Below are 117,237 nucleotides of genomic sequence, written 5' to 3'. Positions count from 1 at the left end.
CTATTTATTTGATTCATCCTTGTGCCATCTATACAGTGGTGTTGCTTTCTTGCCTCTCTGCAACACAACAACCTATTGAAGGCAAGGAATGATTAGTATTGGAACCCATCCAGGCCCTCATATGTTGTTTCTCATGGAAACAGGATATATAATTTGCTTGCTGAGAGCTACCCCCCCCCCCCCCCCCCACACACACACACACACACACATGCCACATGCTCCTGTCTCCCTCCCCCTCTTCTCCTCCCCCATCCACCACCCCTGCGGAGGCTGCCACCTGCTCTCGGAGCATGCCGCACAGCTGCTGAGTTACAATAACAAATTAACACCCACCGTGGCCCGGCCATTACCTACTGTTTGTGGTCCCCACCGGGGACCTACTGCAGGCTGTAGCCCATCAATCCCAACCAGGGACCTACTGCAGGCTGCAGTCCATCAATCCCAATGAGGGACCTACTGCAGGCTGTAGCCCATCAATCCCAACCAGGGACCTACTGCAGGCTGCAGTCCATCAATCCCAATGAGGGACCTACTGCAGGCTGTAGCCCATCAACCCCAACCAGGGACCTACTGCAGGCTGTAACCCATCAACCCTAACCAGGGACCTACTGCAGGCTGCAGTCCATCTATCCCAAACAAGGACCTACTGCAGGCTGTAGCCCATCAACCCCAACCAGGGACCTACTGCTTGCTGTAATCCATCAACCCTAACCAGGGACCTACTGCAGTCTGTAGTCCATTAACCCTAACCGGGGACCTACTGCAGGCTGTAGCCCATCAATCCCAACCAGAGCCCGACTGCAGGCTGTAGCCCATCAACCCTAACCGGGGACCTACTGCAGGCTGTAACCCATCAACCCTAACCAGGGACCTACTGCAGGCTGTAGCCCATCAATCCCAACCAGGGCCCGACTGCAGGCTGTAGCCCATCAACCCTAACCGGGGACCTACTGCAGGCTGTAGCCCATCAACCCCACCCAGGGCCCGACTGCAGGCTGTAGCCCATCAACCCTAACCGGGGACCTACTGCAGGCTGTAGCTCATCAATCCCAACCAGTGTCCGACTGCAGGCTGTAGCCCATCAACCCTAACCGGGGACCTACTGCAGGCTGTATCCCATCAACCCCACCCAGGGCCCGACTGCAGGCTGTAGCCCATCAACCCTAACCAGGGACCTACTGCAGGCTGTAGCCCATCAACCCCACCCAGGGCCCGACTGCAGGCTGTAGCCCATCAATCCCAACCAGGGCCCGACTGCAGGCTGTAGTCCATCAACCCTGACTGGGGACCTACTGCAGGCTGTAGCCCATCAACCCCACCCAGGGCCCGACTGCAGGCTGTAGTCCATCAACCCTAACCGGGGACCTACTGCAGGCTGTAGCCCATCAACCCCACCCAGGGCCCGACTGCTATCATAACACAAGGCGAGACCCAGATGCAGACACAGGAGGCAGATGGTTGGAGTCTTAGATGTTTAATAATCCAAAAAGGAATAGGCAAGAGAATGGTCATGGACAGGCAAAAGGTCAAAACCAGATCAGAGTCCAGGAGATGGCAGGCAGGCTCAAGGTCAAGCAGGCAGAAAGGTCTGGCAGGCGGGTACAGAGTGCAGAAACAGGCAAGGGTCAAAACCGGGAGGACTAGAAAAAGGAGAAATAGCAAAAGCAAGAGAACGGGAAAAACCGCTGGTTGACTTGGACATACAAGACGAACTGACACAGAGAGACAGGAAACACAGGGATAAATACACTGGGGAAAACAAACGACAGCTGGAGGGGGTGGAGACAATAACAAGGACAGGTGAAACAGATCAGGGTGTGACAACTGCAGGCTGTAGCCCATCAACCCCAACCGGGGACCTACTGCAGGCTGCAGTCCATCAACCCTAACCGGGGACCTACTGCAGGCTGCAGTCCATCAACCCTAACCGGGAACCTACTGCAGGCTGCAGTCCATCAACCCTAACCAGGGACCTACTGCAGGCTGCAGTCCATCAACCCTAACCGGGGACCTACTACAGGCTGCAGTCCATCAACCCTAACCGGGAACCTACTGCAGGCTGCAGTCCATCAACCCTAACCGGGAACCTACTGCAGGCTGCAGTCCATCAACCCCACAGGATCCTTCACCTATCAGAGTGTGGCTTGTATAAGGAGAGAGGGGGAGAGAGGGAGAGAGGGAGAGAGAGGATGTCATCTTTGGATCTGCTCTTTCTACTACATATAACTGATCTCTTAGAGAGTGTGTTTGGAGCAGGAGAGAGAGAGGGGGCGGGAGATATTATGGTCTTATTCAACCATATTTATTATACAGAATGTTTACTTGGACAATATAAGTGATTTAACTTTCCATGTCAATAAAGTTTATTGAATTGCTTTGAGAAAGAGATGGAGAAAGAGAGGGAGAGAGAGGAAGAGAGAGGTAGAGAGGGAGGGAAAAAGAGGGCGAAAGAGGGAGAGAAAGCGAGGGAGAGAGAGCGGAAGAGGGAGAGAGAAAGAGAAAGAGAGGTTGTCACAACTGCATGTATATGCTTATCTTTAAATCTTCTAGAAGGGAACAAGCATCCCCTCAATCTCCAGATCTATCTTCATCATCTCCATCAACAGCACATAGCCTATAGAGAGGGAGAGGAAACAGATGAAGAGATGACTAGGGAACAGATTAAGAGATGACTAGGGAACAGATGAAGAGATGACTAGGAAACGGATGAAGAGATGACTAGGGAACAGATGAAGAGATGACTAGGGAACAGATGAAGAGATGACTAGGAAACAGATGAAGAGATGACTAGGAAACAGATGAAGAGATGACTAGGAAACAGATGAAGAGATGACTAGGGAACAGATGAAGAGATGACTAGGGAACAGATGAAGAGATGACTAGGAAACAGATGAAGAGATGACTAGGAAACAGATGAAGAGATGACTAGGAAACAGATGAAGAGATGACTAGGGAACAGATTAAGAGATGACTAGGAAACAGATGAAGAGATGACTAGGGAACAGATGAAGAGATGACTAGGAAACGGATGAAGAGATGACTAGGGAACAGATGAAGAGATGACTAGGGAACAGATGAAGAGATGACTAGGAAACAGATGAAGAGATGAGTAGGAAACAGATTAAGAGATGACTAGGGAACAGATTAAGAAAAACTATGATGGATGAAGTTCAAACTATCACACCATGTCGGAATTACATGTCACCAAACCATGTGAAAGCAGAGTATCATAACACAAAAATATTCAATTTTGGAAAAAGTACCCAATTGTCATAATTGAGTAAATGTAAAGATACCTTAATAGAAAATGACTCAATAAAAGTGAAAATCACCCAGTAAAATTCTAAACACAAATGCTTTGTTTTTAAATTGTCTGAGTGTTGTAGTGTGCCCCTGGCTATCCGTCAATTTAAAAAACAAAAAAATTGTGCCATCCTGTTTGCCTATTATAAGGAAATGATTTAAACTTTTACTTTTGATACTTAAGTATATTTAAAACCAAATACTTTTAGTATTTTACTAAAAGTAAAATACAGATACCCCCAAAAAAGTATTTAAGTAGTACTTTAAAATATATTTACCTAAGTACTTTACACCACTGAAAATACTAATCAATGGGTTGAATGAAGGGATGATATATTGTTTACAAGTTCAACTTCCGAGCACAAGAGCACACTGCTTGTTGTAGACACTGTCTAGCCACACTGAATATAAACAAGCAGTCTAAAGAGTTTTCTAATTATATTCTCCCAAATCATATTCTCCCAAACAGTACGTAAAACCCCTAGTAAAACCAGTTTCAGTAGAGTAACTAAACAGCACCTAAAACCCCTAGTAAAACAAGTTTGTGACACGTTAACAAAAGCTGGTTAGAGTCCAAGAGTGAAGCTAAGAGAGCAGAGTCAGACGGCCGGGATTTGCCCGTCATTATTGCCCTGTGTGTGACAGCTGGCCTCTGCATCTTTGTCACCGTTCCCTTAATCACACACCAGCAGGTCTGCTGCAGCCTGCCACTGAGCTGTGGGTGACCTGGCAGATCACACACCCTGAAAAATAACTGTTCACCCTGCCACACTTCCTGCTCCTACTGACAGCTGACTGACTGGCCGGCCCTGGCCTGGTGACTCTTAACCCGGGCCGACCCAGGGCCGATTCTGGGCCAGGTGGGGTTAGGGCCAAGGCCATGGTTTAGGGGATTTGGGAGGCCATTGTAATAGTTAATGTGGTCGTCATTCAGTGACCCTGAGCCTGCTGTCCACTTGTCTTTTACTGGTCTTCCTCCAACTCTTTCTTTTCCCTTTGCTTGTTGGGGCCACACGGCGGCACGCTTATCAACTGAGCTCAGGAAACAGTCGGTGTAAGAGAGGTCACGCGGCAGACGCTGTGTTCATTCTCTAGAGTAAAGCCCCCCACGACCTTCAACACACACACACACACACATACACCAGCACTGACATCACCCTCAACATGCGCACGCTCACACACACACCATCAGTCTTGACACACACACACAAACATCCCTACCCTTAAACATGCATGTGGACACACACACCAAATCCCGCAAGTACCCCATCAGTATGAGAAAGTGCAGAGGGCATCCATATCATTAGTAGGGGGGAGAGGGACCCCCAGACAGACAGACAGTAGGGATTACAAAATCCATGGTCCAGACAGAGAGAGAGATAGCCCATTACGTAGCTCCTCCCTCTGTCCTCATGCATATATATACCTTTACATTATTCAGGAAGAAAAAGACAGAGGAAATAATGAGATCAACCGAACACCGCGGGGACAATAGAGGACAGAGTTATACAGCAGAAGGTGCAGCCGCCCTGACCTCGCGCTGTCACTTGACACGCTCGTTCTCACCCAAAGTCTCACTCACGACTCGAGTCAACCGGGTGGGTAAGTACATATTGGTAAGTGGATGGGGTGAGTTGCCCTAACCTGCCCACCCCAATTTGTTACAACTAACTGAAATGTAAAGTAATTTACAGTACTGTAAAGCATTGTAAAGCAATGTAAAATAGTGTAAAGTAACATAAGGTACTGCAATGTACTGTAAAGGGCTCCTGAATGGCGCAGCGGTCTAAGGCACTGCATCTCAGTGCAAGAGGTATCACTACAGTCCCTGGTTCAAATCCAGGCTGTATCACATCTGTCTGTGATTGGGAATCCCATAGGGTAGGCTGTCCTTTAAAAAAAATGTGTTCTTAAGGTTCAATTTAAAAAAGACTAAAAAAAATATACAGCATAGGGACGGTATTAATCTGAGATTGGGTCTGTGTAACCCTGTATGAATCAGGCAGGCAGAAGCCCCCTCCATCCACCACCCTCCCTGACAAGGCTGCTGGGGATGGAGGTAGAAGGCCAGGCTGCCAGCCGTCTGCTCAAATGGACACACTGGCCCATATGGCATATCTGGAGAGGGTGGAGGGGGATTTGAAATGAATCAGCAGACCATCCCCAACTGTCCACTACTACTACCACCACCAATGCAACACACACAAAATCACAGTCAACTGATGTGTGTGTGTGTTTGTATGGATCAATACAGTTAACACTCAAGTGTGTGTTTGTATCTACACACTTTGTTGTGTCTACGAGTCTTATGAACCCTGCAGGTTCATGAGGTATTCCATTCATTGCAGCTTTTAGGAATATTAGATTGGATCCTTTAGAATGGCTTGGGGTGGCCACCAGCCATACACATTACGAAGAAGCAGCAGTATGACAGATGCATGAAGAGCAGGTTATATGGTCAAAGAATGTCATAATTCCATTGTTGTATGTGCTACTCAAATCAAACAGCATTGTCCACTTAGATAGATCATTTGATACTGTCAGGGTTTTCGCTGCTGGTCATTCGAGTCAAGTGCAGGAGAGCAGAGATAGGTGATCAGGCGACTTTATTTGCCAAGAGCAAACAGCTAAAACTCAAGCCAACCGGCAAAAGTGACAAACGCAAAATACCATCAAGAATACAACCATAAGTTTCACCAACATTTCCCCAATAGGGTACAGGCAATGCCCAGGGTGAAAAAAACAGACTGGTGCGATACAATAAACACAAAACAAAGACAGTGTGATTAGGGAATGTAAATCAGGTGTGCGGGGAACAAGACAAAACAAATAGAACAATGAAAAATGGGGCAGCGATGGCTAGAAGACCAGTGACGTCGACCGCCGAATGCCGCCCGAACAAGGAGAGGGTCCAACTTTGGCGGAAGTTGTGACAGTACCCTCCTTGGAGCCACACGATGACACCGGCCTCTGGGAAGACCCGGAGGGTGAGTTGTAGGGCGTTCCGGCCGGAAGCGGTGGAACTCCCGCAGCATTTCAGGGTCCAACACGTCCGCCACCGGAACCCACCACCTCTCCTCCGGACTGTACCCCTCCCACTCCACGAGGTACAGAAGGCCCGACGCCTCGACGCCCGACGCCTCGAATCCAGGATGGAACGAACGGAGTACGCCAGGACACCCTCTCGATTTCCAGAGGGGGCGGAGGAACCTTCCTTACCTCAGACTCCTGGAGCGGACCAACCACCACCGGCCTGAGGAGAGACACATGGAACGAGGGGTTAATACGGTAATCGGGGGGAAGCTGTAACCTGTAACACACCTCGTTCACTCTCCTCAGGACTTTGAATGGCCCTGCAAACCGCGGGCCAAGCTTCCGGTAGGGCAGGCGGAGGGGCAAGTTTCGGGTCAAGAGCCAGACCCGGTTCGCACCGGGCCTCACTGCGGTGACGGTCCGCGCTGGTTTTTTGTCGCAGCGCTGGAGGTGGACATGGGCGGCTTCCCATGTCTCCTCCGCGCGCCTGAACCAGTCGTCCACCGCAGGAGCCTCGGTTTGACTCTGATGCCACGGTGCCAGAACGCACGGAAAGGGGGAGAGGTTAGTGGAGGAGTGGCGTCCTTTGCCAAGGTAGGCCACCAGTTTTTCCCACTCAGACAGCACACCATCCGACTGATCCCCGGATGACCAGAGGAGGGTGACGTGTGGGCCCAATAGATCAACTGGTCACGGACAGCAGACGGAACGTACAGATGCCCGACGGGACACTGAAGTGGAGCGGGCTCTATACGTAATGCCTGCTCAATGTCTGGGTCCAGCTCCCACACGACCGGCGCTACCAGGCAGGAGGCCGGGAGTAGGGGAGTCTGATCCATGGGCCGCTCCTCTGTGTCATACAGCCAGGACAGTGCGTCTGCCTTAACATTTTGGGAACCTGGTCTGTAGGACAGGGTAAACACAAAACGGGTAAAGAACATGGCCCACCTTGCCTGACGAGGATTCAGTCTCCTCGCTGCCCAGATGTACTCCAGGTTGCGGTGGTCAGTCTAGATGAGGAAAGGGTGTTTAGCCCCCTCAAGCCAATGTCTCCACGCCTTCAAAGCTTTAACCACAGCCAACAGCGCCAGGTCCCCCAAAACATAGTTCCGCTCCGTCGGGCTGAGTTTCTTCGAGAAGAAAGCACAGGGGCGGAGCTTCGGTGGCGTACCCGAGCGCTGAGAGAGCACGGCTCCTATCCCAGTCTCGGATGCGTCCAGCTCCACTATGAACGCCAAAGAGGGATCTGGATGGGCCAGCACGGGAGCTGAGGTAAACAGAGCCCTTAGGTGCCCAAAAGCCCTGTCCGCCACAGTCTACCACTGCAAACGTACAGGACCCCCCTTCAGCAGTGAGGTAATAGGAGCAGCCACCTGCCCAAAACGCCAGATAAATCTCCGGTAGTAATTGGCAAACCCTAAAAACCGCTGCACCTCCTTTACCGTGGTGGGAGTCGGCCAATTACGCACGGCTGAAATGCGGTCACTTTCCATCTCCACCCCTGATGTGGAAATGCGATACCCTAAGAAGGAGACGGCCTGCTGAAAGAACAGGCATTTCTCAGCCTTGACGTATAGGTCATGCTCCAACAGTCGTCCAAGTACCCTGCGAACCAAGGACACATGCTCGGCACGTGTAGAGGAGTATATCAGAATGTCATCGATATACACCACTACACCCTACATGTGTAGGTCCCTGAAAATCTTGTCTACAAAGGATTGGAAGACTGATGGAGCATGCATCAACCTGTACAGCATGACGAGGTACTCATAATGCCCTGAGGTGGTACTAAACGCCGTCTTCCACTTGTCTCCCTCCCGGATACGTACCAGGTTGTAAGAACTCCTGAGATCCAGTTTAGTGAAGAAGTGCGCTCCGTGCATTGACTCAATCGCCGTGGCGATGAGAGGTAGCGGGTAACTGTACCTCACCGTGATTTGATTTAGACCTTGATAGTCAATGCGCAGACCTCCCTCCTTCTTCTTCACGAAAAATAAACTTGAGGAGGCGGGTGAAGTGGAGGACCGAATGTACCCCTAACACAGGGATTCAGAGACATATGTCTCCATAGCCACCGTCTCCACTTGCGACAGGGGATACACGTGACTCCTGGGAAGAGTAGCGTCTACCAGGAGATTTGCCGCACAATCCCCCGTCGATGGGGTGGTAATTGAGTCGCCTTCTTTTTGGAGAAGGCGAGAGCCAAATCGGCATATTCTGGGGGAATGTGCACGGTGGAGACCTGGTCTGGACTTTCCACCGTGGTAGCACCAACGGAAACCCCTACACACCTCCCCGAGCACTCTCACGACCACCCCGTGAGAGCCCTCTGTTGCCAGGAAATAGTGGGGTTATGAAGAGCTAACCAGGGAAGGCCTAGTACCACGGGAAACACAGGACAGTCAATGAGAAAGAGACTGATCCTCGTGACCCCCCTGCGTCACCATGGTCAAGGAGATGGTGGCTTCCCTGATTAGCCCGGACCCTAATGGTCAACTATCCAGAGCGTGTGCCGGGAAAGGTCTAACTACAGGAATAATGGTGATCCCTAAACTAAGAGCGAACGCTCTATCGATAAAATTACCAGCCATGCCTGAATCGACGAGCGCCTTATGCTGACTCTGAAAAAAAAACATGGTTGTTGGTTGTTGGATTCGCATTTATCGTCGAAAGAATGAGCGTTACATCGAGGCCTGTAATCTGGAGCGGGATCGATTTGGAGGTGGAGGGTCCATCATGGTCTGGGGCGGTGTGTCACAGCATCATCGGACTGAGCTTGTTTTCATTGCAGGCAATCCCAACGCTGTGCATTACAGGGAAGACATCCTCCTTCCTCATGTGGAACCCTTCCTGCAGGCTCATCCTGACATGACCCTCCAGCCTGACAATGCCACCAGCCATACAGCTCGTTCTGTGTGTGATTTCCTGCAAGACAGGAATGTCAGTGTTCTGCCATGGCCAGTGAAGAGCCCGGATCTCAATCCCATTGAGCAAGTCTGTGACCTGTTGGATTGGAGGGTGAGTGCTAGGGCCATTCCCCCCAGAAATGTCTGGGAACTTGCAGGTACCTTGGCGGAAGAGTGAGGTAACATCTCACAGCAAGATCCGGCAAATCTGGTGCAGTCCATGAGGAGGAAATGCACTGAAGTACTTAATGCAGCTGGTGGCCACACCAGATACTGACTGTTACTTTTGATTTCGACTCCCTCTTTGTTCAGGAACACATTATTCCATTTCTGTCAGTCACATGTCTGTGGAACTTGTTCAGTTTATGTCTCAGTTGAATCCTGTTATTTTCATAGAAATATTTACAGATGTTAAGTTTGCTGAACATAAACGCAGTTGACGGTGAGAGGACATTTCTTTCTTTGCTGAGTTTATGTTCTACTGTACTTGTCTGTAACTATTAGTCAATCCATTTTCACCTGCACATAATGCTGGTTAACCCAGAACTAAAATCTTGCGTAATTTGTTCAGACTTGTAGTCTTTCCACGAGAGATGACATCGCACAAGGTCTTTCAAATGACAAATCATTTTCACAGTGTTTTAACACATATCAGATCTGCAGCAGTAAATTGAATTGTCAGAACTGGGAAGATTATTGTGGGGTCTCACTTTATAAAAAACTACAACTCAAAAAGGCTTCATACATTTACTTAACTAGGCAAGTCAGTTAAGAACAAATTCTTATTTACAATGACGGCCTACAATGGCCAAACCTGGACGACACTGGACGACACAATTGTGTCTGTCTGTCTGTAAGTCTGTCTGTCTGTAAGTCTGTCTGTCTGTCTGTTTTAAGATCGATCTATCTACACGTCTAACAGATTTAAATTACCTTTGGAGATTAAGTGTACAGTGGAAGTCAGAAGTTTACATACACCTTAGCCAAATACATTTAAACTAGTTTTTTTTTCACAATTCCTGACATTTAATCCCAGTAAAAATTCCCTGTTTTAGGTCAATTAGGATCACCACTTTATTTTAAGAAAGTGAAATGTCAGAATAATAATATAAATAATGATTGATTTCAGCTTTTATTTCTTTCATCACATTCCCATTGGGTCAGAAGTTTACATACACTCAAATAGTATTTGGTAGCGTTGCCTTTAAATTGTTTAACTTGGGTCAAACATTTCAGGTAACCTTCCACAAGCTTCCCACAATAAGTTGGGTGAATTTTGGCCCATTCCTCCTGACAGAGCTGGTGTAACTGAGTCAGGTTTGTAGGCCTCCTTGCTCACCCACGCTTTTTCAATTCTGCCCACATATTTTCTACAGGATTGAGGTCAGGGCTTTGTGATGGCCACTCCAATACCTTGACTTTGTTGTCCTTTAGCCATTTTGCCACAACTTTGGAAGTATGCTTGGGGCCATTGTCCATTTGGAAGAGCCATTTGCGACCAAGCTTTAACTTCCTGACTGATGTCTCAAGATATTCTTTCAATATATCCACATAATTTTCATGCCTCATGATGCCATCTATTTTGAAGTGCACCAGTCCTGCAGAAAAGCACCCCCACAACATGATGCTGTCTCCCTCGTGCTTCACTGTTGGAATGGTGTTCTTCGGCTTGGAAGCATCCCCCTTTTTCCTCCAAACATAACAAGGGTCATTATGGCCAAACAGTTCTATTTTTGTTTCAGCAGACCAGAGGACATTTCTCCAAAAAGTACAATATTTGTCCCCATGTGCAGTTGCAAACCGTAGTCTGACTTTTTTATGGCAGTTTTGGAGCAGTGGCTTCTTCCTTGCTGAGCGGCCTTTCAGGTTATGTCGATATAGGACTCGTTTTGTGTGGATATAGATCATTTTGTACCTGTTTCTTCCAGCATCTTCACAAGGTCCTTTGTTGTTGTTCTGTGATTGATTTGCACTTTTCGCACCAAAGTACGTTAATCTCTAGGAGACAGAACGCGTCTCCTTCCTGAGCGGTATGACGGCTGTGTGGTCCCATGGTGTTTATACTTGCGTACTATTGTTTGTACAGATGAATGTGGTTCCTTTAGGCATTTGGGAATTGCTCCGAAGGATGAACCAGACTTGTGGAGGTCTACATTTTTTTTTCTGAGGTCTTGGCTTTCATTTGATTTTCCCATGATGTCAAGCAAAGAGACACTGAGTTTGAAGGTAGGCCTTGAAATACATCTACAGGTAACCCTCCAATTGACTCAACTTATGTCAATTAGCCTATCAGAAGCTTCTAAAGCCACAACATAATTTTCTGGAATTTTCCAAGCTGTTTAAAGGCACAGTCAACTTAGTGTATGTAAACTTCTGACCCACTGGAATTGTTATACAGTGAATTATAAGTGAAATATTCTGTCTGTAAACAATTGTTGAAAAACTTACTTGTGTCATGCACAAAGTAGATGCCCTAACCGACTTGGCCAAACTATAGTTTGTTAACAAGAAATGTGTGGAGTGGTTGAAAAACGAGTTTTAATGACTCCAACCTAAGTGTATGTAAATTTCCGACTTCAACTGTATATATCTGTGCTTTGATTTCATGTCTGTGTGTGTGTGTGTGTGTGTGTGTGTGTGTAAAAGGCAAAACTGCTCCTAGATCGGCGTTCATAATCAACTATCTTTTATGAATATGGGCCCAAGTTTTGTTGACTCCAGACTACATAAACCACCTAGCGGTGGGGCCACCCTTATCCACATATTCTTTAATCTGTCTCCCCATTTCAGTATTGCATAAAAAAAACATCAACATCTATTTAAATGTAAAGTATTGTAGTTGTAGCTGAGGTCAGACCACATGGCTACATTTAGCTTTTCCTGGCTACTTCTGAATTTTCTCTTCTTCCTCCCAAAATGTGCACTTGTTCAATTCCCTTTACTGATTTAAAAATGCCATGGTGGAACCTCTCCATTCACCTTTACATTTGTTCGTTCTGTATATGCATTCATTATGTGTCGCATTAGTGACATCCCAGGATGAGCAAATACAAGTCTCCTATGTAAAGATACCATAGACTTACGTGGAGACACACGCGATAGGTAGATTCAACCACCAGAGGGTAGCAAAGGCTTGAAAAACCCAAGAAATAGGATCTAAAAAGCTATTGAACTCCATCGAAGTATTTCCCAGTGTCTTTCTTACTTTTTATTTTCTATTTGCCACAGATCACGAGCTATGGGCCAGTGAGCACAAACTATAAATTATTAGCCTTCCAAAAATGTATAGGTGAAACCATATACAGAATACGCTCCTAAGTGTTTTGCACTGACAGATGTTCTATTGGAGTTATTTTACGGCAAACTTTCCTCACGATGTGTATCGTGGCTTAAAGGTAGACTGCATTCAACTTGAAGGGACTCCATTAGTGTAGTTCCTTCCTGTATCCTTGTAAGGGGTGTAAGCAGTATAAAAAACTACATTAACTAGAGAGAGAGGGAAAGACATGCGGGTTGAAGCTCCACGTTCTAAATCGGGGTAACTGCTGTGCTGTTTCACCTGCTGCCTAGTAACAGATGCAGCGCATTTACAGCTAGACTATAGCTTGACAGACAAACTCTTTTCTCGCGACTGTCTTGTTGTGTTCCAAATTGCAACCCTATTCCGTATGTAGTGCGCAGGTTAGCGCTTTTCGTCATGAATCATGTTCTGGAGGAAGCTCTGCAGAGTAGTCACTAGCTGGCACAGCCACTAAGTAATACATATAATCAGAACCACAAACTTAACCACACTGCTAAGACTAATGCCTATAACCCAAACCTTAAATTAAGACTAAAAAGCACATTTTTGTTTTCATGAATTTGAACAATATTGTCAATTTTGACTTTGCAGCTGGCCTACCTAAGGGGAAATCGCTCAGTTCTGCCTCCAGCACAAGACTCATGACAATAAACGTCAACCTGCATGTATAATGCACTACTTTTGACCAGAGCAACCAGAAACCTATAGGGCCCTGGCCAAAAGTGCAGGGAATAGGGTGCCATTTGGTATGGACCCTCTGTTCTCTGTACTAAGAGCACACTCTCCTTACCCCTCAGGAATTCACATTTTGTCTGCCTCAGGCTCTTCGGAGTAATTGGCAGATAGGGTTGTTATTGATTAAGTTTCAGAGCCCCATACTACATCCTCGCCTACAGCATGGTGTTAACTTCTTTAGAGGAAGGGCCATATGCTAAGAGCCCAAGAAGAGGTCAATATAGTTTGTATCCCAAATGGCACCCTATTCCCTATATAGTGCACTACTGTTGATCAGGGCCCATAGTGGTCTAATAGTGAAAAGAGTACTGTTTCTGGCCTAGTGAGATGGTTGGGATGGTTGTCTCCTATAAAACAGTTTATAGGTTATTGATGATCCTATTACACTGGCCATTTTAATCTCAAAGTGGCCTGAGTTGCTTTTTCTCAGCACTTTCATAAAATAGGCCTATGTTTCACCTTCTTCATTGAATGTGTTTTTTATATACTAAAACAAAATGGATACATATCATGTCTTTCCTTTAACCTTTTGAGGTGCAAAACTGTCGTGGACTATTAGACTATAATGTAAATGAATCATATAGAGTTTCCCTCTGGTAGAATTCAATATCATCACTAAAGAGGGATTGTATTGTAATACATTTTGGCTAAAGATAATGGGAGATTTAGATCTACCACCATTAGATACAATGCAACATCATACAAATTGTGTATGTTTCATACAAGTGTAAAGAACAAGTTACAACATGATATTGTGGCTCCCGAGTGGCACAGCGGTCTAAGTCACTGCATTTCAGTGCTTGAGGCGTCACTACAGACACCCTGGTTTGAATACAGACTGTATCACAACCGGCCGTGATTCGGAGTCCCATAGGGTGGTGCACAATTGGCCCAGTGTCAACAGGGTTTGGCCGGTGTAGGCCGTTATTGTAAATAAGAATTTGTTCTTAACTGACTTGCCTAGTTATATAAACAAATATATTGTGGTGACCTAGTGGCTGGTTAAGGTGTTGGTTTGACAGTTGCTGGACCTGGGTTTGAGTTCCGTTTGGGACTACCCCCCCTGAATTCCCTACACTGGTGTCAGAAGTGGGATGGCACCTGATGCCATCGGAGGGGCATGGTGAGCGACTCGGTAAAGAGAAGCGTGAGGACACACTCTCCTGAAGGAAGGGGATATTATATAACCTAGCAACCTCATCAAATGGTTTGGGCATAATGGTTAAGGTGTTGGCTGACAATTTTTATTTCACTAGTCAAGTCAGTTAAGAACACATTTTTATTTACAATGACGGCCTATCCCGGCCAAACCCTAACGACTATGGGTATCCCAATCACGGCCGGCTGTGATACAGCATGGAATCGAACCAGGGTTTATAGTGATGCCTCTAGCACTGAGATGCAGTGCCTAACCGAGACCTGCGCCACTCGGGAGCCACAGTTGCTGGACTGGTGTCCGAGTCCCGGTTGTGGCTACCCCGAATTCGCTACAATATCAATATTTTTTTATCAGAGAAAACATCAAACCTAAACCATGGTCAATAATATTAAAATATAAGATTAAAATATTTGACCCATCAAAAACATCGTTAGGAGTAGTTTGATTTGGTAGGCTACTGCAGCCTTTGATTCCTGTTAAATCGGGATGTCTGTCAATAGAATGATTTCTAACACTTTATTGTGGTTTTTATGAAGAAATATGAAAGTCCAGGACCAATTAACTATTTTCATCGTCAAAAAAAAATGTTGGCTCCACTGCACCAACTTTGTTCATTAATGAAAATAATTGTGCTCAATTAACTTTCGACTATGATATTGCAAAACATCTTGGAATAGGAGAGGGAGTTGGAGGAGGGGGCTGGGTCTCCTGCCTTACCCCTATCTCTTTACACGACTGCCAACCCGTCTATAGAGTTATTCCAGGAATGTGTTGAACATGGCTGCCGCGATGAAGGCACAGAAAACTGGACTGTTGGAACTTCGAGTTACCGTGGACCGTTGGATCCGTGTATTAGCCACACTTACGGAGGAGACTTTAACCGTGAGCCCCGGAGAGGTCGCCGAAGAACCAGTGAAACCCAACCCAACTCCCGCCGGTGACATTAATGGAGACCCAGCCAACCTCAGCTCCTTTCCCGTCCCAGAAACGATCACCAACGTTAAGCGCACGGTGAGAGTTACAAAGCAAGATGTGGGAGGACTTGGAATTAGTATTAAAGGTAAGTCCAACATAGCGCTAATAAACAACACTCTAAAACGTGTATTTGGTCCCTTTCCTAAATGTAACTATGTAAACTACCCGACACTTGGATTAGAATGACCTAAAAGTAAATGCTGAAAGTAGCCTACTAAAATTATCCCTTACCGAAGACTTCAACTCTTCAAAGGTCAGTCATTGGGTTGAAGGTTTTCGTGCTGTGTGTATTGCACTAGATAGACTACGCCTATTTATCAAAGTTCTAACAGCGGAAACCTATTGAAAGAACACATCACAAACTATTCTCACCAAGACCAGCCATATCAGTTCATCATGAAAGTATCCCAATAACCCGTGCAACGTTGCAAGCAACTGTATTTATTTAGACATTTTATTTTGATGACCTGATTCTCTCTCTAAACACGTTATATGACAGGGTAAAGCTCGTCTACCAGGAACGTTCGAAGTTGGTAAGGATGCATGGTAACTTTTAGTGAAAGCTAGTCTATCTGCCATGCAATAATGGCATATAGTAAACTCTTCATATAGAAATAAAAGCTGATGTTATGCAAGCACCACTGTGAAACAGTTCCATGATGTCATGGGAGTGAAATGTCTAATGTAGTCCTGTGGGAATTTGGAGCCGGAGTCTGAAATCCATACCAAAAGCTGACATTTCAGATGATATGGCAGTCTACTACATCAAACAAGTAGGCTAAGGTCCATATGTCGTATTGAATTATAAAATCTATGTATTACATGATTTTTCTTTCAAATACTGTGTTTACAAGTTATTATTCCCAACATCAAAATGTCTCTGAATAGTCCATTGTCTTTTTGGAGTATTCCTCAATCAAAGTTATGGCTCAAACTTGTGATTGGGAGGCAATGATCTTCCTGCTTACTGCATCATCGAAATCGAAAAGCAAATAAATAAAAGCCTTTGAGACACACCCTTTTCATGTAGGCTACTGGATCATCTATTGTACACCACCCAGGGCACCATTGGAAATGAGATCCTGCTCTCAATTGGGCTCCCCTGATTCAATAAAAGTTTATAGAATATTTGTGTATATATATATTTTTTTTTAAACTGTAGCGTGCACATGCAATCAGATACATTGATGAAACATGCTTGTAGGAAGAGCAAGACTTTTGAGGTCTCAAGCAGAAAATACAGTATTTCTAAGAATACTACTCTACTCTTGTTTGAGCTTGAGGGGATGTGTGTGTGTGTGTGTGAAGGGGGTGAGGGGAGTTCAACCCCTTCAAAATCACTTGATCTAGAGAATAACATTCCTGTGCTCAGTTATGTTTAGTAGCGCCCAGGCTGATAAACTATTTTCCTCCACAAGCTTCTGCCCACCTGTAAGAACAGGCAGCTGCCACTCAGATCTCCCAACATGGTGTCTCAGATCTCCAAACATGGTGTGGTGGGCTATAGCCTCAGCTGTCACTCAGATCTCCCAACATGGTGTGGTGGCCTATAGCCTCAGCTGTCACTCAGATCTCCCAACATGGTGTGGTGGCCTATAGCCTCAGCTGTCACTCAGATGTCCCAACATGGTGTGGTGGCCTATAGCCTCAGCTGTCACTCAGATCTCCCAACATGGTGTGGTGGCCTATAGCCTCAGCTGTCACTCAGATCTCCCAACATGGTGTGGTGGGCTATAGCCTCAGCTGTCACTCAGATCTCCCAACATGGTGTGGTGGCCTATAGCCTCAGCTGTCACTCAGATCTCCCAACATGGTGTGGTGGCCTATAGCCTCAGCTGTCACTCAGATCTCCCAACATGGTGTGGTGGCCTATAGCCTCAGCTGTCACTCAGATCTCCCAACATGGTGTGGTGGGCTATAGCCTCGCATTCCTTTTGATGTTTAAAACAGCAGCAGAGTTGGTTAGTAAAATACATCTCAGTCTAGTCAATGACACACACAATAACATATGCACTATACACACACATACACATGGATTTAGTACTGTAGATATGTGGTAGGGGCCTGAGGGCACACAGTGTGTTGTGAAATCTGCGAATGTATTGTAATGTTTTTAAAATTGTATAAACTTCTATCATATAAAATAAGGCACCGTCATCAAACATCTGTTGTGAATAATGCTTATCATGGAGAGACGCTATGGCAGGGAGATGGGCGATATGTGCAGAAATCCATATTGCGATAAATTACCTGAATTGATGCGATAACTGTAAATAGAATGAAAAGTTTATAACATTCATTTGCACCACAGTTTATTATATATATATATTTTATTATTATTATTCTTTAAACTACTACTGTCATCCAGGACCTCTATCAGGTGGTGTCAGAGGAAGAGACAAAAAATGACCAAAGACTCCAGCCATCCAATCCATAGACTGTTCGCTCTGCTACCGTCTCACAAACGGTACCAGAGCATTGGCTCTTAGACCAACAGGCTCAGAGACAGCTTCTACCCCTAAGCCATAAGACTGCTAAGTAGTCAATTAATGGTACCGGAATGATCTGCACTGACCCTACACACACTCACTAGACTATATATAGACACTAAATTGACACTGTCCAAAAGACTTAAATGTCTTTCTAACAATAATCAACAACCATCTTGACAGAGCTTGAAGAATCTTTTTAAAGAATAATGGGAAAATATTGTACAATCCAGGTGTGGAAAGCTCTTAGAGACTTACCCAGAAAGAGTCACAGCTGTAATCACTGCCGAAGGTGATTTTAACATGTATTGATTCAGGGGGTTGAATACTTCTCTAATCAAGATACTGTATATTAGTGGTTTATTTTTCATTAATAAAAAAAAAGATGTTAGAATTTTGTGTAGATAATTCACAAAAAAATTACAATTAAATCAATTTTAATCCCACTTAGTAACACAACAAAATGTGGAAAAAGTCAAGGTGTGTGAATACTTTCTGAAGGCACAGTACATACAGTTGAAGTTTAAATACACCTTAGCCAAATAATCACATTCCCATTGTTTCAGAAGTTTACATACACTCAATTAGTATTTGGTAGCATTGCCTTTAAATTGTTTAACTTGGGTCAAATGTTTCGGGTAGCCTTCCACAAGCTTCCCACAATAATTTGGGTGAGAGGACATTTCTCCAAAAAGTACAATCTTTGTCCGCATGTGCAGTTGCAAACCGTAGTCTGGCTTTTTTTATGGCAGTTTTGGAGCAGTGGCTTCTTCCTTGCTGAGTGGCCTTTCAGGTTATGTCAATATAGGACCACTTACATATCTGTTCAATCTAACCCTGGAATGTAAGGAATTTCTGAACATCGGGAAATCAGCATTTGTCCTACCAATTTTTAAAAGGGGGAGATCAAACTCTTTTAAATAATTATAGGCCAATCTCAAAGCTGTCACCCCTGGTGAAAATACTTGAAACCCTTGTGAGTGAACAGCTAAAATAGTTTTTATTTACTAACTCTATTTTATCAATGTACCAATCGGGCTTCAGGAAGAAGCATAGCACAATTACAGCAGCCATGAAGGTTTTAAATGATACCACTGAAGCCCTTGACAAAAAACAGCACTGTGTCTCACTTTTTATTGATCTCGCTAAGGCTTTTGATACAGTTGATCATGCTATACTAAGGCAGAGAGTGTAGGTCTTTCAGAGCATGCAGTTGCATGGTTCGCTAACTATCTGTCTGATAGAACTCAGTGCACTCAATTTGATGGGCTAATGTCTGTTAAATTGGCTGCCTTTAATGGTGTGCCCCAAGGCTCTGTACTTGGTCCTCTCTTATTTACAATGTATATAAATGATTTAGACAAAAATTTCCAAAATGCGCAACTTCATTTTTATGCTGATGATACTGTTATTTACTGTTGTGCCTCGTCTCTTACAAAAGCTTTCCAGAACTTGCAAACTGCTTTTTATACTGTTCAACATACCTTGTGTCAATTGAAGCTTATCCTCAATACTGACAACTAAACTAATGGTGTTTTCTAAAGCAAGAAATATACCCCTGAACCTTTCACCTGTCAGGGCAAGGAGATTGAGGTTGTAACCTCATATAAATATCTTGTAATTTTAATTGATGACTGCCTCTCTTTTAAATTGCATATTCAACAACTTACAAAAAAATTGTGCATTTTAGCAATAAGGCCTGTTATTCTTTTGAAGCCAGAAGGAGGCCAGTATCAGCTACATTTATGCCTTTACTAGACTATGGGGATATTTTATATATGAATGCTTCAGCTCAGTGTTTGAGATCAATTGTCTCGCTCCATCCACCAACGCCACGTTGCACCACAGACTGTCCAGGAGTTGGCGGATGCTTTAGTCCAGGTCTGGGAGGAGATCCCTCAGGAGACCATCCGCCACCTCATCAGGAGCATGCCCAGGCGTTGTAGGGAGGTCATACAGGCACGTGGAGGCCACACACATGAGCCTCATTTTGACTTGTTTTAAGGACATTACATCAAAGTTGGATCAGCCTGTAGTGTGGTTTTCCACTTTAATTTTGAGTGTGACTCTAAACCCAGACCTCCATGGGTTGATAAAATTGATTTCCATTGATAATTTTTGTGTGATTTGTGTTGTCAGCACATTCAACTATGTAAAGAAAAAAGTATTTAATAAGAATATTTAATTCATTCAGATCTAGGATGTGTTATTTTAGTGTTCCCATTATTTTTTTGAGCAGTGTATATATATTTTAAAATAAGCATTGGTTGTATCCCTCAGGGCAGACAAAGTGAAACATGTCAATTATAAATCTCCTTAGATAATTTAGTCAGAATCAATAAAGTGTTTTGCGTTCCTTATTGAATTGTTAGTCAAACCGTCTATTCACACTGTGGGAACAAAGGAGTAATGTCCTCCTGAAAGGTTGTAGTTTGCCCAGATACAGGGACAAGACTCTACAGCTGACTTAAGGGAAATTCTGAAGAGCACTCCTCTGGTGGTTAATACTGTACTATGTAGATGATACTGTAGTATGTTAGCGTGTCCGTCCAGGGGTTTTGGCAGCCGTCCCAGCCAGTTAAGCATTATATGGGTGAAAGTGTACTGACCAGGTCAGGTCAGGTTTGCACTGTCCTGGGGGCAGGGTAAGAGGTCCAGAGTGTTTTGTGTAATGCAGTGAAAGAAGCTTACGTGATAATTGGCTATAGTTTCTCTGGTACAAATGCTCAATGAAAAAGCTTAAGATATTATTTTAAGATTCACGGTGTGGGCCCTTGGACCTTTGAGACTTATACGGTTAAGAGGTGGCTCAAGTCTGTGCATAAAATATTCAGAGACACTTATTGTCCTCTAGACTCTCACATGCAAGCTTTACGAAAGATCTATGTTAATGTAGACCTCAGCATTACGAAAGATCTGAGTTAATGTAGGCCTCAGCATTACAAAAGATCTATGTTAATGTAGGCCTCAGCATTACAAAGATCTATGTTAATGTAGGCCTCAGCATTACAAAAGATCTATGTTAATGTAGGCCTCAGCATTACAAAAGATCTATGTTAATGTAGGCCTCATCATTACAAAAGATCTATGTTAATGTAGGCCTCAGCATTACAAAAGATCTATGTTAATGTAGGCCTCATCATTACAAAAGATCTATGTTAATGTAGGCCTCAGCATTACAAAAGATCTATGTTAATGTAGGCCTCAGCATTACAAAAGATCTGAGTTAATGTAGGCCTCAGCATTACAAAAGATCTGAGTTAATGTAGGCCTCAGCATTACAAAAGATCTATGTTAATGTAGGCCTCAGCATTACAAAAGATCTATGTTAATGTAGGCCTCAGCATTACAAAAGATCTATGTTAATGTAGGCCTCAGCATTACAAAAGATCTATGTTAATGTAGGCCTCAGCATTACAAAAGATCTATGTTAATGTAGGCCTCAGCATTACAAAAGATCTGAGTTAATGTAGGCCTCAGGAGCCGAATTCCTAACAAAGGCTGAATTCCAAACATCAAACACATCAGGTCCTGCTCCAGGTGTTTGAAACCAGAATCAATAGTATAAATGTGAGTTGTAATTCAAAAAACATGTAAGATGTCCTTTTAAGTGTGATTCTTTTCCCTTATAATATGACGCATGGTCAAATAAATAGCGTGGAAATTATAATGTTAAAATCAGAACAATAACATCTGATTATATTTCTTTGGTGAAAATCACATTCAATAAACTCCTTGGGGTATGAATGCTTGCTATTTAAGTATTGCGAAATATTCAGTGTGATTTCTTTGTTTAGAATTTCACATTCAACTTGATTGCCAAGAATGTAGTCAATGAAATATTGCCCCAGAAGCTTATGATTGGTTCATGATCTAATCTAAAAGTCTATTTGGAGTTTGTTCCTTGGTGATTTCTATTTGATCACCTGGTGATATTACAGTCTGGATACATTTTTCTGCAATTTCTGTTTTTATCAGTTGAATCACTGAGGATATTTTTTCCCGCTGTCTCTCGCCTCAAATGCCTCTCACACAATTCATCAGAGGGCAGAATCTCAACTTGGTGGGCATTATTTCTGCACCTCAATCACAGAACAAACAAACATCAAATGTCACTCTAGCGTGCACCGCTAGACCTAGACAGACATAAAAGGCATAGATCATGTTGACAGCGGAGGGAGTCGCCGTCTGCGCTGATGCCACTGGGATTGAGATGCATGGGCGAGGTGTATCAACCCCAGCATTTTTTATTGAAGGCACCTGGTTCTAGTCTCAGAAAGACGATGCAAGATGTAAATCTGTGGAATCGCCTGTATGAGCCAACCTGTGAAAGATATATTCTGAATGAATTTGATTTAATCCTCTTTCTGTACATTTCTCAGCCTCTTTAAGGCCAAGACCCAACTAGCCTTGACATTATTGACAATATTTACCAAGAAAGGGCCCCGTGGAAGTAGCAGATTCATCAGTCTATGAACTGAGCTTCATTATCCTGTTAGAGAGAAGAGACTGCAGTGGGGCAAAGTGGATGACTGGTGTCCTCGTATGTTCTAAAACTGCAGTCTTAATGGGAAACTTATCCCTTGCTCAGCTTTTCGAAAGAACTGCTTGAGCACGGCTTTGCCTTCAGAAAGTATTCAAACCCCTTGACTAAATCCACATTTTATGTTACAGACTGAATTCAAAATGGATGAAATATATTTTTTGCCCATCCATCTACACACAATACCCCATAATGACAAAGTGAAAACCTGTTTTAGAAATGTTTGCAAATGTATTATATCTCATTTACATAAGTATTCCCACCACTGAGTTGATGCTTTGTAGAAGCACCTTCAGCAGAGATTACAGCTGTGAGTCTTTCTGGATAGGTCCCTAAGAGCTTTCCACACCTGGATTGTGCAACATTTGCCCATTTTATTATTTTCAAAACTCTTCAATCTCTGTTAAATTGGTTGTTGATCATTGCTAGACAATCATTTTCAGATCTTGCCATAGATTTTCAAGCAGTCAATGAGCAAAAGCGCCCTCTTTGGCCTTGTGGGTGGAATGTTGTTTATATTTTTCTGAATGTAATAATTAATAAAGATTATTTAGAAAACCTGATGAAATTGTGGTATTTCTATGTCAAACAGTTTTGTTATATTTCAGTCTTACGTGATGTATACAAAGTGTAATATTGGGACGCAAACTCAAAATTGAATAAATGTCAACTCAATATGTTTGTTTCTCTCTGGCAACTGAGTTAGGAATAACGCCTGTATCTTTTTTAGTGACTGGGTGTATTGGCACACCATCCAAAGTGTAATTAATAACTTCACCATGCTTAAAGGGATATTCAATGTCTGTTAATTTTATTTTTACCCATCTACCAATAGGTGCCCTTCTTTGCGAGGCATTGGAAAACCTCCCTGGTCTTTGTGGTTGAATCTGTGTTTGAAATTCACTGCTTGACTGAGGGACCTCACAGATAATTGAGATGAGGTAGTCATTCAAAAATCATGTTAAACACTATTATTGCACACAGAGTGAGTCAATGCAACTTATGTGACTTGTTAAGCACATGTTTTTCTCCTAAACTTATTTAGCCTTGCCATAAGAAAGGGGTTGAATACTTGACTCAAGACATTTCAGCATTTCATTTTTAATTAATTTGTAAATATTTAGAAAAACATAATTCCCCTTTGACATTATGGGGTATTGGGTACAGGCCAGTGACCAAAACATATATATTTAAACCATTTTAAATTCAGGCTGTAACACAACAAAATGTGGAATTAGTCAAGGGGTGTGAATAGTTTCTGAAGTGCCCACCTGAATTATTGGCACCCTTGGTAAATATTAACAAAAAAGGCTGTGAAAAATGTCATTGTTGTTTGTCAGCTTGATCTGACACTCCAAATATCACATGACTTTAACATGATTCAAAACATGCATGTCACAATTATTGGCACTCCTGCGTTTTGTACTTTGTGCCCCCCTCCCTCTGCCAAGATAACAGCTCTGAGTCGTCTCCTATAATGTTTGATGAGGTGGGAGAATACACCCTCCCTCTGCCAAGATAACAGCTCTGAGTCGTCTCCTATAATGTTTGATGAGGTAGGAGAACACATTTAAAGAGATTTGAGACCATCCTCCATAGAGAACCTCTAGATCCTTCAGAGTCCTTGGTACTGCTGAAATTGTTGCAACCCCTATTACTAGCCTGTTCAACCTCTCTTTCATATCATCTGAGATCCCCAAAGATTGGAAAGCTGCCACGGTCATCCCCCTCTTCAAAGGGGGAGACACTCTAGACCCAAACTGCTAAAGACCAACAGTTGAAGTCAGAAGTTTACATACACCTTAGCCAAATACATTTAAACTCAGTTTTTCACCATTCCTGACATTTAATCCTAGTAAAAATTCCCTGTCTTAGGTCAGTTAGGATCACCACTTCATTTTAAGAATGTGAAATGTCAGAATAATAGGAGAGAGAATTATTTATTTCAACTTTTATTTCTTTCATCACATTCCCAGTGGGTCAGAGGTTTACATACACTGAATCAGTATTTGGTAGCATTGCCTTTAAATTGTTTAACTTGGGTCAAACGTTTCGGGTAGCCTTCCACAAGCTTCCCATAATAAGTTGGGTGAATTTTGGCCCATTCCTCCTGACAGAGCTGGTGTAACTGAGTCAGGTTTGTAGACCTCCGCTCGCACACTCTTAAGTTCTGCCCACACATTTTCTATAGGATTGAGGTCAGGGCTTTGTGATGGCCACTCCAATACCTTGACTTTGTTGTCCTTAAGCCATTTTGCCACAACGTTGGAAGTATGCAGGAAACACTGTCACCACTGATAAATCCACCATAATTGAGAATTTCAATAAGCATTTTTCTACGGCTGGCCATGCTTTCCACCTGGCTACTCCTACCCCTGTCAACAGCACTGCACCCCCAACAGCAACTCGCCCAAGCCTTCCCCATTTCTCCTTCTCCAAAATCCATTCAGCTGATGTTCTGAAAGAGCTGCAAAATCTGGACCCCTACAAATCAGCCGGGCTAGACAATCTGGACCCTTTCTTTCTAAAAATGATCTGCCGAAATTGTTGCCACCCCTATTACTAGCCTGTTCAACCTCTCTTTCGTGTCGTCTGAGTTTCCCAAAGATTGGAAAGCACCTGCGGTCATCCCCCTCTTCAAAGTGGGGGACACTCTTGACCCAAACTGCTACAGACCTATATCTATCCTACCATGCCTTTCTAAGGTCTTTGAAAGCCAAGTCAACAAACAGATTACCGACCATTTCGAATCTCACCATAACTTCTCTGCTATGCAATCTGGTTTCAGAGCTGGTCATGGTTGCACCTCAGCCACGCTCAAGGCCCTAAACGATATCTTAACCGCCATCGATAAGAAACATTGCTGTGCAGCCGTATTCATTGATCTGGCCAAGGCTTACGACTCTGTCAATCACCACATCCTCATCGGCAGACTCGACAGCCTTGGTTTCTCAAATGATTGCCTCGCCTGGTTCACCAACTACTTCTCTGATAGAGTTCAGTGTGTCAAATCGGAGGGTCTGTTGTCCGGACCTTTGGACACTGTGTTAACAACCCTCCAGGCAAGCATCAATGCCATACAACTCTCCTTCCGTGGCCTCCAATTGCTCTTAAATACAAGTAAAACTAAATGCATGCTCTTCAACCGATCGCTACCTGCACCTACCCGCCTGTCACTGAAAAAATCACTGAAGCTGGAGACTCATATCTCCCTCCCTCACTAACGTTAAGCACCAGGCGTCAGAGCAGCTCACAGATCACTGCACCTGTTCATAGCCCATCTGTAAATAGCCCATCCAACTACCTCATCCCCATACTGTTATTTATGTTGCTCCTTTGCACCCCAGTATCTTTACTTGCACAATCATCTTCTGCACATCTATCACTCAATTATTTAATTGCTATATTTTAATTATTCCGCCACTATGGCCTATTTATTGCCTTACCTCCCTTATCCTACCTCATTCCCACACACTGTATATATACTTTTTCTATTGTATTATGGACTGTATGTTTGTTTATTCCATGTGTAACTCTGTTTTGTTTGTGACACACTGCTTTGCTTTATCTTGGCCAGGTCACAGTTGTAAATGAGAACTTGTTCTCAACTGGCCTACCTGGTTAAATAAAGGTGAAATAAATAATATCCTCTTAAGCTTACCCCGCACATTTTCAATGGGGTTTAGGTCAGGGGACTGGGATGGCCATTGCAAAAGCTAGATTATAGGGTCAGTAGTTTTGGAAACTTGGTGACCCCAAGATGCAATCAATTTCTCCAATTCTCCAACTGTGATCTTTGGAGATTTTTTTGCCACTTGAACCATCCTTCTCATTGTGCGTGGAGGCAAAATACTATTGCTTCATCACAGCTCCAGTTGTTTTAAATGTCTTCATTATTGCCCTCATAGTGGAGATGGGTATTTTCAGGCATGTTGCTATCTCTATATAGCCATTGCCTGATTTGTGTCTCAAATCAACATTTTGTCTCCTTTCACTTGTGTGTTCTCAGGCCTTTCCCATGTTGATGAATGACTAAGGGAGTTTAGTGTGTCACCTCATATTTATACCCCAGTGAAACAGGAAGTCATGGATTACCACTTAAGATTTCCTAATACTCAGATGAACTTTAAATAGTAAAATATGAATCAGAATATACATCAATTAAATTTTGTTCATAAGAATTTCTAGGTTGCCAATCATTTATTTTAACAATTTTAAAGATTAAATTTTTTCAGCCTTTTTTGTTCATACTGTATTTACCTATGGTGCCAATATTTCAGGAGGGCACAGTATATATTGTTAGTAGGTACAGTGGGGAGAACAAGTATTTGATACACTGCTGATTTTGCAGGTTTTCCTACTTACAAAGCATGTAGAGGTCTGTAATTTATCATAGGTGCACTTCAACTGTGAGAGACGGAATCTAAAACAAAAATCCAGAAAATCACATTGTATGATTTTTAAGTAATTAATTTGCATTTTATTGCATAACATAAGTATTTGATACATCAGAAAAGCAGAACTTAATTTTTGGTACAGAAACCTTTGTTTGCAATTACAGAGATCATACGTTTCCTGTAGTTCTTGACCAGGTTTGCACACACTGCAGCAGGGATTTTGGCCTTCTCCTCCATACAGACCTTTTCCAGATCCTTCAGGTTTCGGGGCTGTCGCTGGACAATACGGACTTTCAGCTCCCTCCAAAGATTTTCTATTGGGTTCAAGTCTGGAGACTGGCTAGGCCACTCCAGTACCTTGAGACGCACGTTTCTTACGGAGCCACTCCTCCTTTTTGGAGTTTAGACCAAAAAGCTCTATTTTTGTCTCATCAGACCACAAGACCTTCTCCCATTTCTCCTCTGGATCATCCAGATGGTCATTGGCAAACTTCAGACGGGCCTGGACATGCGCTGGCTTGAGCAGGGGGACCTTGCGTGCACTGCAGGATTTTAATCCATGACGGTGTAGTGTGTTACTAATGGTTTTCTTTGAGACTGTGCAGTTCTGGGCTGATCCCTCACCTTCCTCATGATCATTGATGCCCCACGAGGTGAGATCTTGCATGGAGCTCCAGACCGAGGGTGATTGACCGTCATCTTGAACTTCTTCCATTTTCTAATAACAGTTGTTGCCTACTCACCAAGCTGCTTGCCTATGGTCCTGTAGCCCATCCCAGCCTTGTGCAGGTCTACAATTTTATCACTGATGTCCTTACACAGCTCTCTGATCTTGGCCATTGTGGAGAGGTTGGAGTCTGTTTGATTGAGTGGGTGGACAGGTGTCTTTTATACAGGTAACGAGTTCAAACAGATGCAGTTAATACAGGTAATGAGTGGAGAACAGGAGGGCTTCTTAAAGAAAAACTAACAGGTCTGTGAGATCTGGAATTCTTACTGGTTGGTATATGTCATGCAATAAAATGCAAATTAATTACTTAAAAATCATACAATGTGATTTTCTGGATTTTTGTTTTAGATTCCGTCTCTCTTCCTAGACGACCACCCTTCATTCTCACTGTGGATAATTCTAATGGTATAACTTTGAACAGGAAGTGTATCCACTGGAGTATTGGGAGAGAGTCAGGTGTCCAACATCTTTTCTGCAGTGGTGCTGCCAGTAGTAATCGTCATTAAATAACATAGTAGATGCAAAGCATTTGAATATTTACATTCATGCACATTGAAATTCATTTTGAACACTTTGTGCTAGAAACATTTAACTGCAGGGCATCCCACATCATATGAAGGAATGTGCCTACCTAATTTAGCAGACACAGTCAACAGTTGGGAGTAGGGGCCAATTTAATCGTAAAATGTTTTCTTGCTGTTAAATACAGTCTGTGAACAAACTTAAAATGCATACGTTGATGGTTCGAATTACAGGATGCCAAGGTCATATTTTTCCATATTCTGTTCCATCACTTAGATCTGTGGACCATCCTTTTTTTAATGACTAGCTTGTTATATATATATATATATATATATATCAGTCCTTTTTGGGAGCCCAGATAATTGATTTATAAATCCCATCATTGGATGGTTCAGTACAAATGAAAAGCATTTTCTCAATCACAAATATTCATACCACTTTGAACTGTCCATAAATAAAGATCCCTGTAAACAGTAGTGTCGTTTCAAGCAATTTATTATAGGTAGCTAGAAGGAGAACAGCGTCTTATCTTCCTGTTCTGCAGCATAAATCTGACTGACCACCTACTGTCACAGTGGAGCACAAGTGAAACATGAAAACTACTTTGCAATCCCGGCACCGGGTTTTTTTCCTGACTGGAATAGCTGGATCAAATGTAAAACGGGAAATAGAGTTCTGATTGTGTTCTCCACTGTACAATATCGAGCATGTGAGCTCAGAGATGTGAAATTGTGCACTAAAATCAAATTATGGAATTTTCACAATGCCCTCAAATGACATAATTTCTAAGCATTCCAAAGAAGCATGTTGACTGGTTCCCTCCTTTTAGTGTTATATCAAGGATACAAAATCTAACCTTACCAACATATTATTGCAGATCATTTGATGATGTATTTAGCTGTTGTATAATGAAAGGTTTGGAAAAACAGAAAAAAAACTTTTCATGTCACCTTTAAGCCCTAGGAAAAAGCATATGTACGGTATTCCTGTAGACCACCATATTTCATATTCACAGCCCTTCTCCATTAAGAGAGGGGCACACACTTAGACTGGTAACCATCTGGTTTATACTTTGTATGAGAAGCGTACCGGGTTCCTTTAAGATGAACTGAACCGATGCCATATGCTTTACTTTACAGGTGGGAAAGAGAATAAAATGCCTATTCTCATCTCGAAGATCTTCAAAGGGTTGGCTGCTGACCAGACGGAGGCCCTGTACGTGGGTGACGCCATCCTTTCGGTCAACGGCTCTGACCTCCGGGAGGCCACACACGATGATGCCGTGCAGGCTCTAAAGAAGACGGGCAAGGAGGTCATCCTAGAGGGTAAGCACCACCAGGACATTTCTGCAAGGCCGGGCTTCCAAGAAATGTTCTAGCATGACCAAGTCGATTATCGACCAAAAGGTCGCTGGTGTAGAGGTTCAAACTCAGCATTGCATGCCATGAGGTAGATTGCTTCTCCTTCAGTGGATTAGAAGCAAGATGAACTGTGAGTAAGTGAACAGTAAGTAACTTTGGATAGAAGGAGCGAACAACTGCCAAGAAATAGAAATGTCTCACCTCGAGGAAAAGCCTCTTAGCACACTGAGATAGAGCCGGGGATGTAGAGGGGGGGGGTTACAGATGTAGGATCTTCATTTGATCACCCTGTTTGTTGCAGGATGACTTGTAGTGTTACATTTTGTAGTGTATTTGAGGTTTTAAAAGGCTTCTGAAGTTTGTAAATGTCATATTTATCAACCCCTAGAAAAATGTCCATTAATTATAATCCACATAATAATTCACATTTTCTGTTGCTGCAGGATTCATTTCCTGCAGCAGCAAAATGGCTCAAATTAAAATCCTACATCTGTATCAGAGTCGATCCTATTTAACCAAAAATAATGGCTGCAGCAAATCCCATCAGAACCCATCAAACGCCCCATTGAAAATAGCTAAAATGAGAACTTCTGGGCTGCCGGTCGGCACTGCAGGGGATCAATGTGGAGAAAGTCCTGGAGGTGGTCATGTGGGTTCACTGCTCTCTGTCAGTCAGGCCAGGCAGCTCCAGCAGCAGGCGAAGGGAAACATACAGTGTTGAATTGGAGACGAGGTCTTTAACTGAGATCAATAGAAGGCTTGCATGTTGTCCATCGATTGCATCACAGGTGTTCTGTGACTCCCAATATTTTATGTGCGTAATGAATGTGCACATCATTGGACAGGTCTGTTATTCTACCCTCTACAAAATGGACTTCTGCTGTGCTCTAGAAGGAAGCACAATATCCACAGTGAATTTCTGTAGCATTAAGTTAGGCTGTTGACCACCAACTTCTCCAGTACTGTCCAGATGGCCCTCTGAGACATGCATACAGTAGACGGATACACAAGTTTATTAATGTGAGGCGGGTTAGCTTGCTGGCACACAACTCCACAGCGCTCCACAGCCAGCTAGGCAAGGGAAATCCCTCTAAATCCCTCTGCCCTGTCAACACCGGAGCAGAAAAGGATCAGGCAGCTCATCCAACAGACCTGTGATCCATAATGTCAGAAATCATTTCATGGGTTACTCATCCTGAGGAGCGGATTTGGCAGGAAACAAGTCGAGAGGCTTTGGGACTTTGCTGAGGGGGAGGTTATTGAGAGGCTTCTGTTGTGTCTAGGAGTTGCTCCAACAGTTTATAAACAACCGCGCTAAGCCTGAGGTAGTTTGGTTGTCTGATCTCAAGGCAACATGGCATTGTATTCACTTCTTTGTCCATAGTGACACCTGTGATAACCTTATGACTTCCAGAACTTGGAAAAGAGATGTAGTCTCACACTGTCTCTGTGCTCCTGTCTTAGCAACTTAGTTGAATATGTGTGAGTATTTTTCTTTATTTTCTATTGAAAATTGATTGCATTTTGAATCTTGATATGTGTTGTCTTCCATTGCACACACAACATTTTTCTTGAGGCAAGTCGAAGTTCGGTAGCCAAAGTCTACGCCCCGTCATCGGTGATTGGTTAACAGTAGGGGTGGGTTTGGTGGATGCCAGGAGAATGCTACCTGTCCGAATATATAGTGCCAACTGTAAAGTTTGGTGGAGGAGGAATAATGGTTTGGGGCTGTATTTCATGGTTCGGGCTTGGCTCCTTAGTTCTAGTGAAGGGAAATTTTAACGCATACATAGACATTCTAGACAATTCCTGTTTCAGCATGACAATGCCCCCGTGCAAGGTCCGTGTTGAGATTTGTGTGGAAGAACTTGACTGGCCTGCACAAAGCCCTGACCTCAACCCCATTGAAAACCTTTGGGATGAATTGTAACGCCAACTGCGAGCCAGGCCTAATTCACCCAAAATGACTTGAATGGGATTTTTGCCACAAATGCAAAAATCTTAGCATTAGGAAACAGTGCCAGGGAACTAAAGCAAAGCATGTCATACCTTGTCCATTGACTGCTTTCAGGGTAATGAAACCAATAAGTCATTTTGTAATTTGGGGGAACTATCCCTTTAAGTTACAACAGATATCCCTCGAGCCTGTGGTATGTCACTTTATGTTCATAATAATATTGAATGATAGTGCAGGGCATAATGGACATGAACATATTTAAGGACTGTAGAGGGAAAGGCTCTTCAGTATTCCTGGCATCCCTCCAATGGAATAATCAATCTCCAACTGGGTGACACAAACACCTGAGAAGGTCAGATACATATAACAGAAAAACATCACCGCTTAAATCGTAAAACTGCAGCAGGCTTTCATTTCTTATCTGAGCTTACTGTGTGTGCGTGCGTGTGTGTGTGACAAAGAGAGAGAGTGAACAAGATAGAGAAGGTGGGCTGCACCTGATTTGGTCATACTTTACATAATGTGTCTGTACCAGTCAAAAGTTTGGACACACCTACTCACACCTACTACTTTTTACTATTTTCTACATTGTAGAATAATGGTGTAAACATAATTTGAAATAAATAACATATGGAATCATGTAGTAACCAAAAAAGTGTTAAGGAATTCAAAATATATTTTAGATTCTTCAAAGTAGCCACCCTTTGCCTTGATGACTGCCAAGTGTGTGCAAAGCTTTCTCTCAACCAGCTTTTCCAACTGTCTTGAAGGAGTTCCCACATATGCTGAGCACTTGTTGGCTGCTTTTCCTTCACTCTGCAGTTCAACTCATCCAAAACCATTTTAATTGGGTTGAGGTCGGGTGATTGTAGAGGCCAGGTCATCTGATGCAACAATCCATCACTCTCCTTCTTGGTAAAATAGCCCTTACACAGCCTGGAGGTGTGTTTAGGGTCATTGTCCTGTTGAAAAACAAATGATAGTCCCACTAAGCGCAAACCAGATGGGATGGCGTATAGCTGCAGAATACTGTGGGAGCCATGCTGGTTAAGTGTGCCTTGAATTGTAAAAAATTCACTGTCCGTGTCACCAGCAAAGCACCATCACACTTCTTCTTCCATGCTTCACGGTGGGAACCACACAAGCGGAGATCATCTACTCTGCGTCTCACAAAGACACAGCGGTTGGAACCAAAAATCTCAAATTTGGACTCATCAGACCAAAGGACAAATTTCCACCAGTCTAATGTCCATTGCTCATGCTTCTTGGCTCTTCTTCTCATTCTTGTCCTTTAGAAGTGTCTTTTCTTTGCGATTTCACTTGAGGAAACTTTCAAAGTTCTTTAAATGTTCCATATTGACTGACCTTCACGTCTTAAAGTAATGATGGCGTGTTGTTTCTCTTTGCTTATTTGAGCTGTTCTTGACGTAATATGGACTTGATATTTTACCAAATAGGTTTATCTTCTGTATACCACCCCTACCTTGTCACAACACAACTGATTGGCACAAACACATTAAGAATTCCACAAATTTACTTTTAACAAGGCACACTTGTTAATTGAAATGCATTCCAGGTGACTACCTCATGAAGGTGGTTGAGAGAATACCAAGAGTGTGCAAAGCTGTCATCAAAGCAAAGTGTTACTACTTTGAAGAATCTCTTTTTTGGTTACTAAATGATTCCATGTGTGTTATTTCATAGTTTTGGTGTCTTCACTATTATTCTACAATGTAGAAAACAGTAAAAAATAAAGAAAAACAATTGAATGAGTAGGTTTGTGCAAACTTTTGACTGGTACTGTATATTGGATGTATATATAACATAATACAATATTGAGAATAATTCATACTATTATATATACTTTACTTTAAAACTGTATAATTGCAGTTTGTCCTGTTCATTCCTCTAACCTCTGACTTGGAGGAGAGGTACTCTAACAAAAAGCACTGGACCAACTTCGACCTGGTTAAGGCAACACTGCCGCTGACACATCTCAGCCTGGACCTCAATTTGGATTCTGCCCTGAGACTGCACTCACCACTGCCCCTGGCCAACCATGCAGCATTCCCACACAGTGAGAGGGAACCAGGGGGGAGGATGGCAGCATGCTCCCCAGGGCAACCAAGCCTAACAGGGTGTCACAGAGGGTGGCTGGTTGGAGTAGAGGTGACACCATGACATGGACAGGAGAGAGAAACTGTGTGTGTGTGCGCCTGTGTGAGTGTGTGTGCAAGCATGTTTTTGTGTCCATGCATACATTCTGCTTGCAGCATACATGCAGCTTACATGCACACTGTGTACATACAGTATTTGCAGTGTTTGATGTGTCTTGGGGGGGGGGGGGGGGGGGGGATGTAAGAGTATCAGCAGTGCACCATGTGCTGTGGTGTGGGGCAGAATGCAAGGTCTCTAGGGAAAGGTGATGAGCAGGAAGTAGCTCTTCCTAAACCCCACCAGACCAGGAATCTTTTGCTCCAATATATGTATCTACATGGTCTACCGTCTGAAAAGGACACTCTACTGTATGTGCTAATGAGAGAATAGGGCTTCCTCCTTAATTGTACCCTATTCTGGTCAAAAGTAGTGTCTTATGTAGGCAATAGAATGCCATGTGGGACACAGTCTTACATGTATTCAGTAGAGACCAACAGATGGGGAAGGTTACATTGTAGCGAGAGAAAGTGTGAGAAAGTGCTGCTATCGCAGCACCGTTCCTCAACTATAAGCAAAGGGTATTTTCTTAATGTCAGGCTAACTTTTGGTTGAATTTTACTGGACCGGTCTCTGGCCAACGACAGTAAATTCGTGGCTGAAATGTGCTGGTGCCCATTGCCAAGACATTTAACGAGGAACACTGGTCACGACTGACAGAGCGGCCCAGACTGCCTGCCTGCACACAGAGCTAAGGGCCCTATAGTGCACTGATGCAGCAGGGTTTAGAGTAGTTACATTGTAGCCTGGTTGCCAGACTCTTATTGCCAGAGACAACTTTTTGTGGTCTTATGATGGATCGTTGTTGAATACACACTACTGAGACAATCAGGTCAATGTTCAGTAGCGAACACTGTAGCCAATCGTTTTGAAACGGACAACGAAAATAAGCATTACTGATTGGACTAGCCTTTTACCGGTTCCTCCATGTTTTAAAGCATTTTCTGGTTGTGGTGCATGTAAAAGCATGTCAATCTCTTGTTGCTTCTTAATGTTACAGTAGATGTATTACGACTATTGATGAACATCAAATTGAAGTGCGTCATTCCAAGATCAAACTTACAACGGCATTTCTCTTCTTTGTGAGCTAAGCAACCTCTTTAGTTATAGGGTTTTTCTACAGGGGATCAGTTCCTGACTTGGAACTGTTTCAGTGCCATGAAAAGTCTATACAATTGAACATATACACAAAGTGCCTTCAGAAAGTATTCATACCCTTGACTTATTCCACATTTTGTTGTCTTACAGCCTGAATTCAAAATGGATTCAATAGATTTTTTATCTCACCCATCTACACACAATAGCCCACAAGTGAAAACATGTTTTTAGAAATGTTTGCAAATATATAAAAAATGTAATACAGAAATATCTTATTTACATAGTTATTCACACCCCTGAGTCAATACTTTGTAGAAGTACTTTTGGCAGCGATTACAGCTGGAGCTTTCCACACCTGGATTGTGCAACTTTTGCCGATCATTCTTGTAAAATTCTTCAAGCTCTGTCAAATGGGTTATTGATCATTGCTAGACAACCATTTTCAAGTCTTGCCATAGATTTTCAATTATGGCAAGAACAGCTCAAATAAGCAAAGAGAAACGACAGTCTTATCATTACTTTAAGGCATGAAGTTCAGTCAATACGGAAAATGTCAAGAACTTTGAAAGTTTCTTCAAGTGCAGTGGCAAAAAACATCAAGCGCTATGATGAAACTGTCTCTCATGAGGACTGCCACAGGAAAGGAAGACCCAGAGTTTCCTCTGAAGCAGAGAATAAGTTCATTAGAGTTACCAGCCTCAGAAATTGGGGCCCAAATAAATGCTTCACGGAGTTCAAGTAACAGACACATCTCAGCATCAACTATTCAGAGGAGACTGTGTGAATCAGGCCTTCGTGGTCGAATTGCTGTAAAGAAACCACTACTAAAGGACACCAATAGCAAGAAGAGACTTGTTTGGGCCAAGAAACACAAGCAATGGACATTACACCGGTGTAAATTCGTCCTTTGGTCTGGAGTCCAAATTGGAGATTTTTGGTTCCAACCGCCGGTGTGGGTGAACGGATGATTTCCGCATGTGTATGTTCCACCGTAAAGCATGGAGGAGGAGGTGCTATGGTGTGGGGTTGCTTTGCTAGTGACACTGTCTGTGTGATTTATTTAGAATTCAAGTAACACTTAACCAGCATGGCTACCACAGCATTCTGCAGCGATATGCCATCCCTTCTGGTTTGGGCTTAGTGGTACTCTCATTTGTTTTTCAACAGGACAATGACCCAACACACCTCCAGGTTGTGTAAGGGCTATTTTACCAAGAAGGAGAGTGATGGAGTGCTGCATCAGATTACGTGGCATCCACAAACCCCTGACCTCAACTAAATTTAGATAGTTTGGGATGAGTCGGACCGTAGAGAAGGAAAAGCAGCCAACAAGTGCTCAGCATATGTGGGAACTCCTTCAAGACAGTTGGAAAAGCATTCCAGGTGAAGCTGGTTGAGAGAATGCCAAGAGTGTGCAAAGCTGTGATCAAGGCAATGGGTGGCTATTTTGAAGAATCTAAAATGTATTTTGATTTGTTGAACACTTTTTTGGTTACTACATGATTCCATATGTGTTATTTCATAGTTTTGATGTCTTCACTATTATTCTACAATGTAGAAAATAGTAAAAATAAAGAAAAGCCTTGAATGACTAGGTGTTTCTAAAACGTATGACCGGAAGTGTTAGTCAAAACTGTAACTCGGCCACTCGGGAACATTCACTTTCTTCTTGGTAAGCATCTCTAGTGTAGATGTGGCCTTGTGTTTTAGGTTATTGTCCTGTTGAAAGGTGAAATCATCTCCCAGTGTCTGATGGAAAGCAGACTAAACCAGGTCTAATGCACAGTGAATTCATCTCCCAGTGTCTGGTGGAAAGCAGACTAAACCAGGTTTTCCTCTAGGATTTTGCCTGTGCTTAGCTCCATTCTGTTTATTTTTAATCCTGAAAAACTCCCCAGACCTGAACGATTACAAGCATACCCATAACATGATGCAGCCACTACTATGATTGAAAATATTGAGAGTGGTACTCAGTAATGTGTTGTATTGGATTTTCCACAAACATAACACTTTGTATTCTGGACATACAGTTAATTTATTTGCCACATTTATTTGCAGTATTACTTTAGTGCCGTGTTGCAAACAGGATACATGTTTTGTAATATTTGTATTCTGTACAGGCTTCCTTCTTTTCACTCTGTCAATTAGGCTACTATTATGGAGTAATTACAGTGTTCTTGGTCCATCCTCAGTTTTCTCCCATCACGGCCATTAAACTGTTTTAAAGTCACCATTGGCCTCATGGTGAAAACTCTGAGCGGATTCGTTTTATTTTTTCCCCATCTACCAATAGGTGCCCCTCTTTGCAAGGCATTGGAAAATCTCCCTGGTCTTTGTGGTTGAATCTGTATTTCAAATTCACTGCTCAACTGAGGGACCTTATACATACTTGTATGTGTGGAGTACTGAGATGAGGTAGTCATTCAGAAATCATGTTAAACACTATTATTGCACACAGAGTGAGTCCATAAAACTTACTATGTGAACTTGTTAAGCACATTTTTACTCCTAAACGTATTTTGGCTTGTCATAACAAAGGGGTTGAATACTTATTGACTTAAAACATTTCAGCTCTTCATTTATAAACAAAAATCTAAAACCATAATTCCACTTTGACATTATGGGGTATTGTGTGTAGGCCAGTGACAAACAAATCCAAATGGAATCTATTTTAAATTCAGGCTGTAACAATAAAATGTGGACTAAGTCAAGGGGTGGGAATCCTTTCTGAATGTCATGAAAATGTGTCAGTACTCAGGAATGTCTGAGCCGGATTTTTATTTTATTTTTTATTTTTTTACCTTTATTTAACTAGGTCAGTTAAGAACAAATGATTATTTTCAGTGACGGCCTGGGAACAGTGGGTTAACTGGTCTAGGAACAGTGGATTAACTGCCTGTTGGATATTGGATATTAAAAAGGATATTAAAGGCGTTCATTTCTGCCTGTAATAAGTATTGGCTCCAGGGTTTCTTGTCAGCATTTCAAGTAAGAACTAACACCCCTTAGCTAATAGGGCTCTGAGGACAGTGTAGGGCAGGCAGTGAAATGTAGACCATTTCAGCATTACACTGACAAGGCACTGACAAGTAGCTCTGGAGCTATTACAACCACAACTCTGCTTTCCTCAAACTAATCAGGTACTTGAAAATCCCTCTGTGTTTATTTGTGTGTGTCTGTGCATGTACATGACAATGATGCTAATATGTCCTGGCCGAGTGTGTTTGGTCCAACAAATAATGTGCCAATAGAATCCCCCCTGGTTCTCCATGTTCTTCCCAGAGTTCTGCAGCCGCAGGCCACGCTTCCCAGAGTTCTCCAGCTGGAGCCACAGCCAGACTTCTGTCACTGAAACAACAGGTGATGGCGAGCAACTATGTCCACATCTCACTTCCCCTTCCCTGCACATCCCAATACCAGCCTTCCCTGCTGATCTGGAGATCGGCCAAACAAAAGAGTACAAGGCCTTGGAATTGGGAAAGGCTAGGAAACCGGGAAGTACTGTTGGATCCGTGGTAAATTCCTCTCATCCCACAATTCCTGTTCTTTCCCATGGCCGAAGTAAGAAAAGGCGTAACTCCCCAGGACTTATGACATGAGCTACAGACGATATTTATTTTTTTCCTAAAGTAATTGAGCCTCCTTGTCTTGGCACAAGCAGCTGTCCTACTTCTTTTTCTCCCTTTTTAGGTTGCCAGTGAGGCAGTGCATTTTGATTAATTGGCAGTTGGGTGCCAGTTTTGTGCCCACGCAGCCTTTTCCCAGTCAGCAATGTGTGAGGTAGCAGCCGGAGCTAACCTGACCCTAAAGCTCTCGTGCGGCAGGGCTAGACTTGGTAACATGTTAGCCTAGCAACTTAGCAAGGCTTGTAGCTTTACTGTAAGCTTAGTAACTGGCTGGTCCAACAGAAAGAATACATACATCTCCTGGTTTCAATGATGTTTCTAGAGACAATATCTCTCTCTTCATCACTCAATACCTAGGTTTACCTCCACTGTATTCACATCCTACCTTACCTTTGTCTGTACATTATACCTTGATGCTATTTTATCGCCCCCAGAAACCTCCTTTTACTCTCTGTTCCAGACGTTCTAGACGACCAATTCTTATTGCTTTTAGTCGCACCCTTATTCTACTCCTCCTATGTTCCTCTGGCGATGTAGAGGTGAATCCAGGCCCTGCAGTGCCTAGCTCCACTCCTATTCCCCAGGCGCTCTCTTTTGACGACTTCTGTAACCGTAATAGCCTTGGTTTCATGCATGTTAACATTAGAAGCCTCCTCCCTAAGTTTGTTCTATTCACTGCTTTAGCACACTCTGCCAACCCGGATGTTCTAGCTGTGTCTGAATCCTGGCTTAGGAAGACCACCAAAAATTCAGACATTTTAATTCCAAACTACAACATTTTCAGACAAGATAGAACTGCCAAAGGGGGCGGTGTTGCAATTTACTGCAAAGATAGCCTGCAGAGTTCTGTCCTACTATCCAGGTCTGTACCCAAACAATTTGAACTTCTACTTTTAAAAATCCACCTTTCTAAAAACAAGTCTCTCACCGTTGCCGCCTGCTATAGACCACCCTCTGCCCCCAGCTGTGCTCTGGACACCATATGTGAACTGATTGCCCCCCATCTATCTTCAGAGCTCGTGCTGCTAGGCGACCTAAACTGGAACATGCTTAACACCCCAGCCATCCTACAATCTAAACTTGATGCCCTCAATCTCACACAAATTATCAATGAACCTACCAGGTACCTCCCCAAAGCCTTAAACACGGGCACCCTCATAGATATCATCCTAACCAACTTCCCCTCTAAATACACCTCTGCTGTCTTCAACCAAGATCTCAGCGATCACTGCCTCATTGCCTGCATCCGTAATGGGTCAGCGGTCAAACGACCTCCTCTCATCACTGTAAAACGCTCCCTGAAACACTTCAGCGAGCAGGCCTTTCTAATCGACCTGGCCGGGGTATCCTGGAAGGATATTGACCTCATCCCGTCAGTAGAGGATGCCTGGATATTTTTTAAAAATGCCTTCCTAACCATCTTAAATAAACATGCCCCATTCAAGAAATTTAGAACCAGGAACAGATATAGCCCTTGGTTCTCCCCAGACCTGACTGCCCTTAATCAACACAAAAACGTCCTATGGCGTTCTGCATTAGCATCGAACAGCCCCCGTGATATGCAGCTGTTCAGGGAAGCTAGAAACCATTATACACAGGCAGTTAGAAAAGCCAAGGCTAGCTTTTTCAAGCAGAAATTTGCTTCTTGCAACACTAACTCAAAAAAGTTCTGGGACACTGTAAAGTCCATGGAGAATAAGAACACCTCCTCCCAGCTGCCCACTGCACTGAAGATAGGAAACACTGTCACCACTGATAAATCCACCATAATTGAAAATTTCAATAAGCATTTTTCTACTGCTGGCCATGCTTTCCACCTGGCTACTCCTACCCCTGTCAACAGCACTGCACCCCCAACAGCAACTCGCCCAAGCCTTCCCCATTTCTCCTTCTCCCAAATCCATTCAGCTGATGTTCTGAAAGAGCTGCAAAATCTGGACCCCTACAAATCAGCCGGGCTAGACAATCTGGACCCTTTCTTTCTAAAATTATCTGCCGAAATTGTTGCCACCCCTATTACTAGCCTGTTCAACCTCTCTTTCGTGTCGTCTGAGATTCCCAAAGATTGGAAAGCAGCTGCGGTCATCCCCCTCTTCAAAGGGGGGGACACTCTTGACCCAAACTGCTACAGACCTATATCTATCCTACCATGCCTTTCTAAGGTCTTCGAAAGCCAAGTCAACAAACAGATTACCGACCATTTTGAATCTCACCATACCTTCTCTGCTATGCAATCTGGTTTCAGAGCTGGTCATGGGTGCACCTCAGCCACGCTCAAGGTCCTAAACGATATCTTAACCGCCATCGATAAGAAACATTACTGTGCAGCCGTATTCATTGATCTGGCCAAGGCTTTCGACTCTGTCAATCACCACATCCTCATCGGCAGACTCAACAGCCTTGGTTTCTCAAATGATTGCCTCGCCTGGTTCACCAACTACTTCTCTGATAGAGTTCAGTGTGTCAAATCTGAGGGTCTGTTGTCCGGACCTCTGGCAGTCTCTATGGGGGTGCCACAGGGTTCAATTCTTGGACCGACTCTCTTCTCTGTATACATCAATGAGGTCGCTCTTGCTGCTGGTGAGTCTCTGATCCACCTCTACGCAGACGACACCATTCTGTATACTTCCGGCCCTTCTTTGGACACTGTGTTAACAACCCTCCAGGCAAGCTTCAATGCCATACAACTCTCCTTCCGTGGCCTCCAACTGCTCTTAAATACAAGTAAAACTAAATGCATGCTCTTCAACCGATCACTACCTGCACCTACCCGCCTGTCCAACATCACTACTCTGGACGGCTCTGACTTAGAATACGTGGACAACTACAAATACTTAGGTGTCTGGTTAGACTGTAAACTCTCCTTCCAGACCCATATCAAACATCTCCAATCCAAAGTTAAATCTAGAATTGGCTTCCTATTTCGCAACAAAGCATCCTTCACTCATGCTGCCAAACATACCCTTGTAAAACTGACCATCCTACCAATCCTCGACTTTGGCGATGTAATTTACAAAATAGCCTCCAATACCCTACTCAACAAACTGGATGCAGTCTATCACAGTGCAATCCGTTTTGTCACCAAAGCCCCATACACTACCCACCATTGCGACCTGTACGCTCTCGTTGGCTGGCCCTCGCTTCATACTCGTCGCCAAACCCACTGGCTCCATGTCATCTACAAGACCCTGCTAGGTAAAGTCCCCCCTTATCTCAGCTCGCTGGTCACCATAGCATCTCCCACCTGTAGCACACGCTCCAGCAGGTATATCTCTCTAGTCACCCCCAAAACCAATTCTTTCTTTGGCCGCCTCTCTTTCCAGTTCTCTGCTGCCAATGACTGGAACGAACTACAAAAATCTCTGAAACTGGAAACACTTATCTCCCTCACTAGCTTTAAGCACCAACTGTCAGAGCAGCTCACAGATTACTGCACCTGTACATAGCCCACATATAATTTAGCCCTATCAACTACCTCTTTCCCAACTGTATTTAATGTATTTATTTATTTTGCTCCTTTGCACCCCATTATTTTTATTTCTACTTTGCACATTCTTCCATTGCAAAACTACCATTCCAGTGTTTTACTTGCTATATTGTATTTACCTTGCCACCAAGGCCTTTTTTTGCCTTTACCTCCCTTCTCACCTCATTTGCTCACATTGTATATAGACTTGTTTATACTTTATTATTGACTGTATGTTTGTTTTACTCCATGTGTAACTCTGTGTTGTTGTATCTGTCGAACTGCTTTGCTTTATCTTGGCCAGGTCGCAATTGTAAATGAGAACTTGTTCTCAACTTGCCTACCTGGTTAAATAAAGGTAAAATAAAAAAATAAAAAATAAAATAGACATGAATTCGGTTGAGAGTTGCTAAAACCATCTTCAGAGCTGTTTCTAAAAGGGTTAAAAATATCAAATGAAATTTTAACCAGGGAATCATCAACCTCCCTGGTAAGCAATGCCAAAGATATTATATTATATTATATTGGCAAGACAGTTGAGTGACCGCTCTAACAATGGAAACAAATGTCCTCAAAGATTGAAGGCAGGCAGGAGGAGGTGAGGTCAGGTGGGACCATTCTAGTCATGAGGGGCAGATACGTGTGTGAAATGCCATGTGTGTCCACTTTTATCAGTGCATTCATAACAATCTAAACATTACGAAACGTATGTTCAATCAAATAAGCCTCACATAGCAAATTAGCAATAAAAAAAGCAACATTTGTTTACCAAATTCAGCACTCGTTGACCTAGATTTAAAAATTCCTGACTTCGTGGTCTTATTTTTGTGGACATAAACCCTCTAGTTTCACCTCTTCCTCTCTGGCAACACCACACTGATTACTGAAGAAGTTTCCTGAAGAAGGGACTGAGGTATAACATACTATCGGGAGTCAACGACCAATCCTATTCACCTAAAGCAAACTAAAATTACGCCCAACGGCCCAATGGATGCCAAGTCCGCCCTCGTACGCCCCGCCTTCCTGGCTATAATACCGGTGCTTGTATCCATTTCCTCAATTTCAGTACCGCTCTTGAGCGAACCGAAACCCCCTGACGGCGCCGGGCCAAAATGTATTATACCTGGTCCCCTCCTTCAGGGAACAGTAGTTATATCAGAACCATATGTTCCGTTTCAGTAGGTAGCTCGGTATAACATACTATGGGACAGACAATCACGCCCCATCCAGCACAGAGTGTACCAAACTAGGAGGCCCATGGCAGCACAAGCACACACAGGTTCTACCGATTCCAAAAAGGGGTTACAGAAGCCACCCTTTCCCCAATACTTACCCGAGAAGGCTGAACTGTTAGAGCCCCATATAGGGAACCAGAACCTGTTGCAACTTTGCTGTGCACAATGTAACTGCAGCCCAAATCCATAGAACATACGGTTCCATGAACAATGCTTACCTTGCGAGCCTGAAATACCAGAATTCGTACAAGGAATCGCCGGTCCAAAACAACAGATCACCTGCCTTGACTTGGTAAAGTGCACACGTGCACTGTATAGCATCAACCAGAGTCGATGAACCATGGCAACCCAAGGCTCTAACACACAGGTAACTGTGGTAACCCAGAGAAATGCTGCCTATCATCAACCACGGAGCCCTACGTACATAGACCCTACCGATTCCAAAAAGGCTCACAGAGGCTCACAGAGGCTTCGGGAATGCCAGGAATCACACAAGGAACTGCAAGTCCAAAACAACAGGGCACCTACTGTGACTTGATAATGTGCACTCGCGCACCAAATCAGCGACGAACCACGGCAGCCCTAGGCTCAAACCCACAGTAAAACTGTGGTAACCTGGATAAATGCGCAATCTGTGCACAGCCGGATACCAAAGCAGCCCAAGGCTCAATCCGACGCGGGGGGGGGGGGCGGGGGGGGGGGGGGGGGGGGGGGGGGGGGAACTGTGGTAACCCGGATAAGGCAACCGTTGTCATTTGCTGTTATATGCCCGGGAAATAGCCTCCACAATCCAAATATGAAAGACTACCCCAAGCTGGATTAGCGAAACAGACAAAAAGCTGGTCATAAACACGGACATTCTTGTTATTATCCATATAAGCGCGTAAAGCGCGCACCGGACACAGGCCATGAGAAAGGGAACACTTTGAAAGCCAGGGACCTGTAAAACATAGGCATAACCTTGGGAGCAAACCTCATTAGAACGTAACTTTTACTTTGGAGTCGCCAGGCACTAACTCCACACAGGAATGGTGCACTGATAGCGTGTGGAACACCCCAACACGCTTGGTGGTCACCAAGGCCACGAGCAGGGCAGTCTTATAGGAAAGGACCCTCAGGTCCACAGACTCCAATGGTCCAAATGGAGGCTTCAACAAATCGTCCAGGACCAACTCCAGGTCCCAGGTTGATGCCATAGGCTTAGACACTGTTCGGAGCTGACGCACGCCTTTCAGGAACTGCACCACCAGAGGATGAGACCCTGGGGTAGAGCTGTCACCCCTACAGAACACGCCGAAATGTGGAAAAGAGAACTTGTACTCCAAAACCTCTTGCATATAACATCAAAATGTCCACCAAAGAGCTCTGAAAAGGAGAAACTCCAACCTGCCACCAAAACTCAAACGCATGCCACTTATATGTATACAACCCTCTCGTAGAGGGCGCACGTGCCAATTGTATAGTGTTGGAGCATGCCCCTGGCTATCTGTAAATTAAAATAAACAAAATGATGCCATCTGGTTTGCTTAATATAAGGAATTTGAAATGGTTTACACTTTTACTTTTGATACTTTAGTATATTTTAGCAATTACATTTTACTTTTGATACTTAAGTATATTTCAAACCAAATACTTTTAGACTTTTAGTCATTTTCTATTAAGGTATCTTTACTTTTACTCAAGTATGAGAGTTGGGTACTTTTTCCACCACGTAGCAATCAGCCAGAGCTGAAACAGACGCATCAACAGAAGTCCCAGAAGCACCACAGCTCATAGAGGCCATCAGACCCAATAACCGCAGGCACAAGCGAAAAGGCACAGAGTGCCCTTGCTGAAACTGTGCCAGACAGAGCTAGATTGCGACCTTCTGTTGGGACAAAGCACATGATTCAGAACTGAGTTCAGAACGAGACCCAGAAACTGAATGCACTGAGCTGGAGTCAAATACTGTAACTTTTCTTGTAATTTATTACGAACCCCAGAGATTTAAATCTGGGAAAATAGCGTGGCAGTGTGGAGCTCTACTTGTCTTGACTCTGAATGACCAGCCTGTTTTAAGACAGGCGCTAGGACCCCGGGTAGCAAGGAGGAGGACGCACAGCGAACGGCAGACCGTATCCCCTCATCTCCGTCTTTGTCAACTGCGCATGCCCGTCACTGGACAGAGTACGCTGCCAGTCTCCCATACACTACAAAGGGGTAGAGCACCACCATTTTTGTTGTCCTACTTGTTTTCATATCCACCAATATTGACAACCGTGTGTCTGAACGTGGGGAAGGAACTGTGCGTTCTGATACCTGGCCCACACCGGGTTCGGGGACCTTGGCAACCAGTAACTTAGCACCATTGACCGAGCCACTTGGGAGCACTAGTATGTTATACCCGAGTGACCGACTGAAAGGAAACGTAGCTATGACATAGCTACTGTGGCAAGGAACAGTAGTTAAGTAACTCGCTACATCGGTAACATTTTTAAACAGGGGTAAGTGACGCTTCACCGCTGCAGGGACAGGAGGTAAATATCTTCCCCCAAACCTGGAGGAACTCTGCTGTGGGGGAAGAAAACAAATTCAAAGTTACATTCTCCAGCAATGGTTCAGTCTCCCCAACCAAATCCAAAGCCGGAGCTTCTGGCTGCCCCTGGCTGATGTCATCCGATTCACACTCTGAAATATCTTAAGAGGGGATTGTATATCATCCCCGGAATCCGGACTTTGAACACTGCCAGAGAAACTGGAATGAGTCTCACTTGTCTGGGATGATACCCCTATCAACTCCCACCACCAATCATCCTCACAAAGTCAGACAATGGTCACACTAACTGGTCTGAGCCAAGGCCTCCTGAGTGTGTTTCCACCCCAAGGCAACAGGACAGCAATCGTGAGTATCTTTAATTTTCATTGTGAAACCACATGCCCTAGGGCACGGACAGAGGTTCAAACTCGGCTGGTTAGCCTTTTTCTAACGTACTCTTACCACTGGCCAGCTTACTCAAGCAAGGAAGGGCTGGCTACACAAGTAGAGTAGAAAGTAGCTTTTAGCAAACACAAAAACCGATACCAAGCCCAAACTCACAACAGCTACAGTAGGTGGATATGAGTACTCTCTCCAGTAAGAGATATCTAAATTGGAGCCGAATCTCGCAGCCTTCACGTGCTAGCAAAGTTTGGAAATTGCATGATACGTTCTTTCAGGTGAGCTAAAAAGTGAAGAATTTAGGAAATGGATGCAAGGGTATTTTAGCCAGAAAGGCGGGGCTTCCCGAGGGCGGGCTCGGCATCCGTTGGCTTGTTGTGCATAATTTCCGTTTGCTTAAGGTGAATAGGATTGGTCGTTGACTTCCCATAGTACGTTATAAAGAGTGTCCGACTGAAAGGAAATGGAGGTTGTTATGGTTGGCCTGTCAATCAAATTAAATTGGCTTGTGAAACTCAATGACACTATCCCAATGGTCCACATCAAAGTAACAAAACATTGTGCCAACAAAATAGCGGATGATCCCGTTACAGTATTACCCCACAGGAATTCATTGGAGCTAACCTTTGAGGCACCATCATGCTTTTTTCGCTGAACTAGCCCTATGATGGTGCCCTATAGATCCGACGGGCCAGACCACCTATGCCTAGTAGCACCCAAGCTGTTAATACTTGAATACTTGAATGTCCAACTGTCTTTCAACAGCGTACACATAAAACAACCTATGACAACACAAACCACGTTTCCATCCAACTATTTCATGAGGATGAATTAATTACCTGACGCATGAAAAATGTCACGACCGGGCTGATGGAAACATGAAATGCCGGTGCAATGCCAACAGATAAATTGTTTGTTCGACATGGGTGGGATCCTTTTGTGTCTGTAAAATGTATTATGCGAGAAATGGCGATGGAAACGCCTTTATGTGCAAATATTGATATAATAACCTTCATATCGATGTAGCCTAAACTCTGAGTCACGCGATGGTATGTTGTGTGGTCCTCCTCACTACGGAAAGCATGGAGTTAATTAAGGCTAGAGATTAAATAAATTACGATGAACTTCATAGGGTGGTGAATGTGCAAGGTGATGAGCTTGATGCTCCTTTCAAATAAATATTGAGGGTTTTATTCTGGTGACATGATCGATGCTTGCCTGCCATTTGACAAATACAAATAATATCACTTTTATCCATAATAATCTCAATGTTGGTAGCCTACCCTAATAATCTCAATGTAGGTAGCCTACCCTAATAATCTCAATGTTGGTAGCCTACCCTAATAATCTCAATGTAGGTAGCCTACCCTAATAATCTCATAATGAAGGTAGCCTACCTACCTAGGTAGCCTACCCTAATAATCTCAATGTAGGTAGCCTACCCTAATAATCTCAATGTTGGTAGCCTACCCTAATAATCTCAATGTTGGTAGCCTACCTATTCACTATATAACATTAAAAAAAAATTGAGACAAAACCATCAGTAGAGTTGAAAATGCAACAGAAACCCATTTAACTTGTATTTTTCATTCAGTACATGGGAATTTAACTTAAGTTATTTTATGTGCACTACTTCATCACACATGGTTTTTCATCTGCAAAAAGTCAGTTTGAAGGAAAAACATCTCTGTGGGAAAGTGTGCATATTGTTTTATGCAGATTTTTAGAATATTCACATGGAAATCTATCACAAATTGGATGGAAACCTAGCTACAAAGGCTCTTTTGATTCAAACTTGGTGAATTTAAAAGGCCTGTGAACAATGTCAGTTCGACTAACAGGTCTGCTACAATAGACGTGTAATTTTTGCTGACCGTGAGATGCTCCTATTCATTTCTTACACTGCTCTGGTTCTATTTTCAAGATTTTGACACTTGATAATGTGGCTCGCGCTCTCTCACTGCCAAACGTTACGCTTCCAGTGTATTGTATTTGTGGTGTTTAATAAGGATCCCCATTCCAGCTCCTCTTCCTGGGGTCCAGCAACATTAAGGCAGTTCTATCAAATAAAACATATTACGTGATATTACATTTCATAACACTTTTCACAACTATGACTAGACATATGTTATGATCAATAATAACCTTCTAGGGAACCATTCACCGTCTATATATTATTCTACACCACCGTATTTCAAATTAATATTAAGTTACTCAACACAATCCTCAGCATAGAAAAATATCATGGCTACAACAAAGAACAAAGTGCCAAAGTGCATATCTATCGCCTTATTAAAACATCCATGACAATATAATTATCACTTTCAATATAAACAAACCTCTACCTTATAGAGGTTTGGCTCTTTATTAGCACCACATTCCATTTAGCGCCAACTTCCAGGGTCTCAAGTCTCGACTCGTCTCTTGATAATGTATTTGCCCCTTACTTTGCTGTAAAGTTTTCTCTTAGCCACCTTTTAGTCTGACGTTTGGTTGGTTGCTTGCTATTTGCAAGGTGAGGGTCAATGCCATTTCAACTCAGTCCATAAATGAAATTGGAATTTGTCTATTTTCGCTGAGACTCTTACACAAAGTATAAGCTCTCTTGGGCAACAGGGCTTTGGTCCACTTAGAGTATACACCAGAATGTAATTTTGTAATGAGCATCTATTCATATAGGCCACATGTAGCAGAGGCTTAGTTTGGAGTCTGTTTTGGCTATAGCCACACTTTTGTATTGTTACAACACGACCAGGAGTTGGCTAAAGTTGAAACTTAGAAGTCAATGCTGAATGAGATACACACAGATTTACTCAGCGTTTGCACTTTGCACCACCTTTTCCCCCGGAATAAAACACCAAAAACAAGCTAAAACATGAAACTGTATTCTTTCTCATAACCTTAACCTGCTTCAGAGAGTTAAAGTAATTCTTATGAAAAATAATTTGTAGAAATACAGTGCATAATTCTACTAATGTTGTACCACTGACAAAAATAACTATCTCCAAAACCTTATTGTGGTTGGGATGGCTTGGGCTTTCAACTACAGTTAGTGTTTTCCATTGACTGAACCATCGGCCCGGAGGAAAATATGTGTTCTATTCCCAGAGACATTCTGGCCTGTGTGCACATTCTGGTCAGGCTCATGGGTGGATTAGTACCACAAAAGAGAATGTTTCAATTAAATCACAACTCCTCCCTGACCCTTTCTCTTCCAGGGAACCCCCACACCCACCTCCAACTAGGCAAAGCCCCCTCAAGATCAGTGCCCCTAACCTACCCCCTAAAGCCTGCCGCATGCTTCGGTTCGGCTCTATACTTTCGCTTGAAAAACGAGAAAAAATTGGCAATAGTACTGTTTATCCATTTTGAGATGCCGTAGCCAGTATACGCTTCCACGAAATAGTCAGAATTAAAGAAATCTGTCATTAATTTTGTGTTTTTGCTGAGGAGATCTTAGTCGTGCAATTTTGCATCTAACTAAGAAAAAATTTGCACGGAAGCAATTTAACTCTAGTTGAACGACAACGACAGAGGCATAGACTTCGGCTTCTGAACATCAGCTTGCTGTAGAAAAAAATGTTCGCAAACAGACAGAAAAAACCCTTTGCCGAAGACCAAAACGAGCAAAAACATCACAAAATGTTGTCATAATATATGCACAAACTGTTTCAGATGGGAAGCATGCGGACATCTTAACAGAGGCCTAGTTCCCCACAATAACTCCTGAACTCTTGAGACGGGAAAACATGAAGTTTGTTATAAAGTTGAACATGTGCTCTTTGACAGAATGTAACATTTTTGTGAAATAGTTATTTATAAATATACCATGTACAGTGCCTTCAGAAAGTATTCATACCCCTTGGCTTATTCAACATTCTGTTGTTACGGAATGAATTCAAAATGGATTAAATAAAAAAAAAATCTCACCCATTTTTCTCGCACATCTACATTTTTGCTAATTTATTGAGAATGAAATACATAAGTATTCTATGTAATATACGTAAGTATTCAATACTTTGTAGATGCATCTTTGGCAGTTACAGCTGAAAAAATGTTTTAATTGAAAAACATCATTCCGGCCTCTGTACTGCAGCGCCAGCTGTGCCACCAGAGACTCTGGGTTCGCGCCCAGGCTCTGTCGTAACCGGCCGCGACAGGGAGGTCCGTGGGGCGACCCACAATTGGCCTAGCGTCGTCCGGGTTAGGGAGGGCTTGGCCGGTAGGGATGTCCTTGTCTCATCGCACACCAGCGACTCCTGTGGCGGGCCGGGCGCAGTGCACGCTAACCAAGGTTGCCAGGTGCACGGTGTTTCCTCCGACACATTGGTGCGGCTGACTTCCGGGTTGGAATGTGCGCTGTGTTAAGAAGCAGTGCGGCTTGGTTGGGTTGTGTATCGGAGGACGCATGACTTTCAACCTTCATCTCTCCCGAGCCCGTACGGGAGTTGTAGCGATGAGACTAACAATTTTAAATTCAGGCTAAGACAACAACATTTGGAAAAAGTCAAGGGTGTGAATACTTTCTGAAGGAGCTGTACATGACTCTGTATTGACCCTGTTCCTTTTGGAATTCCTTCACATTATCCATGAAACGCTTTTGATTTGTGCTTTGTTCAAGCTTTGAAAGTTCCCCATAGATACAGATCTAGGATCAGCTTCCCGCCCACCAATGCTAACCTTTACCATTAGTGGGTGAAATGGACCACAGGTCAGCCTGTATTTATATATAGAGACTGTGGCTGGATTTACATTAGTAAAATATGTCTGGTGAGATCTATCTCTCTTCAACATCAGATTTGCAACTTTTCTGTTTACAGTAGCCTTGGATGTGGTGTGGCCAAAGCCTAATTCCTGCTTCAGCTATTAGCATACTGTAAATACCTATAGTTTATAGACAAACAGGTTTATAGACAGAAAGGTTAGCAGTTGAAACTTTACAGGTGCTTCTCATCTTAAACATATTTCACATAGTGTTGCACACTTGATTAATGCAATGATTCACAAATGTGTGGATATTTTAAAAGCCTTTAAATCTTTAATGCTATCTACTGGTATTAAGGTAATTAAAGGGATACTGGGAGATTTTGAGATTTAGGTTGTTTTTTAATTTACCCAGAGTCAGATGAACTCATGGATACCATTTTTATGTCTCTGCGTGCAGTTTGGAGATAATTTAAGTTAGCATATCGTCAGCTTAGAGCAATTGCTAGAAGTCTCCATATACAGTAGCCAGCTCCTCTCAAACACAGGGAAATAGGCCCTTTAACTACTTCAAAGCTGGGTGGTTGGTCATTTATAGTCTTACAAAGTTATACTTAGAAACCAACATTTGATAAATGTATTAATTTGACTGGTAATCATTAAAAAAAACGACATATCAACTTCCTTATGCTGTCACATTGTCGCAGCTGGCCACTGTGTTGACTTGAGAGGTTGTGCACAGCGGATTAATGTACATCTGAGAAAATTGCAAAAAACAAAATGACTGCATTTAAAACCAAACAAATATAATCTAAATATTGCAGTTACATATACAGTACCAGTCAAAAGTTTGGACAACTTCTCATTCCATGGTTTTTCTTTATTTTGACTGTTTTCTACATTGTAGAATAATAGTGAAGACATCAAAACTATGAAATAACACATATGGAATCATGTAGTAACCAAAAAAGTGTTCAAATCAAAACTGATTGGCTCAAATGCATTAAGAAGGAATGAAATTCCGCAAATTAACATTTAACAATGCACACCTGTTAATTTAAATGCATTCCAGGAGACTATATCATGAAGCTGGTTGAGAGAATGCCAAGAGTGTGCAAAGGCAAAACATGGCTACTTTGAAGAATCTAAATCAAATCTAAAATATATTTTGGTTACTCCATGATTCCATATGTGTTTCATAGTTTTGATGTCTTCACTAGTATTCAACAATGTAGTAAATAGTAAAAGTAAAGAAAAACCCTTGAATGAGTATGCGTTCTAAAACATTTGACTGGTACTGTACTTGTAAACAATAGAGTACAAAGTGCTAACCCCCCAGCTTTGGAGAACTTAGAAGGTCTATTTCCCTGCGTTTGAGAGGAGCTGGCTACTGTACCTGGAGACTACCAGAAATTACGATAAGCTAATGATATGCTAACTTCAATTATCTCCAAACTGCACACAGAGACATAAAAATGGTATAGGACACCTGTGGTATCAAATGGTATCAATGAGTTCATCTGGTAAGTAGAAAAACGTAATACATCTCAAAATCGTGCAGTATCCCTTTGAGGTAATTATTGCAGGGACAATTATTTCAGCCATGGTCTTTACACTTTTATTTAACTAGGCAAGTCAATTAAGAACAAATTCTTATTTACAATGAAGGCCTAGGGACAGTGGGTTAACTGCCGTGTTCAGGGGCAGAACGACAGACTTGGCAGCTCAGGGATTTGGTCTAGCAACCTTTGGGTTACTGGCCAAATGCTCTAACCACTAGGCTACCTGCAAGCTCAATGCTAGATTCTTAGTGTCCAACAAGCTTTCTCTCCGTAATCTAGCATGGGTAGATTGGTCATCTGAATTAGGGTTAGTTTGGCAGCTGGGATGAAAGAGCAGCGATTACGATAGAGGAAACCAAGTCTAGATTTAACTTCAGCCTGCAGCTTTGATATGTGCTGAGAGGACAGTGTACCGTCTAGCCATACTCCCAAGTACTTGTATGAAGTGACTACGTCATGCTCTAAACCCTCAGAGGTAGTAATCACACCTGTGGGGAGATGGGCATTCTTCTTACCAAACCACATGACCTTTGTTTTGGAGGTGTTCAGAACAAAGTTAAGGGTAGAGAAAGCTTGTTGGACACTAAGAAAGCTTTGTTGTAGAGCGTTTATCACAAAATCCGAGGGGCCAGCTGAGTATAAGACTGTATCATCTGCATGTAAATGGAAAGAGCTTCCTACTGCCTGAGCTATGTTGTTTTTGTAAATTGAGAAGAGTGTGGGGCCTAGGATTGAGCCTTGGGGTACTCCCTTGGTGACAGGCAGTGGCTGAGACAGCAGACTTTCTGACTTTATACACTACACTCTTTGAGAGACAAGATATTGTTTTTGTTGTGTCTTTAGCAAACCAGGCCAAAAACCCCTCAGAGACACCAACACTCCATAGCCGGCCCACAAGAATGGAATGGTCTACCGTATCAAAAGCTTTGGGCAAGCCAATAAAAATAGCAGTACAACATTGCTTAGAAACAAGGGCATTGGTGACATCACTGAGGACCTTTAAGGTTGCAGTGACACATCCATAATCTGAGCAGAAACCAGATTGCATACCAGAGAGAATACTATAGACATATTTTTTGATTAACAGGGCAAAATAGATGTCTCCCACACTACCCCCGGATCACTACTGGCTGTAAGCGAACGAGTGATGCTCCGTTTGGAGCAATACTGGCTGTATCCAAGGCGCAGTCAATCATTTACATAACAACAGAATGCAGCGCAGAACGCGACTGAGGAAAGAAGAGACAACCAACTTACTAGTTACAGCATCAGCGCGCGCTCTGGAAAGGCAGCTTGCCTGAACGATAAGATGTAACGTTAGGTGAGGAGCCTGACCACAGAGACTGGGCTGAGAAGGTGATGAAGCATACTTCATGAGCTGGAACTGAAAAACTACTGGCTTTGGAAAGTTTGAGGTGAGGGAGAAAGTGTGGTGGAACAAGTATTAGCGTTAAGTTTCTTGCTAGCTATATTGAGTTCTCTGTTAGCTAGCCAGAGAAATGTTGAGCGACATTATACAATTTATCTGATCAAATAATTGAGTTCATGGTGTGAAAATTAGCTTTCTAATAAAGTCAGACAGCTAACATGAGCTAGCTAACGTTACAGCATCAGATGAGCTAAAGTTAGTAACCTAACCAATTCGCTATAGTATTAACTGGTATACAACTCCTTGCCGTTACACGGAACCCAAACCGGCTGCGTGCGTGCGCCATCATGCAACATCGTGCATACATTTATTTTGTCCCCCTACACATAACGCGATCCCGACACGCAGGTTAAAATATCAAAACAAACTCTGAACCAATGGCATTAATTTGGGGACAGGTCGAAAAGCATTAAACATGTATGGCAATTTAGCTAGTTAGCTTGCACTTGCTAGCTAATTTCTCCTATTTAGCTAGCTTGCTGTTGCTAGCTAATTTGTCCTGGGATTTAAACATTGAGTTGTTATTTTACCTGAAATGCACAAGGTCCTCTACTCCGACAATTAATCCACATATTAAACGACCAACTGAATCGTTTCTCGTCATCTCTCCTCCTTCCATGCCTTTTCATCTTTGGTGATTGGCATCTACACTTTCATAGTATTACCATGACAACCGGCAAAACATTTCGTCTTTCAATCACCCATGTGGGTATAACCAATGAGGAGATGGCACATGGGTACCTGCTTCTATAAACCAATGAGGAGATAGTAGATCCAGGACTTGCAGCGTGATCTGCGTCAGAAATAGGAATGACTTCTATTTTAGACCTTGGCAACACGCGATGTGTCCGGTCTGGTCAGCATGTTGCTCAAGTTATAACGCGTTAGTTGCTTACTGGACCCTGGCAATCTCTGTGTAATGTTAACTAGCTAACGAACTAACCACTATCTGTTAACAAATGTTTTCCTTCTACAGTATGTGGTTAATTTTCAGAATGAGAGAATTAGGTGAAAATGAGGCGTTGCTTGTTGTGGATTCAGGGATCAAGTGTAGCTGGGCCTGGCTTACGCTGGATGCCACTATAGAGGTGAAAGGAACACCATACACTTTCCCTCTTTCTCACTTTTGCTGGCACATTGAAGAAAAGATGTCCACAGGCAGAAAGTGTACAACATAATAATGTGCAGTGTAGCCCGAAGATACTGTTTTTGTTGTGTTGAACTTGACAGTAACACGTGTGTGTGTGGTGTGTGTGTGTGTGTGTTCTACTTTAAGAAGTTTTTTTCCCCAAGTGCAATATTTAGATGTGTGTGATCACAAGTGTTCTATTATAAAGACTGTCAACTGCAATATTAGTGTATTGTTTTTCCTCAAGACTTGAGTGTCATTTGCAGTAAAGTCTAGGCAACAAATAACATTGGATTGTTTTCTTTACATGTTTTATCTGTGAGTTAGGTTTACATGAACCACTTTTTACACACAGAGACTGATCATGTAGATCATATTCTTTGTTGTTTAATTAGTTAAAAACCTGCATTTCCCCCTAGCAGGGACTTTTGGCATGGTTCAGTGCAACAAACCTTTTTGGGCCCTCAGCAGTTTGCATCCCTGCTCGTTACACTACACAAGTACTGTATCTCTCCTGGACCTAGTTTGTCCTGAAAGTAGTGTAGTATAAAGAGGCCCATTGCTGTAGCCATCTCGCCACAGCAACCTGCTATGGGCGCAACAAGAACCACCTCTGGCACCAGGGGTGGTTTACATAGATTGATAGTATTTACATTGTGCCAGGGGTGGTTTACATAGATTGATAGTATTTACATTGTGCCAGGGGTGGTTTACACAGATTGATAGTATTTACATTGTGCCAGGGGTAGTTTACATAGATTGATAGTATTTACATTGTGCCAGGGGTGGTTTACACAGATTGATAGTATTTACATTGTGCCAGGGGTAGTTTACATAGATTGATAGTATTTACATTGTGCCAGGGGTGGTTTACACAGATTGATAGTATTTACATTGTGCCAGGGGTAGTTTACATAGATTGATAGTATTTACATTGTGCCAGGGGTGGTTTACATAGATTGATAGTATTTACATTGTGCCAGGGGTAGTTTACATAGATTGATAGTATTTACATTGTGCCAGGGGTGGTTTACATAGATTGATAGTATTTACATTGTGCCAGGGGTAGTTTACATAGATTGATAGTATTTACATTGTGCCAGAGGTAGTTTACATAGATTGATAGTATTTACATTGTGCCAGGGGTAGTTTACATAGATTGATAGTATTTACATTGTGCCAGGGGTGGTTTACACAGATTGATAGTATTTACATTGTGCCAGGGGTAGTTTACATAGATTGATAGTATTTACATTGTGCCAGGGGTAGTTTACATAGATTGATAGTATTTACAATGTGCCAGGGGTAGTTTACATAGATTGATAGTATTTACAATGTGCCAGGGGTAGTTTACATAGATTGATAGTATTTACATTGTGCCAGGGGTAGTTTACATAGATTGATAGTATTTACATTGTGCCAGGGGTAGTTTACATAGATTGATAGTATTTACAATGTGCCAGGGGTAGTTTACACAGATTGATAGTATTTACAATGTGCCAGGGGTAGTTTACATAGATTGATAGTATTTACATTGTGCCAGGGGTAGTTTACATAGATTGATAGTATTTACAATGTGCCAGGGGTAGTTTACATAGATTGATAGTATTTACATTGTGCCAGGGGTAGTTTACATAGATTGATAGTATTTACATTGTGCCAGAGGTAGTTTACATAGATTGATAGTATTTACATTGCCTTTCACATCACCTTTGACTGCAAAGAGCAGTGTCTAGTTCTGAATAACAAAATAGAGTTAAATTAACAATTTAATTCCTTTGCCGGGAAGTTACACCTTGCAATGGCCACTTGCAATAGGCAAATATTGATATGGTTATCTGAGGTAATAAAAAAGAAAGAGTAATAACTAACTGCTACAATGGAAAGTGGAAGATTAAGTGGAACCTGGTCGAGTTCTTCATTTTCTCCTCTGCTGCTGAATTCACTTTCTCTACTTTGGTGAAAATGTATATAATTACCACTTGACATTTTATGCAAAGCAATCAAGTTTTTAAGTTATGTCGTATATCTGAATTAGTTATGAAGAATGATTTACTCCCTGTTCGCATCCCAAATGGCACCCTATTCCCTACTATCTACCCCTATGAGTCCTGGTCAAAAGTAGTGCACTACATAAGGAATCGGATGCCATTTAGGACCAAGCCTCTTGCCCATGATTGTAATGAGATGGACTGTGTGGATGATTGTAATGAGATGTACTGTGTGGATGATTGTAGTGAGATGTACTGTGTGGATGATTGTAGTGAGATGGACTGCGTGGATGATTGTAGTGAGATGGACTGTGTGGATGATTGTAGTGAGATGGACTGTGTGGATGATTGTAGTGAGATGGACTGTGTGGATGATTGTAGTGAGATGGACTGTGTGGATGATTGTAATGAGATGGACTGTGTGGATGATTGTAGTGAGATGGACTGTGTGGATGATTGTAGTGAGATGACTGTGTGGATGATTGTAATGAGATGGACTGTGTGGATGATTGTAATGAGATGGACTGTGTGGATGATTGTAATGAGATGGACTGTGTGGATGATTGTAATGAGATGGACTGTGTGGATGATTGTAGTGAGATGGACTGTGTGGATGATTGTAATGAGATGGACTGTGTGGATGATTGTAATGAGATGGACTGTGTGGATGATTGTAATGAGATGGACTGTGTGGATGATTGTAATGAGATGGACTGTGTGGATGATTGTAGTGAGATGGACTGTGTGGATGATTGTAATGAGATGGACTGTGTGGATGATTGTAATGAGATGGACTGTGTGGATGATTGTAATGAGATGGACTGTGTAGATGATTGTAATGGGATGGACTGTGTGGATGATTGTAGTGAGATGGACTGTGTGGATGATTGTAGTGAGATGGACTGTGTGGATGATTGTAATGAGATGGACTGTGTAGATGATTGTAATGAGATGGACTGTGTGGATGATTGTAGTGAGATGGACTGTGTGGATGATTGTAATGAGATGGACTGTGTGGATGATTGTAGTGAGATGGACTGTGTGGATGATTGTAGTGAGATGACTGTGTGGATGATTGTAATGAGATGGACTGTGTGGATGATTGTAATGAGATGGACTGTGTGGATGATTGTAATGAGATGGACTGTGTGGATGATTGTAATGAGATGGACTGTGTGGATGATTGTAGTGAGATGGACTGTGTGGATGATTGTAATGAGATGGACTGTGTGGATGATTGTAATGAGATGGACTGTGTGGATGATTGTAATGAGATGGACTGTGTGGATGATTGTAGTGAGATGGACTGTATGGATGATTGTAATGAGATGGACTGTGTGGATGATTGTAATGAGATGGACTGTGTAGATGATTGTAATGAGATGGACTGTGTGGATGATTGTAGTGAGATGGACTGTGTGGATGATTGTAGTGAGATGGACTGTGTGGATGATTGTAATGAGATGGACTGTGTAGATGATTGTAATGAGATGGACTGTGTGGATGATTGTAGTGAGATGGACTGTGTGGATGATTGTAGTGAGATGGACTGTGTGGATGATTGTAATGAGATGGACTGTGTGGATGATTGTAGTGAGATGGACTGTGTGGATGATTGTAGTGAGATGGACTGTGTGGATGATTGTAATGAGATAGACTGTGTGGATGATTGTAGTGAGATGGACTGTGTGGATGATTGTAGTGAGATGGACTGTGTGGATGATTGTAGTGAGATGGACTGTGTGGATGATTGTAATGAGATGGACTGTGTGGATGATTGTAATGAGATGGACTGTGTGGATGATTGGCCTATCCCTCTTCGATCTAAATCGTGTCCGGCGGTGGGAATACCTAACTTCCTTTCCCATTCTAGCCAAGTGAGTCAGTCCACATAGTCTGACCCACATTACAGGCCTGCCTCTTATCAGTCTTACCCCATTAAGTTCAGGAATACACACTCACTCCACATCACATGTGGCTTTGACTTCATTGCACATGTTAAAAAGGAGAATAAATACTCTATTGCTGGAACAACGGAAGTCTGTGTGAAAATAACCCAACATTGTGTCTTGACTTCAACTATGACACATTGTTTACACACACATAACCACATAGAAAATAGAACAAATGCTAGTAGCGCTGTGTGTCTGGTATAGTACTGTGTGTCTGGTATAGTACTGTGTGTCTGGTATAGTACTGTGTGTCTGGTATAGTACTGTGTGTCTGGTATAGTGCTGTGTGTCTGGTGTAGCGCTGTGTGTCTGGTATAGTGCTGTGTGTCTGGTATAGTACTGTGTGTCTGGTATAGTGCTGTGTGTCTGGTATAGTGCTGTCTGTCTGGTGTAGCGCTGTGTGTCTGGTGTAGCGCTGTGTGTCTGGTGTAGCGCTGCGTGTCTGGTGTAGCGCTGCGTGTCTGGTGTAGAGCTGCGTGTCTGGTGTAGCGCTGCGTGTCTGGTGTAGAGCTGCGTGTCTGGTGTAGAGCTGCGTGGTTGGTGTAGAGCTGCGTGTCTGGTGTAGAGCTGCGTGTCTGGTGTAGAGCTGCGTGTCTGGTGTAGAGCTGCGTGTCTGGTGTAGAGCTGCGTGTCTGGTGTAGAGCTGCGTGTCTGGTGTAGAGCTGTGTGTCTGGTGTAGAGCTGTGTGTCTGGTGTAGAGCTGTGTGTCTGGTGTAGAGCTGTGTGTCTGGTGTAGAGCTGTGTGTCTGGTGTAGAGCCGTGTGTCTGGTATTGTGCCGTGTGTCTGGTATAGAGCCGTGTGTCTGGTATAGTGCTGTGTGTCTGGTATAGTACTGTGTGTCTGGTATAGTACTGTGTGTCTGGTATAGTATTGTGTGTCTGGTATAGTACTGTCTCTGGTATATTCCTGGGCTGTATTAGGGAGTAGGGACTGTATTATGTTTTGTCTGCCAGGAACATTTTGCGAGGGAGGTAAAGGGACATTCCAGTGGCTACTGGGGCATACAGCATGCTTCAAATGTCCCAATGTAGCTAATGAAATGGAATTCCAGTCGCTCCCACGGCAACAAGGAAGCAGGGGGGCTCGACCACAGAGGATTTTTGTCTTTGACTTGGCAACGGAGAGTTGTGTTTGCCAAATTAGGACGTGAAACTAATGACCACCACTGTGCTGACTGACGATACCAGTCTTCACCCCCCAGTTGCCAGTAGACACACATCGTGCCATGGTTTACCCCTATAGTTTCTCCCCCTTTGAGAATAGCATCTTCCCCATTAATAACGCCAAAGGGGGATTTGGAAGATGTGGGTTCGTTTACCCCATCTTTTTCAGTTTTTCTGAAATTTAAGTGGCGACTGCTGGGCTGTGTTTTTTAGCCCATTAGGTGATTTAGCGTGCCTTTTAAAAAGCGCCTCCTGTTAAGTGAACCGTGTTGAACTGAATTGGGGAGGAAATACATGGTCTAGATTTAGGGGTAAAATGTGAAGAGTCCCGAAGAAAAGCTTAGCGGGGGATTCTGCAATTGGAGCAAAGAAACTACACACACACACACACACACACACACACACACACACACACACAGACACACACACACAAAACTACTTGTTTGGCCTGCCAGATAAACTAAAGTAATAACAGTACAGTCTCAGCTAATTTTAACCCTGCTATTTATGTGCCCGCAACTGGTATTCATGGAAACTTTTGGATTCTGTTAAACATCTTTTGCCTCTGGTTGAATCGAGCTTAGTCATATGTTCCACCCCGGGATGCTTTCACTCTCTACAGCGCCAAGCTATTCAGCAATGGCCTCCTCCCTTCCCTTTCCATTTGTTCTGCTCGGTTTAAATTATATATTTGCCATTAGTGATGTATGGAAATTGAAAATACCTCATATTATTAATCTAGAAAATGCTCCTAGTTTTTTGGGATATCATCTAAACTTATGTAACTCTACGTACCGTTTCATTTATCATCCAAGTCCATTCACTCAGTACCCACAATGCACCTAGGGGTTATACTGTATATAATAGGGCCTTGACAATACCAGTATCGCAATACTCATTAGTATCGTGGCAAGGAAACAAAACACAAAGCGGATTTAACTCTAAGAAAACAGCTCTAATGTTGGAAACGAGCGTCAAGATGTTGTCATCGAGACACATGTATTAATTCTCCAGGCTATAGCACACAATATTTACGTACAGTAGGTTTTTGAAGGTTTTTAAGTCTGCTTCATGTTTTCCCATTTGAAGGCCCTCGGATCAATTTTCAACTCAGTTCGGGTCTCAACTTACTGCTGCAAGCTAGAATAGTAGAATAAAAAATGTGCAATCTCAAAATGTGGTAGTGCATCAGCAGTTTTCTCTGGTCCTGTCAGTCACTGATAGTCACTCAATTAGCCATGTCAGCTAAAATGTGTCTTGGCTGTCAAGAGGGGGGTTGCAATTTATTTTTGCTCCCAATGTGGTGGGGAGTACGCAGACCCCTCATGATGAGGTCAGATCTTTTCTGTGGCCCCCACCCCCATCCAAGTTACCCATCCTTGGACTAGGGGGTCTATTTTGGGGGACAGAGGAAGCCCCTGTTGTCCCATGAGAGTACAACTTCACCCCCCCCCCCCCCCTCCCCCCACAGTGATACCCGGGTGGTGCTACTCTGGTCTTTCTGTAGCGTCCTCTGGTCTAAACCAGAATGGAGCTCCTCTGGTCTTTCCGTAGCGTCCTCTGGTCTAAACCAGAATGGAGCTCCTCTGGTTCCTCCGTAACATCCTCTGGTCTAAACCAGAATGGAGCTCCTCTGGTTCCTCCGTAACATCCTCTGGTCTAAACCAGAATCTAAACCTGAGTCCAAAAGGCTCCTTAACAGCTTCTACCACCAAGCCATGCTGAACAATTAATTAAATGCCACCCCCACCTTTGATTTTGTTTTTACACTGTTACTACTCGCTGTTTATTATCTATCTGTTCTTTCGCTTGCAAGCCTCCCCCTTTTTCCTCCAAACATAACGATGGTCACTATGGCCAAACAGTAGAGGTCAACCGATTTTATGATTTTTCAACGCCGATACCGATTATTGGAGGACAAAAAAAAGTCCGCTACCGATTAATCGGCCCATTTTTAAAATGTATTTGTAATAATGACAACTACCACAATACTGAACGAACACTTATTTTAACTTAATATCAATAAAATCAATTTAGCCTCAAATAAATAATGAAACATGTTCAATTTGGTTTAAATAATGCAAAAACAAAGTTTTGGAGAAGAAAGTAAAAGTGCAATATGTGCCATGTAAGAAAGCTAACGTTAAAGTTCTTTGCTCAGAACATATGAAAGTTTGTGGTTCCTTTTAACATGACTCTTCAAAATCCCCGGTAAGAAATTTTAAGTTGTAGTTATTATAGGAATTATAGGACTATTTCTCTCTATACCATTTGTATTTCATTAACTTTTGACTATTGGATGTTCTTATAGGCACTTTAGTATTGCCAGTGTAACAGTAAAGCTTCCGTCCCTCTCCTCGCTCCTACCTGGGCTCGAACTAGGAACAAAACAACAACAGCCACCCTCAAAGCAGCAGAGCAAGGGGAAAAACTATGCAGAGCAAGGGGAACAACTTCTCCAAGTCTCAGAGCGAGTGACATTTGAAACGCTATTAGCGCGCACCCCGCTAACTAGCTAGCCATTTCACATCACATCGTTACACCAGCCTAATCTAGGCTTGAAGTCATAAATAGCAGAGCTGCTGGCAAAACGCACCAAAGTGCTGTTTGAATGAATGCTAATGAGCCTGCTGGTGCCTACCATCGCTCAGTCAGACTGCTCTATCAAATCATAGACTTAATTATAACATAATAACACACAGAAATGCGAGCCTTAGGTCATTAATATGGTCGAATCCGGAAACAAGACGTTCATTCGTTCAGTGAAATACGGAACCGTTCCATATTTTATCTAATGGGTGGCATCCATCAGTCTAAATATTCCTGTTACATTGCACAACCTTCAATGTTATGTCATAATTATGTAAAATTCTGGCAAATTAGTTCGCAATGAGCCAGGCAGCTCAAACTGTTGCATATACCCTGACTCTGCGTGCAATGAACGCAAGAGAAGTGACACAATTTCACCTGGTTAATATTGCCTGCTAACCTGGATTTCTTTTAGCTAAATATGCAGGTTTAAAAATATATACTTCTGTGTATTGATTTCAAGAAAGGCATTGATGTTTATGGTTAGGTACACGTTGGAGCAACGACAGTCCTTTTTTGCGAATGGGCACTGCATCGATTATATGCAACGCAGGACACTCTAGATAAACTAGTAATATCATCAACCATGTGTAGTTAGTTATAACTAGTGATTATGATTGATTAAGTTTAATGCTAGCTAGCAACTTACCTTGGCCTCTTACTGCATTTGCGTAACAGGCGGTCTCCCCGTGAGGCAGGTGGTTAGAGCTTTGGACTAGTTAACCGTAAGGTTGCAAGATTGAATCTGTCGTTCTGCCCCTGAACAAGGCAGTTAACCCAGGCCGTCATTGAAAATAAGAATGTGTTGTTAACTGACTTGCCTCGTTAAATAAAGATTCAATAAAGGTTTACGATTGTTATGAAAACTTGAAATCAGCCCTAATTAATCGGCCATTCCGATATATCGATCGACCTCTACCAAACAATTCTATTTTTGTTTCATCAGACCAGAGGACATTTCTCCAAAAAGTATGATCTTTGTCCCCATTTGCAGTTGCAAACTGTAGTCTGTTTTTTTTATGGCTGTTTTTCCTCCAGCGTCTTCACAAGGTCCTTTGCTTGTCACGACTGCTGCCGAAGTCGTTGCCTCTCCTTGTTCGGGCGGTGCTCGGCGTTCGACGTCACCGGTCTTCTAGCCATCATTGATCCTTTTTTCATTTTCCATTGGTTTTGTCTTGTCTTCCCATACACCTGTTTTCAATCCCATTCATTACCTGTTGTGTATTTAACCCTCTGTTTCCCCTCATGTCTTTGTCAGAGATTGTTTTATTGTCAGTGTAGTGTGATTGTTGTATAGGTGTGCGTCGGGTCCTTGTACCCATGTTTATGTACATTTAGTGTTATGGAGCATACTCCGTGGACTTTATTAAAAGACTCCATTTTACACTCCATTTGACTCTCCTGCGCCTGACTTCCCTGCCACCTATTACATCTACGCATGATAGAATCTCTGACCAAATATATGAAGTCAGCAGGAGAGGACACTATGCCCATGGAGCTGGAGGAACGCGTTCAGGAACAAGCTAGGGAGATTGACGTTATCAGCTCCGTCATGGATCACATTGCCATGAAAATGGATCGCTGGGAGAGACAGGGAGTTTCTCCAGCGCCACCACCACCACAACCGGAATCTCCCGTGAACGATTTTTCCTCTCCGGAATCGAGGATCCATTTATCCCTACCTACGGGATACAACGGAGATACTGCCGGCTGCCAGGGTTTCCTCCTTAAACTGAACTTGTATCTAGCCACGGCCTCCCCAGTACCATCTGACCGTGAGAAGAGTTACGCCCTCGTCTCATGCCTCACCGGGAAAGCCCTGGAATGGGCCAGCGCTGTGTGTAGTAGGGAGGTTGTGGCGCTGGACCATTTTGAGGAGTTCACCCGCCAATTCCGGATAGTATTCGATCACCCACCTGAAGGCAAAGCAGCGGGTGAGCTTCTCTATCATCTGAGGCAGGAGACGAGGAGTGCACAGGATTTTGCCTTGGAGTTTAGGACCTTGGCTGCCGGCGCTGGATGGAGCGACAGGGCCCTGATCGACCATTACCGTTGTAGTCTACGCGAGGACGTCCGTCGGGAGCTGGCCTGTAGAGACACCACCCTCACCTTCGACCAGCTGGTGGACATGTCCATCAGGCTGGACAACATGCTGGCTACTCGTGGACGTCTAGATCGGGGTCTGGTTGTTCCATCCTCCCGCACCCTCTCTCCCGAACCTATGGAATTGGGAGGGATGGTGCGCAGGGAGACCGGAGGGGGTTCCCGCTCGAGCACCATTCAAGGTCGCAGAGAGCACACTGCTGGTCGGTGCCGGGTTGGTTCCTCTGGGAATAGAGAGGGCAGGCAGGGCATTCTGGCGTCACCCCAGGTGAGTAGGCACCATTCTCATCCAGAGCCCTCTGCTGCACTAATGTTTGTCTCTGTCTCTTTTCCTGACTTTTCACTGCATTCCCAGTATAAGGCGCTAGTAGATTCGGGTGCGGCTGGAAATTTCATTAATAAAAGTCTAGCTCATAGTTTAGGGATCCCTATTGTTCCTGTGGATATGCCTTTCCCTATTCATGCCTTAGATAGTCGACCATTAGGGTCAGGGTTTATCAGGGAGGTAACCGCACCTTTGTGTATGATAACGCAGGAGGGTCACAAGGAGAAGATTAGTCTTTTCCTTATTGATTCTCCTGCGTATTCTGTGGTGCTAGGCCTACCCTGGTTAGTTTGTCATAACCCCACTGTTTCTTGGCCACAGAGGGCTCTCACAGGGTGGTCGCGAGAATGCTCAGGTAGGTGTTTAGGGGTTTCCGTTGGTGCTACTACGGTGGAAAGTCCAGACCAGGTCTCCACCGTGCGCATTCCCCCCGAATATGCCGATTTGGCTCTCGCCTTCTGTAAAAAGAAGGCGACTCAATTACCACCCCATCGACTGGGGGATTGTGCGATAGATCTCCTGGTAGACGCTGCATATCCCAAGAGTCACGTGTATCCCCTGTCGCAAGCGGAGACGGAGGCTATGGAGACATATATCTCTGAATCCCTGCATCAGGGGTTCATTCAGCCATCCATTTCACCCGTCTCTTCGAGTTTCTTTTTTGTGAAAAAAAAGGATGGTGGTTTACGCCCGTGCGTTGATTATCGAGGTCTTAATAAAATCACAGTGAAATATAGTTACCCGCTACCTCTGATCAATACGATTATTGAGTTAATGCACGGGGCACGTTTTTTCACAAAATTGGATCTCAGGAGTGCGTACAATCTGGTGCGTATTAAGAAGGGTGATGAGTGGAAGACGGCATTTAGCACCACCTCAGGTCATTATGAGTACCTGGTCATGCCATATGGGTTGATGAATGCTCCATCAGTTTTCCAATCATTTGTAGATGAGATCTTCAGGGACCTGCACGGGCAGGGTGTAGTGGTGTATATCGATGATATTCTGATATACTCTGCTACACGCGCCGAGCATGTGTCCCTGGTGCGCAGGGTGCTTGGTCGCCTGTTGGAGCATGATCTATATGTCAAGTCTGAGAAATGCTTGTTTTTCCAACAATCCATCTCCTTCCTAGGGCATCGGATTTCCACTTCAGGAGTGGAGATGGAGAGCGACCGCATTACAGCCGTGCGTAATTGGCCGACTCCAACCACGGTAAAGGAGTTGCAGCGTTTTTTTTGGGTTTTCCAATTACTACCGGAGGTTTATCCGGGGTTTTGGTCAGGTGGCAGCTCCCATTACCTCACTGCTAAAGGGGGGCCCGGTGCGCTTGCAGTGGTCGGCTGAGGCGAACAGGGCTTTTGAGCACCTGAAGACTCTGTTTACTTCTGCGCCTGTGCTGGCTCATCCGGATCCCTCTTTGCCATTCATAGTGGAGGTGGACGCATCCGAAGCTGGGATAGGAGCAGTGCTCTCTCAGCGTTCGGGTACGCCACTGAAGCTTCGCCCCTGTGCTTTCTTTTCTAAGAAGCTCAGCCCGGCGGAGCGAAACTATGATGTGGGGAACCGGGAGCTGTTAGCTGTCGTAGAAGCTTTGAAGGTGTGGAGGCATTGGCTTGAGGGGGCTAAACACCCTTTTCTCATCTGGACTGACCACCGCAATCTGGAGTATATCCGGCAGGCAAAGAGATTGAATCCTCGCCAGGCAAGGTGGGCCATGTTTTTCACTCGTTTTGTGTTTACTCTTTCTTACAGACCAGGCTCCCAGAACGTTAAGGCAGACGCATTGTCTCGGCTGTATGACACAGAGGAGCGGTCCATGGATCCCACTCCCATACTCCCAGCTTCGTGTTTGGTGGCGCCAGTAGTGTGGGAGCTGGACGCGGACATAGAGCGGGCGTCACGTGCAGAGCCTTCTCCCCCTGAGTGTCCAGCTGGTCGTCTGTACGTTCCGTCTGCTGTACGCGACCGATTGATATATTGGGCTCACACGTCACCCTCCTCTGGTCATCCTGGGATAGGTCGGACGATGCGCTGTCTTGACGGGAGATACTGGTGGCCCACTTTAGCTAAGGACGTGAGGATTTATGTTTCTTCCTGCTCGGTGTGCGCCCAGTGCAAGGCTCCTAGACACCTGCCCAGAGGTAAGCTACAACCTCTACCCGTTCCTCAACGGCCGTGGTCACACCTGTCGGTGGATTTTTTGACCGATCTTCCACCTTCACAGGGTTACACCACGATCCTGGTCGTTGTGGATCGGTTTTCTAAGTCCTGTCGTCTCCTCCCTTTGCCCGGTCTCCCTACGGCCTTACAAACTGCAGAGGCCCTGTTTACACACGTTTTCCGGCACTATGGGGTGCCTGAGGATATAGTGTCTGATCGGGGTCCCCAGTTCACATCAAGGGTCTGGAAGGCGTTCATGGAGCGTCTGGGGATCTCGGTTAGTCTACCTCAGGTTTTCACCCCGAGAGTAATGGGCAGGTGGAGAGAGTTAACCAGGATGTGGGTAGGTTTCTGCGGTCTTATTGCCAGGATCGGCCGGGGGAGTGGGCGAAGTTCGTGCCCTGGGCAGAGATGGCTCAGAACTCGCTACGTCACTCCTCCACTAACCTTACTCCCTTTCAATGTGTATTAGGGTATCAGCCGGTTCTGGCTCCTTGGCATCAGAGCCAGACCGAGGCCCCTGCGGTGGACAATTGGTTTCGGCACGCTGAGGAGACCTGGGAGGCAGCCCACGTCCACCTTCAGCGTGCCATAAGGCGCCAGAAAATTGGCGCAGACCGTCGCCGCAGTGAGGCCCCAGTGTTCGCACCAGGGGACAGGGTCTGGCTCTCGACCCGAAACCTGCCCCTTCGCCTTCTCTGCCGGAAGCTGGGTCCGCGGTTTGTGGGGCCGTTTAAAGTCCTGAGGAGAGTGAACGAGGTATGTTATAGGTTACAACTACCCACTCATTACCGTATTAACCCCTCGTTCCATGTGTCTCTCCTCAGGCCGATGGTGGCTGGCCCGCTCCAGGAGGCTGAAGTGCGTAATGTTCCTCCGCCTCCTCTAGACATCGAGGGGGTTCCGGCGTACTCTGTTCGATCCATTTTGGATTCGAGACGTCGGGCGAGGGGCCTTCAGTACCTCGTGGACTGGGAGGGGTACGGGCCGGAGGAGAGATGCTGGGTTCCGGTGGAGGACGTGTTAGATCCTTCCATGTTATCAGAATTCCACCGTCTCCATCCGGATCGCCCTGCACCTCGCCTTCCGGGTCGTCCCCGAGGCCGGTGTCAACGCGCAGCTGGAGCCGCGCGTCAGGGGGGGGGTACTGTCACGACTGCTGCCGAAGTCGTTGCCTCTCCTTGTTCGGGCGGTGCTCGGCGTTCGACGTCACCGGTCTTCTAGCCATCATTGATCCTTTTTTCATTTTCCATTGGTTTTGTCTTGTCTTCCCATACACCTGTTTTCAATCCCATTCATTACCTGTTGTGTATTTAACCCTCTGTTTCCCCTCATGTCTTTGTCAGAGATTGTTTTATTGTCAGTGTAGTGTGATTGTTGTATAGGTGTGCGTCGGGTCCTTGTACCCATGTTTATGTACATTTAGTGTTATGGAGCATACTCCGTGGACTTTATTAAAAGACTCCATTTTACACTCCATTTGACTCTCCTGCGCCTGACTTCCCTGCCACCTATTACATCTACGCATGATAGAATCTCTGACCAAATATATGAAGTCAGCAGGAGAGGACACTATGCCCATGGAGCTGGAGGAACGCGTTCAGGAACAAGCTAGGGAGATTGACGTTATCAGCTCCGTCATGGATCACATTGCCATGAAAATGGATCGCTGGGAGAGACAGGGAGTTTCTCCAGCGCCACCACCACCACAACCGGAATCTCCCGTGAACGATTTTTCCTCTCCGGAATCGAGGATCCATTTATCCCTACCTACGGGATACAACGGAGATACTGCCGGCTGCCAGGGTTTCCTCCTTAAACTGAACTTGTATCTAGCCACGGCCTCCCCAGTACCATCTGACCGTGAGAAGAGTTACGCCCTCGTCTCATGCCTCACCGGGAAAGCCCTGGAATGGGCCAGCGCTGTGTGTAGTAGGGAGGTTGTGGCGCTGGACCATTTTGAGGAGTTCACCCGCCAATTCCGGATAGTATTCGATCACCCACCTGAAGGCAAAGCAGCGGGTGAGCTTCTCTATCATCTGAGGCAGGAGACGAGGAGTGCACAGGATTTTGCCTTGGAGTTTAGGACCTTGGCTGCCGGCGCTGGATGGAGCGACAGGGCCCTGATCGACCATTACCGTTGTAGTCTACGCGAGGACGTCCGTCGGGAGCTGGCCTGTAGAGACACCACCCTCACCTTCGACCAGCTGGTGGACATGTCCATCAGGCTGGACAACATGCTGGCTACTCGTGGACGTCTAGATCGGGGTCTGGTTGTTCCATCCTCCCGCACCCTCTCTCCCGAACCTATGGAATTGGGAGGGATGGTGCGCAGGGAGACCGGAGGGGGTTCCCGCTCGAGCACCATTCAAGGTCGCAGAGAGCACACTGCTGGTCGGTGCCGGGTTGGTTCCTCTGGGAATAGAGAGGGCAGGCAGGGCATTCTGGCGTCACCCCAGGTGAGTAGGCACCATTCTCATCCAGAGCCCTCTGCTGCACTAATGTTTGTCTCTGTCTCTTTTCCTGACTTTTCACTGCATTCCCAGTATAAGGCGCTAGTAGATTCGGGTGCGGCTGGAAATTTCATTAATAAAAGTCTAGCTCATAGTTTAGGGATCCCTATTGTTCCTGTGGATATGCCTTTCCCTATTCATGCCTTAGATAGTCGACCATTAGGGTCAGGGTTTATCAGGGAGGTAACCGCACCTTTGTGTATGATAACGCAGGAGGGTCACAAGGAGAAGATTAGTCTTTTCCTTATTGATTCTCCTGCGTATTCTGTGGTGCTAGGCCTACCCTGGTTAGTTTGTCATAACCCCACTGTTTCTTGGCCACAGAGGGCTCTCACAGGGTGGTCGCGAGAATGCTCAGGTAGGTGTTTAGGGGTTTCCGTTGGTGCTACTACGGTGGAAAGTCCAGACCAGGTCTCCACCGTGCGCATTCCCCCCGAATATGCCGATTTGGCTCTCGCCTTCTGTAAAAAGAAGGCGACTCAATTACCACCCCATCGACTGGGGGATTGTGCGATAGATCTCCTGGTAGACGCTGCATATCCCAAGAGTCACGTGTATCCCCTGTCGCAAGCGGAGACGGAGGCTATGGAGACATATATCTCTGAATCCCTGCATCAGGGGTTCATTCAGCCATCCATTTCACCCGTCTCTTCGAGTTTCTTTTTTGTGAAAAAAAAGGATGGTGGTTTACGCCCGTGCGTTGATTATCGAGGTCTTAATAAAATCACAGTGAAATATAGTTACCCGCTACCTCTGATCAATACGATTATTGAGTTAATGCACGGGGCACGTTTTTTCACAAAATTGGATCTCAGGAGTGCGTACAATCTGGTGCGTATTAAGAAGGGTGATGAGTGGAAGACGGCATTTAGCACCACCTCAGGTCATTATGAGTACCTGGTCATGCCATATGGGTTGATGAATGCTCCATCAGTTTTCCAATCATTTGTAGATGAGATCTTCAGGGACCTGCACGGGCAGGGTGTAGTGGTGTATATCGATGATATTCTGATATACTCTGCTACACGCGCCGAGCATGTGTCCCTGGTGCGCAGGGTGCTTGGTCGCCTGTTGGAGCATGATCTATATGTCAAGTCTGAGAAATGCTTGTTTTTCCAACAATCCATCTCCTTCCTAGGGCATCGGATTTCCACTTCAGGAGTGGAGATGGAGAGCGACCGCATTACAGCCGTGCGTAATTGGCCGACTCCAACCACGGTAAAGGAGTTGCAGCGTTTTTTTTGGGTTTTCCAATTACTACCGGAGGTTTATCCGGGGTTTTGGTCAGGTGGCAGCTCCCATTACCTCACTGCTAAAGGGGGGCCCGGTGCGCTTGCAGTGGTCGGCTGAGGCGAACAGGGCTTTTGAGCACCTGAAGACTCTGTTTACTTCTGCGCCTGTGCTGGCTCATCCGGATCCCTCTTTGCCATTCATAGTGGAGGTGGACGCATCCGAAGCTGGGATAGGAGCAGTGCTCTCTCAGCGTTCGGGTACGCCACTGAAGCTTCGCCCCTGTGCTTTCTTTTCTAAGAAGCTCAGCCCGGCGGAGCGAAACTATGATGTGGGGAACCGGGAGCTGTTAGCTGTCGTAGAAGCTTTGAAGGTGTGGAGGCATTGGCTTGAGGGGGCTAAACACCCTTTTCTCATCTGGACTGACCACCGCAATCTGGAGTATATCCGGCAGGCAAAGAGATTGAATCCTCGCCAGGCAAGGTGGGCCATGTTTTTCACTCGTTTTGTGTTTACTCTTTCTTACAGACCAGGCTCCCAGAACGTTAAGGCAGACGCATTGTCTCGGCTGTATGACACAGAGGAGCGGTCCATGGATCCCACTCCCATACTCCCAGCTTCGTGTTTGGTGGCGCCAGTAGTGTGGGAGCTGGACGCGGACATAGAGCGGGCGTCACGTGCAGAGCCTTCTCCCCCTGAGTGTCCAGCTGGTCGTCTGTACGTTCCGTCTGCTGTACGCGACCGATTGATATATTGGGCTCACACGTCACCCTCCTCTGGTCATCCTGGGATAGGTCGGACGATGCGCTGTCTTGACGGGAGATACTGGTGGCCCACTTTAGCTAAGGACGTGAGGATTTATGTTTCTTCCTGCTCGGTGTGCGCCCAGTGCAAGGCTCCTAGACACCTGCCCAGAGGTAAGCTACAACCTCTACCCGTTCCTCAACGGCCGTGGTCACACCTGTCGGTGGATTTTTTGACCGATCTTCCACCTTCACAGGGTTACACCACGATCCTGGTCGTTGTGGATCGGTTTTCTAAGTCCTGTCGTCTCCTCCCTTTGCCCGGTCTCCCTACGGCCTTACAAACTGCAGAGGCCCTGTTTACACACGTTTTCCGGCACTATGGGGTGCCTGAGGATATAGTGTCTGATCGGGGTCCCCAGTTCACATCAAGGGTCTGGAAGGCGTTCATGGAGCGTCTGGGGATCTCGGTTAGTCTACCTCAGGTTTTCACCCCGAGAGTAATGGGCAGGTGGAGAGAGTTAACCAGGATGTGGGTAGGTTTCTGCGGTCTTATTGCCAGGATCGGCCGGGGGAGTGGGCGAAGTTCGTGCCCTGGGCAGAGATGGCTCAGAACTCGCTACGTCACTCCTCCACTAACCTTACTCCCTTTCAATGTGTATTAGGGTATCAGCCGGTTCTGGCTCCTTGGCATCAGAGCCAGACCGAGGCCCCTGCGGTGGACAATTGGTTTCGGCACGCTGAGGAGACCTGGGAGGCAGCCCACGTCCACCTTCAGCGTGCCATAAGGCGCCAGAAAATTGGCGCAGACCGTCGCCGCAGTGAGGCCCCAGTGTTCGCACCAGGGGACAGGGTCTGGCTCTCGACCCGAAACCTGCCCCTTCGCCTTCTCTGCCGGAAGCTGGGTCCGCGGTTTGTGGGGCCGTTTAAAGTCCTGAGGAGAGTGAACGAGGTATGTTATAGGTTACAACTACCCACTCATTACCGTATTAACCCCTCGTTCCATGTGTCTCTCCTCAGGCCGATGGTGGCTGGCCCGCTCCAGGAGGCTGAAGTGCGTAATGTTCCTCCGCCTCCTCTAGACATCGAGGGGGTTCCGGCGTACTCTGTTCGATCCATTTTGGATTCGAGACGTCGGGCGAGGGGCCTTCAGTACCTCGTGGACTGGGAGGGGTACGGGCCGGAGGAGAGATGCTGGGTTCCGGTGGAGGACGTGTTAGATCCTTCCATGTTATCAGAATTCCACCGTCTCCATCCGGATCGCCCTGCACCTCGCCTTCCGGGTCGTCCCCGAGGCCGGTGTCAACGCGCAGCTGGAGCCGCGCGTCAGGGGGGGGGTACTGTCACGACTGCTGCCGAAGTCGTTGCCTCTCCTTGTTCGGGCGGTGCTCGGCGTTCGACGTCACCGGTCTTCTAGCCATCATTGATCCTTTTTTCATTTTCCATTGGTTTTGTCTTGTCTTCCCATACACCTGTTTTCAATCCCATTCATTACCTGTTGTGTATTTAACCCTCTGTTTCCCCTCATGTCTTTGTCAGAGATTGTTTTATTGTCAGTGTAGTGTGATTGTTGTATAGGTGTGCGTCGGGTCCTTGTACCCATGTTTATGTACATTTAGTGTTATGGAGCATACTCCGTGGACTTTATTAAAAGACTCCATTTTACACTCCATTTGACTCTCCTGCGCCTGACTTCCCTGCCACCTATTACATCTACGCATGACATTGCTGTTGTTCTGGGATTGATTTGCATACTTTTCACACCAAAGTACATTCATCTCTAGGAGACAGAACGCGTCTCCTTCCTGAGTGGGATGACGGCTGCGTGGTCCCATGGTGTTCATACCTGTGTACTATTGTTTGTACAGATGAACGTGGTACCTTCAGGCATTTGGAAATTGCTCCCAAGGATGAACCAGACTTGTGGAGGTCTCCAATTATTTTTGTGAGGTCTTGGCGGATTTCTTTTGATTTCCCCATGATGTCAAGCAAATTAAGTTTGAAGGTAGGCCCTGAACTACATCCACAGGTACACCTCCAATTGACTCAAATGATGTCAATTAGCTTATCAGAAGCTTCTAAAGCCATGACATAATTTTCTGGAATTTTGCAAGCTGTTTAAAGGCACAGTCAACTTAGTTTATGTAAACTTCTGACCCACTGCAATTGTGATACAGTGAATTATAAGTTAAATAATCTGTCATTAAACAATTGTTGGAAAAATTGATTGAAAAACAAGTTTTAATGACTCCAACCTAAGTGTATGTAAACTTCCGACTTCAACTGTAGAAGCAAAGTATCCAGGAGTCACTGAGGTTTGAAACAGTGGAGGGCTATCAGGTGCTTGTGTGTGTGTGTGTGTGTGCGTGTGTGTGTGTGTGTATGTGCGTATGTGTAGGTCAGAGTTTGTTGTGTGAAAGTGTTGCCCAGTCAACCATGTTTGTGGGCTTTTGCAAGTGTGAGGGGTGTTAAACCAGCGTGTTTGAGACCACAGAGACAGCAGCCGGGTCGTGCAAGATCCACTGCGAAGTAGGACATCGGGAGATGACTTGACAAACAGCCACTAGGGGCAACGGTAAGCGCTATTACCATCCAGTAGGCTTGGTTTTACTAGGAGTCTCCGGCTCCGAGAGTCACGTGTTTTAACCCTATACCAAATCTTAATGGACAAACATGAGTGAGTGAGTGAGTGAGTGAGTGAGAATAATGCTGACTGGGGTCTGGGTGAGAGACTGACTCACTGATTGAATGACTGACTCACTGACTGACACACTGACTGACTCACTGACTGACACACTGACTCACTGGCTGACGCTGAGTCACTGACTGATTGAATCACTGACTGACTGAATCACTGACTGAATCACTGACTGACTGAATCACTGACTGACTGACTCGCTGACTGACTCACTGACTCATCAACACTGGCTGACTGACTGACTCACTGACGCTGACTGACTCACTGACGCTGACTGACTCACTGACGCTGACTGACTCGCTGACTGACTCACTGACGCTGACTGACTCACTGACGCTCACTGACTCACTTTCTCTGACTCACTTTCACTGACTCACTTTCACTGACTCACTGACTGACTCACTGACACTGACTGACTCACTGACGCTGACTGACTCGCTGACTGACTCACTGACTGACTCACTGACACTGACTGACTTGCTGACTGACCGACCGGGGCAGGGATGGGCAACTGACGGCCCGCAGCCTCCCTTTTGAAAGCCATCAGATCAATTTGTATATATTTTTTTCAACTCAGTCGGGGTCTCAAATTACTATTGAATAGAAGAATACACAAGGTCCAATTTCTACATTTGGTTGTGCATCATGTCAGTCACTGAAAGTCAGTCAATTAGCCCATGTCAGCAAACCTTTTTTAGATTGGTGTTAGTCTAGCGGCCAGCTATCTAAACTTAGTAATCATGGTCCACTGATTGTTGTTAGTTTCACTCAGATATCATATTAAAAACATTTATCTGCGTTCTATGGCAGAATGTGTGGAATTGCATGAAATGTGTTATAAAATCCATGTGTAGGAATAGGGGGCCATGTGTAGGAATAGGGGGCCATGTGTAGGAATAGGAGGCCATGTGTAGGAATAGGAGGCCATGTGTAGGAATAGGAGGCCATGTGTAGGAATAGGGGGCCATGTGTAGGAATAGGGGGCCATGTGTAGGAATAGGCCATGTAAGAGAGAAGGGATGCGTGGTGAGCAGAGGATCTGGATTTGACTCAGTGACTTCACAATTCACAGCAGTGAAAGAGAATACTTATGAAGTTCACAACATTGATAAGATCCCAGGCTATACTCCAAACTCCAAGTTCATTTGACTAATTAACCTTCTAAAGTACACTCCATTAGCTAAACATTGAGGGGTGGTTTGCCGGACACGAATCAGGCGTAGTTCTGAATTAAAAATGATTCTCAATGGAGATTTTTAGTCTTGGTTTACAGGCTTAATCTGTGTCTAGGAAACCGACCCTTATAGTATCAAAGTCACAATAGTTGTTCTTACTCTCACTGCTTCCAATTCACCTGATATGATACCTTACATACCTTCCTTCTCCCTCTCAATTTGAATCCTCCTTAATACAACTCTCCCCATCTCTTGTTTCCTATCACAGTGAAATACATCAAGGAGATGTCAGCCTTCTTTAAGAACACCTTGCCCGGTGCACCCCTACCCTGGGACTCCCCCCATGCCACGCCACAGAAGGGCGCAGACGCCCCCCCTACCGAGCTGAAGGAGGCCAGGACCATCCCCCTGAAAATGTGCCAGGTGACCAGGAAGCAGTGCCCCCCGGACACAGAGAACAGGTACTGTGGGTGAAACCCAGTTCAATGGGGAACTGAGTTACATGATCAGAGAGAAAAAAAGAGAGAGCGGGAGACCGACGGAGAGGCGGACGGAGAGACAGAGAGAGGGAGACGGACGGAGAGAGGGAGAAACTGGGTACGATAGCTTGTATCTTGAATTCAGTAAGATGTTCATGAAGTCAGATGACTCACAAGGCACTCCTTTTGGAATCTAAATCAAGGCTCCTTGAATATAACGAGCACTCTACATTTGAATATTTACCTGATGCAAAGTAACACTCCTTTTTCTCACCAAGGTCTGGGCCTGTACCGACAAAAGGTCTGGGCCTGTACCCACAAAAGGTCTGGGCCTGTACCCACAAAAGGTTTGGGCCTGTACCCACAAAAGGTTTGGGCCTGTACCCACAAAAGGTTTGAGCCTGTACCCACAAAAGGTTTGAGCCTGTACCCACAAAAGGTTTGGGCCTGTACCCACAAGGTTTGAGCCTGTACCCACAAAAGGTTTGAGCCTGTACCCACAAAAGGTTTGAGCCTGTACCCACAAAAGGTTTGGGCCTGCACCCACAAAAGGTTTGGGCCTGTACCCACAAAAGGTTTGGGCCTGTACCCACAAAAGGTTTGGGCCTGTACCCACAAAAGGTTTGGGCCTGTACCCACAAAAGGTTTGGGCCTGTACCCACAAAAGGTTTGGGCCTGTAACCACAAAGGTAGGAGAACTGATCTATGGTCTGTCCATGTAATCTTAATCAACATGATCTAAAGTACAAAACTGATCCTGAATCAGCACTCCTACTCTGAGGCTCTTTGAGCTCCAGCTGTCCCCTCTGGTTAGACTTTTCGTAGCCTATGGCCAGACAAAGTCCTCTCTTGGATCCAAACGTTGTTATGCTAATCCTAAATAAGGCCATGTAGTGGAGTGTCATGACGTTGGCCTGGGGGTAGGTTTATGACAGTCATAAATACCTCTTCCCCCCCTTTTTCCTCTCTCTAACCTACTGATGTTACATTTGCAAAACCCTTGGTTAACATAGAGATTCTGGGAACATCAGAAGGTGGGGGGAAATGAACTATATTCTGGTAATCCGACCAATTGAACATATGTGGTGGTACTTAATGAATATGATGTCAGTTCGGTTGTCATCTGAGACATTCTCATCAATGACAAACACGGCCTTCCATCTACCACCAACCTACCGAAGCGCAGCTCAGAGTAAATATTTATTGCATTTTCCTTTTCGACATGGGCGGTAATTTAGAATGCATAAGATTCTGTATTTACGATAGCACAGCTTCGCCCTTTGTTCCTCAGTCTTCCCGTTCTTTCACTCAAACCCAGCCCTTTTCTTTTGTGTAAGCAGCTGTCATATCTGTTCCGCCCGCTAGGGAAGTTTTCCTTTATGACGTAATTAAGTTATGATTTAATTATGTGTAATTCTGTGTGATTAGTTAGGTATTTAGTAAATAAATAATTAAACCCAATTTTTGTATTGCTGATTCAACTTGTTAGCCAGGGTTCGTGCAGATAACCAAGAATTTACAACTTTCAGATGAGACTGAATTAAGATGACGATTAATATTGACTGCTATTGATGTAAAATATTACTAGGTCTTTAATAGTTTATTCGGAAGATAACAGCTCTATAAATATTATTTCGTGGTGCCCCGAATCTCTAGTTAACTACATTTACATGATTAGCTCAATCAGGTAATATTAATTACGGATACATTATTTTATATCATATCACTTAATCCATAGCATGTCATATCACTTAATCCGGCATAGCCAAAGACACGACAGGAGCAATAGTGTGCATGGGTCCTGCTTCATCTCTCTTCATATCTCACCCCTTATGGCTTGTTCCAGGTGAAAACGTTGAAATATTTCAACGAGAATCTACAGCACACTGGTATTGGGTTACCTTGTACGCTCCACAATGAGCTTTAATAGCGCTCTATGTGAACAGACCCAACGCCATGGTAAACCTAAGCACTGGCTGTAGTGCTATAGGTCTTGGGGGTGTGTCAGAAATATTTTTGCTATTTTCACAGCTGTTATTATGAGCGTAATCGCTGGCGCGAAATAACTGGGTTTTGATGAAGTTGTGGGAGTGATACTGCATGCGTTCGTCTCAAGTTCTGTAGGTTATTGACTAGTGATGGGGGCAAAAATTGATACAGTTACATATCGGGATATTATTTTGTACTAATATATCGTATCGGTTTGACAATATAACAATATTATTTTTGCGCTAGTTGGCTGTACTTGCAATACATATTGTATCGGTTAAGAGCGTTGGGCCAGTAACCGAAATGTCGCTGGTTCGAATCAAAATCAAATTTTATTGGTTGCGTCCCCATATATAGCAGATGTTATTGCCGGTGTAGTGAAATGCTTGTGTTCCTAGCCCCCCCCCCCAAAAAAATCTGTTGATTTCCCCCTTGAGCAAGGCACTTAACCCTCATTGCTTCTGTAAGTCCCTCTGGATAAGAACGTCTGATAAAATGATTAAAATGGCAATTTAATACATATCGTATCGGCACCAAAGTATTGTGATATCATATCGCGAGGTCCCTGGCAATTCCCAGCCCTATAATTGACAGTCTTTGCGTTGTCATCTATTCCATTTTGTCTGGGAGCACGGAATATCCTCGTCCTAGTCCATTGTGGATTCATACGACAGTCCATTGTGGATTCATACGACAGTCCATTGTGGACTCATACGACAGTCCATTGTGGACTCATACGACAGTCCGTTGTGGATTCATACGACAGTCCATTGTGGACTCATACGACAGTCCATTGTGGACTCATACGACAGTCCGTTGTGGATTCATACGACAGTCCATTGTGGACTCATATGACAGTCCATTGTGGATTCATACAACAGTTTATTAAATAGCATAGGTAAGAGTAATAAGTGATAGCAACATTTGTTTTTAAATCCAGTTTTCTGTAATTGCCTTATGTAAGTATAGGTCTTTAAGTAATCGCAGTTCTCCTCAAATAAAAAATACTACGCTCCTGTAAATTGTATCATATGTGTGCACGTTCTCAACAAGCAAGATATAGCCTAGGCCTATAAATGGCGTTATAGGACTGAACATTTTGAAAAGCCTATGTTTGGAGGAGTGTGTCTTTGGCGCTCTTTTGGAAATGGAGAGGGATAGAAGCCAAATGTAGTAATGCACTGTAGGTAGACCTATGTGAATTGTGAATAATGTAGTAATGCACTGTAGGTAGGCCTATGTGAATTGTGAATAATGTAGTAATGCACTGTAGGTAGGCCTATGTGAATTGTGAATAATGTAGTAATGCACTGTAGGTAGGCCTATGTGAATTGTGAATAATGTAGTAATGCACTGTAGGTAGGCCTATGTGAATTGTGAATAATGTAGTAATGCACTGTAGGTAGACCTATGTGAATTGTGAATAATGTAGTAATGCACTGTAGGTAGGCCTATGTGAATTGTGAATAATGTAGTAATGCACTGTAGGTAGGCCTATGTGAATTGTGAATAATGTAGTAATGCACTGTAGGTAGACCTATGAATTGTGAATAATGTAGTAATGCACTGTAGGTAGGCCTATGTGAATTGTGAATAATGTAGTAATGCACTATGTAGGCCTATGTGAATTGTGAATAATGTAGTAATGCACTGTAGGTAGGCCTATGTGAGTTGTGAATAATGTAGTAATGCACTGTAGGTAGGCCTATGTGAATTGTGAATAATGCAAAAGCATGACGGAAAAAGCTTCACGAGTAGATCATGTAGAAACCTTCTATGGACAGGCTTCTTGGTTAATGCATGGCCAGGATAAAGAAGACACCCAACACATTGCTGTTGAACCAGCCTTCATTATAGTAGGGTAAGGGTAGTTTATTATTCAAATAAAACAGATAAGAAAAATTGTTATAGGAAACTAACTTAAATGTTTGTAAATACGAGAGTCACTGGATTATCTCATCTCTCGTTGCATGATGGGCATATAGCCGACATGCAGGGTTTTTACATACATCCTCAATAACAACAGAAGCATCGCAACTGGATAGGCTGCGCTTACATTGTCAAAATCCATGTCATAACCAACTGGGTTACTGCTAAAACCAGCTTTGTCCAGAGGTAAAGGAGAGGAGAGTTTTAATAGGATGTAAATTTATTTGTCACAGGAGGCAAGTTAATTGACCCTCCTCAACTTCAAGGGTCATCAAAATGGATTTTACTGCATTCTCCAGGGACCTGACCACAGCTAACACTGTTTTCTTGTGTGCGTCTCTCCCCTTTCTCTCCTTACCTCTTTTCTTTCTCCATGTCTCTCACTTCACCCCCTCCCTCTCTCTTTCTGTCCCCTCTCTCTCCCCCTTTCCCACTCCCTCTCTCCCCTCCACACAGGTACTTTGAGGTGATCTCGTCCAGCAGAAAGAGCTCGGTGTTCCTGAGGGCCAAGGACCCTGCCATGGCCCAGTCCTGGTATAACGCCATCCAAGCCGGGGTTTCGGCCCTGGTGCCCCGAGTCAGGGATGAGCTGAGGGCCATGCAGGCGGGCCTGGAGGTCAAACACATGGGATGGATCACTGAGCAGGTACAAAGAGTCAAAGGTCAAATGTGAGTTTGTGATAGGCTTTATGTATTTCTATTTATGGCAGCCTGCCCTGGGTTCAAATAATAACTTTGAACATTTGCTTTAGACTTCCTGTAGTCCCAGGTGGGCGGGTCTTTGTATTTTCGGGACTTTTCGCAACAGACAAGCTCAATCAAGCACTGATAAAGTATTTGAAATTATTTTAAATAATATTTGATCCCAGGTCTTGGCGCAATTATTTCTTTACTTGTTAGTTTTGACAAATGGTAAAAACCGAACTAAGACAGACCTCTCTATTGGCTAGTCAGCTAATGTGTCTCCTGAGTGCTTTCCAATAAACATTGTCTGTAACATCAGCTGTTGTGACTGAAAATGTAATCGGGTTTATATCTTGGCATTTTAGTGATGCGAAGGCCAGATTAGCAATGTCTGACTCAAAAGAATGTCTGACTCAAACACTGTGCTCTGTTTAAGTGCATTATCGACTAGTCTAGTGTCTGTTAAGTGACTTTCTGAGAAGATTGTTTGCGCTAGCCTTGTGCTGAGGAGCTGCCAATTAGAAAGTCGTATGTGCCTTGAAAAGGGGAAAGAATGAAACATATACAGTTGAAGTGGGTCAGAAGTTTACATACACTCAATCAGTATTTGGTAGCATTGCCTTTGAATTGTTTAACTTGGGTCAAACATTTATGTTAGCCTTCCACAAGCTTCCCACAATATGTTGGGTGAATTTTGGCCCATTCCTTCTGACAGAGCTGGTATAACTAAGTCAGGTTTGTAGGCCTCCTTGCTCGCATACACTTTTTCAGTTCTGCCCACACATTTTCTATGGGATTGAGGTTAGGGCTTTGTGATGGCCACTCCAATACCATTTTTCCACCACTTTGGAAGTATGCTTGGGGCCATTGTCCATTTGGAAGACCCATTTGCGACCAAGCTTCAACTTTCTTGAGCAACATTCTTGAGATGTTGCTTCAATATATCCACATCATTTTCCTCCCTCATGATGCCATCTATTTTATGAAGTGCACCAGTCCCTCCTGCAGCAAAGCACCCCCACAACATGACGCTGCCACCCTCGTGCTTCACGGTTGGGATGGTGTTCTTCAGCTTGCAAGCATCCCCTGTTTTCCTCCAAACATAACGATGGTCATTATGGCCAAACAGTTATATTTTTGTTTCATCAGACCAGAGGACATTTCTCCAAAAAGTATGATCTTTGTCCCCATGTGCAGTTGCAAACCGTAGTCTGGCTTTTTTATGGTGGTTTTGGAGCAGTGGCTTCTTCCTTGCAGAGCGGCCTTTTAGGTTAAGTCGATATAGGACTTGTTTTACTGTGGATATAGATACTTTAGTACCCGTTTCCTCCAGCACCTTCACAAGGTCCTTTGTTGTTGTTCTGGGATTGATTTGCACTTTTTGGGCACCAAAGTACGTTAATCTCTAGGAGACAGAACGCGTCTGCTTCCTGAGCGGTATGACGGCTGCGTGGTCCCATGGTGTTTATACTTGCATACTATTGTTTGTACAGATGAGCGTAGTACCTTCAGGCATTTGGATATTGCTCCCAAGGATGAACCAGACTTGTGGAGGTCTACAATTTTCTTTCTGAGGTCTTGGCTGATTTATTTTGATTTTCCCATGATGTCAAGCAAAGAGGCACTGAGTTTGAAGGTAGGCCTTGAAATACATCCACAGGTACACCTCAAATTGACTCAAATGATGTCAATTAGCCTATCAGAAGCTTCTAAAGCCATGACATCATTTTCTGGAATTTTCCAAGCTGCTTAAATGCACAGTCAACTTAGTGTATGTAAACTTCTGACAAAACTGGAATTGTGATACAGTGAATTATAAGTGAAATAATCTGTCTGTAAACAATTGTTGGAAAAATGACTTGTGTCATGCACAGAGTAGATGTCCTAAACGACTTGCCAAAACTATAGTTTGTTAACTTCTTGCGTCGCGCAAACCCGTATCCGGGAGCGTAATCATAGCCTCAAGCTCATTACCATAACGCGTTAACTATTCATGAAAATCGCAAATGAAATGAAAGAAATATATTCACTCACAAGCTTAGCCTTTTGTTAACAACACTGTCATCTCAGATTTTCAAAATATGCTTTTCAACCATAGCTACACAAGCATTTGTGTAAGAGTATTGATAGCTAGCATAGCATTAAGCCTAGCATTCAGCAGGCAACATTTTCACAAAAACAAGAAAAGCATTCAAATAAAATAATTTACCTTTGAAGAACTTCGGATGTTTTCAATGAGGAGACACTCAGTTAGAAAGCAAATGTTCACTTTTTCCAAAAAATTATTTGTGTAGGAGAAATCGCTCCGTTTTGTTCATCACGTTTGGCTAAGAAAAAAAAACGAAAATTCAGTCATTACAACGCCCAACTTTTTTCCAAATTAACTCCATAATATCGACAGAAACATGGCAAACGTTGTTTAGAATCAATCCTCAAGGTGTTTTCACATCTATTCGATGATAAATCATTTGTGGCAGTTGGGTTTCTCCTCGGATGCAAACAGAAAAATACATGCAGCTGGAGATTACGCAATAATTGCGACGGAGGACACCAAGCGACCACCTGGTATATGTAGTGTAAAATGGTCAATCTTCCAATGATATGCCTACAAATACGTCACAATGCTGTCGACACTATGGGGGAACGACAGAAAGTCTAAGCTCATTCATGACCCATACACAGCCATATAAGGACTCATTGAAACACAGCGCCTTCAAAATCTGGGGGTACTTCCTGTTTGAAATTTCATCTTGGTTTCGCCTGTAGCATCAGTTATGTGACACTAACAGACAATATCTTTGCAGATTTGGAAACGTCAGTGTTTTCTTTCCAAAGCTGTCAATTATATGCATAGTCGAGCAGCTTTTCGTGACAAAATATATTTTATAATAATATAATAATAATATATTTTATCCAAAAATTAAGAGCGCCCCTATATCAAAGAAGTTAATAAGAAATGTATGGAGTGGTTGAAAAAACGAGTTTTAATGACTCCAACCTAAGTGTATGTAAACTTCCGACTTCAACTGTACAACGCATATTGTTGAAAACCCAACAACAAAGACAACAATGTCTAAAACCCTTTGATGGATAGAACAGGATCATTATAGACCTACAAGACATTGAACTTTCCAAGAAAATATTTCTGTTCATGTTTTTAATTGTCCTTAACCACTGTGAATTCTGACAAATAGACATTCTTTGGAATGAAAAGAGACAAATGTGAACCTACTGATCAAATAGTCACTAACAAGACATCCATTGGTCTGCTTCAGGAGAAATTATGTTACACATTTTCCCCGCTTGTACTTCAGTATGGAATTGAAATTAATATTTGATGTTAACCTTTTGTCAAGGAGGTATTTAAATATGTGACTGTGTGTGCATTACATTCATAGGGATGTGTACATATGTTGTGATATGAGTCATGAAAAGTGTGTGTGTGTGTTGTCTGTTTGTCCTCCTCTCCCTCAAGGCGACCCAGGGTCCAGAGAGACCGGTGCTGGCTCTGCTGACTGAGAGAGACCTGCTGCTGTACCCCACCCTTCCTGACAGTAAAGACGGCATCAACAGCCCAGCCAAGAGCCACCCGCTCATCACAACTAGGTAGGATCGACACAATAAAAACGATGCACTGCACTTAGACCAGGCGGATGAATATCTTACAAAAGCATTTAGTCAAATAGCCATTTTCGCAAAACTGTTTCCATTGTGGCTGAGTTTAGTCCATGAAAATGAGCAGTATATCTAATATGATCTATTTCTAGGCTACTAAATGCTTTTTAGCCTATACAACCTCACCCCCAGTCCCCCAAAAGCAGCCTTTTCATAAAGCTCTTAAGCCTTGTTCGCACTGCAGGCCTTAATGCTCAAATCACTTTTGTTTTTCCAATCCGTTTTGGAATACTGACTGTCCAAACAGCAAGTAATTTGCTGACATGGCTATGCTAGTTGTCATAGTAACACCGGGTGTGTGCAGTGGTGTAGGCTGATTGGTGGTAGTGCTCCTGCTTCCTATCACTCAGAAGTTACGTAGCATGCTAACAACACCTGTCATGGATGGTGTAGGCTGATTGGTGGTAGTGCTCCTGCTTCCTATCACTCAGAAGTTACGTAGCATGCTAACAACGCCTGTCATGGATGGTGTAGGCTGATTGGTGGTAGTGCTCCTGCTTCCTACCACTCAGAAGTTACGTAGCATGCTAACAACGCCTGTCATGGATGGTGTAGGCTGATTGGTGGTAGTGCTCCTGCTTCCTATCACTCAGAAGTTACGTAGCATGCTAACAACGCCTGTCATGGATGGTGTAGGCTGACTGGTGGTAGTGCTCCTGCTTCCTACCACTCAGAAGTTACGTAGCATGCTAACAACGCATGTCATGGATGTCTCCCAGTTTCTTTGAATGTTCAAAATCATAGTGTAGGAAAACTTTTAAAGCCTCAAAGGATAAGATGATCCAACTTTCAAAACAAGTCATTTTGGCCAAGGCAGGCAACTAGCTAGCTAGGTAGATGTTCAGATTTCTAGCACATTCACTCATTTGTTTGTTAACAATTAACAAGCTAATCATGTTCCTGTAAAACTGTCAGCAGAGTAGCTAGCAAGCAAGAAGATACTGTATGTCGAATATCAGTCTAAAAACCACTTGAGGGCAAATAAATCAGATATGACTGTTCAGACACAAGTCACACGGCCAGGAATCACATTTGTTTCTAACTTCAAACCACCTACGAAGATGGTTTGAAATGTGGCTTCAAATATCAGATTCCATAGATTTGGCTGTTCAGACTGCAGGAAAAAGAACAGATTTGAATCACTTCAAACTTCCAATGTGAACACTGCTTTAACGCTCTCTTAAAGGGGTGAGCAATGGAAATGGTGGCTATATTTTCATTTTTTTATTTGACCTTTATTTAACTAGGCAAGTCAGTTAAGAAGACATTCTTATTTTCAATGACGGCCTCGGAACAGTGGGTTAACTGCCTGTTCAGGGGCAGAACGACCTTGTCAGCTCAGGGATTTGAACTTGCAACCTTCCGGTTACTAGCCCAGTGCACTAACCACTAGGCTACCCTGTCGCCCCATTGATTTGCCAGTGCAAATAATGCAGTCAGAACTTGCAGATACATCATACAAATATTAACGAGAAGACACGTAGAAAGGTTTAACCCTATAAGGTTTCATAACTTTAAGTCTAAGCCGTTGGGCAGGTGGGGTTCTTAGCTGGCATATGGAATTGTTTTAAGATGGTCTTACTATGGATCATATAGCTATTTGATTTAGAATTTTAGGACCCCTTTAGGTATAAAATATTGAATGTGGCCTTTACTTACTAGCCCAGAGAAACGCATTGAATAACATGAAAAAAAGACAGTCAAAAAATAAATAATAAGAAACAAAGTTTTGCAGTGTTTGTCCTTTATATAAGAAAGCTCAGGAAATATACAGTACAGTCAAAGCTTTGGACACACCTACTCATTCCAGGGTTTTTCTATTTTTTTACTATTTTCTACATTGTAGAATAATAGTGAAGACATCAAAACTATGAAATAACATATATGGAATCATGTTTTAACCAATAGTGTTAAAACAAAATATATTTTATATTTGAGATTCTTCTTTGCACACTCTTCTCTCTTCCAACCTCTTACCACCTTTCCCCTCTATTCCTTCCTGTCTCCTCCAGACTGGTCCACTCAGGACCGGGGAAAAGCTCTCCCCTGCTGGACTCGGAGCTCTCCTTTGGGCTGCGCACCGGCACCAAGCAGGGCGTGGAGACCCACTTGTTCCGGGTGGACTCGGCCAAGGAGCTTTCGGCCTGGACCCACATGCTGGTGGACGGCTGCCACAACGCCGCCGAGCTCATCCAGGAGGTCACCACAGGTATAGATACAGGAGTAGCAGATTAAGTTAGCCTACTGGGGGAGTTACAGGGCATTCAAAAGTCAACCTGTACTTTCAAAAACATTGTGAATTGATTGATAATCAAGTTAGTGCATGGTGTCACCTACAAGAGTGTGTCACTTTAGCAATGAATCGTTGCTGCAGCACAGGTACTTTTTGGGGTGGCAGGTAGCCTAGTGGTTAGAGTGTAACCAAACGGTTGCTGGATCGAATCCCTGAGCTGACCAGGTAAAAATCTGTCATTCTGCCCCTGAACAGGCAGTTGACCCACTGTTCCCCGGTAGGCCGTAATTGTAAATAAGAATTTGTTCTTAACTGACTTGCCTAGTTAAATAAATAAAAATAAATAAATTGTTGAAAAGTTACTTTTTACGGCTCCAACTGCAATAAATCATCATGAATGGCTGCAAGACAGCCGCAGATGGTCTAGCAAAGACCTTCAGCAAGTATGCAGGTCTGGCTGTTTTATATAGGGTAGTACTGCCCCCTGCTGGCGTTGGGGTGTGTTGCAACATAAAAACAATAAAAAGCCACTCATTGCATTCATGGGAAGCAGCCACATCTAAACTGCCTGAACCTACTAAATCAATTAAATCCAACTGACTGCATTCATATATTCACTGTGATAGAACAGATCAGTCAATCAACTACTGTACCTTCAGTATTCAGTTTTGTAAATGGAGTGTTACAGAAACATAGAGCAACCTATAATCAGAACCTTTAGGGGCAGTTTCCTGGTTCTCCTGATCCTAGACTAAAAAGCAAGAGAATCTCCATTGAGAATGCTTTTTGGTCGAGCACTAGACCTAGTCTATGTCTGGAAAAACCGGCCCTTAGTGACCAACCTTCCTAATGCCTATATCTGTGGTCCCTGGCAGCCTGCAGCTGGAACGGGAAGGAGTGCAACCTGGGAGTGCACATCGACGAGGGCTTTAGCCTTTTCACTGAGGAGATGGGCATCAGAAAAACGGTGCTCCTCCAGCAACCCTTCGAGCGTCTGCGCATGTCCTCCGATGACGGTGTACACATGATCTTCCTTGACTTTGGAGGGCCAGAGGCGGAGATTGTGAGTTGGATTGTTGACTGAGTGTTTTGCTTGGTGTTGGTTGGCTGGTTTGTCTCTCTCTCTTTCTCCTTTCTCTTTTGTTTACGCTTTCTTTATCTTGCTTCTACTCTCTTTCTCTCTCTCTCTTGCTTCTACTCTCTTTATCTCTTTCTCTTGCTTCTACTCTCTCTCTTTTTCTATTGCTTCTACTCTCTCTTTCTCACTCTCTCTCTCTCTCTCTCTCTCTCTTTCTGTGTTTTAACAGAGTAGTCATTGTTTGCTATGCTAACATACTCAACTATAACAACGTCAAAGGTAATTAACATATCTCTCTTCCCTCTGCCTCCCGCTTCCTCTCTCCCTCTCTTTTCCTCCTTTCCTCTACCTCCCTTGCAGCAACTGGACCTCCACTCCTGCCCCAAGACCATGGTGTTCATCATCCACTCCTTCCTCTCTGCTAAGGTCAAGCGGCTAGGCCTGTTAGCATGATAACAGATTGACCTGCAACCCCTCTGCCCACCCTGAAAAACCACCAAACCACCGAAGCGTATTTACACGAAGCCATGACTCTAACATTAGGAGGATGTGATTTCACTACAGAGGACATGTCACCGCTCTGTTTTAAACCTCCAACAGACAGCATTGATATTACAAAAATCATGACGGCTTCTAAATTTGTTAGAGAATTTTCCTTGTAGAGAATGTTACCTGCACTGTTTACTGATTGAATTATTCAGAGAGGTTCGTGTTTTATCATCCTAAATGTATGTTACTTTTATGTTTTGGCTGCCATTTTGAGAAACATTATTTTATGTCTGCTATTAAGGATGTTTTCCAAGTGCTGATTCAGTGACATTTTGAGTGCAGCAAAACGCCTTTTGAGTCTCCCTGCATTTCTTTAGTAGATTCATAAATGTTTCCCATAGCCAATATCAACATGAAGATTAACTATATGTCATAAAGCTGATTTAAACTTAACCCCTAAATGGATTATTGCCACTGTTAAGTGAAATTACTAAACAAAAATCTCCAACTAACTTGAATGACCTTATGCATAAGAGTACTATGCCTTTGTATCGATACAATATATACATAATTTGACACTATAACTTCTGACACGAAGTTCACCCTCTAGATCATTTTAATTTTGATGAAAGACGGATGGAATAGTTCTAACGTTGGTATTACCAGAGCCTTATAGCTGTAGGTGTTTGGACCTAGAAACCTACAGTGCCTTCATAAAGTATAAACATTTTTTTTACTTGTTCCACATTGTGTTGTGTTACAGCCTACATTAAAAATGGATTCAATATTTTTTTGCCCATCCATCTACACACAATACCCCATAATGACAAAGTGAAAACCTGTTTTAGAAATGTTTGCAAATGTATTGAAATGCAGAAATATCTAATTTACATAAGTATTCACACCCATGAGAATGGTTAGAATCACCTTTGTCAGTGATTACAGAGTCTTTCTGGGTAAAGTCTCTAAGAGCTGTGCACACCTGGATTGTACAATATTTGCACATCATTATTTTTAAAATTCTACAAGCTCTGTCAAGTTGGTTGTTGATCATTGCTAGACAGCCATTTTCAAGTATTGACCTAACTTTAACCAGGCCACTCAGGATCATTCCATGTTGTCTTGTTAAGCAACTCCAGTTTATATTTGGCCTTTTAGGTTGTTGTCCTGCTGAAAGATGAATTTGTCTCCCAGTGTCTGTTGGAAAGCAGACTGAACCAGGATTTCCTTTAGGATTTTGCCTGCGTTTAGTAGCTCCATTGCAGATGACAAGCATACCCATAATATGATTCAGCCACCACCATGCTTGAAGATGTAAAAAGTGGTACTCAGTGAGGTGTTGTATTTGCCCCAAACATAACGCTTTGTATATAGAACATAACATTCATTTATTTTCCAAGTGTTTTGCCGTATTACTTTAGTGCCTTATTGCGAACAGGATGCATGTTTTGGAATATCTTTATTCTGTACAGGCTTTCTTCTTTTCACTCTGTCATTTAGTTTAGTATTGTGGAGTAACTACAATGTTGTTGATCCATCCTCAGTTTTCTCCTATGACAGCCATTAAACTCTGTAACTGTTTTAAAGTCACCATTGACCTCATGGTGAAATCCCTGAGCGGTTTCCTTCTTCTCCGGCAACTGAGTTAGGAAGGACTCCTGTATCTTTGTATGACTGGGTGTATTGATACACCATCCAAAGTGTAATTAATAACTTCACTATGCTCAAAGGGATGTAAAATTTCAGCTTTTTTATTTTTACCCATCTACCAATAGGTGCCCTTCTTTGCGAAGCATTGGAAAACCTCTGGTCTTTGTGGTTGAATCTGTTTTTGAAATGCACTGCTCGACTGAGGGACCTTACAGATAATACATTGTATGTCTGGGGTACAGAGACGAGGTCGTCATTCAAAAATCATGTTAAACATTATTATTGCACACAGAGTGAGTACATGCAACTTATTATGTGACTGTTAATTAAGCACATTTGTACTCCTGAACTTATTTAGGGTTGTCATAACAAAGGGGTTGAATACTTATTGACTCAAGACATTTCAGCTTTTCATTTTCAACAAATTTGTGAACATTTCTAAAAACAATTCCACTTTGACATTATGGGGTATTGTGTTTAGATCAGTGACATAAAATCTCAATTTAACCCATTTTAAATTCAGGCTGTAACACAACAAAATGTGGAATAAGTCAAGGGGTGTGAGTACTTTCTGAAGGAACTGTATGTATATATTTAGGTCTGGGTATAACATTATCAATTAATACATTGATAGTGTTTCATATTGAAACAGCAATGAGTTCTCAGAATATATGCAGCAGGTACTGAGATGATATATTGAAACCGTCCTTACATTGCTAGTTGAATTTGTCTTAACAACTACAGCCAAAATCACAGATGCATTTGAGAGATATCAGCTTGTTGTGGCTTAATGGTGCGGTTTTCATACAGCTTTAGTATTTTTGTTAGTGTGTGCATTTACAGAAATCATCGCAAACCAACTGAAAATGAACAAAAAAGGCATCTATATTTTACATGACAATGTGCCCCCATTTCTTTTGTGTCAATGGGATATCCACGATTCGTGGCCTTCTCTCTACAATGCTAAACAAACTTATATTAATATATTTCAAAACTAAAACTTTTTTGCTTTCACGAATACAAATGTATATTCTTATTTAAACAAAAGGTGTGCCTTGCAGGGTTGTTTGTATATAAAAGTGTAATAAACTTTGTTAACTTTTACTGTTCTTTATTGGTAGATCTTTAGATTTTATTATTTTATTTAACCTTTATTTTAACAGTGAAGACAAATAGGTCTCTTCAAATGCGCACTGTTTAATAAAACCTAAATATACATACACACACACACATATATATATATATATACATACATACATACATACATACATTGCATCCGGAACATATTCAAACCCCTTCACTTCATCCACATCTTGTTACGTTACAGCCTTATTCTAAAATGCATTAAATAAAACCATTTCCTCATCAATCTATACTCAATACCCCATAATGACATCGTGAAAACCGGTTCTAACATTTTTGCAAAAAACACAAAAAAATGAAATACCTTATTAACAGAAGTATTCAGACCTTTTGTTATGAGACTGGAAATTGACTTCAGGCGCATCCTGTTTCCATTGATCATCATTGATCATGTTTCTACAACTTGATTGGGGCCTGCCTGTGGTAAATTCAATTGATGGGACATTATTTGGAAAGGCACACACTGTCTAAATAAGGTCCCACAGTTGACAGTGCATGTCAGAGCAAAAATCAAACCATAAGGCCAAAGGAATTGTCCGTAGAGCTCCGAGATAGGATTCAAGGTCCCCAAGAACACAGTGGCCTCCATCTTTCTTAAATGGAAGAAGTTTGGAACCACTAAGACTCTTCCTAGAGCTGGTCGCCTGGCCAAACTGAGCAACTGAGGGAGAAGGGCCTTGGTCAAGGAGGTGACCAAGAAACCGATGGTCACTCTGGCAGAGCTCCAGAGTTCCTCTGTGGAGATGGGAGAACCTTCCAGAAGGAGAACCATCTCTGCAGCACTCCACCAAACAGGCCTTTATGGTAGAGTGGCCAGACAGGAAGCCACTCCTCAGCAAAAGGCACATAAAGGACTCTCAGACCATGAGAAACAAGATTCTCTAGTCTGATGAAACCGAAATTGAACACTTTGGCCTGAATGCCAACTGTCACGTCTGGAGGAATCCTGGCACAATGCCTATGGTGAAGCATGGTGGTGGCAGCATCATGCTGTGGGGATGTTTTTCAGCGGCAGGGACTGGGAGATTAGTTAGGATTGAGGGGAAAGATGAACGGAGCAAAGTACAGAGAGTTCCTTGACGGAAACCTGCTCCAAAGCACTTAGGACCTCAGACTGGGATGAAAGTTCACCTTCCAACAGGACAACGAGACAGCAGGGTTTCAAACTGTAGAACCAAGTTCCTACATTTGAATATAAAAATGTATTTTATCAAAATATGCTACATTTTATCTCTGGGAGCCTCAGGATGACAAACCAGAGCAAGATTTTTGAATGTAAGTAAACAGCAAAAAAGAAACGTCCCTTTTTCAGGATTCTGTCTTTCAAAGATTTAAAAATCCAAATAACTTCACAGATCTTCATTGTAAAGGGTTTAAACACTGTTTCCCATGCTTGTTCAATGAGCCATAAACAATTAATGAACACGTACATGTGGAACGGTCGGTAAGACACTAACAGCTTACAGACGGTGAGCAATTAAGGTCAGAGTTATGAAAACTAAGGACACTAAAGAGTCCTTTCTACTGACTCTGAAAAACACCAAAGGAAAGATGCCCAGGGTCCCTGCTCATATGCATGAACGTGCTTTAGTGATGCTGCAAGAAGGCATGAGGACTGCAGATGTGGCCAGGGCAATAAATTGCAATGTCTGTACTGTGAGACGCCTAAGACAGCACTACAGGGAGACAGGATGGACAGCTGATCGTCCTCACAGTGGCAGACCACGTGTCACAACACCTGCACAGGACCGGTACATCCGAACATCACACCTGCGGGACAGGTACAGGATGGCAACAACAACTGCCTAAGTTACACCAGGAACGCTCAATCCCTCCATCAGTGCTCAGATTGTCCTCAATAGGCTGAGAAAGGCTGAACTGAGGGTTTGTAGGCCTGTTGTAAGGCAGGTCCTTACCAGACATCACCAGCAACAACGTCGCCTATGGGTACAAACCCACCATCGCTGGACCAGACAGGACTGGGCTCTTCGCTGACGAGTCGGGGTTTTGTCTCACCAGGGGTGATGGTCGGATTCACGTTTATCATCGAAGGAATGAGCGTTACAGCGGGATCGGGATCGAGGTGGAGCATCCGTCATGGACTGGGGCGGTGTGTCACAGCATCATCGGACTGAGCTTGTTATCATTGCAGGCAATCTCAATGCTCTGTGTTACAGGGAAGACATCCCCCTCCCTCATGTGGAACCCTTCCTGCAGGCTCATCCTGACATGACCCTCCAGCATGACAATGCCACCAGCCATACTGCTCGTTCTGTGCGTGATTTCCTGCAAGACAGGAATGTCAGTGTTCTGCCATGGTCAGCGAAGAGCCCGGATCTCAATCCTATTGAGAACGTCTGGGACCTGATGGATCGGAGGGTGAGGGCTAAGGCCATTCCCCCCAGAAATGTCCGGGAACTTGCAGGTGCCTTGGTGGAAGAGTGGGGTAACATCTCATAGCAAGAACTGGCAAATCTGGTGCAGTCCATGAGGAGGAGATGCACTGCAGTACTTAATGTAGCTGGTGGCCACACCAGATACTGTTACTTTTGATTTAGAATTTTGACCCCCCCCTTTGTTCAGGGACACATTATTCCATTTCTGTTAGTCACATGTCTGTGGAACTTGTTCAGTTTGTCTCAGTTGTTGAATCCTGTTATGTTCATACAAATATTTACACATGTTAAGTTTGCTGAAAATAAACGCAGTTGACAGTGAGAGGAAGTTTCTTTTTTTGCTGAGTTTACATTGATATATCCACCTCTGAAGGTAATTAACCAGTTGCTGTGATAAAAGCATTTTGTTGTTGTGCAGTCTCCTCAAACAGTTGCATGGTATTTTCACACTGTAATAGCTACTGTAAATTGGACAGAGCAGTTTGATTAACAATAATTTAAGTTTTCTGCCCATATAAGACATGTCTTTACATTCTAGTCACATTAGCGCACGTTAGCAACAACCGTTCCGGTTTAGGGATACCGATAGAGGTTAATGATAAGAAAAGGCAGATAAACAAAACAGGAGAAGCTTACTGAATATGAACAAAACCAATACTGCCTGATAACTGAGGGCTACATAAAGGGAGAGTAATCAAGGTAATGATGATTGCCAGGACTGGTGGTTAGTAGACTGGCGACGTTGAGCAGGGGAGCGGTAGTACACATGACAGCAGGGAACATGTTAGATTGGAGAACCATCTAAAGAGTGAACATGTAGCTCATCTGAAACCTTTTTACAAGAGTTTAAAAACAACGTGTTTTAAATCAGCAAGGGATTACTATCATCCGAATATAGATCAAGTTTACAATTCTTTACAGATTGACCAATGGTGTTTTTGTAAATAGTGAACAGAACAGGTCTCAAAATCAACCCCTCTGGTACACCTTTATGTACTTCAAGAAATGTACACTTAACCCCATCAATCATGATGGCCCGAGTTCTGTCACTAAGATAATCGTGAAACCAAGTAGGAGTCAGAGCTCAGGCCTATCGAGGACAACTTATTCAATAAAACAACATGATCAACAGTATCAAAAGCTTTTGACAGGTCCACAAACAAAGCAGCACATTTCATTGTAGTGTTTAAACCTTTGACAAGATCATTAACAACTAAAGTGGGCACTGTAATAGTACTGTACTATGCCCAGGACTAAACCCTGATTGATTTGCATTCAAAATATATACTTGTGTATTGATTTTAAACAAAGGCATTGATGTTTATGGTTAGGTACACATTGGTGCAATTGGTGCATTGGTGCAACGACACTGCTTTTTTCGCGAATGTGCTTGTTAAATCATCTCCCGTTTGGTGAAGTAGTTAGCTAGTGATTATGTTAAGATTGATTGGTTTTTATAAGATAAGTTTAATGCTACTAGCAATTTACCTTGGCTTCTTGCTGCCCTCGCGTAACAGGTAGTCAGCCTGCCACTCAGGCTCCTCGTGGAGGGCAATGTAAGGCAGGAGGTTAGGTTGGACTAGTAACCGAAAGGTTACAAGATCGAATCCCCGAGCTGACAAGGTAAAAATCTGTTGTTCTGCCTCTGAACAAGACAGCTAACCCACTGTTCCTAGGCCGTCATTGAAAATAAGAATGTGTTCTTAATTAACTGACTTGCCTAGTTAAATAAAGGTAAAAAAAAGAAAAAATTAATCGACTAGCCGATTTCATTGTTCTGAAATCGGCCCTAATTTATCGGCCATTCCGATTAATCGGTCGACCTCTAATATGTAGTCTCCAACTCAAACAAGCTACGTTCAATAGGTGGTTGCAGGCCCTACCTGATGGTTTATATTGATTGCATAGCACTGCACCATTTGGTCTATCCCTATTAGTAATAGAAGGAGTAGAAATGTGAATTACTTTTCCACCGTTAGCATCATAGGGCCTGAGGCCCCAGCCACTGTCAATAGGAACTATCAGAGTAACCAATGATGGGATGTTATAAACTGACTTACATACTGTGCATGGGCTTTGGTTGCTATCGTGCAACAGCCCAAACCTTCTATGTGATTTGAAAACCTAGGGGGTATTCAAGTTTATGGAATTCACATTTGAACTAAAAGCACTGGGTGAGCAGCCCAGAGTGGGCTTTTCTTTTGAGCTTTACAACAGCAGATCTTAAAGCGGAGTTCAAAAGAATGGGAACAAGATTACAACTGACAACACCAGTGGCAATATAGACAACATTAAGACGATAACGCTTGGATGGGAAGGATTACCTGAGCGGGGCTTGGTCTGTCTCTGAGTCAATATCTTAATTAACGTGGCCTTGAAATCATATGAGTAGGATTGACAAGCTACATATGTAATGAAGGTCCCGCCCCCAAAAGTGCAGTAATTGCAGTGTACTGTTTTTTTGGACGCAGTAACTGCAGTACAAGTTACACTGCACTGTAACTGCCATCTTTTTTTCCTAAGAGACGTTCGGCCAATCAGGGATGCAAACCGCTATCCACATCAACACTATATCAAATCTAAGTTTATTGGTCACATACACATGGTTAGCAGATGTTAATGCAAGTGTAGCGAAATGCTTGGGCTTTCATTTCTGACAATGCAGTAATATCTAACAAGTAATCTAACAAATTCACAACAACTACCTTATACACATAAATGTAAATCTAAAGGGTTGAATAAGAATAGAATATAAATATATGTATGAGCGATAGCCGTGCGGCATGGGCAAGATGCAGTAAATGGTATAGAATACAGTATATACATACATATGAGATGAGAAATGTAGGATTTGTTAACATTATATAAAGTAGCGATATTTAATGTGACTAGTGATACCTATATTAAGTCCATTTATTAAAGTGGCCAGAGATTTGAGTTTGTATGTTTACAGCAGCCTCTCTATGTTAGTGATGGCTGTTTAACAGTCTGATGGCCTTGAGGTAGAAGCTGTAGGTGCTGTAGGTGTCCTGGAGGGCAGGTAGCCTGCCCCCGGGATGCGTTGTGCAGACCGCGCTATCCTCTAGAGAGCCTTGAGGTAGAAGCTGTAGGTGCTGTAGGTGTCCTGGAGGGCAGGTAGCCTGCCCCCGGGATGCGTTGTGCAGACCGCACTACCCTCTGGAGAGCCTTGTGGTTGAGGACGTTGTGTTACCAGGCGTGTAGTTGCCGTTCCAGGCGGTGATACAGCCCGACAGGATGCTCTCGATTGTGTATCTGTAAAAGTTTGTGAGTGTTTTAGGTGTCAAGTCCCCAAAAATGTCAGCCTCCTGATGTTGAAGAGGCGCTCTTTCACCTTCTTCACCACGCTGTCTGTGTGGGTGGACCATTTCAGTTTGTCCGTGATGTGTATGCCGAGGAACTTAAAACTTTACACTTTCTCCACTACTGTCCCGTCGATGTGGGTGGAGGTGATATGATCCTTGACTAGTCTCTCAATGCACTTCATGATCACAGAAGTGAGTGCAACGGGGCGATAGTCATTTCGTTCAGTTACCTTAGCTTTCTTGGCAACTGGAACAATGATGGCCATCTTGAAGTACGTATGTGGGGACAGCAGACTGGGATAAGGATTGACTGAATATGTCCGTAAACACACCAGCCAGCTGGTTTGCGCATGCCCTGAGGACGCAACTATGGATGCCTCCAAACGAGCTTCAATGCCATACAACACTCCTTCCGTGGCCTCCAACTGCTCTTAAACGCTAGTAAAACCAAATGCATGCTTTTCAACCGTTCGCTGATGGTGGATGGTGTGCTCGCCTTCAGAGTCTGACCAGTAGACTGCTCCTTCTGCCTCTCCGGCGGCGACCGCGTTGTTTTGGGTCGGCCTCTGGGATTAGATCCCATGTCCAGGGTGGAGGACCGAACAAAGGATCCGCTTCGGGAAAGACGTATTCCTGGTCATAATGTTGGTAAGGTGACATCGCTTTTATATTTCATAGTTCTTCCTGGCTGTATGTAATAACACTTGAGATGTTCTAGGCTAACAATGTAAGAAACAAAAAGAAGAAATAACTGCATAGTTTCCTAAGGACCAGAAGCGAGGTGACCATCTCTTATTTTATTTCACCTTTATTTAACCAGGTAGGCTAGTTGAGAACAAGTTCTCATTTGCAACTGCGACCTGGCCAAGATAGAGCAAAGCAGTGTGAACAGACAACACAGAGTTACACATGGAGTAAACAATTAACAAGTCAATAACACAGTAGAAAAAAATGAGAGTCTATATACATTGTGTGCAAAAGGCATGAGGAGGTAGGCGAATAATTACAATTTTGCAGATTAACACTGGAGTGATAAATGATCAGATGGTCATGTACAGGTAGAGATATTGGTGTGCAAAAGAGCAGAAAAGTAAATAAATATAAACAGTATGGGGAAGAGGTAGGTAAAATTGGGTGGGCTATTTACCGATAGACTATGTACAGCTGCAGCGATCAGTTGGTTAGCTGCTCAGATAGCAGATGTTTGAAGTTGGTGAGGGAGATAAAAGTCTCCAACTTCAGCGATTTTTGCAATTCGTTCCAGTCACAGGCAGCAGAGAACTGGAACGAAAGGCGGCCAAATGAGGTGTTGGCTTTAGGGATGATCAGTGAGATACACCTGCTGGAGCGCGTGCTATGAGTGGGTGTTGCCATCGTGACCAGTGGATTGAGATAAGGCGGAGCTTTACCTAGCATGGACCTGTAGATGACCTGGAGCCAGTGGGTCTGGCGACGAATATGTAGCGAGGGCCAGCCGACTAGAGCATACAGGTCACAGTGGTGGGTGGTATAAGGTGCTTTAGTAACAAAACAGATGGCACTGTGATAAACTGCATCCAGTTTGCTGAGTAGAGTGTTGGAAGCTATTTTGTAGATGACATCGCCGAAGTCGAGGATCGGTAGGATAGTCAGTTTTACTAGGGTAAGTTTGGCGGCGTGAGTGAAGGAGGCTTTGTTGCGGAATAGAAAGCAGACTCTAGATTTGATTTTCGATTGGAGATGTTTGATATGAGTCTGGAAGGAGAGTTTACGGTCTAGCCAGACACCTAGGTACTTATAGATGTCCACATATTCTAGGTCGGAACCATCCAGGGTGGTGTTGCTAGTCGGGCGTGCGGGTGCAGGCAGCGAACGGTTGAAAAGCATGCATTTGGTTTTACTAGCGTTTAAGAGCAGTTGGAGGCCACGGAAGGAGTGTTGTATGGCATTGAAGCTCGTTTGGAGGTTAGATAGCACAGTGTCCAAGGACGGGCCGGAAGTATACAGAATGGTGTCGTCTGCATAGAGGTGGATCAGGGAATCGCCCGCAGCAAGAGCATCTCACGTTTATGATCAAATCCACAAATCCACACCAAAACGAGCAGCGAAAATGCTGATTCAAAATCACCAAATCGGAGAGCTTTTTACTGTATGGGATAATCCGCTTAAAATCATAGGCAAAAGTTTGACGCGGTGTCAAACAAAGTAACGATCGACTGAGTTCTCATTGGATGGACAAGGCTCTTTTATTCCTTTCCTCACCAGTAATTTAGTCTTCTTCCAATTCAATACTGTGCTTCACGGTCAAAGACATTCACAAAATTGCTTTGCTTATACAACAGACGTGTGCAGTCTCAGAACCAGTGGGTGGTCTGACAGTTTATTAACTCAAATCAAATTGGCCCCAGCCACAACAGCTAAGGTGGTGATTGCATTCCAAATGGCACCCTATTCCCTATGTAGTGCACTATGTAAGGATATGCACTATGTAAGGATATGTAGTGTGCACTATAGGCCAAAAGTAGTCCACGATGTAAGGATATGTAGTGCACTATGTAAGGATATGTAGTGCAATATGTAAGGAAGGATATGTAGTGTGCACTATAGGCCAAAAGTAGTCCACGATGTAAGGATATGTAGTGCAATATGTAAGGAAGGATATGTAGTGTGCACTATAGGCCAAAAGTAGTCCACGATGTAAGGATGTGTAGTGCACTATAGGCCTGTGGTCAAAAGTAGTCAATTTGTAAAGATATGTATTGCCATTTAGGACGAACATGATGGCTTTACAGTCTACTGCTGAGGGAACAGTAGGATATCCATGAAGTGTAATAACCCTTGCCATTGTAAATCAGTATTGCAAATAACACCTCCTTTTAGATGTTTACAGTAATGGCACAATGTCAGTGAAGGACAGGCTGCGCATGCCAGTAAATCTAGTCTCAGTGGCTTCACCAGCTCCATGGCACAACAAAGAGAGAGAATAATAATAATACTGTATATAAGACTAAATCAGAATGGAGAATCCATATTAGCCCCCCCCCCCCCTCCCTAGCTGTGGTTGAGAAGTTGCCATGGCAACTGGGAGTCTAGGAGATTGGCAGCGGCCTCAGTGTTCTATCAGTTAGCTGGAAAAATTGCCAATCATCCCGTTAGATCCGCCATCTGAAAGGAAGGCCGTGGAAGATTGTGTAAATATATTTTTATTAAAAAATGGGAGGCCACTTACAAGAGAGTGAGAAGAAGAGGAAAATTGGTGGCAGCGGTGGAATCCACATCAGTATTCAGCAAAGGTCACATCGGGCTTTTTACAATTATAGCTAGACGTTGTCTGGAGCACTTGAAAAAAAATACAGTCAGACAAAGGATTAGGATATTGATATATTGATATTAATATATTTCTATGTCTATAGAGATTCTCCCAATGTATTTGTCACTTAATTTGCCGATATTATTAGCTACTCTTCATGTGATGAATATAGAAATTTATTGGAATAAATACCTTAAACTGAATAAGGGAGGAAAACGTACAGAGTTTAATCTGTTGCCGCTACAGACAGTTGGACAGACTCATGCACTCTCCTTGTCAGGCTAATAGCTGTACAGCCATGTCCACCACCAGCCAAACACTGCTAGGCTTCAAAGGCCCAGGCAGAAGCTATACGAACCTTTCTACCTGTCAATGCTAACCTCTCTACCTGTCTATACTAAATACTAACCTCTCTACCTGTCTATACTAACCTCTAAACCTGTCTATATTAACCTCATTACCTGTCAATAAGAACCTCTCTACCTTTCAATATTAACCTATCAACCTGTCAATACTAACTTCTCTACCTGTCAATACTAACCTATCTACCTCTCTATACTAACCTCTCTACCTGTCTGTACTAACTGCTCTACCTGTCTATACTAACCTCTCTACCTGTCTGTACTAACTTCTCTACCTGTCAATATTAACCTCTTGACCTGTCAATACTAACTTCTCTACCTGTCTGTACTAACCTCTCTACCTGTCAATACTAACTGATCTACCTGTCTATACTAACCTCTCTACCTGTCTGTACTAACTTCTCTACCTGTCAATATTAACCTCTTGACCTGTCAATACTAACCTTTCGACCTGTCAAAACTAACCTCTCCACCTGTCTATACTAACCTCTCTAGCTATCAATACTAAATACTAACTTCTTTACCTGTCAATACCAAAAACTAGCTTCTTTACCTGTCAATACTAAATACGAAGCTCTCTACCTGGATATAAAAAACAAACACAAACACACATTTCTACCTCTCTATACTAACCTCTCTACCTGTCTATACTAACCTCTCATCCTGCCTATACTAACCTCTCTACCTGTCAATACTAACCTCTCTACCTGTCAATACTAACCTCTCTACTTGTCTATACTAACCTCCCATCCTGTCTATACTAACCTCTCTACCTGTCTATACTAACCTCTCTACCTGCCTATACTAACCTCTCTACCTGTCAATACTAAATACTAACCTCTCTACCGGTCAATACAAACTTCTCTACCTTTCTATACTAACCTCTCTACCTGCCTATACTAAACTCTCTACCTGTCAATACTAACCTTTCATTCTGTCTATACTAACCTCTCTACCTGCCTATACTAACCTCTCTACCTGTCTATACTAACCTCTCAGCCTGTCTATACTAACCTCTCTACCTGTCAATACTAACCTCTCTACCTGTCTATACTAACCTCTCTACCTGTCTATAGTAACCTCTCTACCTGTCTATAGTAACCTCTCTACCTGTCTATAGTAACCTCTCTACCTGTTTATACTAACCTCTCTACCTGTCTATAGTAACCTCCCATCCTGTCTATACTAACCTCTCTACCTGTCTATACTAACCTCTCTACCTGCCTATACTAACCTCTCTACCTGTCAATACTAAATACTAGCCTCTACCTGTCAATACAAACTTCTCTACCTTTCTATACTAACCTCTCTACCTGCCTATACTAAACTCTCTACCTTTCTATACTAACCTCTCTACCTGTCAATACTAACATCTCTACGTGTCTATACTAACCTCTCTACCTGTCAATACCAACCTCTCTACCTGTCTATACTAACCTCTCTACCTGTCTATACTAACCTCTCTACCTGTCAATACTAAATACTAACCTCTCTACCTGTCAATACAAACTTCTCTACCTTTCTATACTAACCTCTCTACCTGCCTATACTAACTCTCTACCTGTCAATACTAACCTCTCATCCTGTATATACTAACCTCTGTACCTGCCTATACTAACCTCTCAACCTGTCAATACTAACCTCTCATCCTGTCTATACTAACCTCTCTACCTGCCTATACTAACCTCTCTACCTGTCTATACTAGTCTCTCTACCTGTCAATACTAAATACTAACCTTTCTGCCTTTCTATATTGACATCTCTACCTGTCAACACTAGCCTCTCTAACTGTCTACAATAACCTCTCTGCCTGTCCATACTAACCTCTCTATTTATCTATACTAACCTCTCTACCTGTCAATACTAACCTCTCATCCTGTCTATACTAACCTCTCTACCTGCCTATACCAACCTTTCTACCTGTCTATACTAACCTCTCATCCTGTCTATTCTAACCTCTCTACCTGTCTATACTAACCTCTCATCCTGTCTATACTAACCTCTCTATCGGTCTATAATAGCCTGTCTAAAGAGTGGTCCATACAGAAATGTTTTTTTGAGAGAGGGGTGGAAGATCTTGACTCGCCTTTTATACTGTAGCAGCAAAGGGGTACCAACTCTATATTAATGCCCATGATTTTGGAAAGAGATGTTCATCGAGTAGGTGTCCACATATTTTTGATCATTTTATTGTATGTCGTTCTAAGAGAGTATTGCTGACCTTAGACAGAACTGGGTCAATCTGAAGCCCAGGAGGCAGAGTCAGTGACAGTTTTCTCACGCTCTCTCTTTGTTTACGTTTAGCCGCTTTGTTGACCTCCTGAAGGTGTCATGATTCAGTAACGTTGGTTCAATGGCGAATGTGCTCTGAGGTTAATCATTTTGGGATTCAAGTGGAAAATGGAGAGTAGATGGAATATTGGCAATGTTTACCAAGGGACTAGTGATACCGACAGTGGAATGAATCTATTTTGGTAATCTTTACGACTGTAGTGCTGACCAGCTGCAACAGGTGCATTAGATATACAATGACCTCTATGGACACATTTGTTCATGATTGGATAGATACAGTATGCTCACGTACGACACTATATAAAGTGAGAAAACTTCAATGCTACTAATGCCCCCTTTTGGTTTATGAAATGTACCACTGTGGGTCTCTGCGTCTCTACTGATCAGAACCACTAAGGCAGGAATCATCAACTAGATTCAGCTGCGTAGACTGCAAATTGCCAGCAAGAAGCCAAAACAGACACATTGTTTGACTAAAACATAATAATCTCAAACCTTGCTTATATTTGTATACGGTCACGTGTCTCTCTACTATGTGTAGAAATAGTTGGGAACAGATTTCTTCAATGAAAATAACTTGCAGCTGATTTACTGGTGTTTTGACCGTTGTTTATGTGCAACAATGAAGAAATGTATAAATATATATGTTTTATTTTTTTTGCTCATAAAAACTTGGGAAGGCTTCGGGTCAAATTCGGACCGGGCCGCCAGTTGGGGAGTCCTGCACTAGGCATCTTTGTGTCTCTACTGATCAGAACCACCAGGGGTCTCTGTGTCTCTACTGATCAGAACCACTAGGTGTCTCTGTGTCTCTGCTGATCAGAACCACTAGGTGTCTCTGTCTCTATTCATGTTGCCTCACAAAGAGGGTATTAGCGTTTGATGAGAGATCGAAAGAGAGGGAGAGAGAACTTCAATGCTAGTAATGCCCCCTTTTGGTTTATGAAATGTACCACTATGGGTCTCTGTGTATCAACTAGATTCAGCTGCGTAGACTGCAAATTGGCTGCAAGAAGCCATGTGCAAAAATATCCTCTGTGTACAATGTAAAACACCAAATAATGCATGCTGAACAGAATTAGGACGATACCTGCTAATGATCAGAAATCCAGAAAAGAGCAGTTAAATAAAACAACCACCTTAAAGGAAGTGATTCCCAAACCTTCCATAACAAAGCCATCACCTACAGAGAGATGAACCTGGAGAAGAGTCCCCTAAGCAAGCTGGTCCTGGGGCTCTGTTCACAAACACACCTCACATAGCCCCAGGACAGCAGCACAATTAGACCCAATCAAATCATGAGAAAACAATAAGATAATTACTTGACACATTGACACAAAAAAACAGAGCAAACTAGAATGCTTTTTGGCCTTAAACAGAGAGTACACAGCGGCAGAATACCTGACCACTGTGACTGACCCAAACTTAAGGAAAGCTTTGACTATGTACAGACTCAGTGAGCATAGCCTTGCTATTGAGAAAGGCCACCGTAGGCAGACATGGCTCTCAAGAGAAGACAGGCTATGTGCTCACTGCCCACAAAACGAGGTGGAAACTGAGATGGACTTCCTAACCTCCTGCCCAATGTATGACCATATTAGAGAGACATATTTCCCTCAGATTACACAGACTCATAATGAATTTGAAAAACAAATCCAATTTTGATAAACTCCCATATCTACTGGGTGAAATACCACAGTGTGCCATCACAGCAGCAAGACTTGTGACCTGTTGCCACAAGAAAAGGGACAAAGAAACACATTTTTTGGAACACCATTATTTTGGTCTTACTGAGATTTACTGTCAGGGCCCAGGTCTGACAGAATCTGTGCATAAGATCTAGGTGCTGCTGTAGGCCCTCCTTGGTTGGTGACAGAAGCAGCAGATCATCAGCAAACAGCAGACATTTGACTTTGGATTCTAGTAGGGTGAGGCCGGGTGCTGCAGACTTTTCTAGTGGGTGAGGGTGGGGCTTAAGAGGGTGGGGCTTAAGCTGCATCCCTGTCTCAGCCCACGACCCTGTGTGAAGAAATGTGTGTGTTTTTTGCCAATTTTAACCACACAATTGTTGTTTGTGTACATTGATTTTATAATGTCGTATGTTTTACCCCCAACACCACTTTCCATCAGTTTGTATAGCAGACCCTCATGCCAAATTGAGTCGAAGGCTTTTTTGAAATCAACAAAGCATGAGAAGACTTTGCCTTTGTTTTGGTTTGTTTGGTTGTCAATTAGGGTGTGCAGGGTGAATACATGGTCTGTTGTACGGTAATTTGGTAAAAAGCCAATTTGACATTTGCTCAGTACATTGTTTTCATTGAGGAAATGTACGAGTCTGCTGTTAATGATAATGCAGAGGATTTTCCCAAGGTTACTGTTGGCGCATATTCCACGGTAGTTATTGGGGTCAAATTTGTCTCCACTTTTGTGGATTGGGGTGATCAGTCCTTGGTTCCAAATATTGGGGAAGATGCCAGAGGATGATATTAAAGAGTTTTAGTATAGCCAATTGGAATTTGTTGTCTGTATATTTGATAATTTCATTGAGGATACCATCAACACCACAGGCCTTTATGGGTTGGAGGGTTTTTATTTTGTCCTGTAACTCATTCAATGTAATTGGAGAATCCAGTGGGTTCTGGCAGTCTTTAATAGTTGATTCTAAGATCTGTATTTGATCATGTATATGTTTTTGCTCTATTCTTTATTATAGAGTCTCTCTCTCTCCCTCCATCTCTCTCTCTCTCTCTCTCTCTCTCTCTCTCTCTCTCTCTCTCTCTCTCTCGCTCTCTCTCTCTCAGACACGGACACACACGCACATACACACACAAAAGGATACATATATATATAGTAGTGTGTGTACAGTGCCTTGCGAAAGTATTCGGCCCCCTTGAACTTTGCGACCTTTTGCCACATTTCAGGCTTCAAACATAAAGATATAAAACTGTATTTTTTTGTGAAGAATCAACAACAAGTGGCACACAATCATGAAGTGAAACGACATTTATTGGATATTTCAAACTTTTCTAACAAATCAAAAACTGAAAAATTGGCCGTGCAAAATTATTCAGCCCCTTTACTTTCAGTGCAGCAAACTCTCTCCAGAAGTTCAGTGAGGATCTCTGAATGATCCAATGTTGACCTAAATGACTAATGATGATAAATACAATCCACCTGTGTGTAATCAAGTCTCTGTATAAATGCACCTGCACTGTGATAGTCTCAGAGGTCCGTTAAAAGCGCAGAGAGCATCATGAAGAACAAGGAACACACCAGGCAGGTCCGAGATACTGTTGTGAAGAAGTTTAACCAGTTGCATCTCTAGGGGCGCTATTTCATTTTTGGATAAAAAACGTTCCCGTTTTAAGCGCGATATTTTGTCACGAAAAGATGCTTGACTATGCAGTTTTGGAAAGAAAACACTCTGAAGTTTCAGAATCTGCAAAGATTTTGTCTGTAAGTGCCCCAGAACTCATTCTACAGGCGAAACCAAGATGATACGTCAAACAGGAAATTAGCAGAATTTCTGAAGTTCTGTTTTCTAATGTCTCCTATGGCTGTGAATGCGACAGGAATAAGCTTAGACCTTCTGCCGTTTCCCCAAGATGTCGGCAGCATTGTGACGTATTTGTAGGCATATCATTGGAAGATTGGCCATAAGAGACTACATTTTCCAGGGGTCCGCCCGGTGTCCTTTGTCTAAATTTGTGCGTAATCTTCAGGTGCGGGCATTTTCTCCTGGGATTCAGGAGAGAAAGCACACTTCCACGAACGATATCATCAAAGAGATATGTGAAAAATACCTTGAGGATTGATTCTAAACAACGTTTGCCATGTTTTCAGTCGATATTATGGAGTTAATTTGGAAAGAAGTTCGCGTTTTGAGGACTGAATTTTCGGTTTTTTTTGGTAGCCAAATGTGATGTACAAAACGGAGGTTATTCTAATACACAAAGAATCTTTTTGGAAAAACTGAGCATCTGCTATCTAACTGAGAGTCTCCTCATTGAAAACATCTGAAGTTCTTCAAAGGTAAATTATTTTATTTGAAGGCTTTTATGTTTTTGTTGAAATGTTGCGTGCTGGATGCTAACGCTAAATGCTAACGCTAAATGCTAACGCTAAATGCTAACGCTAAATGCTACGCTATCTAGCTACTTTTACACAAATGATTGTTTTCCTATGGTTGAGAAGCATATTTTGAAAATCTGAGATGACAGTGTTGTTTACAAAAGGCTAAGCTTGAGAGATGGCATATTTATTTCATTTCATTTGCGATTTTCATGAATAGTTAACGTTGTGTAATGCTAATGAGCTTGCTGATAGATTTACACAATCCTGGATACAGAGGTTTTTTCATAGCTAAACGTGACGCAGAAAACGGAGCGATTTGTCCTAAACAAATAATCTTTCAGGAAAAACTGAACATTTGCTATCTGAGAGTCTCCTCATTGAAAACATCTGAAGTTCTTCAAAGGTAAATGATTTTATTTGAATGCTTTTCTGTTTTTTTGTGTAAATGTTGTCAGCTGAATGCTAATGCTAAATGCTATGCTAAATGCTACGTTAGCCATCAATACTGTTACACAAATGCTTGTTTTGCAATGGTTGAGAAGCATATTTTGAAAATCTGAGATGACAGTGTTGTTAACAAAAGGCTAAGCTTGAGAGCTAGCATATTTATTTCATTTCATTTGCGATTTTCATGAATAGTTAACGTTGCGTTATGGTAATGAGCTTGAGTCTGTATTCACGATCCCGGATCCGGGATGGGGAGATCAGAAAGGTTAAAGCCGGATTTGGATACAAAAAGATTTCCCAAGCTTTAAACATCCCAAGGAGCACTGTGCAAGCGATAATATTGAAATGGAAGGAGTATCAGACCACTGCAAATCTACCAAGACCTGGCCGTCCCTCTAAACCTTCAGCTCATACAAGGAGAAGACTGATCAGAGATGCAGCCAAGAGGCCCATAATCACTCTGGATGAACTGCAGAGATCTACAGCTGAGGTGGGAGACTCTGTCCATAGGACAACAATCAGTCGTATATTGCACAAATCTGGCCGTTATGGAAGAGTGGCAAGAAGAAAGCCATTTCTTAAAGATATCCATAAAAAGTGTCGTTTAAAGTTTGCCACAAGCCACCTGAGAGACACACCAAACATGTGGAAGAAGGTGCTCTGGTCAGATGAAACCAAAATTGAACTTTTTGGCAACAATGCAAAACGTTATGTTTGGCGCAAAAGCAACACAGCTCATCACCCTGAACACACCATCCCCACTGTCAAACATGGTGGTGGCAGCATCATGGTTAAAATTGATGGGAAGATGGATGGAGCCAAATACAGGACCATTCTGGAAGAAAACCTGATGGAGTCTGCAAAAGACCTGAGACTGGGACGGAGATTTGTCTTCCAACAAGACAATGATCCAAAACATAAAGCAAAATCTACAATGGAATGGTTCAAAAATAAACATATCCAGGTGTTAGAATGGCCAAGTCAAAGTCCAGACCTGTATCCAATCGAATCTGTGGAAAGAACTGAAAACTGCTGTTCACAAATGCTCTCCATCCAACCTCACTGAGCTTGAGCTGTTTTGCAAGGAGGAATGGGAAAACATTTCAGTCTCTCGATGTGCAAAACTGATAGAGACATACCCCAAGCGACTTACAGCTGTAATCGCAGCAAAAGGTGGCGCTACAAAGTATTAACTTAAGGGGGCTGAATAATTTTGCACGCCCAATTTTTCAGTTTTTGATTTGTTAAAAAAGTTTGAAATATCCAATAAATGTCGTTCCACTTCATGATTGTGTCCCACTTGTTGTTGATTCTTCATAAAAAAATACAGTTTTATATCTTTATGTTTGAAGCCTGAAATGTGGCAAAAGGTCGCAAAGTTCAAGGGGGCCGAATACTTTCGCAAGGCACTGTATATATACAGTTGAAGTTGGTAGTTTACATACACCTTAGCCAAACACATTTAAACTCAGTTTTTCACAATTCCTGACATTTAATCGTGGTAAAAAATCCATGTCTTAGGTCAGTCAGGATCACCACTTTATTTTAAGAATGTGATATGTCAGAATAATAGTAGCGAGAATGATTTATTTCAGCTTTTATTTCTTTCACCACATTCCCGGTGACTCAGAAGTTTACATACACTCAATTAGTATTTGGTAGCATTGCCTTTGAATTGTTTAACTTGGGTCAAACGTTTCGGGTAGCCTTCCACAAGCTCCCACAATAAGTTGGATGAATTTTGACCAATTCCTCCTGACAGAGCTGTTGTAACTGAGTCAGGTTTGTAGGCCTCCTTGCTCGCACACGCTTTTTCAATTCTGCCCATACATTTTCTATAGGATGAGGTCAGGGCTTTGTGTTGGCCACTCCAATACCTTGACTTTGTTGTCCTTAAGACATTTTCCACAACTTTGGAAATATGCTTGGGGTCATTGTCCATTTGGAAGACTCATTTGCGACCAAGCTTTAACTTCCTGACAGATGTCCTGAGATGTTGCTTCAATATATCCACATCATTTTCCTCCCTCATGATGTAATCTATTTTGTGAAGTGCACCAGTCCCTCCTGCTGCAAAGCACTCCCACAACATGATGCTGTCACCCCCATGCTTCACAGTTGGGATGGTATTCTTCGGCTTGCAAGCCTCCCCCTTTTTCCTCAATGGTCATTATGGCCAAACAGTTCTATTTTTGTTTCGTCAGACCAGAGGACATTTCTCCAAAAAGTACAATCTTTGTCCCCATGTGCAGTTGCAAACCGTAGTCTGGCTTTTTTATGGCGGTTTTGGAGCAGTGGCTTCTTCCTTGCTGAGCGGCCTTTTAGATTATGTCGATATGGGACTTGTTTTCATGGATAATTGATCATAAGAAAACTCTTTTGCAATTATGTTAGCACAGCTGAAAACTTTTGTTCTGATTAAAGAAGCAATAAAACGGGCCTTCTTTAGACTAGTTGAGTATCTGGAGCATCAGCATTTGTGTGTTCGATTACAGGCTCAAAATGTCCAGACAAAAAGGCCTTTCTTCTGAATCTCATCAGTCTATTCTTGTTCTGAGAAATGAAGGCTATTCCATGCGGGAAATTACCCATAAAACACCAGTCTCAACATCAACAGTGAAGAGGCGATTCCGGGATGTTGGCCTTTTAGGCAGAGTTCCTCTGTCCAGTGTCTGTGTTCTTTTGCCCATCTTAATCTTTTATTTTTTTGGGCCAGTCTGAGATATGGCTTTTTCTTTGCAACTCTGCCTAGAAGGCCAGCATCCCAGAGTCGCCTCTTCACTGTTGACGTTGAGACTGGTGTTCTGCGGGTACTATTTAATGAAGCTTCCAGTTGAGAACTTGTGAGGCGTCTGTTTCTCAAACTAGACACTGCAATGTACTTGTCCTCTTGCTCAGTTGTGCACTGGGGCCTCCCACTACTCTTTCTATTCTGGTTAGAGTCAGTTTGCGCTGTTCTACGAGGAGTACAAGATCTTCAGTTTCTTGGCAATTTCTCACATGGAATAGCCTTCATTTCTCAAAAGAAGAATAGACTGATGAGTTTCAGCCTTTTGAGCCTGTCATTGAACCCACAAATGCTGATGCTCCAGATACTCAACTAAAGAAGGCTAAAAAAGCCAGTTTTATTGCTTCTTTAATTAGGACAATAATTTTCAGCTGTACTAACATAATTGCAAAAGGGTTTTCTAATGATCAATTAGCCTTTTAAAATGATAAACTTGGATTAGCTAATACATTGGAACACAGGAGTGATGGTTGCTGATAATGGGCCTCTGTACGCCTATGTAGATATTCCATTAAAAATAAGCTGTTTCCAGCTACAATAGTAATTTACAACATTAACTATGTCTACACTGTATTTCTGATCAATTTGATGCTATTTTAATGGACAAAAATGTGCTTTTCTTTCAAAAACAAGGACATTTCTAAGTGACCCCAAACTTTTGAACGGTAGTGTACATGAGAGAGAGAGTAGCTAACACAATAGGAGAAAGGAGAGACCAAGGGTGTGAGAATAATACTGCCAGTTTTCCTACTGGAAAGCATGTTATCTTTTTTCCCTCACACTCTTTTATTGTGCTGTTGTTCCTCAGAGGTGTTGTCAAATCCAAACAGGACTTTTGAGAACCAATAGAAGATGGCAGTTCGATAAATATTCAAAAACAGGATTCTAGTACCACACAATGCATTACATTATCCCGGCATAAAGGACTCACTATCAAATCAATGTCACTTTCAATAACAACGTCAAACATTTACATAGTGAAGAGTGACTAAAACAGCCCCCCTTGTCCGTGCAGCACAACTCAGCAGAGCTTAATCAACCATGTTTGTTTGATCTCATTCAAACTGGCTCCTGGCAAATGAGAAAGGAGGACAGAGCGAATCACAGAGAGCGAGCTGACTCGGCTAACTTTAACAAGACTTCTTTCACTCATCCCCCCCCTTTCCCAGAGGTAGGAATTATGGGTAGTAATTTCATGCTAAGGCATGGCTGGGAGTTTTTTTTCTTCAATTTTATTATTGTTATTATTACAGTATGTACTAAAGAGCCAGGTTAGGGTTATTAAATATGCCAGATCGAATTGTATTTTTGCTCAAGTAAGCTTCTTGGAAATATTTCATCAAAGTCCTTTTATTCTTCAGAATGTAGTTATGAATTTTAAAGTAGACCCGTACTACTGGAGGAGAGTGGGTTATGATCTGAATTGTGAGTAATGCCGAGATTGGAAATTCTTGTTACCCAGGCTCTAAAAAAGGAGAATATGACCGTCAACCATGGAGTGTAAAAAAGGGGAAGGGGGGGTGGTCTGAGGGCATATGAAAACCAGGGGTATTTGATAACACCAACATCATTTAGACATTCACGATTTTAAAACATCATTACTTTGTTGGAATTCATGAGCATATGGTAATTTGTAATGTCCCAATAAATATCATATTCATAGTCCTTAATTGTTCCTTCATAATTAGGCTACAGATCTGGGGGTTTTGGCTCAGGTCTACGAACAACCGCTTGTTATTTATTTTCTTGTTGGAGCCTCTAATGATTTCCATGACAATTGAGGGAGAGAGAGAAGGTGAGAAATGCTGGTGGATGAGAAGGAGAAAAAAAATGCATGAAAAAACGAAGGCCCGATCAGAATCTGGTGTATTAACAGTCCAAGCAAACAGATGGTGACTGATAAACACAAACACAGAAATGACAAAAACAAAAAAGAGAAAAAGAAACAGTAATTCAATTAGGAAGATTCCTGGATTGCACGTCGCTGCACATCATTTGAGCTGTTTAGATTCATTTGATAATCCAATAGAAAACGTTCTGCCTTTCCAGTTTTCTATTATCTGTGGCTCCCATAGAGGCAAATTGAGTTGGTTGTGTGGGAGTTGAGTTTTTATTTATTATATATATATTGTATTAACCCATCCACCACCACCCCTCTTCGGATGACAAATATATATATATTTTTTTTTACAGCTTTTTTGCTACATACATTTTACACATACATTTTACATACATGGTACTTTTATATAAAGCAGTCACATAACACTAATACATTACCAAACATAAGCTCTTTAATTCCACCCCTTAGCCAATCTCAGCCCATCCCACCTATCACCATAGACCTCAGCTCTTTAATCCCGCCACTCAGCCACTCTCAGCCCATCCCACCTATCACCATAGACCTCAGCTCTTTAATCCCACCCCTCAGCCAATCTCAGCCCATCCCACCTATCACCATAGAACACCCTCATTTGGTATATGTGCCATATATTTTTCAATTGTGCTGTGATGTTTTACATACTTGAACCTTACATACTATAGAATCAACAGATTGTGAGCTAAAGATGAAAACCTTTCCTACAACTATTATTTATTGACTATGACTTTCCAAATCGCCCAACACTGCTATTTGTTAAGTTCATTTTAAGTTAATGTTTTGATTTTTTAACCATTCCTGAACCTGTGACCAGAAACAAGCTGCATAGGGGCAATACTAGAATACATGATCTAGTGATTCGGTATTTGCAGCCAAATCTACTGAGCTGTTTGCCCCATACAGCACTCTGTTGGTGGCATTCATTTTGTATAATAATTTAAATTGAAAAACTCAAACTGTTGAATCAAGTGGTGTTTTTTGTACCAGTTCATAAACCATGTGCCATGGAATCGGTACATTGAAAATCTCTTCCCATTTATTTTGCAACCTGTATGGGGCTGCTGTCAACATTTTTGTCCTCAAATGAAACTGGTATATTTTTCTATGTATGACAATTACGTTCAGCTAATTTGTATCTTTAAAATATGGCAGGCAAACAAGTTCCCTACCTTCTTCCTTTTCCACTTGCCTCCTCCATTTTTGTGGTAACGCTGCAATCAGTTGGTTGTACATTTGGATTGAGCAGACATTCCCATATATTTTCGATAGCTGCACATGTGACATAACTCCTCCATTTCTATTCATAATATAATTAATACATATAGTAGCCTTTTTTTTTATCCATAAGGAATGTTTTTTTTTATCAATCAGTATATTTGAGGTTCAACCATATTTTTTTTTCTATCTTTTCTGGAGGATAAAACGGAAATTGTAACCAGCTTTGCATGGCTTGTTTAAAAAAGGGCAATACTTTAAATAAAATAACATTTTCAATTAGTCGGAAATGAGAAGTTGTAACCTGTCTAAAGGAAACTTTTCAACAAAGGATGAACATTTCTTAATAATCTACTGGAGAACTATTTGGGTTTAAGTATAATTTATGTATGAGTGAAGCTTTTAGTGAGAGTTTTAAAGCTTTAATATTTATTAATTTTAGCCCCCCAAACTCATAATCATTATATGAATAGGCACGTTTAATTTTGTCTGGCGTAGCATTCCAAATAAAGTGAAATATTTTTGCTCATAGGATTTAAAAAACAAGTCGTCTGGAGTAGGCAATGCCATTAGTAAGTAAGTAAACTGTGATAGGACCAAAGAGTTAATCAATGTGATTTTTCCAAAAATAGACATGTATTTACCTCTCCATGGTTGCAGAATCGCTTCTAGTTTCCAATCTTTCTATTGAAATTGATTGTGGTAAGTTAAATGATATTTTTGGAGATGTGAATACCATGTGTGTCTACTTCAGCATTCGCCCATTTTATTGGTAAACTACAAGGTAGTGTAAACACTGTCTTTTAACGATCCAATACGTAATATGGTATGCTTGTCACAATTAAGTTTTAGTCCAGAGAGGCTAGAAAAGTGATCAAGATTTTCAATGAGACTGTGTAGGGATCCAGATTACGGACTTAATAAAAAACTGGAGTCATCGGCATACATTGACACTTTTGTTTTTATCCCCTGGATTTTTAACCCTTAAATGTTCTTGTTTGATCTAATTTTAATAGCAAGCATCTCAATGGCCATAATAAATAAATATGGAGACAACGAACAGCCTTGTTTTACTCCACTTAAAAGCTTGGTACTTTCAAAGAAGTAACCATTATTTACTATTTTATATCTGGGGGTGCTGTACATAACTTTAACCCATTGTATAAGAGATTCACCGACACTAAAGTAATCCAGGCATTTACATAGAAATTCTAGTCGTACTTTATCAAACGTCTTTTCAAAATACCAGGCCTGGTATCTTTGATTTTTCATAATCTTAAACTGTTTAAAGCAATTGTCAAATAGAGTTGAAGTCAGAGATTAACATCATTTTCTGGAAATTTCCAAGCTGTTTAAAGGCACAGTCAACTTAGTGTATGTTAACTTCTGACCCACTGGAATTGTGATACAGTGAATTACAGTTGAAGTTGGACGTTTACATACACTTAGGTTGGAGTCATTAAAACTTGTTTTTCAACCACTCCACAAGTTTCATGTGAACAAACTATAGTTTTGGCAAGTCGGTTAGGACATCTACTTTGTGCATGACACAAGTAATTTTTCAAACAATTGTTTACAAACAGATTATTTCACTTATCACAATTCCAGTGGGTCAGAAGTTTACATACACTAAGTTGACTGTGCCTTTAAACACCTTGGAAAATTCCAGAACATCATTCAGTTGAAATGGATGAGAAAATAATACATATGCTTAAAATATTTAGCTTCCTCTTTCAAAATATCATTTGGTGAATCATGGATGACTCCATTTGTAATGAGTTTCTGTAAATTATTTTTGGTAGCATTTCCATGTTGAAGATTCAAGAAAGGTTTTGTGAATTTTTCGAGATTTTCCATCCAATTCGCTTTATTTTTGTAATACATTACACTTGATCCTTCTTGATTAAGTACCTCCAATTCTTTTTGTTTTTCCTCTAATCTATGTTGTGCCTCTATAGTAGTTTCCTTACCATCTACCTACACTGTTACTTCCTCTATTTCCTTTATTAGTCTAATCTCTTTTAACCTAAACCGCTTTTGTTTTAACGATGAGTATTGTATTGAATGGCCCCTAAAAATACATTTAGGGGATCTGCTGTACCTCTGTTGTGCAGAAAACATTTATTATTATTTATTTTGTCTTAGTTAAAAATAAATTGCCATCCAATAGGCTTTGATAAAATTTCCAATATCCCCGTCCACGTGCAAATTCTGTAAGAGTTATATTGAGGTCAATTAGATGGTGGTTCCAATTGCATTCAATCTCCTATTAATAGTTTTTAAAACTTTTGATGCCAGCAGGAATGAGACCAGGAAGTAATCAAGACGGCTAGCTTGATTAAGCCTCCTCCATGTACATATTACTAGGTCAAGGTTTTTCATTCACATCTGCTCCTGCTACACCCTCTGGTGTTCATCCAGTGTCTTCTTGACCTAGAGTTACTCTCCCTGTACACTCTCTCTCTCTACCTCTCTGTGTGATTGTGTGGTTGGAGACAGGTGTGGTGGAGTCAGAGCAGATCCCTACCAGGTGCAACTCGTTCCATAATCAAGACCTCTACAAATACTCAACCCTGCCACTTCCACTCTGCCAGATCGTAATCTCTGCTCAGTCAGTTCATGATTCTAACCATTTATGATTATGCAAAATCCTGTTACTCTGCTATGCCTGTTTACCTGCCTGACACCATTTATCCTCTCATTGCAGTTACCACTTTGTCTCTGGCTCCTGTCTCCTGTTCCACATCTCACCACCCAACTACCTTGCTCTGGATTTTACTCACTACCGTGGATTCCCCTCAGGACCTGTTTACCCTGTTTTACTCAGCTAACTCCAACCTCAGTCTCCACATATGTTTTTTTCTGCAACTAATCCAAGCTTCCCCGGATCTGCACTTCATATCTTTGGTTCATACATCCCTGTTTCCTCATTTGAGTCTGCTCTTGAGTTCCCCTGTGTCGCTCCTCTTAACATTTTCAGCCTCCATATATCCACTAGTTCTAATGTATCCATGATATTTATGATCTCCTTAAATGCTTGAGGGTGATAGTCTGTAGTGTGATTTCCTTTACGATCCATTGAGGTACTTAAAACCGTATTATCTCCCACCATAATAGATTCATTCGTTGCTTGTGAGCTCAATAGATTATCATATATATGTATATTACCCCTTTTTCTCCCCTATTGGTAGTTACAGTCTTGTCTCATCGCTGCAACTCCTGTACGTACTCAGGAGAGGTGAAGGTCGAGAGGCATGCATCCTCTGAAACACGACCCAACCAAGCCACACATTGCTTCTTGACACAATTCCCGCTTAACTTGGAAGCCAGCCACACCAATGTGTCAGAGGAAACACTGTACACCCCTAACTCTCAAAGTCCTCCTGGCTCCAGAGTGGATGTTGTCGGCACACTGTGATGTTGATGAAGGGGGATGTGCTTTTACTGGTTGGCTCTCCTCTGTGTCTTTCTCACTCAAACACCCACAGCCACATACAGCCCCCGAGCACCGCCCCCTTCTATTACACCGGGGAGAAAAACAAGGAAAAAAATACATTTGAGAGAGCCAATCAAACCCGTCGCACAATTTCTGAGCGAATATTGCATTTGACAAACAGCCTCCTCTCCAGACAAGTGTGTCACGTGGGTCAGCCAGGTTACAACCGTAAGGTTGAAGGGACTTATTAGTGCATGGGTTGGTTTGGCACCAGGAACCAATAGAACTGCAAATCTCAACACAGAGCCCACCAGTAGAACATATACTGTGTCTACATTATGATGTGGCGGGGTTAAGATCAACAGTTGGTGCCTCAATGTTACGACATCTCCTCTCACTTGTGTGCATGTGTTTAGTCAGTCAAGCAAGCCTTATCCCCCATCAATATTAGCTGATTAAGTTATATTTACAAATCCCTACGCCCCTGTTTTGGCATTCCCATTCAGGCGCAAGATCCTTGAACATTATTGAAGTTTCAAAACCCCCAGACGGTCGGGATTATCATATCATGTCTATCACCAATTCTAATTTCTACAATGAGAGCTCTCAGTTCACCATGTCAAGGCTTCTATTGGACTAAATCGGCCTACATACTATTGGTAGGACACCCATTTTGGGATTAGAAAATTGTATTCCTGCAATGAAAATCGAAAATGTAGCTCCCCTAAAAGCTTTTAAGTGACTAAGGGGAAACCCCATATAGCCAAAGTATAAGCTTTGAGTAGAGACGATTATTGGCCCTCTATGTGGATCAGAGGAGGCTGGTGGGAGGAGCTATAGGAGGACAGGCTCATTGTAATGGTTGGAAGGAAATCAAACATATGGAAACCACGTTTGACTCCGGTCCAATCATTTCATTTCAGCCATTACGATGAGCCCGTCCTCCTATAGCT

The 117,237-nt window shown here is 43.1% G+C and overlaps 1 protein-coding gene across 1 annotated transcript; it reads left to right on the top strand.

Annotated features, from left to right (window-relative positions):
- The first annotated feature begins 15,094 nt into the window (after nucleotides 1-15,094).
- LOC110528541 (alpha-1-syntrophin) lies at nucleotides 15,095-88,778 on the top strand. Its single transcript, XM_021610658.2, has 8 exons — nucleotides 15,095-15,497; nucleotides 29,233-29,418; nucleotides 75,706-75,898; nucleotides 80,291-80,480; nucleotides 83,994-84,124; nucleotides 86,206-86,402; nucleotides 87,302-87,489; nucleotides 87,865-88,778. The coding sequence occupies exons 1-8, from the start codon at nucleotides 15,215-15,217 to the stop codon at nucleotides 87,955-87,957; spliced, it is 1,461 nt and encodes a 486-aa protein (XP_021466333.1). The 5' UTR covers nucleotides 15,095-15,214; the 3' UTR covers nucleotides 87,958-88,778.
- Nucleotides 88,779-117,237: the final 28,459 nt, after the last annotated feature.

Source organism: Oncorhynchus mykiss, chromosome 7 (assembly GCF_013265735.2).
Source record: "Oncorhynchus mykiss isolate Arlee chromosome 7, USDA_OmykA_1.1, whole genome shotgun sequence".
NCBI classification, from domain to species: Eukaryota; Metazoa; Chordata; class Actinopteri; order Salmoniformes; family Salmonidae; genus Oncorhynchus; species Oncorhynchus mykiss.
Note: the sequence above shows the minus strand (reverse complement) of the source record. Positions and strands in the feature narration are given on the sequence as shown.

What these genes read in the sequence shown, in the direction of transcription:
- LOC110528541 (XM_021610658.2), top strand. Translation starts at nt 15,215, where the DNA reads ATGGCTGCCGCGATGAAGGCACAGAAAACTGGACTGTTGGAACTTCGA. An exon ending in ACTTGGAATTAGTATTAAAG is followed by an intron (nt 15,498 to 29,232) that starts GTAAGTCCAACA and finishes TTTACTTTACAG; the next exon opens with GTGGGAAAGAGAATAAAATG. An exon ending in CATCCAGGAGGTCACCACAG is followed by an intron (nt 86,403 to 87,301) that starts GTATAGATACAG and finishes GGTCCCTGGCAG; the next exon opens with CCTGCAGCTGGAACGGGAAG.